Source organism: Cyprinus carpio, chromosome A24 (genome assembly GCF_018340385.1).
Source record: "Cyprinus carpio isolate SPL01 chromosome A24, ASM1834038v1, whole genome shotgun sequence".
Classification (NCBI taxonomy): domain Eukaryota; kingdom Metazoa; phylum Chordata; class Actinopteri; order Cypriniformes; family Cyprinidae; genus Cyprinus; species Cyprinus carpio.
This window is the reverse complement of record NC_056595.1, coordinates 5,989,046-6,129,667: the sequence shown is the minus strand read 5'-3', so window position 1 is coordinate 6,129,667 and position 140,622 is coordinate 5,989,046. Positions and strand designations below refer to the sequence as shown.

The 140,622-nt window shown below is 36.3% G+C and overlaps 3 protein-coding genes, 1 long non-coding RNA gene and 1 pseudogene across 17 annotated transcripts; 3 read left to right on the top strand and 2 right to left on the bottom strand.

The window, feature by feature from the left end:
- The first annotated feature begins 31,187 nt into the window (after window positions 1-31,187).
- On the top strand, window positions 31,188-56,243 carry LOC109084243 (amyloid beta A4 precursor protein-binding family B member 1-interacting protein). The gene is made up of 14 exons (XM_042714103.1): window positions 31,188-31,437; window positions 35,483-35,542; window positions 36,054-36,153; window positions 41,980-42,230; window positions 43,105-43,182; window positions 44,789-44,948; window positions 49,491-49,612; window positions 50,217-50,291; window positions 50,544-50,687; window positions 50,877-50,987; window positions 53,342-53,440; window positions 53,923-54,046; window positions 54,158-54,204; window positions 55,435-56,243. Exons 2-14 carry the CDS (start codon window positions 35,483-35,485, stop codon window positions 55,981-55,983), a joined length of 1,920 nt encoding a protein of 639 aa, XP_042570037.1. The 5' UTR covers window positions 31,188-31,437; the 3' UTR covers window positions 55,984-56,243.
- Window positions 56,244-56,341: 98 nt separating this feature from the next.
- LOC122135321 lies at window positions 56,342-60,407 on the bottom strand. Its single transcript, XR_006153437.1, has 3 exons — window positions 60,001-60,407; window positions 58,518-58,586; window positions 56,342-56,477 (listed from the first exon to the last, which is right to left on the bottom strand). It is a non-coding gene; the product is annotated as an uncharacterized LOC122135321 (long non-coding RNA).
- A 971-nt stretch (window positions 60,408-61,378) lies between these two features.
- On the top strand, window positions 61,379-68,516 carry LOC109084223 (annotated as a pseudogene).
- Window positions 68,517-69,090: 574 nt separating this feature from the next.
- On the bottom strand, window positions 69,091-129,183 carry abi1a (abl-interactor 1a). 10 transcript variants are annotated; one of them, XM_042714087.1, is made up of 12 exons: window positions 128,913-129,183; window positions 112,871-113,038; window positions 92,985-93,161; window positions 89,257-89,271; window positions 87,999-88,102; window positions 87,676-87,816; window positions 80,917-81,017; window positions 78,302-78,403; window positions 75,520-75,714; window positions 73,789-73,875; window positions 71,503-71,688; window positions 69,091-70,580 (listed from the first exon to the last, which is right to left on the bottom strand). In XM_042714087.1, exons 1-12 carry the CDS (start codon window positions 129,027-129,029, stop codon window positions 70,405-70,407), a joined length of 1,569 nt encoding a protein of 522 aa, XP_042570021.1. In that variant the 5' UTR covers window positions 129,030-129,183; the 3' UTR covers window positions 69,091-70,404. The 10 variants fall into 10 exon arrangements, with proteins under 10 accessions (XP_042570021.1, XP_042570023.1, XP_042570024.1 ...); XM_042714089.1 differs by lacking the exon at window positions 73,789-73,875; XM_042714090.1 differs by lacking the exon at window positions 78,302-78,403.
- Window positions 129,184-129,591: 408 nt separating this feature from the next.
- On the top strand, window positions 129,592-139,059 carry LOC109087964 (acyl-CoA-binding domain-containing protein 5A-like). 5 transcript variants are annotated; one of them, XM_042714098.1, is made up of 13 exons: window positions 129,592-130,159; window positions 130,456-130,573; window positions 131,351-131,471; window positions 132,755-132,827; window positions 132,918-133,035; window positions 134,306-134,503; window positions 134,915-135,109; window positions 135,189-135,274; window positions 135,708-135,924; window positions 136,551-136,750; window positions 136,843-136,902; window positions 137,122-137,231; window positions 138,185-139,059. In XM_042714098.1, the coding sequence occupies exons 2-13, from the start codon at window positions 130,492-130,494 to the stop codon at window positions 138,240-138,242; spliced, it is 1,518 nt and encodes a 505-aa protein (XP_042570032.1). In that variant the 5' UTR covers window positions 129,592-130,159; window positions 130,456-130,491; the 3' UTR covers window positions 138,243-139,059. The 5 variants fall into 5 exon arrangements, with proteins under 5 accessions (XP_042570032.1, XP_042570033.1, XP_042570034.1 ...); XM_042714099.1 differs by having other exon boundaries at window positions 129,592-130,174; window positions 135,192-135,274; XM_042714100.1 differs by having other exon boundaries at window positions 129,592-130,174; window positions 138,216-139,059.
- The last annotated feature ends 1,563 nt before the right edge of the window (window positions 139,060-140,622 follow it).

The following is a 140,622-nucleotide window of genomic DNA, read 5'->3' as shown; positions in this document are numbered from 1 at the left end:
GACTTTTATTGATTTAACAAGCTACAGGGCCATAGGAAGAGTTTTTTAAATAGTTTTGACCAACTGTATTGAGTATGGACATGAAGTTTGTAGCTGGAACTAATTAACATCTGTGCAAAAACAAGCAAAAATATAACGGTGTGATCTAAAATGACATTAACAGGAGGCTGCCAGCATTTATAGTGAATGGTAAAGTTATATAAACATGTCTATACAGTGGCATACAATATGCTTCTGTAGCTCTAAAATTTGACAAAATGTAAATAATAATAATAAAAACAAAATTAAAAAATATCTTGGTATAAAATCTAAATATTCTTGACTAATCCTGTTTGCAGGATAAAATGCTCTGTAAAATGGATATTTTCCTTCCCCTTAATAACGTGCAATATTCTTTATTTCTTTACTGGAAAATTCTGAATTTCCAACTTAATACTTGGAAAAGTGCAATCGAGCAGCATTTGAATGGCAGTTGATTTTGGAAACTGTTTAAGTAGATGTTCACATTTAAGCAAGAAAAAAATAAAATAAATAAAATATTCCTTCTTTCAACAATGTCCCCTGCAAAGAAACAATAGCACTTACATATTACATACTGTATTTAACATGGGTTTAAATGACAAATATATAGGCTATGTATTAAAACGCTAAAGTTTCCTACGAAATAGCAATATCTTTCTTAATTTACTGACCCATTCGTGTACTTATTTAGCTTTCTTATACAAAATTATAAATATTTCAGGGTATAAACAGAGCTAAATTTAATGTTATATATAAATTCCAAAAAGAAGAAAACGCATAAGCATAATTAGGGTTCTGTCCTATGATAGTATGTAAATAGACTTTTTAGATGTTCTTGAACAAGTACATATCTATGTGAATACATCACTGTATTGTAAATAAGGCAGAGTCTATTTGTGTGGTAAATAATATTATTTTCTCTATTCAACAAATATTTCATCTTAAATGGTAGATACATTTTGCTTGTGTGTGCGTGTGTGTGTCAGATGTGTTGAATATGATGATTTATGTAACTGCAAAGATGAAGGACTAGGCTTTAAATCCACTTGAAGCCACTGCATTTTAACATATTAACTCCAAATGATTATTATAGCACATTTGGGTGGTTGTAAGAGCCATTTCTGAACCAATGCTGGTCTAATTCCTTATCAATAAATAAAATTAACATCCAGTTCCCATAAAAAACGCCCCTGGTCAAGACCAGCTAATTAACCATGGTTTTATTATAGTGAAAGTGTAGTGACCATGTTTTTTGGCAGATTGATAATCAATTGTATAACCACAGTTTTACAGCAAATACCATGGTTGGTGTAGCAAAACCATGGTTAATTTGCGGCTACCATGATTTAACTATATTAACCATTGTTTTTTGGTTTTATCTGTAGGTAAAACCATGGTTAATTTTCATAATGGTAAAGCTGTTTTTTCAGCATGTAACGAATGCTAAGTTTGTCATTTTCGCAATATGAGTGTCCTTTCTGTCCCTTTTCAGAATCAACAAGCTGTGTCACATAGTTGCTGTATTTTAAGCTCTTGTAATCATGACAAACACATCAACATCCTCACCATTGGAGTCTTGGAATGCCCACTGTGCCGTCTTTCCCTGGTGCTGCTACAAACCTGCTCTCTTTGCACGTGCATGAACGCCTTGCCTTCCTAGTTTGTGAAATACAATCCCAGATATCCACATATATATATATATGTGTGTGTGTGTGTGTGTGTGTTTAGTGCAACCTGGTGATAGTTTTAGTGGCAATATGGATAGCTTAGCTTCAAATATATACTACACTGTCGCTAGTTTGCTCACTCTGTGTTAGCATTATCTGACGTATTTATCTGCTAAGCAAGCATGTTCAGTGTGGCTAGAAGTTGTATGCTTTCGCAACCGTATCTCTATCTTTCTCTCTGACTTTCGCTTTGGTTGTTTTCCGCAGGTTTAATATTAGTGTGTAATTCCTTGGCATGCCTCTATATAAGCATATTCAAAGTCTTTGTCTCTCTATCGCATTCTCTTCTTCCTGTGTCTCTCTTTCTCTTGCTTTGCCCTGTAGCAGCTCTCAGACCTTTAAGAACAGTGTTTTCCCTGCTGTTTCACGGCTACCCATCATGTCCATCAGTTTGTCGTATGAGGAACTTGTGTTGTCATTAACATGACCGAACAGGGTAACACCATGTGAATGAGTGAATTCATTATTTTTTAATTTTTTTTTTCCCACCCAACATTGCTTGAAAGTAAAGTGACTGTCTGTGGAACTGATGTTCAGATGAGTTACAAACAGCTAGTGTGTTGAAATGATATAAAGAGAGGCAGATAACACACTCTTGAAATGTGTTTTACTTTCATGGGAAACACCAATAAATGTTACTGCCAAACAATTCTCTCTGGATTTTTAATAAAACATCATTTGAAAGACAATGGACTAAGCATCCTCCCAGAATGGCATAGAAATTATGCCCTTATTTGTTTTCTCTTATTTTAAAGAGTACTTATAATAATACAATAAATTATTTATATTTAATATTTTATCATTTATAATGATACAAATTAAAAGATTATACTATACTTAAGAGGGAATTTTCAGATACTTAATTGCATATTATCGTTTAGATTTTAAAACTTTTATTTATACTTTAGAGCCCTTTTTTGACCTTCCTATAAAAAAAATGAGTGTATTCTTTTATGCAATTTCATAATTAATTCTATTGTCTTTGAAATATTGTAATGGTTATAATGTACTGCTGAATGTACTGACAAGCATTTATGGTAAACTTAAATAAACTTTAATGTCATTTCTATTGAAATTTATATGCTGTGTATTTAAATGCATCTGTAATTATACATTTGTAATCAAGATGCACATTAAAACTTCAAATGTGACCCCTGCTGGCAAAATGAGTTAGAATGTGCATGGGCTCATTTTGAGCTACAGGCAAAAAAAGAGAAAAATGCCCTCATCCCGTGATCCCAATCCCAAATTTTAGATTTTTAATTACCTTTATCTGTATGTTTTCTAAAAGGAGTACTTTTCTCCGCTCCTTCTTTCATCTGAAGCACGCACATAAAGGCGTTTCTGACTGTGCGATCCCGATAAATATACACAAAATTACAGCATTTAAGTATTCATGCAAAAATAATCTATGTCTTAAGTAAACGTATAGGGAACTGTTGGGAAAAAACATCTGATGTGTAACATTATTTTAGATTTTTGCATTACAGAGGGTCTTAGGCCACCGCATTAATGTTAATCTAACAATAAAATAATCACTTGCTGCTCTTGACTGAACTGCTTTTGTAGTTTTAATAATCAGTTTATTTTTAATGAACACACTAAAGGGATTTTTATATTTGATTATTTGGTTTTTCTTAAATGCTTTTTGTTTAGTTTTTAAATGAAAAAACTCAAAAGATTTCTCAAAATTGACTTTGCTGACTCTATCGACTTCAAACAGGTGTAGCTAAGTCATTTTTTTCTTTTTTGTCAAATAACACACTACATTTAAAATTATAATAAATGATAAGTATTCTGCATGTACTTAAGTATGTTAGTCAGCACATCAAAATAAGTGTTCTTCTTTCAAGCACGACAAAAGATTATTAAGACAATGATTTGAGATATATTTTAAAACTTTTAATTACCAAATGCACTTTTGTATATATATAAATATATATCCAGTGTCCAGTATCCAGTGGGGCTGTGGCAAAATGTGTAGGAATCAGAGAGATCTGAAAATCCACCAGTCAAGGTTGAAATGTAAGGAGCAACAGATAGTACCACAATGCACAGATCTTCAATCTGGTGAGACTGAGGAGGAGCAGGGTGAGGAAGCACCCCACAGTACCCAGAGCCTCAGCGTGGTGCATGCTGTGCAGCCAAAACATAGCATCACAGACTGTGCAGATCAGATGCCCTAGAGCCAGTCAAACAACAGACTGGGAAAGATTTGTTGAGGACATATGCATGGCATTGGAAGCAATAGCGAAATGTGATGTGGAGAGGAGATTGCAGACAATGACAACATTGGTCATGACAGTTGCAGCTGAGAGATTTGTCACAGAGGAAAAAAGACAAAGCAGCCATATTTTAGGAGTAATAGAGCCAACGAAATCAATAACATCCTTAAGAGGCCCTCAAGAGGCAATATAATTTGGCAAGTGAGGAGGGAAGGGCACCACTGGAAGAATAATGAGTGATGCTGAGGAAAAGGCTCATAACCTTGAGAAAAGCAGAGCAACATCGTATACGTAGGAGTGAAAGAGCACTGAGGAGAGCAGCATTTATCAGCAATCCCTTCCCGTTCACAAAACAGCTGCTGGGCCAGAAGAAAAGTGGAGTCCTGATATGTACAAAGGACCGGATAGATCAACATCTCCATAGCACCTTCAGTGACCCAGACAGAGGAGTTGAACTGGGAGAGTGTGACATCCTCATTACCCCTCAAGAACCAACAGAGGCCTCTGACTTGTGAGAGCCACTCTTCAAAGAGGTTCAACAAGTTGTTAAGAAAGATCCACACCCCATTTGCATACCTCCATTGCTTGGGCACTTCACCTCTTCTCCAGATAACCTTGAGGATTTTCCACAGCCTTCCACAGCTCAGCACCTGGTCCAAGTGGTACCACCTATAACATCTATAAACGGTGCCCTCGTCTTCTCAGAAGGCTGTGGAAAATCCTCAAAGTTATCTGGAGGAAAGGTGAAGTGCCCAAGCAATATGCAAATGGTGTGTATATTCCAAAAAGAAGAAAACTCAGTAGACATCAACCAGTTTAGGATAATATCCTTGCTAAATGTTGAAGGCAAAATCTTTTTCAGCGTGGTGGCAAAGCACTTAACCAAGTACTTCTTGAGGAATAAGTACATCGATACCTCTGTCCAAAAGGGAGGTATCCCAAAGGTGCCAGGCTGCTTGGAACATACAGGAGTCATCACGCAGATGCTAAGGGAGGCCAGAGAAACCAGTGGTAACTTAGCGGTGCTGTGGTTAGATTCGGTAAATCCCTATGGCTCAGTTCCCCATAAAGTTGTTGAGAGTGCCCTGCAGAGGCACCATGTTCCTGTAGGCATCACAATTCTCATTATGGACTATTACAACAAGTTCCATCTGAGAGTTTCAACAGGGCCAGTTACATCAGACTGGTGCAGGTTGGAGGTTGGTATTATCACAGGCTGCACTATTTCAGTCACCTTGTTTAGCCTGGCAATGAACATGTTAGTTAAATCTGCAGAGCCAGAGTGCCGAGGTCCAAAATCTCGATCTGGAATCCGCCAACCACCCATACAAGTTTTATGGATGACTTGACTATTACAACAGAGTCAGTGCCAGGTGGATACTGAAGGGGCTGGAGCGGCTGATGGGGTGGGCTAGGATCTGTAGTGCTAAAGAAGGGGAGAGTCAACTCTAACAGAGAACCCTGTTAAAAGTCTCGGGAAAACTGTCAATGCAACACTCAATGACAAAGCTGAAATAAGATACACCTGGGAGGAGGGTGAGCAATGGATGCAGGAAGTTGACAGGAGTGGCCTTCCAGGGCGGTTTAAGGCTTGGGTCTATCAGCACAGCATATTACCAAGAATCCTCTAGCCACTGCTGATATACGAGTTCCCAATTTCAAACATTATTAAACTGGAGAGGGTAGTCAGCCGGTTATCGGGAAGATGGCTTGGGTTACCTAGAAATATCAGTAGTATTGCACTGTATGGGATATTCTGGAAACTGAGACTCCACTTGAAATCTATTGAGGAGGAGTTCAAAGTAATGCAAGTGAGAGAAGTGTTGCAGTACCTTGAATCCTCAGACCCAAGAGTTATCGGAGCAAGAGTGGAAGTAAAAACAGGAAGGAAGTGGAGAGCAGAAGTAGCAGCAGAAGGAGCTGAGGCGCGGTTGCGACACAAAGTGCTGGTGGGAGCAGTTGCTAAAGGAAAATCTGGCCTTGGAAGCCTTGAAGTGCCACTTTTCGATAAAGTACAAGGATGGGAGAGAAGACAGCTTATTCAAGATGAAATCAGGGCAGTTGTGGAGGAGGAGAGAATGAGTAGAGCAGTAGCAATGAGACAGCATTGTGCCTGGACACGATGGGAGCAGGTGATGGAGCGAAAGATTACATGGAATGATCTCTGGAGAATGGATTCACAGAGTATCAAATTTCTTATCAAGACAGTCTATGACGTCCTTCCAAGTCCATCTAATTTGCATCACTGGGGCCTAGAGGAACAACCGGTCTGCCCTCTTTGTGAGAGAACTGGCACACTTGAACATATCCTAAGTTGCTGTAATAGAGCTCTTGCTGACAGTCGCTATCGGTGGCGGCACGATCAGGTCCTCAGGACGATAGCAGAATCCATCAGCACCAACTAGAGAACATCAAAAGGCAACTGGGCTACTCTTAACTACACAGGACTGGAGGATGGAAGTAGACCTAGGAAAGCAGCTGAGGTTTCCTCCTCACATCACAGAGACTAATTTGCCGTCTGACAATGTTCTATGGTCAGACTCAATAAATAACGTTCTGATGCTTGAGCTCACCGTATCATGGGAAGAGCGGATTGAGGAGGCCTTTGAGCGGAAAAGAGAAAAGTATGAGAAACTGAGGAGCAACTGCCAAAGAAAAGGTTGGAAAGCCAAGTGTTGGCCTGTGGAGGTTGGGTGTCAGGGCTTTGCAGGCCAGTCGCTGTACAGGCCATACACAGCACTCAGAATATCAGGAGAGAGGCGAAGGAAAGCGATTTACACCATGTTAGACGCAGCTGAAAAAGTATGTAGGTGGATTAGGCTAAAGAGGGCAGATCAGTGGGTTGCTGCTAGGGCACAGGCCGGGGTCTGATCAACCCTGGTCCAGTCGCTTGGGTGAGGGTGTATGATATTCGAAAACCCGAAACACCCTGTGATCCCAGGTAATATCACTGATGATGTCCCCCAGCATAGCATCATAAATATGCTGTCAAATGTGAACAAACTAAAAAAAAAAAGTTACATACAGCCATACAAAGCCATACAACTTGAACCTGAAATGGCATGTGAAGAGGGTCTTCAGTAAATATTCCAGAGCACAGGGAGAATCTGGTGTTTTACAAGTGTACAGTCAGGCCTCTCATGACCATAAAGCACTCACACAGTGCCTGAATCTCTACCACATTACAAAACAGCACAGTACTTGACCTTCAGTACTGTCAGTATTAACAGCACTTCATAAATGCCTCCACGGAAACACTTTTGTGCCATTGAGGGGGGTCTATTCAGTGTTTTTACTGCCCAATGTGCTGTCATTTTCATAGTCTATTCTTATCAACTTCTGAATCAAATAGTAGCAATAAACCAATACAAACTTCATCTATCTATCTATCTATCTATCTATCTATCTATCTATCTATCTATCTATCTATCTATCTATCTAATAACAGATGCATCTCAAAACAACTCAAATATCTAAACATCCAAAAAGTGACTTCAATTAACTATCCAAATATACCGCAAATAACTGAAAAGACTTAATAATCATCAATAACAGCTACAATTAATAAACCCAACAAATCCCGCTTCTCATTTATGCGTGCCTTCTGTAGGCCTATTCGTTTATCGATGTAAATGTATAAATGATGGAAGACTAAATAAAAAGTAAGTAAACAGTCACCAACAGATTTCACCGCTTTATGTAACGTCAAAATCAAACTTGAGATGGCTTGAAAACATGATATGTGAGGCTTTTCAGTGAGCTATGGAGACTACATCTCCGTGTCTGTGACCATCATATAACACCTGCCGATGATGATCTGAAAATAAGTTGACTATCGAAAAGAACAGCTGACCATATATAATACATAACATATATAATAAAATATAGATGGAATCTGAAATTTATTCCTGTCGGCTAGTTATTATTTGGGAAATAATGTAAAAAATGAATAGAACACACAAGCCTACATTGTTTATATATATATATATATATATATATATATATATATATATATATATATATATATATATATATATATATATACAATATATATATAATTGTATTGGTTTTTAGATTTTTAGTGATGTATCTGTCAATCGGCTGTAGTCTACATAATTCTGTTGTGACTAATAGAGACTGAGATTATTAATAAACTAAAAAGTGAAAACGAGATTGCAGTGACTATTTGAGTCATTGGGGATGTAATTTCACATTTCATCAGGGTGTGTAAGATGTGTTGTGATGTAGTATGGCTCCCAGAGGATGTGACAGGAATATTGAATTGCTTTGCGTGTTGAATCAGTGACTGCTATCAGCCTACAGGGGGCACTGTGGCCTTACTAGTGCCACTCTGAAGTTTGCACACAAGCTCAGTACAAAATACTCTTTATATTTTATTTGTTATTTTTTTGTACTGGAAATAAACATATTTTGAGTGTTTTTGTTGACATCCAAAACTCATATCCCAGCAGAGTAAATCCTTCCAGATGGCATGTCACACCAGAGTCCAAAAACAAAGCTCCCTCAATATCAAGATTGTTTTTCATGATGTTGCTATTATGACATATATTCAATTAAAATATGGGCAAATAAATATGTAAATATTCATGTGCCTGTATATAAATCAAAGAATAAATTTACCTTTCAGATGAATCTCTTTTACTCTGATTCTGCTTTGTCTCTCAGTTATTCAGTTATTCAACTGAATTGTCAAAATATAATTTTAAATAGAATATTTGAATAATTTTGTATTTTATATCAATGAAACGTTAAAAATATAAAAATATTAATAAGAATGTTATCAAAAGTCATTTATACAATCTGTAAAAGAGGGGCTTCTTGCCCCAGTAGTGCTGCTTTGAATAATTTTAAATTTAGCAAATATTTATTTCCCTTAATAACACATTGACTCATGCATTACCATCCTGCACATGCTAAATTTATACTGTATTTAAATATTTTACAATTTTAAAGAAATTCACATTGGTCTTAAGGGAGGGTGTCTTATCCCATCTCACCCTACAATGTAAACATGTTGTGAATGATGAAAAGCACTTGTGTCATTTACAGATAGCCTTGTAAGTACCAAACCCACCATGTGAGACACTCATGACACCACAAAGAGCTGTGCAGCACCAAACTCCGCTTTACTGATGTTTGGTGGCTAATGGGTCTAAGCTAATGAAAAAGGAAAATATTTCAGTCTATTTTCTTTCTCTCTACATACATGAAGTAAATTTTCCCAGCTGCCCTTTGTTCTTTTTTTATTATTGTGCCAAATTGTTCTTGACAGTCAGTCACAATGTTTACATCAACTGCACTCAGTTTTCCTCTTTGCTTTTCCCAATTTTTTACTCGCTTTCTTTTGTTGCTGCTTGCAAAGGCAAATTTCCTCCCTATAGTCATGCGCTCTGTCTCAGCTATACATAGAAAACCATTAGTTCCGCTGTTATCTATTTAGCCCTGTATCTTATCACAGCACTGCAGATGAAATGCATCAGCTATATTTGTGATGTGATCAAATTATCACTCAGAGCTTTCTGCTGAAGTGTTTCCTCTCACATTTACTTACTTTGTAAGTCTTAATTTAAATCCAAAATGCTTTAAATCTAGATTATTTTCTGTTTATAATGGCCTATGGTGTATGTAGAATGTTTAAAGGCATGTCCAATGTTTTGAAAGTTTGTACGGTATATTTCAAATTAGTTTCAATTTCATTTCAATATTGTTTAACCCTTCAAACCTTGATGTACACGGATCAGTCACAACATTAAAACTAGTGACAGGTAGAGCGAATAACACTGATTATATCATTACGGTGGCAACTGTGAAGGGGTTGGGTGCATTAGGCAGGAAGTGAACAGTCAGTTTTCTTGAACAGTTCTTGAATCTCAGGTGTCAGAAGCAGGAAAAATGGGTAAGCAAAATGATGTGAGGGATCTTTGACAAGGGCCAAATAGTGATGGCTACTAGACTTTTGTCAGAGCATCTCCAAAATGTCTAGTCTTGTGGGGTGTTGCCACATACAATGGTTAGTGCTAGGGCTGTGCAATTAATCTCATGCGATTGTCATGCGCATTTCGTCAGTAAAGCCAGTCCTGTGATAAGTAGTAAATCTCCATCACCTGCTTTCAGATGGAGCGGCATTCACCACACAGAGCCGTAGTTCACTGACAATTAGGCAATATCGTGTTCATAATCACAGATGAATTGCATTCGATTTCGAACCTGATATCGCCTAGCTTGTCAGTGAACTACAGCTCTGTGTATTAAATGCCACTCCATCTGAAAGCAGGTGATGGTGATTTACTACTACTTGGGACCGGCTTTAGGATGTACTGGACTAACAAATCCAATCCATGGAGGCCCCACCTTTCAGCTTACAGGACTTAAAGGGATAGTTCACCCAAAATGAAAATATATACAGGTGTATATGACTTTCTTCTTTCAGACGAATACAATCTGAGTTTCAATCTGAATCTCATAGGGAACTGATACTGAAGAACAGGTGAATGCAATCACCATATGAGATGAGCAATAAGCATCTCCATGGAAACGCCAACACGAACACACAGGAAAGAGTGAACAAGACAAAATGGTAAAACTTTAGGGACCAGTTCTCACTATTAACTTTATAAACCGTAATCTGTAGCTTCTGTTAACTGTTGTAGGCATGTTCACTAGAGAGTGGCGTTCCAGTGTGGAGTACTTTTTATGATGGATGGACGCACTTTTTTTTTGTTTCAAAATCTCGACCACCATTCACTGTCATTATAAAGCTTGGAAGAGCAAGGACATTATATAAGAGCAAGTGCCAATACAATACTACAGGACACATTCTGAGTTGTAAAAGTACACCTCAGATGCTTTTTCCTGTCATTGTATTTTTGCATGTATTGCTGTTGGGCAGTCTATGGGGCAGTTAATCTAAACCAGATGTGTGGTGCAGGATTTTCACAGGACATGATTGAGCCCCACAGCCCACTGCACGGCAGCAGTATATCTGATGTGGCATCACTCCTGAACTTCCTCTGAGATCCAGAAACTCCAGCCATGTGTTCAAGAGGTCAGATTTCAGAGGATACATGGAAAGCAATAAGATCTTGGGTTCAGAAATGTCAAAAAGGCTTTCTTGAAAGTATGTTCTAGCATGAAAAACAATTTAAATTAACTGACTGGTTTAACCCCTGGTTATCATCATTCTAAACCTGCTTTTAACAATAGGTAGATGAATGTTTCACTCTTAGAACCCCATGTAAATGTAAATTATGAACAGTGTGAAAATTGAAACAAGGTAACCCAGGATTCTGTTTTATAATAGATTTGTGGTGTTCTATTATATTTGCATATTAAATGCAGTGTTTGCTAAGCAGTAAGAAATAAATACTATTTATGACTTTGAAAAATTATTTATGTACCAAACTACAATTCAAAGTTTTGGTGTAAGTAAGATTTTATTTACTGTTCTACTATTTAAACTTTTTGATGTTGGCTTGACAAAGCCAGTCTACTATTTAAGCTTCAGACCTTCAGACTGTACTGACTCAGTATGCTATATCTTTTCTAACTGTTCAGAGGAACGATTTTTGTTAAACAGACGATAAAAACTAGGAAAAGTCCAAAGACTTTCATCTAGGAGGTCAAAACTTTTGTACAATAACATATACAAAGTTTTTAAGCTGTCTATCATGCATTAGCAAGGTTTAACAACTATCCTAGGTCAGCATGTTAAAGCATGCTAACAAAATGTTAAATTATACTTAAATATTCTTGCAATGTGTTAAATCATGCTAAAACATGCTAGCAATGTACTAAACCATGCTAGCAACATGCTAAACCTGCAAAAAGAAATGTTTCTTGACCAGCAAATCAGCATATTAGAATGATTTCTGAAGGACACTGAAGAGTGGATTAATGGCTGCTGAATATTCAGCTTTGCCATTACTGGAATAAATTACATTTTAATATTTATTAAAATAGAAAACATATATTTTAATGTTTCACAGTATTGCTGCTTGACTGCTGTATTTCAAATAATGCAGCCTTGGTGAGCATAAGAATTTTTAACAAATTTAACTAACTGTCCCCGAACCTATGTATTTTCTACAGGCTACAAACTTATAATGGCGTGAGCAATGCTGACACCGTAGTGCAAAGTATACTCAAAGTAGCCAGCTTGTGACTGTATATTGAAGGTAATTTGTTTACAGCTGTTTACAGTTAATCTCTCAGTGGCTGCTGCAGAAGGCAATTAACCTCAGCACTCACAGAGGAATGGGTTTGATCTCAGCTCTTTAAAACTACTCCAAGTACACCTGTCAGATCCTGATGGGCCTGTTGTTCCAGGTCAAGAGCATTGTTTCTGGCATGTTTTGGAGCAATGCTAACACATTCCTGTACTTTCACTTGATTTTGTTATTTTATATTCTTGGCTCCTTCTCAGTTTTAACTAAAAACAAATCAGTCAATGTCCTCCGGTTTCTGTGACTAGAATAGCTTTGTAATCCAAACTTGATTTTACATTTTCTGAAGAGAATGTGAGTTGATATGTAGTTGTTAAAGGGGTCATATGATGTTGCTAAAAACAACATTATTTAGTGTATTTGGTGTAAGGAAATGTGTTATGCAGTTTAAGGTTCAAAAAACACATTATATTCCAAATACTGTACATCATTGGTATTCCTCTATGCCCCGCCTTTCTGAAACAAGTATTTTTTTTACAAAGCTCATCTTTTCATCGGTCTGAAAAGCGAGGTGTGGTCTGATTGGCCAGCTATCTGGTGCATTGTGATTGGCCGATTGCCTCAAGCGTGTGACGGAAATGTGACATGTTCTACTTGGTGAAATCACGGTCACCCTGTAAAGTTGCAAAGACTAGTGGTGACCGTGATTTCACCAAGTACAACATGTTCCTGGATCAACATCCTTGTTGATCCTGGAACAACATTTCAATTAACCAATCAGAATTGAGAGATAACTTTTCAGGAAATATATTTTAGGCTTAAGATCAGGGTTAGGTGCTTCTATACCCTTGTTAATCAGCTATCATTTCACACTGATTTTAGGAATAAATTATGGGTAAGGTTAGGGTTAGGGGTAGGGTTTGGTTTTAGGTTTAGTCTATATTTTTGGACAGTAATATTGATCCAGGAACATGTATTACTTGGCAAAATCACACCTCTCTTTATCCATTTAATAATTTGCCAGGTGAAAATCTGATCATTTAGGTGGGTGCAGTGGGTGGTTGCCAGGTCATTACTATGTGGTTGGTAAGATGTTCTGAGTGTTTCTAGTGCATTGTTGTGTGGTTGCTAGGGTTTTTCTACACTCAGAACATCTTTGCAACAGCAGTAATTCCATGACAAACAAACACATAGTAATGCACTGACAACCACCCACAGCACCTTAGCAGCTACATTGTTAAAAAAATAAAAATAAAAACACTACTTAACATCACCTTAGCAGCTACTTTTTAACCATAAGAACACCCTAGCAACCGCACAGCAAACACTAAAAACACTCAGAACATCTTACCAAACACAGAGTAATGCATAATGCCCTGGCAACCACTGTAGTGACACATTTCTAAATCATCAGATTTTCACCTGACAGATCATAAAATGGGTAAATCCATATTTACACGGTAAAAGCCTAGAGAGTTTTGTTGGAATCATTAACCTTGAGTATGAGCAATAGTAATAGTGATGCTTATCTTAAAAATGTGCTAAGAAATATGGAGTCAGTAGGAATCACAATATGTTCATCCTTATGAGTTCATTGGAAAATATTGCTGAGTGGGAGGAATGTCTTTGTGGTTGGTGAGACTGAAAAAGCTTTCTTGAGATACAAAATGTGAATTTCTCTGTTTGTGTGTGGTGACCTGCTGGCCTTCATTAACATGCCTCACTAAACAGCCTAATGAGCAAAAAGAGATAGAGGAGAGGAGGGAGATGATGGAATTGGCGATAAAAGAGACTGGAATAATTGCATCTTTCAGTTTAAAACATTGTTTTTGTTTTTTGTCCCAAAATGAAATACATGTGAATCAAAAATTGCCATGCTGTCAAACTAATTTGTTTTTATAATTCACTGTGTGCAAAAAAAAAATTGTCAAAAATATTATGCTTTCTTTTTTTTCTTTTTTTCCTTACTATGCAAAATATAACGTTTATTTTAAACAGACATTCATCCAGATATATGAGTTACTCTCTATCTACAGAATTTGTATGCTTTCAATCTTTTTGTCAAAATCAAACAAAAATGCAACTTACAATGAGAGTCTATAGACTTCTGACCAGAATGGAAACTTTCTTTAATCATTGTCAGTCACAGAGTAGTTTTATGAGAGCATACAAGCAGTTGAGTTTATGTTTAGGCTTTTGCTGCAGTTGTAATTCATTATCATTAAACATTTTAATTTTTGTAAATGGTTTGTTCACAGATTTAACTGAAGATTAAACTTGTTTTGCTTTATGTCAACTGAGCAAAGATGCTTGGAGAGGATAACACAGTATAAACACAACACATATCAAAATAATTATGTTGTCAAGAGAGATATTTAACCCTTAAAACAGAAAACCTGATCTTTATTTTCTGTTTTGAAAGTCCTTTGTATTAGTATATTAGTAAAGTTGATATCTGTCTCTCTTCCTAACCATAGTGTTTTATATGGATATCTTCTGTATGCAGCAACATCTCATTTGATCTACACCAGAAACAACATTCCAGCATGCCACACACCTGCTTTCCATTCCCGCTGCAGACAAATACATTCTGTTGTTTCTCACAATCAGTTTTTTTGCTAGTTTTAGCACTGTTAGTAATGTTTCAGCAAATATTCAATTGTTTTTACTACCAAGTTCCTGAAAAATGTTTCCAAGAAAAAGTATTGCAAATACATCTCAGACACTATTAGCTCTGATGAACATGATTCTTTATCACACTTTAGTAGTTCAGTATAAAGAGGTCCTTTACTGCAGTACTGCCATCTGACGTTTCATCAAACTGCTGCCCTTTTGAGGCAGATGCTTTGCCCAGTGGAAGGATGTCTGGTACCCATCTGGGATCAGCTATGGGTGGACACCTGGATCCTGAATGTATGGGTTAGCAAAAGTGTATGCTAAGTACATTTTATTTGCAATTACGATACAACCAGTGTCCTCAAACAAATCCAATAACAACCACATGTAACATACTAAATTTTAAAAATCAACCAAGGTGACATTATCAAGCAATATTTTATGTAAAAATTAGGTGAAAATAACCGATTCTCTTCTAAACAACTATAGAACATGGTAAAAATATACTGTAAGAACAGTACAGTCCATTTGGACTTTCAAGTAGATTGTATTTCATAGATCCACCAAAAAGCTTTAATAAAATATTAAGAAGCATATTATTTTTTCAGGCAAAATAGATATGACTTTAATTTTGTTTAATAAAAGTTTACACTACATTCTTTCTAGAGTTAATGAATACCAGTTGTTGCTTCAAAATGCGCAGGTTTAAGGCAGATATGACATTAATGTTGCCAAGTGGTTGCACTTTGTAATCTGTATTTTGAGCATACAGAAGCAATTAAACATGGTATGCAAAGACAGCACATGGCAACAGTATTCAGAGTAATAGAAGACATATGCCACTTACTGTATACTGTAACTTAGCATGAATGGACAAATTTTGTGTGTGTATGTGTTACAATAACAGGACATTATGGTCAGCAGTATTCATTCATAGTACTAAATATAAATATTCAAGAGCTGAAAGATGCATAATGGTTTCATTATTTTGTTATTTGATTCCTATAAAAACATTTTTAAACAAAAATACAAGCCAATAATGTGCATATCTTTCATGTAGATCAAGCTATATTATTTGAATCCCAGTTGTTTAAAAAAGGCAAACACAAAATTGTGCACTGTACAACATACTGCACTTTAGTATTGACAAAGTGCAGCAAAATCATCACATCAGCTCACAAATGCAGATTCTTAGTCTTTAGCAAACACACTTTCTAACAAACACACAAAAATACTATTTGTGGACATTAAAGGGGTCATATGATGCTTTTTTAAAGATCATTATTTTGTGTATTTGATGTAACAGAATATGTTGACATGCTTTAATGTTCAAAAAACACATTATTTTTCAAATACTGTACATTATTGTAGGTCCTCTATGCCCCACCTCTCTCAAAAGCGTTGTTTTCTACAAAGTCCCTCCTTCTGACAAGCGCAGTCTGCTCTGATTGGCCAACTGACCCAGTGCATTGTGATTGGCCGAATACAGCAAGCACTCGTTGGAAATGTAACGCCCCTTTCCATAATCGCAGACTTCATCTTTCAAAATAAATGTAAAGACAGTTAATAATGTTCTTAGTTTTACCATCAATTCAAGCCGAAAGGGGAACAGAGTCACATGACAGACACAGTTATGATGCTTGTATGTGTTTGCAGTACACAAGCCACGGACGGTTAAAACAGCTGACTCCACTGTGTGACCCTGTATCTCTCTCACACACACACACACACACACACGACGCGGAAAACTCCGCATTTGAACAGTCAATAGCAAATACTTTTATAACAAAACATGCTTACAGTAGCTGATTCAGAAGCACCAGATTGTCTAGCAAAGTCAGAATTACTTCCTCTCCTAGGTTCACGAAACAGTCATTCACGGTGCGATGCTGTTCTGTTTTAAGTAATCTTAAAGATTCCTAAATGCATCTACTTTTGGAAGACCAAATAAAGAGCTTTTGCTTTCGTCTAGATACACACAGCACCTCCCTGACATGCCTGCTTCAACACTAACTGCGGTTACTGAAATCACACCTTTTTTCTTTGTGTAAACATTTGGGTGGCATTTCCACATAGTGATGTAGATATGAGGGGGCGTGTTTGAATGAGCCGTGTTTAGGGGGGCATGGCAGAGTCTTAACTTTGATAAAGAATATCTCTTTGGATTTGAGACTTTAGTCTTTGCAACTTTATAGATCTTCTTCATGCACCAAGAGATTGTAACACTCCAAAGAGAAAGAAAAAATTTAAATTGCATCATAGGACCCCTTTAACATTGATTCCAAATCAAATAGATATGAAAAGCATTAACTCCCTTGGGAAAAACTGGTCACTGTTCAACCAGCTAAAGCACTTAAAAAGTACATTTTAAAGGTTATATTAGTTCATTGTTCCAGCCAAGAAAAAAAAAATCATATTTTTGTTTCTGTAACTGAATTGTTACAGCATAATACATCCCCCCATGCTCCTCACATAATCCCAATAAACATAGAATCTTAATATCAGAGGAGTATCAATAGCACCTGTGTATTTCAGCTATTAAAAATTAACCATTTTTTAAAGGTCCATCCGTATAAAGTTTTCTTTGTCTTATGAAAGCACCAGTTTTTTCCAAAAAAAAAATTCAGTTAATTATAACACCTTAAGGCCTTTCCACACTGAGCGAAAAGGCGAAACGAATATTGGACACAATGACGTGCTGGAATAAAAAAATTAATTTCTATGGATGCTTCCACATAGACAGCAAAAACAAGGGCTGCACATTTTTTTTTACCAGTCCGACAAATCTTTTCAGTTTCGCAAAGCAAAAACAAGGGCCATCCAATAAGATTTGAGCTAGGATCACGTGACCGGTGCAGCTGCTGTTGCACAAAAAGGCGAGAGTGGTGGCACTGTTTTGAAAACCAGTGTAAACAAACACAAAAGAAGAGTATACCGGATAAGTGAAGAGAGTGGGTGCGAATTCTTTTTATCCTTGGTATTTGAGAACAGATTTATTCTCACATGTTCTTTGGAGAATAACATTTCTATTAACTGTCCACAGAATTATGTGATCTGTAGAGCACCGTCCATTTTCTTCCACGTAAATAGACATATGATTATCATGATATATTTTCTGTATGTGTTTTGTATGCAGCTCATGGTATTTTTATAGCAATAAAGGATGTTTATGACAAATATTAGTAGTATAGCATTATTAAACATACAAAGAGTGCATGTGTCTGTTTACTAATCAAAATCAACTATAGATCACAATCTATAGTTGTTATTACAAGCACTCGATGATGGTTTAAAGTGGGTAAGCAAATACATTAATAATTACATACATTTTCAAGTGTAGCTTGATGCTAATTGTACTTCTAATTATATTTTAGGATGTAGCCTTTTATAGATAGTTTGGTTCTGGTGTAGAAGCTTGTTTATTTTAATTTAATGCTGCATATTGAGCAGCGGATGATGTTAAATCCATTCACGGGATACATATCTGAGGAAAAATGCATTGTTGGTCGGCGCCACCTAGCGTGCAGGCGTGAATTAACAGAAAGCGAACAATCGTTTTGCTTTCGGTGTGAAAGCACCATTCATCTGCGATTTGCCTCACTTTTTCGCATCGCACATCATGTGGAAAGGCCTTTAGATCTAAGATTGCATACTTGGGATCATGACGCCAACCAAAGAATGGAGATGCTGGTGCCTCCCTCATGGTTGATCTGGTTGATCCGGCCACGAACGCAGTCCAGAGAAACATAAATGGCAGTACCATTCTGCACTTCGAAAGAAGTTCTCAACCCCACACTGGCCCACTCACTACCTTCAGGCATATGCCCACCCACCTGCTGGGCCAAGGATGTGGCCTGACCTCCATTTGTACCTTGCTGGTAAAGGGTCAGCTTCACCACACTGCAGAAGTGGATCAGTTTTAGTTTGAGGGCCACACTGATCGTTCCGGGCTCAGAAAACACAAAGTTTCTCTGACCATGCGGCTCACCTGACCCAGCTAGTCGCATTTGGCCTGTATTCGGGCTCATCTGCCTAAAGAGCAGAGGTTTATTTCTTACTGCCCCAGAGGGTAGACCTGTTCTTAAGACAGTGGCTGTGAACATGGAGGAGACAGCAGTAGGGATCCAGATCAAGCTGAGCATACTAATTCCAGAACTATCACAAAAGTAGCGGACATTGGACTGAGAAGGGGCGATAATTTCAAAATAGAGCCAATCTTTGCTGTCTACCCTTGTGGCCCCAGAAAGGGTGATGGAGGTGTCTTTGTAGTTAACGCCAGACTTAAAGGAGCGTAGCACCTCCTGGTTAGTGCCATTTTTGTTAATGTAAGCAATCAGCGAGAAACCTTCTCGAACGCAAGAATGGCCCATTGAATAGATGGCCTGTTGGAGTAAAAACTTCACCACACCGGTCTCCATGAAACGCACCCCACGGCTGTCATGGGTCAGGGCCACTATGTAGGGATCAGAGACAGTGGCTATACAGAAGGTGGGGCGATAGTTACTCTGGTAGTGGGCTACTGTGGACATCTGAGCAGTCATGGCCACAGCGCCGGTGTCATGGGATAGCCAGAGCAAGCTAAATGAAGCTCCTCTTAGCTCATAGGCTTGAATATCTTTACTCTGATTGCAGTATTGGTTGGGACTCTTCAGCATGAGTGTCAGAGTATGATTGGGTTCCACCTCAACTGCTGTACTTACAGTCACACCCTGGAAGAACTTCCTTTCAGGTTGCTCAATTCGAACCCCACTGAGGTCTCTACCCTCCTCTTCACTGCCGTTTATCTGTATCCCAACTTGGAGAAAATTCCTGCAGCTATGCTTTAGTGCAAAGTTGTAGTCTATCCAGACCAGTCCATGTTTTTGGAGGTTGAGGTTATCATCATGGTTGTTAAGAATGTTGTTTTCTTCTTTGCCTCGAATATTGAGCTGTAGCCCTGGATAGATGGAAGTATTCTTTGATTTTGTAGGCGGTATGGCAACTGAAGCAGTCCAAGACTGCGAGAGCATATTCTCAATCACACTTCCACATTCATCACTGGTGAAAGTACAAGGAATGCCAACAGGCTCTCCATCACAGTCTAAGCAAGCCTGGCACTCCTGAATTTCCTGATTGTAGAAGTACTCATGACCACACAGCCCTGTGGACATCTCCCTCTCAGAGACACCAAGACAATGAAACCCTCCTGAAGAACAAAACAAAAAGAAGCTTGGTGAATCCGAAGAGACCATTTAAAGGCAGACACTGTGTGACATTAAGTTTTCTTTTTGCTTACCTGGGGTATTAAGACATTTTACTTGCTCTCCACACAGGCTTGGTAATTCTAGGCATTCATCCCTGTCCTGTTGATAGATTTCATGTTACTCTTAAGACATGTAACTTGGTCTGCTCTTCATTGAAATCTTATGTATTACATGCATAATGCAATTACTGCCACACTGTCACCTGGCACATCCTATTAGCATTGGGGGAGCATTGCGACACCAGGAAGAATCCAGGGGGACACACAGTGCACCTTTCACACTGTGGTGGATCCTTCTGGAAGTCACAGTATTCTTCGGGCCCACAAGCAATTTTACAGCCCAACAATGGGTGACCTGCATTTCCAACTACATTCACCACTTTGGCATTCACATCAATCTTATGCACAGCATAGGACTTTTGCAGGTGGCTATGTGCTTTGTTCTGAAGGCCAGCCAGGTGTCCTTCAAAATAGCTTTGCAGTTCTCCCTGCAAGCCTTGGAATGAGAATTGCTTGACAGTCTCAGAAAGAAGACCATACTGAGCCTTCACAACATCCATCTGCTCGTACATGCGGCGTTGTTTGTCAAGTATCTCACGCTGCTGGGAGAGGAGGGCCCCCTGCTGTTCCACCAGTCTCTGCTGCAGATCATGAATCACTACTTGCTGAGCTCCCAAAGCCTCTACCAGCTTCTCTTGTCTCTTTGTCAGCTGTAGATGTAGGATAAGTGCATCCTCGGCAGGGACCTCATTCTCTCCTAGTAAAAGAAGGAAAGAATAACTAAGTGGATATCATCAGTGGCGGGTAACACAGTTACTCCCACTAGCCACTTTGGTGGGTTGAATTTTATATACAGTACAGCTCGACATTAATGCTTGTCTGGGACAAATGGATTTTTTGATTTTGAAGTGGATTTTTTTGAAGAGAACTTTACTTGCCCGACCGGACAACAAATTTGATTAAAATATTTTGTGTAAATGGCTATAAATAGATAATGTTCTGACAGTAACAAGAAATCAAAACAAATTAATACAAATTCAGTAGAGCAATAGTTCTGGCAGGCCATGTTAGTTTTAGTACAATATTGCCACTGTTGACTGTTTTTGCCAATTCCAAATAATTTCATACAAAGATCACATCAGAACAGTCACTCATCTGCTGTGTTTCCTTCCTGAATGATTTGGCATTTTTGAATTAATCAATTGAGTCAATGATTCACTTGTCCTTTCATAAAGCACTTGCATAAGATTGCAATAATAGTTATAGTTACTAGGGCCAGCTGTCAAATTCCACTATTCATTGATGTATGCAAATTCCACTATTTACGTGAAAATTGATTAAAGTATAAGTTTAATAAGTTTTATGGAGCCTTATAGTTTGTACTGTATACACTCCCCAGCCTGTGGCATGCATCTCATATTTTTCAAAGAATATAGAGAGAATTCCTCTGTGATGTCTGTAAATTTACTAAAATTTCTCACACAAGCAAAAACAGGTCTGCAACCTTTTTCATTAAAGAGATTTCCTCTAGGCAGTTCGGATTAGACTACCAAACACCAGTACCAGTTGTCTGCAGGGGCTTTGTAAAAGAGTGATATAAATGAAATTAAAATAAATCAAATCACTTATAAATGTATAATTATATTTAATGAAAAATCATTTTATTAAAATATAATATGTCAAATTAAAATAATCAGGTGACTTCAAAGGTTGGAAGGACCTGATTTATACCATGAAATTACCATAGTACATGACCAAAAACCTAATACCATGGTAACTTTTTGATAGTGGAAAAGGTAAAATAAAAAATAAAAAAAATACATAAATAAATAAATGTTCAATATACTTCAAATAATACCATGGTATTTGTAAATAAGTAAGATATATTACACATTCCAAAGTACTGTAGACAATATCATGATATTACCTTGGTAATACCATGTACTTTTTGTGCAGTGGAATGAGTAACACAATTATTTTGTGCTATATGTCATTTTTAATAAACTATATTAACACAATAGCCTACTCTGTTTACTTAAGTGTTACAGCAGTTTTGAAACAAAATACTTTATTTCAAGTGCAGAATAGCTGGAACCATAATTCACCTGGTTTGATGTCACAAATAAGTTGAACTCCCAGAGGAGGCTCACTCTCTAATGCGGGATATCCAGTGTCCGGAAATTCCCCCAGAAACTGAGCGGCTCTGTCTGCCACATGGATGGGGGGCGGTTGACTGGTCCTGAGCACACACCCATCTCCAGCACAGGGTCTCGTTTGAGGCTTCGGACGAATCCTTACAGGCAGACAGCACTCAATTCCTTTACATTCTCTGGTGTCGTTCATAACATGGTCTGGTCTTTGAGGATTAATGCAGTCTGCGCACACAGGACCAAAAACAGCGACGCGCGTCTGGATGTTTTCCCTTGCGTGATGTTCTGATGGAAAGCTGGAGGGGGCATGATGGTGATTTATTGATCTGCTCTGTGTTGTCGGACTGTGTTGTCGCGGTGGTCTGGCCGATCCCCCCCCGGACAGTGAGATCCAGAGCAGGGTCTGGCGTCCCCAGAGTCCCCCGAGCGCGCAGAGCGGAAAGTGCATAACACATAAATCAGCAACAAAAGCGTCTTTTTGGATGATGACATTGTTTGATCATTTATCCACCTAAATAAAGAATATAACAAATGTGACTCATGCAGAAAGACGCATTTAAAACAGTCGATTGACATTATACACTAAATAAAAAAACAAAAACAAAAAAAAATAAAAATAAAAAAAAAAAAAAAAAAAAAAAAAATAATAAATCCATTATCATTTAGTCCAGCCTGATCCAGAACATAAAGATTTGTTTTGATTTTGTTCTTGTGTGTTTAAATCCGCAGATAAACTCTTTAAACAGTAAGATGCTTTTACCTGCAGCTGTCTTCTGTTGGAATGTCAGTGAAAATATAAACAGCAGGAGGTGAGCATCTCTACTCCACTGGATTGTGTGTGTGAGCCACTCTAAACACTTCTGAAGGAGAATGTAATGGGCTGCGTCTCAAAAATTGGTGAGCTCCCTATCGAGGCGCCATTTTTAGGCATCAAATGTACATGCAGCATTTCTAGGAATAATAATTTTGAGTAGCATTTTCAGCATAATTGGTGTATAAGCTGCATTTCTGCCCATGTCAGGCAGATGAAAAACCATCTAAATCCATGCACACATATATAATTTTTCAGCATCATATGCACAATAACATATTTTGGGGGCAATGGAAGCAGCAATGTTGGGCATCATAGGCCCATGTTGCATTTTTGGACGCATTTAGGAATAATATAACACCCCAAAATGCTGTTAAGGTAAGGAGCTCAGTTTAGTTTTGAGACACGGTCCATGGTGTTCTCTTGTCCTGCACACACATATGGTGCCCAACATCAATGCATGTGTGATTATGTTGCTCTGTGTGCTAATTACACCCAAAATTGCTGCATGCATGATGCCCAAAAATCCCGCATACACCTACAATGCCTACAAGTTCCTAAAATGCCCAATAAACACCAATTAATGTCTCAAAACTGCATCTGCATATCATGGCCAACTATGCAGTCTATTTAGTCAGCTCGCTAAGTTTCAAGACACAGACCTTATGTGACATTCCAAAGACTTCATTAGCATCAGGTTTCCCCAGCCTGAGTTTAACCCCTCATTTTCCTCGTCTTTCATTTGTTTTTCAATCTTTGATGTTTATTTTCCCTTTTTCTTTTTGCGTGCTATGTTTGACAATGTTCGAATTGACACTTTCAAAACCAAAAGTCTGGTTTACACATAACAATCTCTCACTGAAAAGGGTGGTTCAGCCAAAAAAAAAAAAATGATGGTATTGTATTATTATTATTTTTTTTTTCTCTGCCAGGCTCTTCCTATTTTAACCTTACTATATCTTCCAATATAGCAATTTGGCCACAGACAGGAATTCATTGGATGCTGTTAAAGTTTTAATTACAGGTGTCTTCTTTGGAAATGGAAAGTTGTGTTAAGACCAGTGTCACCTTTGTTTGTGGTCATTGTCTTTTTTATTATTATTATTATTATTATTATTATTATTATTATTTTTTTTATTTTTTTTTTTAAGACCGAGACGCCTTTGGTTGTTTAAAAAGATGTTGTCTATCATTCAGAATCTGTCATGCAGAAGAAAAAGTCCTAAAGGGTCAAAGTTTATTTGCTGGAGTTCAACTGTCTATATAGATACACATCTGGAGAGGAGAGACGGGAATCCAGAGCTCTTGCTGACTAATAATAAAAGAGCTTATAACATTCATGGCTTTAGTGTCTTCTATGGGGTGTTGGTTAATCAAAATAAATATTTAAAAGGCAAAATGAGATTGCTGAGTTATTGTTGACTATAAAGTTATATATCCATCTTCCAATTTAGATAATCAGCAAATAAGACTAATAAATGTAAATCAAACTCTGTCATTATTTACTCACCCTCAATAGTTCCAAACCTGTAGTAGTTTCTTTTTTTACACTAATCATAAAATAAGATATTTTGAAGAATGTAGGTAACCAATCAATTGATGGTGCCCATTGACTACCATAATAAAAAAAAAATAATAATAATAATAATAATAATAATAATAATAATAATAATAATAATAATACTATGGAGGTCGGGTTGCTTCTAGCAACCGTTTGATTATCCACATTTTTCAAAATACCTTATTTTTTGTTGAACAAAATAAATAATATAAACCTGAAAGAAATGCACTAATTTAAGGATGATGTTTAGCCATACCCTTCACTATACATAACTGTTTGGATATTCTTAACAATTCTACCACTATTCCTTGGATGATTTTATCTCAGCTGATTTCAACAGGGGGTGCTATTGCTTGGACATATGCACACAAGAATCAGGATATAAAAACGTAAAGTTTGAGTTGCTAAGACATTTTAATTAGGTTACAATGATGGTTTAAGCTGTGAAATCTGTATTTTCCATTATAATGGCTTTAATGAAGGCCCTGAGTGTTTGATAGTACAGACCCGTGTTAAACCAGAATAATGAGTCAACTGTGGTTTAATGGTTTTTAAAGACCATATCCGCTCTTTCCCCACCATATGGGCCTTTGGAGTCACTTGACACCTAGTGTTCTTTCTTTGAAAAGTGCTTAAGTATGTCTGTTCATTGTCAGATCAGGCCATGATTCATGAGCTAAGCTGCCATTTTATGCCAAATGTGTTCACCTCTCCAGCTGTTTTATAGTCTGCTTTCATTCTCTGCATAAAATTTGTCAGTTAAGGAATTAAAAAAAATAAATAAATAAATAAATTGCTAGTTTACTCCCAGGCCCACCAAGTTGTAGATGAGTTTGTTTCTTCATCGGAACAGATTTGGAGAAATGCAGCATTACAAACGAAGCCAGTCCATGTCCATCAATTAACATCTTGTGAAGTGAAAGCTGAGTCTTCTGAATAAATAAATCCATCAAGGTGTTTTATCTTTAAATAGAAAGCAATATGAAAAATTATTTTAGATGAACATATGTGCTTTTATTTTTGGAGTCAATCACATAATCAGTAAGAACACAATGATATTAAACAGTATGTGTGTGTGTGTATATATATATATACACACATATACAGGCCACTTTATTAGGTACACCTTGCTTGTACCCCCCCTTTTGCCTTCAGAACTGCCTTAATTCTTCGTGGCATAGATTCAACAAGGTGTTGGAAACATTCCTCAGAGATTTTGGTCCATATTGATGTGATAGCATCACGCAGTTGCTGAAGATTTGTCGGCTGCACATCCATGATGTGAATCTCCCGTTCCACCACATCCCAAAGCTGCTCTACTGGATTGAGATCTGGTGACTGTGGAGGCTTCTGAGTAAAATGAACTCATTGTCATGTTCAAGAAACCAGTCTGAGATGATTTGAGCTTTGTGCATTATCCTGCTGGAAGTAGCCATCAGAAAATGGGTACACTTAAGTTATAAAGGGATGGACATGGTCAGAAACAATACTCAGGCTGTGGCGTTTAAACACTCAATTGGTACTAAGGGACCCAAAGTGTGCCAAGAAAATATCCCCCACACCATTACATTCATAAACGAATTTAAGTTTATATTGCCTTCCCAACTCATCATAACAACACGGACCTGAGAGTGTTTACACAGCCACATGGATGTAACCATGCTGGTTTCATCTGGCCCCCCAACTGAGCCTGGTTTCACCCAAGGTTTTCTCCATTTCAGTCACTGATGGAGTTTTGGTTCCTTGCTACTGTCGCCATTGGCTTGCTTAGTTGTGGACGACTGACTGATTGCACAGACACTGTTGGAAGAGAGCTGAACTGAATCAAAGAACTGACTTTAGCTCTGTCTGAAAATGTAAAGCTGCTTTGACACAATCAGTATTTTAGAAAGTGCTACATTCTATGGGATTATTATCCTGCCATGATTCAAAACTGAAAATAAAGTTCTGAAAGGTTGAAACTAAGTGTTCGAAAGCTCAAAATCTTACAAAAAAAAAGTTTGCAAGATCGAAAAATAAGATTTGCAAGCTTGCAAAATGTAAAAAAATAAAAATATCTCTGCAAACATTATGTTGTTTTTGAGATTTCCTTCTTCAGGACTGCAACATTTTTTTTAATGATGTTGCGCAAAGAATTTTTCAGATTTTCAAATTTGTCAGTGTTCTCCCACTGTATTAGTTTGTTTTCCAGGTTTGAAACCTTGTAAATGGTGATCTGAAAACTGGAGTGCGAATGTGTGAATAAAAAGTTTTGAAACTCTGAAAACAGAGTTTTGCAGGCTTGCAAAGTGGTAAAAAAAAAAAAAAAATCTCTGCAAACATAATTTTGTTTTAGAGTTTTCCTTCTTCAGAAGTGCAACACTCTTTTTTACGGTGTTGTGCAATCATTTTTTCAGAGTTTCGAATTTGTCACTGTTCTCCCAGTGTATAGTAGTTTGTTTTCCAGATTTGAAACCTTGTAAATAGTGATCTGAAAACTGGTGTGCGAATAGGTGAAAAAAAGTTTTGAAACTCTGAAAACTGAGGTTAGAAAGGGCGAAACTTATTACATTACATTACATTTGCACTCCTATTGCAGACTATTTTTTCAGAGCCGAGTTTACAACACCGACTTTGCGGAGATACGCCCAAACAGTTGCGAGTTTGCGACTCACGTGATTTGTGGCAGCGTTGTCACGCAGCTCCGCTCTGAAACTCTGAAACTCAGACTGAGCGAAAATGAAGCTTCGCAAACTCGCAACTTAAAAAAAAAGCCTGGAGGGAGGGCCTTCTGCTCTTGGCCAATGATTTGCTGTCTGCTGACGTACAGTCCAATCACAAGTCGTATTTACTGGAAAGGTGGGATTGACCGACTGGTCCGCCAATGACGAAAGCGCACAGGATACGCAAACAGAGGATGCACGGATTTCTGCCCACAAGGCGGTCCCGTCTAGAGCTGCAAGAAGAACCGCGTCCATGGCTGGATAGCGTCCGGTCCAGTCCAAAAATAAGGCTACCGACTTGTCGCGGGAATTCACTATACAATTGCCAGTAGCCGCTGAGTTTACCACTGATAGGCCTGCGGTGCATCAATATACACACTCACCTCACCTCAGCAGCGAACGACTCATCTTTCTGTTTGACCCATGGCCTGGAGATGTACAGTGTTGCAAAACTTAGCACCTTTGCAGACCCCTTTAGCAAGTTTTTTTCTTCTTCAAAAAAGCACCTAGCGATAAAATCTTTAGGGTTTGCCCAAACCTTAGGCCTATTTAGTTTCTGAGACTTGCCGTTATTGCTGCGCGAGGTCTTTGCTTTCTCTCTCTGTGCGTCTGCTGTGTTCAGACGCACAGAGACGCATATGATGTTGCTTCTCTAATTTTACATGCAAGGCTAGTCGAAATCACAGCACAGTTGTTGTTTTTTCTACTGTATGTGTATTTGATTTCATCAGACGACAGCTCGATTATTAGGATTTTTGTGCAGATTAATGTTTTGGAAGGGAGAGCTGGTCACTATTTCATATTCATTGTCTGACAACAGAAACAGTAAAATATATAAATGAAAACAGTTTTTTTTTTTTTTTTTAATTTAGCTGCATCCAAATACAGTATGTGGGCAGAGAGAGGCAAAAAATGTAATAATAAATAATAAATGTGCATTTTCAGAAGAAGTGAGCTGAAAGTGAGTCTCCGGCTGCGGAAAAAGTGAGTCGTTTCGCTGCGTGAGGTGAGTGTGTATATTGATGCACCGCCGGCCTATCAGTGGTAAACTCAGTGGCTACTGGCAATTGTATAGTGAATTCCCGCGCGACAAGTCGGTAGCCTTATTTTTGGACCGGACCGGACGCTATCCAGCCATGGACGCGGTTCTTCTTGCAGCTCTAGACGGGACCGCCTTGTGGCCAGAGATCCGTGCATCCTCTGTTTGCGTATCCTGTGCGCTTTCGTCACTGGCGGAGCAGTCGGTCAATCCCACCTTTCCAGTAAATACGACTTGTGATTGGACTGTACGTCAGCAGACAACAAAGCATTGGCCAAGAGCAGAAGGCCCTCCCTCCAGGCTTTTTTTAAGTTGCGAGTTTGCGAAGCTTCATTTTCGCTCAGTCTGAGTTTCAGAGTTTCAGAGCGGAGCTGCGTGACAACGCTGCCACAAATCACGTGAGTCGCAAGCTCGCAACTGTGTGGGCGTATCTCCGCAAAGTCGGTGTTGTAAAACTCGGCTCTGAAAAAATAGTCTGCAATAGGAGTGCAAATGTAATGTAATGTAATAAGTTTCGCCCTTTCGAACCTCAGTTTTCAGAGTTTCAAAACTTTTTTTCAACTATTCGCACACCAGTTTTCAGATCACTATTTACAAGGTTTCAAATCTGGAAAACAAACTATACACTGGGAGAACAGTGACAAATTCGAAACTCTGAAAAAAATGATTGCACAACACCGTAAAAAAAGAGTGTTGCACTTCTGAAGAAGGAAAACTCACAAACAAAATTATGTTTGCAGAGATTTTTTACCATTTTTTACCACTTTGCAAGCCTGCAAAACTCTGTTTTCAGAGTTTCAAAACTTTTTTTCACACATTCGCACTCCAGTTTTCAGATCACCATTTACAAGGTTTCAAACCTGGAAAACAAAACTAATACAGTGGGAGAAAACTGACAAATTTGAAAATCTGAAAAATTCTTTGCGCAACATCGTAAAAAAAAAATTGCAGTCCTGAAGAAGGAAATCTCAAAAACAACGTAATGTTTGCAGATATATTTTTATTTTTTTACATTTTGCAAGCTTGCAAATCTTATTTTTCGATCTTGCAAAACTTTTTTTTGTAAGATTTTGAGCTTTCGAACACTTAGTTTCAACCTTTCAGAACTTTATTTTCAGTTCGGTTAATAAAAAAAACAAAGTAAAACTATTTTCCTGTTTGAAAATGTAAAGCTGCTTTGACACAATCAGTATTTTAGAAAGTGCTATATAAATAACGGTTAATAAAAAAACCTTGGTAAATCCTTGTCTAGGCATGATTAAGTTAGACAGTCTCTATTCTATGAGTTTAGCCTGAAAAAGTAAAGAATTTTGGAACAGTTATGTTGTTGCCTCTACAAACCCCATGAAGTCAAAATGAGAGTTTTGTAAGTTTTATTCCCATTCTTTTCAGTTTTGATGCCATCAACAGTATACACCCTTTAAAAAAAAAAAAAAAAAAAAAATTCTTTATTGGCATTGATAGCAGCATGAAGAACATTTCACATCTATGGAAATCTGCAAATCTAAAGAAAATCAAAAGGCAAAATTGTCATCAGTAGCACAAGAAAAATAATATAAATAAAACCGCTTTAAAGTCGCTTTCAGACCAAGCAGCTTTCACAAATCTGACTAACTTGAACATGAGCAAAATCTATGGAGAGCCTTTTAGCCCTCAAATAAAATTCCTGATTGTGGATGGTGTGGATTTCTGCTGAAATGACTGGATTTGTATGACTGGATAAATCTTAATTAACACAGAAATATTTATTTTGTACCATTCATCTTGGAATTATTCTGACACTTACTGTACTTTAGCAGCATGGTTGCAGCACCACACCACATTAAGTAAATAACACGGCTCCAGTCCATCAATTACATCTTGTGAAGTGTGTGAAAGTTGTGTGTTTGTAAGAAGCAAATCCATCAAGATGTTTAACATCAAACTGTTGTTTTTGACTAAAATACAAGTCTGTTATTCATAACATTGCTCTCTCCAGTGAAAGTTGTCTCATCTTAATCAGGAGAACACTATTCACAGACAAGTGAAAACAGCCCAAAACAGTTCTGGACAAATGTGTCAAATATGGATTTTGGTGTGAGGGGACAACAAGGTCATGGATGTCATGTCAAACGAAAAAAGAAAAACAAGGAGAAGGGGCACCACTTACTTTTTGTATTGGTCCAGTACCCTGTCCCGGTTTGCTACTGTGCAGGAACATGGAGCAAGGAACGAGGAGACCAGGAGTACTAAACCAAGGAATTTCTTCATATCACCAGAATCACACATAGCACAAGGAGTTGACAAACAATACAAGACACTGGACTAAACACAGGAAACACTATTTATACATTGAACAGGATAACAGAAAGACAAGACACACCGGGAATCAATGGAAATTACACAGGGAACGCCTGGGATAAAATCAACATAATCAGCACAGGAACAGGAAACTAACCAAATATGGGCATAGGAAACACATGAGGAGCAAAACACACACAAAACACAGAACCGAGTCTGACAAACAAGGGATTTAAAGTTAAAACACCATAATGAAGGATTTGCTCGATTCAAACAGATTTCCAAGTCGCACCCATTCACTGCAAGTCAAGTTATGCTAAATTTCTCCAAACCTATTCTGATAAAGAAACAAACTCCTAAGTACATTTTCAGCAACATTTAATTTTGGATGAACTGTTTCTATAACATTAATACTTTGTATAGTTCATTAAGGCATGCAATTGGCTTCACAACAAAAATGCACTAGCATTTCATTTTGTATTGAAGCACGTGTCATTGCTGACAAAAAGCAGACATGCAAAACAATTAATCATTAACAGAGAGAAATGCTTATCAATCATTGACCAATATGGAATCTAAAGAGAAATAATAAACTAGCTCTGTTTGGCTTGTTTCATACATAATCTCAGCTGCGCACTTGTGTGCAACTGCTTTTCAGCATCAGATGGAATGCAGAAGCAGGTTTAGACCTGAACTTCCGTGTCAGGCAGGAAGTAAGTGAAGTGAAGTGCCAGTGACTAACATACAAAAGCGCTACAGCTCAGCACCCTGCTGCATGTGGGTTGGGTGGTGTCCACCGTTAAACAGGAAAGAGAGGCATTTTACAGAAAACTTATTTATGACCTCTTCACCTAGTCATTAAAGCTGCCAGAAAAACAAGGTAAGTGATGGTTTTCCTCAGACAAATACTTTTTCCAGTACTAGGTTCAGTGTGTTCTCTATTTTGTTCAAATACTTGTTACAGCTGACAATAATCAAGTAACAAGATGATTTTGTAGTGTTTCTGGTGCCTAAGACTTAAATAAATGTAATTTCAAAGGAGTTAAAAGGCTAGACCAGGATGTTGTATCTATACCTGTATGTTGTACTGAGGATGTGAGTCAGTATATTTGATTATTGTTTAGGGTCCAGACATAAAGATGACATGGGCAGATTTGCTTTTGACCAATGTTGTTTAAACTAGGCAGAAGGCACTGTGGAAAATATCTCAAACTACTGACTCTTCTCTTCTCACTGGATTAATTGTCAATTAAATCATTATATCATAACATTGTTTCACACAGCAAACAGAACAAATAACACCACACCCATATCAGTGTGATATTTGCTAAAACACAGTGTCTAATAGTTTTGGACTATCCACTGAAGTAATCAGAAATACATCTACAAAAATTAATCCAGAAAAAATATTCCACATGCATAAGTTTTAGCCTCAAAGAATACTCTTTTTTTTTGTCTCAGGCTGAACTTATGGTTTAGTGTTTTAAGCATAACAGCGAAAGTATACAAGCACTGTGACAGGAATCACAGAACGGCACACACGCTGAACTAAAACAGTCTCCTGTTTGTTTCTTCATCAAACACACTGTTTTTCTGTCAGGTTACCCCAAAATCAACAGTCTATCTGGGTCTGTAATTACTGTTTTCCTCCGACTGAAGTAACTACTAAGGAATGATAGCATCTCATCTCATGTTATTTTAAAAAGCATTACTGCAGCAACATTATAGCTACTAGGCTACTCAGAGAACTGTGAGAAGGAGCTAAGTTATTATTATTTTTTTTTTACATTAACATTTAACTCTGTGGTAAATGCTAACAAGACTGCAGCCTCAAAAATGACATTTAAAGGTCAACATATTAGGTAAAACGTTTAATAGGAAACCCATTTGACTATTACAGAGTTTTTCCTCAATAAACTGTTAATTTGCTGATTATCAATAGTTAGGTAGTTGTTAAGTATAGGTATAGGGTATGATTATGGGATCTAAAATATGGTCATGCAGAATAAGGCATTACTATGTGCTTTAAATAGTAAATATGCTATAATATACATGCTAATAAGCAACTACTTAGTAGTGGGAATTGGTCCTTAAAATAGTGTTACCAAATATTTAGTCTGTTTGTTTAGGAATCAACTCTTATTGATAGTGTTTGATAAGGCAAGCATCACTAGTACTATTGCATTTAAGGTGATATTTGAACTCCAAAGTCAATTTAGGCATATACTGTAACTAATTTTGTACTTTTCATTCTATACAGATTATGAATTATGACATAGATTGAGCAGATGGTCGAAGAGAGATGTGCTTTGCTATATGCTATATATGTAATATATAAGAGTGTACTTCTTTTTCACAAGGGACACACAGTAAGCTAGTAGGAGTTGTACTTGGGCCAACTATCAGTTAATGAAATGAAATATATCCATCAACACAATTCAGGACTTTGTTACAGTTATCCTGCAAGGTGCAGTAAGACCGGTTTGACTGCAGTATAATTAAATAATGTCCTTGATATTTAATTATATAAAATATAAAACAAATGGAAACACTGAGCTTTCCAGACTTCAAATCCTGCACAGATGCCCTTGCTATGGAATATTATAGTTCCCATAACACTTAACAAAACAAAATCTTTTTTTTTTTCTTGAAGCAGAAAATATACCTTGAAATCGACAGCTAGCACTTCTGACCTTATCACCTCGAACATATCCCCAAACATTTACTCTGACGCAAGGTTTCAACATGACTAATGCTAAGCAATTGCATGTTTTCAGTTTTTGCTGTATTGGTATATCAAATCGTCGATGTAGCATAAATCTAAGACATTTGCTTATATTTTAATGTTTATATATACTGATAATATATTGATGCATATACTTGTCAGTTGTTTGGAAAAAGACAGTGCGTTGTGATAGCTGCATAGAGATAATGAGTGTCATCTGTTTCCTGTTGGAAACTTTGATGCTTTCAACATCTTGTGAGGGGAAATCGCTGTAACCACTTCCCCATGTGTAGCAGCACAGAAACAGCTCTCTTACTGCTTGCACGGCAGTGCTTCATTATACAAGAGCATTGTTTTACTCGCAGGTGCTGGTGGTTCAGACTCTGCCAGTTGAGTCTGACATAAAATAGGCTGAACATGTTTTTGTTGGAGTTTTGCTCATATTGTAATGAAGAATCGCCGGTGTTGTATTGTTGTGTTCAAGTAAAATAAAAAATAAAAGTACAAATGTAATTTTTAACATAATCATTTATTTATAATTATTATTTATTTATTTTAAAAGATTCAATAAAAGAAAAAACTATTGTAGTTCTGATCCTCCCAATATTGCTTTAATCCCTCCCTCAGTGTAAGTCTATGGATTTGCCTGTTTTATCATCCACCAGGAGAAAAACTTTGAAAAGTATGCTTCTTCTCAATAAGCTACATGATTTAAAGGATTCATTTATCTCTATGGCACAAACCATGCGATACAAACCAGACGTCGATGTTTAAAAAGTGATAATGTGCATAAATTCAAAACGGTTGCACAAACAAATTGCTGAATGTGGGAGAAAAAGGAGGAAGTAGGCCACAGTTGGGTATTTTGGTCCAAGATTCACAGACATTGTTTGTCTTTTTCTAGTTGAAATGCAGGCAGCTATAATAATAATCAGAAGTGTAGACCGTTAACAGATCTTAAACTGGCTTATATATTTTAACTGCGAGAAAAGGAAAGTTTAATCTAGAACATGAACTGATTTATAAATTTACAAAAGAACGAGACAAACAACATTAATTTGCATGCAATTCATATTTTCTGTAATATTGTACACTCAGGTAGTACTGAGCATTCATGGACAAGATTCTGCATGTCTTGGCAAAGAATGAGTTATGCAAGCCACATTTTTATCTCTAGCTTCTGTATGGATATTGTGCAAAGTTTAGCTTTGGGTTAGTTTTTTTTTTTACTTGTGCAGAGGTACTCTGCTCTATATAAATAACAAACCCAAACACACATTGCTGTAATCAAAAAAGCACAGAATTTACAGCAGAATTCGAATTTGTCTTATATTTGAAGTTAGCATAATTGATTCTGTTGTTTTCTTGTTTAAGATTCAGTCTAAGATCTTTTGATTTAGTGATGGAATGAGCCTTCCTTTCTCCTGACAAAATGTAAGACTTTTGGGCATAAAATCACTGGTGAATGGATAAGTAACTGGTCTAATGATGTTCATCTGAGAATGCTGACTCACAGCTGTATGTAGAATCAAACATAGTTAGGATGTTTGCATGCATGAGTATTCATGTTATCACGTTTCATAAACACTATGAGCTCATAAGACACATTGGTTTAACACAACGAGGAGAAAGTATGTTGCCATGGGCGATGATGAAAACCTCCAGTTTAGTAGCTATATAAAAAAAACATTTGGTTGCTATTTATTATTTTATTAAGGTGACGTTGTTATAGTTTAATCATATGAACTTGTACTAAGTAAGTAACTATATGTACTTAATATAGGGTTATAGTTAGGGATAGGGTTTGATTTAGGGTTACTTGTAATTATGCATAATTTACCGGTATAACTAAAGTAAGTACATGTAATATGTAACTACATCACCTAAAGTCTTAGCAAATATTTGACTTATCAATTTACCAAACAGAATCCATTATTCCAGAAAGTATTGCATATGGACATAATAATAAATAATAAATGAAATAACACTGAAAATATGTTTGCATTTACATTTAATGATCAGAATACATTTGTTAAAACTAGGCCTGTGTTCACACCTGAAGTTCTGTGTTCTGTTCTCTCTTTGTGTTTTCCGTGCTGCGCTTACATTATTTACAGTCTTAAGCAGAGTTTTTCATAATCCTATTGCATGACTTGTTCTAAAGATGTAAATTCTCATCTTCCAACTATTCCTGTTGCAGATGGATGACATTGATGCCATGTTCAGCGACATGCTGCAGGAGATGGATCTCCTAACGCAGGTATGTTTCCTATGGATGTGTCTCATATCTTCAAGAGGGAAAACCTGTCTCATCTGTGCAATGTATACCTTTATGTGCTTTTATGTATATATATATATATATATATATATATATATTATATATATATATATGTATATATATATATATAGATATATATATATATATATATATATATATATATATATATATATATATATATATATATATATATATATATATTGTATATATATATATATATATGTATATATATATATATATAATATGTATATATATATATATATAGATATATATATATATATATGAAAATAGCTTCATAAATAGTTATATTTAAAAAAAAAAAAGTTCCACAAAATATGGAACAAAAGCAGGAAGCACATATATTAAGATTAATATATTTCACATATGCATGTTAATAAGAGGATAGTTCCTTTGCTGTTTGTTCTGTAGTTAAAACAAAATAGCTTCCATATTTGTCTTTTACATGACTTGTTCCTCATTTGTCATTTTACAGAGTTTGGGAGAAGAAGCAGAGTCTGCACCTTTGCCTAAACCTCCCACCATTCCTGGCCCTCAGGAAATGAATTTTTCCGTTGGTTTTACAGATTTCAATGGTAAACAAAATATTTTATCATATTTTTTTTTTTTACTACATTATTTCAACTAAAAGGTTCGATTCATCAAGTGTTGCTTTTTGAAGGAAATTAGAGATGAATTAACTATAAAATTGCTATAAATTATGTCTGAGGGCCCAAAGCCCAAAGATGCACAGTTGTTTGAAGTGAAGAATGTTTCTCTACAATATGTCTGCAACCAAAGCCTGGATAGCTTACATATTGTCCTCGTTCAGCTCTGAAGTTGTACTCTGATAAGCTAAAAAACTATATCTATCTATCTATCTATCTGTCTATCTATCTATCTATCTGTAGCCCCTTTTACACTGCGATTCCGGCAAATACACGGATAATGTGTCCCGGCATTTGTACCCGGGTCACTAGATTTTGCACTTTCACACTGCCAGTGATTACCCGGAATATGTGTGTGCGTTCACACACAACCCGTAAAGGTCCCGTAAAGACACGTGACATCAGGGTGTGACGTGTAATGTACGAGTCGAAAATGCTAGGCACGTTAACTTTCACTGAAGCTGGTGAACGATCTCAGCTTCAGCGCGGAAAGTGAGGAACTAACTGATCTCTGCTTAGTTACAGTTTGCACATATTTGTTTAATCGCGAACGTTGATCTGCCTTCAAAATACGCTGAAAGAGTCGCGCGATAACGCGCGTCATCACTACAACACGGCATTAGATCTGGCTTTTGTTCACACAGCGCTCGTTCCGGGACTGAACCCGGCAATGTTACTAGGTTCCCCGACCCGGGTTCAATCCCGGAATCAATCCCGGGACGTGTTTGCTTTCACACAGAAGTCGACCCGGCAATGTTCCGGCAATTTGCCGGGTCCGACGTGCAGTGTGAAAGGGGCTTATCTATCTATCTATCTATCTATCTATCTATCTATCTATCTATCTATCTGTGACTGTGTGTGTGTGTGGATGGAATCACACTGAAGGCAGGTGGATGGTTACTCAAATCTTGCTTTACTGTGCCTGGGACAAACAACCAAAAGCTGGTTAGTGTAGGCTACATCAACGCATCAACGTTGCTCAGAAAATCAGCAGCGAGAGATGTGAGGCTCTGCTGGTAATACATTTTTACAAAGTGATCGTGAACATATAGTGGAATAAAATTCAAAATAAAACATGCATTAAAGAAAAAATATAAATCATTGTCTCTATTCTCATTTCTCATCACTTCACATAAATACAGAGAAACTATAACCTTAAGTAACCATCATTTTGCATATTTTTGTATAAATGAAATACAGAAAAAGAAGAACTCAGGCATAAAATGGCGCAGTTACTCAGTTCAGCACGTGCGAGCATATAGCACGTGTTAATGCTAACACTCAATTCGGCTAATATATTTTTACACAGAACATGACAAATGTGAATATAAAACATACCTGGGACAAACAACCAAAAGCTGGTTAGTGTAGGCTACATCAACGCATCAACGTTGCTCAGAAATCTTAAATGAAATCAACAGAGATTCGGAGTTCACAAGCAGGTTAACACATACACACACTCATCACATTTAATCATTGCAAATAACACATTTGACTCGACTGACAGAACCAGGAACTGACAGGCAAATGAAGAAAACTTGTGTGTAGTATTAAAGTGATAAAGTGATATAAAGTGATAAAGTGCTGTCACACAGTTAATTGAGGACTTTTTGAGGCTTTTTTGAAATCTGAACCGCTGCAATTCCTACCAGAAACAACATAATAAAAACACAGCAATACATACCTATATCACTCAGTGGACATTTCTCTTTGAAACTGCGGCGAAACGTGCAGTAAGGTACGTAAAAATGGTGTTGCACAAAAAGTGCACAGAGGTACGTATTTTTATGAGACCAGGTTGAGAATTCAGCACAACACCAGTGAGAATATGGTAGTCTCGTGAGAACCAACGTTTGTTTACAGGAGCAAAGTTTCCATACTTTAGCAAACGAAAACCAGTCTCCTCTTGGCTTACATGAAAATCCTTCAACATTTTTCATTACAAATCTTTGTTTTTTACTTCTAATTCATGACCAGATTTGTTTTGCGCTTTCTGCTGCACTTCCATATTCATCACTTCTCACCAGACCTTAAGCTACATCCAACGTCATCCGCCGGATTGAACTAGAGATTACGGTTTATGAAGTTTACGTTGCAGTCAAACAACTTGTTACACAACATTTCATCACATAAATAATTAAGGTGATAAAAGATATTGATTTAAAGGGTCATATGATGCTTTTTTAAAGATCATTATTTTGTGTGTTTGATGTAACAGAATATGTTGACATGCTTTAATGTTCAAAAAAACATTATTTTTCAAATACTGTACATTATTGTAGGTCTTCTATGCCCCGCCTCTCTCAAATGCGTCGTTTTCTACAAAGTCCCTCCCTCTGACAAGAGCAGTCTGCTCTGATTGGCCAACTGACCCAGTGCATTGTGATTGGCCGAATACAGCAAGCACTCGTTGGAAATGTAACGCCCCTTTCCATAATCGCGGACTTCATCTTTCAAAATAAATGTAAAGACAGTTAATGATGTCCTTAGCTTTACCATCAGTTCAAGCCTGAAAGGGGAACAGAGTCACGGGACAGACACAGTGATGAAGCTTGTATGTATTTGCAGTACACAAGCCACGGACGGTTAAGACAGCTGACTCCCCTGTGATGTGACTCTGTCTCTCTCTCTCACTCTCTCACTCTCTCTCACACACACACACACGACGCATAGATACTATTGGCAAAACTCTGTATTTGAACATTCAATAGCAAATACTTAAACTAATAACAAAACATGCTTACAGAAGCTGATTCAGAAGCACCAGATTGTCGTAGCGAAGTCAGAATTACTTCCTCTCCTAGGTTCACGAAACGGTCATCCATAAAATGCGTTGCTGTTCTGTTGTAAGTAATCTTAAAGATTCCTAAATGCATCAACTTTCGGAAGGCCAAATACAGTGCTTTTGCTTTCGTCTAGATACACACAGCATCTCCCTGACATGGCTGCATCAACACTAACTGTGGTTACTGAAACCACGCCTTCTTTCTTTGAGTAAACATTTGGCATTATGCAAATTTTCCACATAGTGACATAGATATGTGGGGGCGTGTTTGAATGAGCCGTTTTAGGGGGGCGTGGCAGAGTCTTAACTTTGATAAAGAATATCTCTTTGGATTTGAGACTTTAGTCTTTGCAACTTTACAGATCTTCTTCATGCACCAAGAGCTTGTAACACTCCAAAGAGACAGAAAAATTTTAAATTGCATCATATGACCCCTTTAAGACAAAAATGTTTTAAAACCTTACCAGTTTGTTAGTTATCTTATAGTCGCAAAATGGCAGCAGCTGTGTTTGTATGAAATGATAGAGTGAGTCCGCTATACCAGCATGACATAATTGAATAATTGTACACATATTGAATTGAGTTTTAATATTTTATTGGCTAACCAAATGTAAAGCTTCCAAAAAGAAAAACTGTTCCTAGCAAGTGAATAGTGCTGACTTCAGTTTCCCGGATGAGCCTGTGTTATCAGCTTTTACCAGTTGTTATCAGAATGTCGCGGCTGACGAATCAGAATCAAGTATTCCACAGAGCTGTGTAATAAATGTTTTTATCTATTTAACAACGTTACCTACAATAGTGAAAGACAACTTCCCTCATTGATCAAATCTTCCCTCATGTTTTCTTGCGTGGCTGGATGTTGGACTCATGAAAAATAATCACGTTGTTAACATTTACCAAAACTGATTTGCTGAAGTCAAAACACGAACGGTGAAGGGAATTGCCATTATCGCAGTAGCGACCAGCTGTCAGAGGATTCACAAGTCAAACCCTTGTCCAAAAAGAATGATTAATTCTCAGTTTAGAGTTTGTCATTTGTATGGTCTAGGTTAGCCACCTTGCCAACAATCACCATCACCACACATTTTTAAAATCCCCATCCAAACACTTTTCCAAAAAGCCCATTCCCCATCCCCATAATGCATTCTCTATTATACAGAATGCATTAACGCTTTGTACAGTACATACACATTTTTAAATGATACTATAAAAAAACAATAGGCCTATTTGGTTTTCATGCAAATAGTTTCTGAAGATTTTTTCATAAATTGTTTTTTAAACTTTTCAAAAATTTCTTGAATAAAAGATATACAGTGTGACCATACTAAACATCACTGTATGTGTGTGTGTGACAAGGCCAATGCATTAAAACCGTTCAGTTTAATCACCGTTCTATATTAATGTGCTGCTTTAATTGCGTGCACACACACACTACTGGCACACAGATCTTAGATTGCGCTGTGCAAAAAGTAACATTCAGAAGCTCATAAACTTGTTGTAAGTGCTGCCACGCGACTTTTAGTAATCGATACTGAATCGCTACATTATATTTCTCAGCAAGGAGGGGGTAAAATCACTGTTTTTGAAGTAACTAAACTCAGCTTCATTGTTTGTAGAGAGATACAATTTACACACCCCTCTCTCTCTCTCAAAATCAAGTGGCCATATTTGAGAAGAAAATAAAATAAAGTAGTTTGCATCACTGGATATAGCTGTCGGTCATCTAACATTTCTATCGTAAACGTATCAATAAAAGTTGACTAATATTAAGTGATTTGCAGCTTTATCTTACCTCGCACTCTTTAACGTTAAACTGACGCTTTGCGTTCTGCTTCTGTGAACCGTAAACCCAACCTGCTTTGATTTGATTGGCCATCTCAGTCATTTTGACATTGAGGAGCGCTGTTAGACCGCTGCTTTGATCTGAAGTGGCTAGTATGTGCAGCTGTCGTGCGCATGTGTAGACTAGTACAATTTAATTCTCACACTTTTATAGTATTTATAGCTCCTAACAGGCTGTGTGACTATGATAAGTTATTACCTCAAAATGTATGTCAGTATGCAGTTTTCCCTATTGTTCGCCGGCCAGCGATTATCCCTCTGCGTGCCACTGTTGGCACGATTGCCGTAGGTTGCCGACCCCTGGTCTAGGTGGTCATACGCCATATGCCTTTAATATGGGAAATCTCCGTATTAGCCTATACAGAACGGTTGGCAACCCTAGACATATGGGCTGAGAACATCTCATCTGACCGGAGCTCACTGTTGTTCTAATGAAGCTCTTTGTCACCTGTAGCACCTGGCGCTGAGGAGAAGTTGTGGTGTGCGTCTGAAAAGTCTCCCATTTGATGTGGTCATAAAGACGTTCTGCGTCTAAATAAACGCAATTCTTGTCAAGAAAAAAATAGACAGAAGCAGCAGCTGTGTGTAGGCTGGCCAACTGCGTTCATTGTGTTAAATATTTTTAACGTGTTAAACTGTAAAAATTAATTGTATGGTTTAATCCACTAATTTTGACAGCACTGTTATTTTATTTATTTATATGCATACATTTCAGTGAAGACATCTGACTTATCAACTTGTTGCAATGCTGTTGAAATAATGCTGTGCTTTAGGGTTAGCTACAATAAATAACTGTTTGCTCCTAGGATTGGAGGTATGTTCGTAAATTTGTATCTCATTTGTACATTTTCGTACGATTTACTTATGCCCCAACGGTGGGGTTGGGGTGGACCTTCATGTTTATTATTATAATTTTTTTTATTATTATATTTTTTTTTATAAATCTTATGTTTATATCATATTTTACAATTCATATGATAAAGCACACTTAGGTCTTGTCATGAGATCAGGTTGTGATATTTTGTCCCCCCCCCCCCCCCCCCCCCCCCCCCCCGAGAATGTTGTCAACAATGTGACTTTCTTTTTTTTTCTCTCTCTCCACATTGTGACCCTGTGTTCCTCTAAAGCATCCCTACATGATCTGGAAGACAATGACTTGGATGCCTTGATGGCTGACCTGGTGGCAGATATCAGTGCCACTGAGGAAAAGTTTGCCACAGAAAAAGATACATTGAAGGGGTCAGCTCCAGTTGCCCCAATACCCTCACAGCCTCCGAGTAATTTAAGCTTCCCAGGATCGTCTAGCACCTTAAGACAAGCAACTTCCTCCAACTCCATTGCAGCCACACCTCCACCACCCACCTCCAAACCCTCAAAAGTAAGTAGCATTCTGAATGGTCTGCACACCCACAGGCCTCGTGTGGTTAACACATCCTTAGTTGAGGGTTACAGGGTTTATTTTAACACAACCTGGCCAAAACAACAGATGTGAGTGGATATATATTGGAATTTAAGTGCAGCCAACACTGTAAAACTGCAATATGAACCTAATGAATGTCTAGAGTATCCATTTCTACTCAGCATGTAAAAAGCCTAACCATAAAATGTAATTATCCTCATGATTGCAATGTTAGCTCAGCCTGATATTCATTGAGGGTTCTTTTTGTTGTTGTTGTTGTATTTTTATTTCTAGCCCAGTGCTTGGCGGAATGTACAACAGGAGATATCCAGATGGTTTTATAATGTAGATCAGCTCTGTTTCAAAACCTTAAGTGAGGTGCCAACCTAGCAAGCACTTTAAATAATTACATAGGTAGCCTACTTCAGATGAGAAGGCTGTTCAACAAGTTGGGCAGCATAACTGACCCTTCCTGGCGATGTTGTGGGATAGGCTATTGTACACATGTGAAAACATTTGTATATATTTAATGCTAATCACATTACTAGCTTAGAATCCTGCTAACGTTAAGTCTACTTTGTACATTGTGCAGAGCTGCTGTTGGAGCGTTCAAAATGAGCCCATATGAGGTTTTATTTCAGTTAAGACTCTCTGAGACTGCAAAACTAGACAACACAACTCTTGTCATTTTTAGACTCTGTGGAGAGTCAAAATAAAACCTTGCATTTCCCATATGTAGAGCCCTTTAATGTCACATTGACCCCATGAAACCACGATTAAGTTCAGATCACTCCAAAAATCACTGATATATATTGTTATGTCTGTTAGGTAATGATCATTTTGTTTCCCTCAGGAAGAACTAGAGGAACAGATCAAAGCAGATAAAATCAAGCTTGCTTTGGAGAAGCTAAAGGAGGCCAAAGTGAAAAAGGTGAGAGATACAGTTGTTTTAATAATTTTCCCATCTTAAATACACTTGAATGATTTTATTATTCATTGCAGTCAGCCACTGCTCATGATGATTCAAGCTGGCTTTGATTATTCCAAAACAGCTAAAGACTAAGTTTCTAAATCAATTTATCAAGAATGTGAGTCATTTAACTGCAAAAATATAGGTCTTTTTCATGGCATCATTCAATGTTGTGGGGTAGAAATTGTATATGCATTTTTCAAAGTCTCCCTTTCAGACACAAAATTTATGGGAAGAGAATATTTAAACAAAACATGCAACATTTCTGCATAAAATTTTCATTAGTCAATTTACTGGCATTTGTACCATTATTTAATGCCCTTTAAGCATGTCTTGTAATGCTCCTGCATCTGTGTTCTTTAATTTGTGCATTGCTGTTAGATCAACCACAGAACTTTCTACTCCCATCAGCGTTCATGAGATGCATTTTCACACTAATTTGCCCTGTTTAGTAACTCTGGCTCTTGAAGTGAGATCAGCTACTTCTTAGATGTTTCTCCAGAGATCCATCTTCTTGACTTGGACTCAACTCTCTTCAGTTCTCGGTTAACTTGGTTTCAACTCTTCTCAGGTCTCTGTATTTACTCAAACTGAGAGACCATTTTGAAAGCTCAGGAAACCTTTGCAGGTGTTTTGAGTTGATTAGCTGATTGGCATGTCACCATATCCTAATTTGTTGAGATGAATTGGTGGGTTTTTGTTAAATGTGAGCCAAAATCATCACAATTAAAAGAACCAAAGACTTAAACTACTTCAGTCTGTGTGCATTGAATTTATTTAATACATGAGTTTCACAATTTGAGTTGAATTACTGAAATAAATGAACTTTTCCATGACATTGTAATTTATTGAGATGCACCTGTATTTAATTAGTCTGGTTATAGGTTACATGACCCACACTTAATGTCTCAACTGAGTGATCTAAAGTAGGCTACTCAAAGTGGTTCACCGAGAACAGAAGTTGCAACAATAACTGAACAATGTGGTCTGTACAAACCATGACTCCAATCAAAATGAGACGGTTGTGAATGCTCTAAGCTACACTTTTAGCATGGCTGTTGATATGTCCCTGTTCAGTTCACATGCCTTTGCAGAGCCAGTAGTTCCCTTAAATTTATTGTCATTTATCCTTCCCATCTGTTTCACTTAAAATGTATCCTTCTATAAGACATTTATATCTATGTCTTCCAAACATCTGTGCATAGACCTGGTTGAAAAGACCAGCATGCCTTTTCACCAGCATGTGCTTATGCTGGTGTACCCATCAGGCTCCTTAAACTATTTAGATTTCAACTATAGTTTTGTTTAGCCAGAAGTTCCATTTGGTCCACTTTGCAGAATATTCTGGCCAAGAACCACTCCCTTAAACGGGATGAAACCATCTGACCAACATATAAAGCATCAGATCAGTTTTTGTTTTACAGTCTTTTTGGGCATGCAAAGATTTTGTCGCACAGATGTCAATAAACTATGCCATAATTCCATGAAAAGCAGATGCCAATCACTACAAACTAACAAACATGCGTTAATTGAGGTTAACCTTGTTATTTATGGTTTGTTGTGATAGCTGGTTGTAAAAGTGGAGATTATGGATGGCAGCTCAAAGACTCTGATGGTGGATGAGAGACAAACAGTCAGAGATGTGATAGACAACCTGTTTGAGAAGACCCACTGTGACTGCAATGTGGATTGGTCTGTGTGCGAGACCAACCCTGACTTACAGACTGGTGAGTATCATCCATGTACACACATACACACCATTCAGTTGTCATCAGCTATATAAGGCTGGATTTTGCAAAGATGATGAAGTGTGTTTTTACTGGTGCGCTGACAGCCAGGCTCCAGTGAGCTCACAGAACAGAACTGACATACAGTACAATACCACTATAAACATTCACTCTCATACAGCAAACGACAGGTGGGTTTAATGTACTGCCCTAGACACCATCACTCATCCTCCTTATCATGAGGAAATACAGACCTTGTGATTGAAATCCCCAATTTCTCTTTCTCTGTCTGCTGTGAGGCTTCATCTAGAGCCATTACCGGATGTTTGCTTTCTGACTGCCAAATTTTAGATGAATAGTCTGGATGTATTTTGTCATTCCATTTGTTCTCATCCTTAGAGAAAAAGAAGTGCACATAATTGTATAGAATGTACACTAAACCTAAAAGTATATTTAAAAACAAAAACGGAGAAGAAGTGTATTATTAATTAAATAAAAATGCCACTTAAGTGCTCCTAGTGCAGTTTTCACAAGATTAAAGAACACATGGAACACATGGAATGGTGGAAACCAACTATTATAGTTTAACAGTTGGCACTTGACCACTTTGTTGTCAAAAGTATCTGTCTCTCATGCCGCCTTTTACTGGCATCTCTCACTGAAAATGAGCTGTAAATGCAATGTAGGCAAAAGTACACAAGGTACAGGAACTCACCAGGGTTAGAAACAGAGTCAAAGTTTAACTGTTAAAGATCTTTGTTACACCCAGGTTAATTTTAGAGAAGCGTCATCCTCGCCTGATGAGTGCTGAGTGACTTATTATCATGAGGGAAAAGGTCTGATGAAGGGACATCTAAACAGCTCTGAAACATAGGCACAGTATATTTACATACTCTATTTTTGTTTCTTGCTGTCCACATATACAGCTCATCTCTCCCGTCTATTAGTGTGCTCTCATCACACACAGTAAATCACACATATGCTCAGGGAAAATACCTTCCCTTTATTGCCTGTGAAGCAGACTCACACCATCAGTTTAATTCTAGTAACCACACCAAACATCAGACCACCCAGAAGATCTCTTCATTCCAGTTTTTAATCAGTATATGTGGTCTTTAACTAAGAATCTGAGAGGTTGCAAACAGCATAGTACATGTCTGGGTTGGCACTGATGCAATGGGAGGTGCATACAGTAAAAATCTGGCATTTGGTTAATGAGTTTAATATGTTTTGCTGCTTATTGATAGTAAGTAAGGTAGTTGTTTGTAGTAGTTATGTTTAGGTTTTGAGTAGGGTTAAGGGATCTAGAATAAGGAATTAATATGCGCTTTATAAGTACTAATAAACAGCCAATATGTTGCTAAAATGCATGCTAATAAGCAGCTAGTTAATGTTCCCTAATCTAAAGTGTTATTTCTCAAGTTATTTTGGTTAAGTTATTTAAATATATAAAAATTGTGTTAATACTTGCAGGAGATCTTTCAGCTTCAATCCAAAAAACAAGCTAAAGTCATGTTAACAGTTGAAAAACATCATCTTTTGATGCTAACAGTGGTACTGATACTTTCTGCTCCACTCTTTTATCTTGTTTAGACACTGTTTGCCCCTTGTCTTCCAGGCCAGCCCGTACCACCCCTTCTGCCCCTTGGTTATCTGATGTTCTACGCGAACATCATTCTAAGCTTAGAGCTGCTAAAAGGGTGTGGCGCAAATCCAAAAATACTACTGACCTTAATGTGTATCAGTCACTCCTCTCTTCCTTCTCTGCTAATGTCTCCACTGCTAAAAGGACATACAACCATAACAAAATTAACAATTCGTCTAACTCTCGCATGCTTTTTAAAACATTTTCTTGCTCCTTTGTCCTCCTCCTCCCCCTCCTGCATCAACTCTAATAGCTGACAACTTTGCCACATTTTTCATTAATAAAATTACAAACATCAGTGCACAATTTTTCACACCACAATCCGTCAAGCACATATTACCAGCAAACATACACTCATTCACATCCTTCTCTTCACTCTCTGAGGCAGAAGTCTCCATACTCATCCTTTTTAATCATCCTACTACTTGTCCGCTTGATCCTATTCCATCTCATCTCCTTCAAGCCACTTCTCCTGCAGTTGTACCTGCACTCACTCACATCATTAACATAACCCTCTACACTTATGTTTTTTCCCTCAACATTTAGACAGGCTCGTATAACTCCACTACTTAAGAAACCCACCCTTAACCCATCTCTTTTAGAGAACTACAGACCAGTTTCCCTTCTTCCTTTCATTGCAAAAACACTTGAACAAGCTGTGTTCAACCAAGTCTCTGCCTTTCTCACACAGAACAACCTCCTTGACAGCAACCAATCTGGCTTCAAATGTGGACATTCAACTGAGACTGCCTTGCTCTCAGAGATTTTGAAGCCCTAAGACTGGCAAGAGCGGAATCCAAATCTTCAATACTTATCTTGCTTGATCTATCCGCTGCTTTTGACATGGTTAACCACCAGATCCTTCTGTCAACCCTACTGGCAAAGGGCATCTCAGGAACCGCACTCCAGTGGTTTGAGTCTTACCTATCAGATACCGTCCTTCAAAGTATCTTGGAGAGGTGAGGTGTCCAAGTCGCAACATCTAACTACTGGGGTGCCTCGGGGCTCAGTTCTTGAACCACTTCTCTTCTCTGTCTACACAACATCATTAGGTTCTGTCATTCAGAAACATGGCTTTTCATACCATTGTTATGCTGATGACACTCAACTCTACCTCTCATTCCATCCTGATGATCCATCGGTAGCTGCTCGCATCTCAGCTTGTCTAACAGACATTTCTTGCTGGGTGAAGGACCATCACCTTCAACTCAACCTTGTCAAGACAGAACTGCTTGTGGTTCAAGCAAACCCATCGTTTCATCACAATTTCACCATCAAGTTAGGCACATCAACCATAACTCCTTCAAAAACAGCCATAAACCTTGGAGTTATGATTGATGATCAGCTAACTTTCTCAGACCACATTGCTAAAACTGTCCGCTCCTGCAGATTTGCTTTATTCAACATTAAGAAGATCAGGCCCTTTCTTTCAGAACATGCTGCACAACTCCTTGTTCAAGCTCTTGTTCTGTCCAGGCTAGACTATTGCAATGCTCTCTTGGCAGGTCTTCCAGCCAGTTCTATCAAACCTTTACAATTAATCCAGAACGCGGCAGCACGATTAATTTTTAATGAGCCAGAAAAGAACACACGTCACACATCTGTTTATCAATTTGCATTGGCTACCAATAGCTGCTCGCATAAAATTCAAGGCATTAATATTTGCTTACAAAACCACCACTGGCTTTGCACCCCCTTTACCTAAATTCATTACTTCAGACTTATGTGCCCTCTAGAAGCTTGTGTTCTGCAAGTGAACATCGCTTGATTGTTGAAACAAAGAATGTGTAGTCTCATTAAGTACACTTACAGTAAGTGACCTCTTATTTCATTAATATTTTATCTGCAAGCACATATTTAATATAGCACAAAGTCACTTTTACGGACTTTTAAATTAAATGTTCCCATCTTCAAAAATCGGCTAAAAACACATCTCTTCCATCTTTATTTGACCCTCTAACTTTAGCACTCACTATTCTAACTCTATTCTTAATATATATATATATATATATATATATATATATATATATATATATATATATATATATATATATATATATATAAACTAGCTTCCAAATATTTTTGTATTCTATCTGTTTTCTTTTAATTTATTATATAATTAACAAAAGCAAAAAAAGACCTCTAACACTAGCTTGCTCTATTCTTTTTCTATTCTATCTGTTTTCTTTTTATTTATTATATTTTTTAAAAGCCCTTGCTACATCTACTGGGTTAAGCTAACTGAGACTTGTTATAGCACTTGTATATCAGTGCTCTTTTGTTGATTTTGATTACTTCCATTGTCCTCATTTGTACTGTAAGTCGCTTTGGATAAAAACGTCTGCTAAATGACTAAATGTAAATGTAATGTTAAAAGAAAACAGCTTACATCAGTTACTTTCAGAGGAAGTTCTGCCCTATATTTGAGTTTGCTGTTTACTTTCAAGCTTATTAGTCTGTTCATTTTATAGTGCATCCGGGCAGATATTACAGGCAGCCAAGACCAAGTCCTGTCTATTTGAATGTGAAAATTCAGCAAATCAGCAACAAAATGTGTGTGTGTGTGTGTGTGTGTGTGTGTGTGTGTGTGTGTGTGTGTGTGTGTGTGTGTGTGTATTAATTAATGTATTAATGTGCAGGCAATTAAAGTTAACATTCTTTTCCATCCATGCTTGTAGCTGATAAAGCTGCAAGGTAAACCCAAGATCATGGTTTATGTATTTATTTATAGTAATATTTTAAGTTGCTGTGAATAAGAGTGTCTGTTAAACGAATCTTTACACCACCTGTGCATAAGTTTAAGAGGGCAATATCGACTATCAATATTTAGTTATAAAAAGGAGAATTTGGTACGGACAAAAATGATGACATTTGAATTGATTTTGAACTTTCCACAGAACGAGGGTTTGAGGACCATGAGAACCTAGTGGAGCCTCTTTCTACATGGACAAGGGACACTGAAAACAAAGTCATTATAAAAAAGAAAAAAGACAAGTATGAAGTGTTCAGGAACCCTCAGGCAAGTGTTTGAACAGCTATTTGTGCTTCTTGATGATACAAATTAAATTACTGATAAATAGCTTGCACCAGTTCTCACTATTAACTAGTTGCTTATTACTAGCATATTGGCTGTTCATTGGCACATATTAATGCCTTATCTTGCAGGATTCTACATCCTTTACTCTTACCCCATACCTAAACTTAACTACTACTTTACTAACTATTAATAAACAGCAAATTAGGAGTTTACTGAGGGAAAAGCTGTAGTTAATAGTGAGAATTGATCCCGAAACTAAAGTGTGACCAATAAAAAAACCTAATAGAAAAGCTCTAAAAATAATAGATAGTTTTCCCTTAAAGTATTTCCTTTGCTTATAAGAACTGTGACAGTTCTAACACTAAAACGATTCACTAACTTCTCTATTTCACGTGTCCTGTAAGTTCGGTGAAAATGGAACAGAAATTGGAAAAACAGTTAATCTCAGCACATTGACAGTTTTCTCTAATGGTAGAAGAAGTGTCCATTTGTGTAAAAGGAACTGTATTTAAAGTAGCCTCATGACAAACAAGAATACTTGACAATTAATTCCTGAAATTTTGCTGAATTTGAATTTCTTTTACAGAATTTTTACATGTGGAAAAAGGATAAGAAATCTCTAAAGGACATGAAAGAAAAAGACAAAGAACAACTTCTGGAGGTGAGTCTGGCTTTAACTTTGATATAATTTAGACACTTCATCTAAAGATAAAGATCAAGACATTCATCAAAAGAAACGTAATGGTGTCATATTTAACATCATAATGGAACCCTCTTGATCAAGTAATGGAGGTCTAAACAAGTCTGACCCAACTCATGTCATTACAATGTGTGTTCTGCAGAATTTTATATGGAATGACATGAGTGTAAGCGAATGAAGAAAAACTCCATGTCTGGTTCTGTATGTCTGTAGGAGAACTTCTGTGGAGCCTCCGTCATTGTGCCTGACCTGGAGGGCATTCTGTATCTGAAGGAGGATGGTAAAAAATCCTGGAAACAGCGCTACTTCCTGCTGCGGGCCTCCGGATTGTATTACTCACCCAAAGGCAAGACAAAGGTCAGCTCAAGCAATCCAGACAGTAAAACATACAGTGTATTTTGACCAGACACGAAGTTCAGACAAATCCTCACTCATTAAACTCAATGTACATCGGGTTGCTATACAGACCAAATAACAACTGGCTTGGTGAAAATGACAAGCAACTAGATTTTTGGTGAGTAATGGGTTTCACTTTGTCATTATCAGGCTTCACGGGATCTTGTGTGCTTGGTGCAGTTTGACAATGTGAACGTCTACTACTGCAAAGAATACAGAATCAAATACAAAGCACCAACAGACCACTGCTTCATCCTTAAGGTACGATTTCACCCCACCCTTGTGAAAAAGAAGCACACTTCATTGAATTGAATGTGCATTTGTAATGTATGTGGAATCTTAAACTTACACACGGAGACACACACACACACACACACACACACACACACACACACACACACACACATATATATATATATATATATATAAATAATATAATAAATATATAATATATTATCCAATATAATAATAATAATATATTAAATCTGTGCTTGCAGATAATATGTTAATGAAATAAGAGGACACTTACTGTAAGTGTACTTAATGAGTACACATTCTGTTTCAACAATCTTTTGTTGTGCTTTAAAGTACACTTATTTTCATGTGTTGACTAATATACTAAAGCACATGTAAAGTACTTGACAATAAATCTAAATCTATATAGATCTAGATCTATAGATCTAACTGCAGTGTTATTTGATATTACATTTAATGTTAATGTTAAATGAACTAAAATGCAACATTATCATTGATGTAAATACAAATAAATTTAAATACATAATACAAATACAAATATATTTAAATGTGATACAACATAAAAGTTTGAATAGAAATGAGATTAAAGTGTATTTTAGTTTAAGTTAGCACATTCAGCATTAAACTTCCAGATTATAAGACAACGGAACTATGCAGGTCCATATAAGGATATACTTGCGTCCTACTTAAGTGGGTAAAAGGACTGGTGCAATGTGGTGCAATGGTGTGACCAGGTCACAGGCTTGAAGATAACCTTACTGCAACCCTTCAAAATGCTCCACTGCTCCAAAATAACATCCCCAAATTAAATTCCTATTTAATTACTATTGTAGTAAAAATGCCAGACCTCGTCCCTGGCCATGTGTTAAGGAGCAACCTAAGCTTTTAAAGTAATGTGCCATAATAACAGAGTCCTTAGGTACTAACGGCAGTAGGGCATTAATCTGCTATTTACGCACCATAAATCTGCTTGGGTCTCTTTTATATGTATCCAATAAAAGACCACTACTCAAACTGGTAGGTGTAACTCCCAAATCCTTGGCTGCTAAACACAAACTGTACAATAATTATTTCAAGGTGTGTGGCTCCTCTGTCTGTTGATTTAATGTATAATAATTAGCCAAATGAGTACCCCCAAAGATAAAAGCCAATGTGTCGTATTTGAACTCCTAGAATGCAGGAAGTGGTTGGGGAAGCATCTTTTCTTGTTTAGAGCAGACATTAGCTGTAGCAACACAAAACATAAAGGGATGGGGGTTTGAAGTTTCATGGAAGATGAATATTCTTTAGGTAGCAAGACAAGTAGCTAAATTTAAGAGATAGTATAGTATTTTGTATTTTTTTCAGTCTACACTGCTACATTTTCTGCAGTTCTCCTAAGAAAATGTATAAGTGGTGAAAGTGTAAATATTGGGTTATTGTTCTACTAATTTAAAACGAGGCATGGAGAGACTATCAGTGGCTAAAGATTCTTGATGTACAAAGTAACAATAACTTCTCTATTGAATAAAAAATCCATTTTTACCAACATCAATCCACAGGAGACAAAAGACCTTATATGATTAAACCAGGTCCACTGACATGCTAAACTGTTGCTAAGAAAGCAACACAAATCATCAAACTGATTTGTAATACTTTCCGAGGGCGTTCCAGGCTTTGTCTAATTTAGGATCATCTGTGTTTTATGTTAGTCAAGCAACTGAGAAATAAAATGCAATACATGAACTAAATTTAAAGATAAACCTAGCAACTCAGACTATACTCCAATAGAAAAAGGATGTGCATTCTTGCACAATTTATAAAATAATTCCACATAATGAAGCAAATTGTTTCTGTCCCTTTCAGCAATACTTAGGACTAATGTTAAAGTTTTGCGTTAGAGTGGAGCGGGCAATGAAAATTGTGATTTTAGTCTGCCATCTGCTGTATTTGCTTTGAAACTGCAGCTCAATAACATCAGTAAGCAACCCCTAATGTTTATATTGCCAACTATCTATTTGGGAGAAAGACTAATATGAGCAAAACTTAAAAAAATTGTTGTTACCCAGCCTAAGAAAAAAACAACAAAGCATTTTTAGGAAAATTTACAATGAGACCAGAGTTTCTTTCCAACCTGTATCAGCAAACCTGGCCTGTGACTTTTCAAGTGATTCTGAAAACCTTGATTAGTTGGTTCAGGTGTGTTTGATTAGGTTTGGAGCTGAACTCTGCGGGAAAGTTGGTCCCCAGGAGCAGGGTTGAAGACCTATGTAAAAGGGAATATAACCAGATGAAGTGTTAATAGGTATCTTGGACTTCTCAGATGTTTATATCAATGCACATAGTTGTTGATATTTTTTTCCCTGTGATCTGTTTTTCAGCATTCTCAGATTCAAAAAGAATCACAATACATCAGGTATCTGTGCTGTGATGATGAGTGGACCATGACTCTGTGGGTGACTGGGATACGTATTGCAAAGGTGAGCAGAAAAACCAAAACACAGAGCAAACTTTTTTTTTTTTCCAAATATTTATAAAGTTGATACTAATAAATGCAAAGAAGACATGAAGCATTAGCATTAGAAACTGTAGTTTACAATGAAAATACATTGTACATTGTAAACTATAGCTGTGTTGTGTTCGGTTCTATTGTAAGCTGTCTAATTTGCCTTAGGTATTAAAGGTATAGTTCAACCAAAAACTCAAATTTTGTCATCATTTACTCAACCTCAAAGAGTTCCAAAACTGTATGAGTTTCTAGTTCACCAACAATCATCATATTATATTATTTTGTGGTCAACACAAGAAAGAAACTCATACAGGTTTAGAACATCTTGAAGGTGAGTAAAAATGAGATTTTTTTTTTTTTTTTTTTTTTTTTTTTTTTTGATGAACCCCCCTAAGACCTTTAAATTCTTTTACCTTAATTAATGGTCATGTTTTGTCATGATTTCCTTCATAGTATGGTAAGCAGTTATATGACAACTACAAGGCTGCTGTGAGAAAGGCTGCAGGCTCTGCAACTTGGGCTAGCCGCAGTATCCAGGCCTCCTCCAGCGCATCGACACCCTCCCCTACACCTAAAGGTAGAGACTCAATAGATCAATAGATCATCATAAAAGGCATTATGGATCTTGCTATATCAACATATTAAATGATTTTGGGGACATTTTGTAAAGTTTGTATTTATCTTTCAGTCAGAGCTGCAAATGGACATGCTCCTCAGCCTGCAGTGGAGACCAAGGTACTTCTCAATCAATCAGCTTTTTTTGCAAATTACGTGGCCTGTTGAGGACAGATTTGCTATTTTCTGAACAATCAAATACATTTTTTCATCTGCCAAAAAAAAAAAAAAAAATGAGATAAAAACCCATAACACTGTAGCAACCTCATAGCAATGGCCTGGCATCCATATACTGTAGCAACACATTAAAACAAACAAGATCACTGTTGCAGCCACCAAGTCCTAGAAATGGTCTGCAACACCCTTGCAACGATCCAGTACACAATAAACTGCATAGAAACCACCAGGAACACCCTTGCTACCACAAAAAAATATGCAAATAGCCACAGCTGCCACTTAGAAGTGTCCTAGCATACATCCAGAACAATGTAGAAATCGCCACCCAGAACACCCCACAAAACATCTTAAATCATCCTAGCAGCCACCTATAACATCATTTCAACCACATATTGTAACATTGCACCCGCAACCACTTACAAGACCCTACAGTAGCAACAACTTTTGCAACTTAAGGCACTCTGTGCACTCTTCTTCAGAAAATCTAATATAGCCTGGTGAAAAAGAATTACAATTTAGCATACTTTTAAAAGGAGTCCTTATTACAAATATATACAATTGTATTATAGTTTAGATTTATATTAAATGCAATTAGCTGAACTTTAGTGCTTTTTTGATGCACTTAAGTGGGACTTGAGTTTAGTGTCTTTTTATTTCTATTGTCTTAAACAAAAATTCATACTGAAACGTGTATGTCACATATTTAAATATATCTGTAATTACACATTTGTAATGAAGTTGCAATATATTACATTCAAAATATATTAACACTACAGTTCAAATTTAAACAAGTGCTTTAGTATGTTAGTCAACAAAACAAAATAAGTATACTTCTTTTAAGCTCTTCAATGGATTAAAATATGATTAAAATGATTAATTTGACATTTTCACAAAGTGCACTTTTTAAGTGTACTTAAGTGTTTTAAGATACAGTCATGAAAGTACTTTTAGTCTTAAGTGACCTTTTATTTCATTAATATTATATTTTCTGCACGTACAGATAAAACATACTTTTAAGATTTGAAGAACACTGCAAGTGCACATTCAATACAACTAAGCACACTGCTTTTTCAAGAGGCTATATATACTTCCTTGAGAGCTGTTTTAATCTTCTCGTAATGTCACAATGTTTTTGGAGTTCATCTGAATGTTATTTTTGGTTTGTTTTTGAAGGGTTCTAGCAACCAAACATCTTTTCCACCACCTCCGGCTTCAATGGAAACCCTGCCTCCTCCACCACCTGACCCCATGTTGCCTCCTCCTCCCCCTGCTCCTCCCAGCACAAACAAAGTCAACCAGTTTCCTCCACCTCCTCAGTTCCCACAATCCTCCTTCCCACCTCCACCCATGGATGACCTGCCTCCTCCTCCACCACCTCCTCCAGAAGACTCAGAGCTGCCCCCTGACTTCCTGCCTCCACCACCACCTATTTTTTCATCTTGCGGGGGAGAAGCACTCCCTCCACCACCTCCAGACCCCATTGCCTCTCTTCCACCTCCGCCTGCTCTCCAAAACTTTGCATCTGCAGGTGGAGCACCGCCGCCACCCCCACCCCCACCTCCCCCACCAGCTCCTGCACCGGCTGCCAGCAAACCTGCCGGCTCCGTCAGAAAAGTGGCTCCACCTCCCCCAAAGAGGACTACACCTCAACTAGCGGCGCCATCAGGTGGCGACTTAATGTCAGAACTGATGACAGCAATGCAGAAAAAGCGTACTCAATAACTTGAAGACAGATAGAGCTAATTGACATGTTTTTATAGTTGGACTGAGGAACTGACCGCCAAAACAGTTTTTGGTGTGACATTAGGACACACATGATTCTTTTATTCTTTTGTTGTTTAAAATGTTTTGTATTACACCACGAAACAAAAAAAGATTTGTAAATATGTTCTTTTGCAATCAATTAGATACTGTATTTACAATACATATGCCATATCATCATTGCTAATGAAATGTCAATAAATAAGGATTTGCAAAGTTAATTGTTAAACATTCTGGCATGCCTTATTGTTGTGTTTTTACAGTGGGATGAACAGGAGATGCATTATGCAGTTATTATTATTAAAAATGCTTTTGTGGCACTGCAGCGAAAACAGATTATGAAGAACAGCTGAGCTTCAGCAGCTGAGCCCAGGATGGATGGAGGTTTACTGGAGTATCTGGCTCTCCTCCTGCTCCACATTTGGCTCTGTTAGAGTCTTCTGCAACAGCGCCACCTAGATACATACATCATAAGAAATTCTGTGACATAGGACAAGTAATAGTGTGTCTGAAGAGATGTTACATTTTATGTATAATCGTCAAGTCTACATTTCAAAGTATTATATTAAAGCAAATACAGAACTCTAAGATGCATGATAAGCATGATCATGACAGCATGTATATCAGAGTTCATCACATGTAGTCATAATTCTGAAAAGTCATTTTTCTCTGCTTTTCTGATAGCAGATTCTGCCATCCAGTTCCTCAAAACATACCGTAAAACAATGCAGTCAACAAACATAACATATATATAAAATAACAGTTCTTTTAAATTTCAAAATCACTAAAACACACACATCCTGTATAGTTTCAAAACCACAAAGTAATGGCCAAAATAAGAGATCAATCAAAACATAACATCTATATCCAAATTTGAACGGTAGTGTACTTTGTAAATAACAATATATAAAAACATAACACTATTGCATCACATATGTTGTACCTTGCATTCTGTGCTGATGTGCTGCATCTGAGTCATTTTCATCCTTTAAGAGACGATTAAAACATTGTTATGTTCCTTTCAGTGCTCTCAAGTGTGTATGAATGTAGACTACAGCAACGTTACCTTGTCTCTGAAATACTCATGTGATGAGAGGTCTGGGAAGAGCCCACATTGACTGTTAGAGAGATACATTCACAGTTAATGGACAGAAATCATGATTATGGATATTTTTGCTGCTGCCATGTGGGTGTGAATCTACAGTATAGGTATCTATATAGATTTCTTATAATCTGTATAGAAGAAAGCATGCTGTAGCAATGATGTTTTTTTTTTTCTCTCAATAAAATACATCAATTAATGCAGTAATAAAACAGTTTTTTTCTACCACTGACAAAACAAACAAATCCTTCATTTCAGATCCAAAACATTCCTCAACACATCCTGACATACACAAAAGAGAATAAAATATGTGGAAACAACATTCACAAAGAAGTACTGTGGTGAATAAAATAAATTTAACTATCAAATTAATTAACTCAATTATGATAAATTAAAGATAGTTAAATATAGTTTGTGACAAACATATATAAATGATATGGGATAATTTGTAAACTACATAGTAGTGCAATTAGTAGCAATTGATTTGAGGAGTGGTGGTTTGGTGTGTCCTCATTTTGTTTTGTTAGATGCCACTCCTTTGTGAAAAAGTTTTAGTATAATACTTTTAGTATAATAACTTGTAATGTACCCAAATTTGATTAAACTTCAATGCAAAACTTTTAGTAAACTGTACATACATATAATATTCATTAAATAAAAGGCCACTGAAATGTACTTAAAGAGTAAATCTTTACAAATGTCTAATTGCACAAATATGATAAGTAATGATACAAATATACAAGTTAACAGAACACAGTAACATAAAAATTTTTGTTAAACACCTACATGTGGCAGTATATTTAGTAACAAAATTTAAGACAATAGGGAATTATGAGTGAACATTAACATGTGTTTCATCTTTTAAAAAATCACTCTAAAGTTCAGCTATTGCATGACATGTAAATTTAAAATATACTAAGACATTTTAATTAATTATTGCATGCATTAACATAAATGAATTAAGTGTCCGAAATCAAAATTTAATAACCAATAAAGTACTTAGGGATTAGTCCCTCTATAAGTTCAACAGGCTTTTTTTTAAAATATCATATTTTAAAGCGGGATTAATCGGTTTGTGTTAAAAATATGCATATTGTTTGTTGCTTTTGTTTTTGTTTTACATGATGTCCGATGATGATAATTGATGATGATTTTATTTGCATTTTAAACCAGGATTCATCGTGTGTTAAAAACATAAGAATTGGTTTTTATGGTTTTTTTTTGTGTTGACATGTGATTGCTGTTTTTTTGTTGCTGGTACATTGGAGAACAATCACGTAAGCACGTTTTCACCAGTGACACATCAACCAGTGACACAGCATCCATCATAAGGGTTACTACAACAATATCCCCAGGTTTCACGTAAGCACGTTTTCTCTAGGGGTGTATTTACCTGTGACACAGCAGCCAGTGTCAGGGGCTCTTTCAGAGGGGTGGGCTGACACTCCAAAAACACACATCCCTTCACACCCAGATCACGAAGGAGAGCATGAAAAACACACAGAAAGTGACGTGACATACAGCCAAGTATGGTGACCCATACTCAGAATTCATGCTCTGCATTTAACCCATCCAAAGTGCACACACACACCGTTAACACACACAGGGGTGTATTCCAAAAGCAGGGTTAACTTACCGTGAACTGGAACCCTGAACTAACTCGGTCGGTGATTAACCCCCCACCTTGCTTACTCGAGGTATGTGGTTTTGCAAAAATGCGTCCGGGAGTAAGTTCATTCAACTCAGAGTATGTTCCTGATTAAGACTCATTAGTTGTTTACATGCTTAGTGCATATCGCCACCTAATTGATGACCGTGATTTTTTTCCATGTAATCTTTAATCCTTGAGAATGTGAATTATATTTTTTGTTTTATGCTAATTATATATTAAGTCATATCAGATATGTATTTTGATTTAGAATTTAGACATTATAAAAAATCCATGTGTGAGATAATATAACATGTAATAAAAAAATAAATAAATATTTATAAGTTAACACATTACCTTGTCATAGTGTTTATAATTTATACAGATACTCTTATAATGGCAATAAAGAAATAATCATATTAGAATAATGTTACCATTATTTATTACTTATATTAGTGCTTCCTCATTAACATATTATATATATATATATATATATATATATATATATATATATCTATATATATATATATATATATATATATATATATAAGCTATATTACATATTGTAATAATATATAATGCTGTGCGCTATCTGTCACGCCCACTGAAGGCTCGCTGAAGTGAACTAACCCTGGAACATAACTGCTCCGGAGCAGGTTAAGTTCAGAGAGAGTGAGTTGCTATGACTACTTACATACCCCTGAAAGTTACCTCCATTTTTGGAACCGAAAGTTGAGGTTATCCACTTACTTACTCTTAAAACATACCCGGGTATGTCACATAACCTGCTTTCTGGAATACACCCCCGGAGCATTGGGCAGCCATTTATGCTGCGGCGCCCGGGGAGCAGTTGGGGGTTCAGTGCCTTGCTCAAGGGCACCAGTCGTGGTATTGCCGGCCCGAGACTCAAACCCACAACCTTAGGGTTAGGAGTCAAACTCTCTAACCACAAGGCCACAACTTTCCTCACGACTTCCCCATGATTGAAAGCGATTCAATCCCAGTCAACGTGAAAAACTGCATATTGACACTCATAGTGTATATCTTACCTAAACGTTTACATGATAATGTCAGTGGTATTTCTCTGTATTTATTTACATAATTTGTATAAAAATAAAAATAATGCGAATCCACGTTCCGTCATTACATCAGCAGACATTACGTTTTTTGCACCCGTGAGTACCACATCACGTAACTAAAGAACTTCAAGAACTTCAAACCTACTTACTTCATTTGTTACACAAACAAATCTTCCATGTTCCACCAGGGGGCGCTCGGCTCGGGGGCTCGAAAACCAACTCCACATTTAAATCTCAGGACGTTTTTGCCCTTCGTCTTACTGGAAATGTATGCACGCAACGAAATATAACCGATTACATCTATTAATCATATGGATTCAGAACCTGAAACTCCCAGAACTTCCAGAAGAAATCAAATAATGATCACAAACGAATGTGATTGGTTCATTTCTAAATGCGCTGAGAAAAATAGCAGGTGACACGTGACCAAGCAGTCTAGTAAAAATTCTAAGAAAAGTGAGGATTATTTATTTATTTAAATTATGTTTTATTTAAAACAACAACAACTACAAAAAATAACAAACAGTTTTAAGCCCCCACCCCTTTACTCTGTTGGCTATTAATAAATCTCATCTGGACACTTTTATCTTCAGCAACCCCAAATTACAAAAAATACTACTACAACAACAAAAAATAATATATAACTACTGGTACTACTACTACTACAAATTAATATATTTATACTACTGGTACTACAACTACATATTATTATATTTATACTACTGGTACTACAACTACTACTACTAATTATTATATTTATACTACTGGTACTATAAATATTTATTATTGCTATATTTTTGTATGTATGTATGTATGCATATGTATGTATTTATTTCTCTTATACAAATATTTTATTTTATGTATTATCAGAGAAAAGCTTTGATTATAACGAGAGACACAACACACCCCTTGAATCATGATTTTGAATTATTATCATGTCGTCGTTATAGAACACCAAAAGCAATGAAAGCAATATATAAAAAACCTTCGTACCAAATGCAATAAGTCTTTTGAATAAGAGGTAGGATTGTATATTTTAATTTTGTTATTGTGGATGTTGTGTATGGTTAGATGTATTCATTGGATGTTGTGTATTGTTAATTGTTTTGTGATTGTATGGCGAGACCAAAGATCAATTTTCAGCTTAGGCTGAACAATAAAGTACTACTAACTAACTAACTAACTAACTAACTAACTAACTAACTAACTAACTAACTAATTATCTATTCATATTTATCGACTATAATAATAATAATAACATATGTATCTATTTATAATTGATTTATTATTGCTATATTTTTGTATGTATGTATGTATGCATATGTATGTATTTATTTCTCTTATTAACATTTTTATTTTATTTTATAATATTGTTTACTAACATATGTATCTATTTATAATTGAAATTACATAATAATAATAATAATAATAATAATAATAATAATAATAATAACATAAACAATAACATAAAATAAATAATTAGAATGACCGAACCAGAACAAATAGAGACAACTTATACCCCACACATCACGTGGGAGGATCTTCCGGTTCCGTATCGTGTCGTCACCGGGCATGTGCCGCTCTTGGTTGAGGAGTTATGGCGGTGCCGTGGAGCCGATGCTGGAGGAGCGGCGCTGGAGCGGCTGTGCTGCTGGACTGGTGTTGCGGGTTCAGCAGAAGAGCTTTCACTCACGCGGCTTCAGCAGGAAGAAGAACAGACAGTTCCGCCAATGCGACGCAGGTACGACCACACTGATGAAGGTCACTGCTGTGAGCCAATCAATGACTGCCTTCTAGTCTTACATTAACTTTAAGAGGAGTGTTATTTTTATTTATTTATTTATTTATTTTTGCGTAGTAACAGTGTTAAAACTCTTCTATCATTTAATGTATAAGAGTCGTGTTTGTAAGGAAAGACAGGAGTCTTGACTGAACTCTGTTAAAGGTCAAGAACTCGTGTAAGGTTAGTAGATAGGAGAGACACTCCCACTGCTCGCTGCTGCAGTGAATGTCAGTGGAGCAGAAGACTGAAGTCTTGTGTTGTGCAATGCATGTCTTAAACTGTTAAGACACGCTCTGTTCGGAGAACAGTTTGAACCAGGAGTCACCAAACTCGATCCTGGAGGGCGGGTTTAGCTCCAGCCCTGATCAGACACACCTGAAGCAGCTAATCAAGCTCTTGCTCGGTGTACTTGACACTTTCAGGCAGGTGCGTTGAGGGCTAAACTCTGCAGGACCCCGGCCGTCCAGGACCGAGTTTGGTGACCCATTGTTTTGATGGGTATGGCACTACTTTTAGCTTTGTGATCTGGTATTTATGTTTTTCAGGTTTTATTCCGGCAGGGCCCTGTATATAATTTTAACAGACCAACGACTATCACAAGGTATGTCACTGTCACGTGTACTAATTAATACAGTGCTATTACTAAACTAGTTCATTCATATTTATATGCATAAGGACACCGGGGCAAGTTGTCACGAGAGAAAGGTGTCGCAAGGACTGTATCAAAAGTTCAGTTATGTCTACAGTTTATTGCTTACAGTTTATATTAGCCAAATTAACTCTTTGATGTTTTTACTTGAAAATGCATTACAAAACATTTGAGTTTTGTACACTACTGTTTAAAAGTCTGAGGTTAGTGATTTTATTTTATTTTTTTAAGAAATTAATACTTTTATTCAGAATGCATGGAATAGATCAAAGGTGACAGAGACTTTTAAAATGTTACAACCGATTGTTACAAAATATATGAAATGTTACAAAAGATTTTTCTATTGTAACTTTTTTTTTTTTCCAAAGAAATATTAAGCAGCACAACTGTTTTCTGAACCGCAAATCAGCATCAGAATGATTTCTGAAGGGTTATGTGACACTGAAGACTGGTGTAATGGCATTTATAGTTATAAATTGTTATAATATTCCACAGTATTATGTGAATATTATATAACTATTTTTGTATATTCTAGATGACAGATACAAAGATTCAAGTATTTATTAAATAAAAGATACAGATACAAAGATACAAGTGTCTGATTTCTCTTTTGTATACATTTATACTTTTTGAAGTATCTTTTTTTTGTTATTAATAAGCCTTTTTTAAAAACAGATTTTTCATGTATTTATTAAATTGCATTTACACGTTTGTGTTTCAGGCGCAGGAATAGATGTCTGTACACAACACCACCAGTCTGTTGCAGTATATGCAGTGATGCAAAGCTAAAAGATCCTTTCTCACTAGCACAAAAGGACTTGCAAAATTTATATGAAGAAATAAAAAAGGTACGTGGAGAACACTTTCCTAATGAGATGTTTTATACCATTTTATGCCTTTTGAAAAGCAAAGTACTGAAACGGACCCTTTGAACTTTGTGTTTCAGCAGCTGCTCGTCTCTAAAGCGGAGCTGAAAGTGCTGTGTGATTATTACTTTGATGGGAAGGGAAAAGCCTTTCGACCCATGATCGTAATCCTGATGGCTCGAGCTTGTAACGTCCACAGCAATAAAGAAGGGTGAGAAAACACTTCAGCGCTGTGTGTGTGTGTGTGTGTAATGTGATGCATTAGTCAGTGTTTATAAAGCACATCTGATGTCCTCAGCGTCCTGCTGCCGGCGCAGCGCTCTATTGCTATGATCTCTGAGATGATCCACACCGCCAGCCTGGTGCATGATGATGTTATTGATGATTCGGACACAAGACGTGAAAAAAACACCAATAAAAAATTCTGAGAAAAAAAAAAAATAAACAAAACATCTGTATTAAAAAAAAAAAAAAAAAATTAAATAAAAAAAATTCATGCATGCATTGCAAAAACAAGATGATTTTCTTCTGCATTTTTGTTTTGTTTTTCGATGCATATTTCTAAACATCCTTAATTCAAGATACATTGCACAATGTAATCAGCAAACGTTACGTGCAAATTGAACAGCATTAAACCAATTTCTCATAAAACAAGAATTCTTAATAAAACATTACTCCTCACAATTACATTTTGCTACTAAACTAAATAACTCTAAAAAAAAACAAAAATAGTTATAAAGACATCATTCTTCTCAAGTAAATATCACAAGGCACAGTAAAAGTTATTTTCATAAAAATAAACAATAATCAAAAAAAACCAATAATAAATATATATTTTTTATTTGGAACTGTTAGGCTATCCTGGCTGGAGACAACAATAAGCAATAATATATATTTTTTATTTGGAACTGTTAGGCGATCCTGGCTGGAGACTTCATTCTGTCGGCGGCATCCATGGCATTAGCTCGTATCGGGAACAATACAGTAGTGTCTGTGCTGTCACAAGTCATAGAAGACCTTGTGCGAGGTAAGTCAGTCTGGATTTGATTTATGATACATGTTTTATGAAGTGGAACTGTTAGTTATATATATTGTGTTGTTGAATTCCAGGTGAATTCATGCAGCTGGGTTCTAAAGAGAATGAAAACGAGAGATTTAAGCACTACCTTGAGAAAACCTTCAAGAAGACTGCAAGTCTCATTGCAAACAGTTGTAAAGCAGTATGTACGTTCTGTCTTAAGAATAAGATGAAGTTCAGAGCTGAAAAAGAAGTTAAAAATCAGTGTTATTTCAATCGTAGGTGTCAATTTTGGTTAATTCTGATCCTGAGGTGCATGAGATCGCCTATCAGTATGGACGAAATGTCGGCATTGCATTCCAGGTAATTTTTTTATATATGTGTGAATATCTCTTGGATATATTATGGGCCTATGATTTATTTATGTGTGTATATTAAAAATATTTTTTTTTCAATTGTTTTACTAATTACTTGATTTTTGTAATTCGCACATATGAACGATGCATATTTACTTTGTCAGTTTATTTATTAGCTTGCTTTACCGAACAATACACAGAAACAGCATAATAACCTGACTTGGAGTTACTCTACCCCAAAATGAACATTTTGTCGTTAATCACTTACCTCCATGCCATTCCAAACTCGTAAAAGCTTTGTTCATCTTCAGAACACAATTTAAGATATTTTGGATGAAAACCGGGAGGCTTTTGACTGTTCCATTCACTGCAAAGTAAATTATACTGTCAATGTCCAAAAAAGTATGAAAAACATCGTCAGAATAGTCCATCTGCCATCAGTGGTTCAACCGTAACGTTATGAGAATAATAGTTAAGAATAGTTAAGCGATGAGAATACTTTTTGTACGCGAAGAAAACAAAAATTATGATTTTATTCAACAATTCCTCTCCTCTGTCTCTCCACATCACCGTAGCGCCATTTTGAAGAATATCTGCTGAATGCAAGCAGCATACGCTCTTCTGTGTCAGCCGCGACACAAGGATACGTTTTCTATGTGTATCAAAACTTCGATACGAACAAAAATAGAGAAACAGAGAAGAATGGCTGACACAGAAGAGCGTACGCTGCTTGCGTTCAGCTCATATTCTCTAAAATGGCGCTATGGTGATGCCAAGAGACAGAGGAGACAAATTGTTGAATAAAGTCGTTATTTTTTTTTTTTTTTTTTTTTTTGCATACAAAAAGTATTGTCATTGCTTCATAATCTTACGGTTGAACCACTGATGGCAGATGGACTATTCTGACGATGTCTTTCAAACTTTTCTGGATCTTGACAGTGTAATTTACTTGGCAGTCTATGGGACAGTCACAAGCCTCCCGGTTTTCATCCAAAATATCCTAAATTGTGTTCTGAAGACGAACAAAGCTTTTACGAGTTTGGAACGACATGGGGGTATGTGATTAATGACAAAAATTTCATTTTGGTGGAGTATCCCTTTAAAACAGCTGGTGTAGCAACCTCTATGTCTGTGTATAAAAAATGTAAAGTGGGGGATGGGGTTTTTAGACATATTTTTAAAAATTAGTCAACTAAATGTTTCCTCACTCAACATATTTGTTTTTATAAAAAAAAAAATTTTTTACTAAAGGCAAGTAAAAAGTCAGTAATTAACAAATAAACAAATTACAAGCAGTAGCATATATAATAGAATAAAGATACAAATTAAATAAACAGTGCTTTAAGTTTTTCAGGTAGGTTTAACGTAGTATTCATACAGAAACTGAGTAAAGTAATCAAAATGTAAAATGACACTGCATAGTTTTTGCTGTATAAATAAGTAATAAATGTGTACACTTTAATGTGTGCATTTAAAATTTAAAATACAGACAAAATCTTACAATTGAAGTTACAAAAATTATTCGGTGAATAGCAGCAAGTGATTTTATTCTCTTTTGTTTTCTGATTAAGATTCAGTACAGACACAAGCTTTCGACTGCGGTCACTTTAAGACAGAATGCACAGATCCAATAAACTGATACATGAGTTTTTTTTTCTCAACTGTTTGCTTTCATTTAAGTCATAACTGTTTGCTAAGACTGTGTTTGTGAATATTCGCCAATACAGATATTTTGACATTATTTAATGTCTATTTGACTGTTTACATGCAGTAAGCTACGAAAAAAGAGCTCAGTCCTGTACTTGTGATTTATGAAATGCAGCTTCAGTTTGCCATTACTATCAAAACATATTTGATCATAAATTGTGGCTGTTGCAGTGGTCTCTTATCACAAAGCTGTTTTGTTGGTAGTTACAAATGTAGGAAATGATTATAGTTCATTATTAATGAACCATAACACAGTTTTCAGCCGTGGAGATTTCTTCAGGTACTTTTAGGTAAAGAGCCGTGTGTTGTTTCTTCACTAGCAACACTAAATAAGTTTCAAACACTTCACCTTGGAGTTGCTCAAACAAACAGTTAGCTTGCAGTTCAGTTTGGAACCGTAACTGTTCAGTAATTTTACATTGCAACTTTAAGCATTAAAAATATAGACCGACTTCTAGGTTGTTTTTACAAAAATCTGTGCCATTTATAGCTGAATAAGTTCATTATATTAGTTCATTAAAGTTCAGTGTTTTGTTTTAAATGATTCTGTCGTAAGATCTGTGTCATGTGAAAGTTTGCTTGTGTTTTTCAGCTTGTGGATGACATTCTGGACTTCACTTCCTGTGCAAACCTCCTGGGGAAGCCGTCAGCTGCCGATCTCAAACTGGGTCTGGCCACCGGTCCCGTTCTGTTCGCTTGTCAACAGGTACGACAGCTGAACACATCTGTTCTCTCACAATATGAAGGCTCTTCTCTGAAGTACAGAATCAGATCTGATGGTGGACTTGGTTTATGACAGCCATAAACTTAACCGTAACAGTCAGTCCTCCCAACCGTATTCACACTGCTCTCACTCTGTAGTTTCCTGAGCTGCATGCAATGATTATGAGACAATAAATACATTATCTAGAACCTTTATACAGTGTGTGTCATCTCTCACAGCCTCGTCATCCACGTTCATTTCAATGTGGTGTCTAATCTAATGTCAAATTCTAGGTCTATTGTGTTCTCCCCAAAAGTGCTAACAGATGTTTTACCTAAGAGATTCTCACAAAAGTGCTATATATATACCTATAGATTTTATACCATTTATATATTTAAGTCATATAAAAGCAGTTGAATAAAAGCAGTTGAAGCATAACCTTATTTTTTATTATTTATTTATTTTATTTTTGTGTTACACATACTACATATACTTGCATAACCTTATTTTTTATTATTTATTTATTTTATTTTTGTGTTATGTTAATGAGAATGAGAGGCCAAAAGCAAAATAAATACCATTTCTCAGTATTTTTGATTTGCGGTGAAATATGTAAAGCATTTGACGATTAAAAAAAAAAATGACAAATGGGCAGAAAAGTAGGTGGTTTTTCAAAATTCCATTTAAAATGTGTGTTTAATTTAATTTGTTTTAACTTCATTCTAAAACACAAATAAATCTTAAACTTCATGAATTGTAAAGATTTATTGATTAACTAAATTTTAAAATATAAATAGTTTTAATTTGTCACTGATTTAATTGGATTGCGATTTAAATTGTCATTTAAAGTAATAGATTCATAACACATTCCTTCATTTTATATGCAAGTGTCAATCCTAGTTCTCCTCAGGAGTATGACCTTGAGATGTTTTTGATAATTTTCTTGTGATATCTTTCTATTAGAATTAAGTAGCATTACAGTCGTTTCTATAGCTAGCTGTGAACTCGTCTTATTTTCTGTGTTCACACACTCAGAGTGACGGTGTGGAACAGACTAACTACCTCGCCCAGCACTACTGCCAAGAGGCCATCCGGCAGATCAGCCGGCTGCGGCCGTCAACAGAGCGAGACGCGCTCATCCAGCTGACCGAGCTGGTGCTGCGCAGGGACAAGTGAGCCAGGACGCAGAGCTCCACACTCAGGCAGCTACACCTCTGCAGGGCCCTGCTGTGAGACAGACGCCAGGGCTTCAGAGATCAGAGAATCACATTTACATTGTTGTCACTGTATGCTTTACCGTACTGTAATCTCCGTTGACCTCTGCGTGAGGTGTTTTACTGATACAGAAGGAACAACTCCGTGAAATCATTGTAATTCCAGGTGTAGCACAGATGGAGGTGCTACTGTCACGTGTGGATCCCTTACAGATGCTCACTGAAACATCCGTCCACACTATGAAAGGCCAAACGTCTTTGATGTCGAAGATGCTCTTGTTAATGTACTTTTCTATCAAGTGCTTAATAACAACCAAGGCCTTAAACCTCACTATTTACTCAAATTAAATAAGGTATTTTTTAAGTAAACCTCCTGTTTGACTCTTATTTTCCCATCTCAAAATGCAAAAACATAATGGCTCATAATATTTAGTCTGCCCTTAGTTTTATACATAGTAATAGTAGACACAGAAGAGCGTACACAGTTTGAGTTCAGCGGATGTTCTCCAAAATGGCGCTATGGTGATGTGGAGAGACACAGAGCAGACGAATAAAGTCGTTATTTTTGTTTTCTTCACGTACAAAAAGTATTCTCGTCGCTTCATAACGTTACGGTTGAACCACTGATGGCAGATGGAGTATTCTGATGATGTCGTTCATACTTTCCTGGACCTTGACAGTGTAATTTACTTGGCAGTCTATGAGACAGTCACAATTATAGCTTTCATATAAGTTTCATGATCCTGTTTTTTAATTAGGATGTTTGTTGTACAATTTAAGATATTTTAGACTTTTCAACTACCTTCAATTTAATAAAACTGGAGAATTAATCTATTTTTGGTCGCTATTATTATGACTTAATTACATTTGGTTCATGTATGGTAGATGTAAATTTGAGTCTGGCTCTACATTCATTTAAAAAAAAGGTAAATTAACAGACACATTTTACATAGAATGATTTATTATAAAAGGCTGTACAATTAAATTTCAATTAACATATTATAAATACAAATTCTGAGCTAAGACGATCTTCAGCACAGATGAAATTCAGTTGGAAAACTTCAAATGTTTCATTATGACCAAAAAAAAAAAAAACAGGTATCAAGGCATTAGCTTTAAACACCTGAAATGACTGACCGTGGTCAGACGTAGTTTAATGAAAGCTCTGTAATCAGTTCTTAGACTCCATGAACCCTTAAACAGCTCAAAGAATGGAAATAGACAAAAAAAAATTAAAAAGGAGGAATTAATGCCAGACCTGAGTCTAGTAACCAGACCAGTTCAGATTTCAAGACTGTGACTGATACTTCTCAGTTCACTGTTCAATGCACCGACCACAGTATTGGTACTGAAAAATCATGCGCCAATTACTTCTTACAGGACCATGGCACCAAAAAAAGTCTAGTCCAGCATTGCAAGATTTGTGATGTGTACTGATTAGAGACCTTTAGATACTTTACAGACTAAATATTAAAGCTATCTACACAGAATTTATGTTTGTTCATTGTCGCAAATACTTTAGTCATTGTGGCATTAACTAAAAACTATTAAAATGGAGGGAGAGACTCGAGTTACTGAAAAAAAAGTTATGTGCTTTGCATTCATTACAAAAAAAAAAAAAAATGAATTTTATATCAATATTAAACAAAAAATTAGAGCATAAAAATAAGTAGTCTACAAATGCCTATATATAAAAAAAGTGTGTACTGTAAATAATACAAAGATGAAAGCAGACCGGAATTTAACGTTTAGGTTATAATACATATTAAAATTTTGTATGCATGCTTTACGTTAAGATTTTGATACATCTGGGGCAATGACGTGGTGCTTTAAGATAAAACACTAAAATGAATTCGTTTAAACGATGAGGGATTTAGTTTTTTTTTTTTTTTTTTTCATCCAAAAATGTCCAAACAAATGTGAATGGAGAGAAGTAGTAAAGGAAATCAAATAAATGTTTGACTTTAGTTGGAAATGTCATCAAAGTGGAGACGATCATCTACTTTACGTGTTGACGTTGTATTGGCTGTTGAAGATACTGTGATTGACATTCACTACAGACACCCACAGGCTAACTTTCTTATGTACACTGACTTCCTCTGAACAGATGGTCGTCACGTTTGCCCACATCCACCCATCACCATAAAGTAAAGTTCATCAATTTTCATGAGTCACCATTTGTCAAGAACAAACATTGAGTGCTTGTACACGGTTTCTACTGTGGTCAAGATCTGAATGATTTTTAGGTCTGCTCTCTTCAGTCGGCGTAGTGCATGATGGACTCCACGTAGTTTCCAGGAAACAGACCAGTGACGCCGCTGCAGACGCCCTCGAACCAGCCGTCGTCATTCTTCTTGACGATGTAGATAATGGCTCCTTCCATGAAGCTCAGTTCATCGTCCTTATCCTTGGTGTAGTCATAGATGGCAACCACTGCAGAGATGAAAGTCACGGGAAATAGCAGTTATTAAAACGATTCCAAATTCAAAAATAAACCACTTCAGACTGTGTGCTACATTAATTGTGTTCTTAGGCATCAACAATATGATGAAAGACACTAATGTTCAATAAAACTCTATTATTATTATAACTATTATATTTTTATAAATCTATTATTATATTAATATATGTACTAATAATAATTTCATTAAATATAAGATGTTTAAATGTTAATAATTATAAAATAAAATAAAAATGATGCTAATACATAAAATAATAATGGTTGATAATAATAATAATAAAAAATATAGTTTATAACAAAAATTACATTGTAATTATTTCAATAAATTTAAATAGATGGTAATAAATAAAATAAATGTTGATAAAAAATTCCATCAATATAATAATAATTATACATTTAAATAATTATGGTAATAAATAATAATAATAATATATTTAATATAAAGTTCCATGTTAATAAAAATGTTAATACATAAAAATTTAACAACAACATCAATAAAACTATAATATAAATAGTTATGCTATATGCTAATATAAAATGGTATGTATACACGTGTAAATGGTAATAATAATAATGTAAAAAAAAAAATAATAAAAGCAAAGTTACATGTTAATATAAATACATTTTTATAAATGTGTATACAAAAATGTGTTTGTGTATATAAATGTAATTTAAGAATTTATAAATAAAATAAATATATAAACAATGTTAAATATAGCAACAACACCAAATAAAAATAAAACAATAAATATTAAAATAAATCATGTTAATGAATATTAATTTAATAATGACAGACTAATATCAATAAAAATATGATATAAATTACTTGTCAAATAAAATCTAATTTTGGTAGAGAAATAAAAGTTAGTATTCAGTATTTAAAAAGAGCCTCACCTTTCTCAATGTAGGACTTGGGGGCCCACTGAGGGTCTCCATCTGCATAGGGGTCACTGTACTGCACTACAGCTGCCTCTTCATCTTCATAGTCGACTGGAGGAGGCGGCGGTGGAGGCGGAGCCTCGTCAAACATGGGTATGTCATCAGGGGGCGGGGGAGGGGGAGGAGTCGGGGTATCTGCAACTGGACATCCAGCAAACAACAGAGTCAGCTTCAGACACGCACAATAAAACCACGGGCTCCATGCTGGCCAGTTGTGCTGGGCATGCGATCCAGCTGCTCATCATGCACACATGCTCATGCAGACTAGTTAGTACACATGCATGCACAGTGAGTTTGCTGAAACACTCATGTCTGCTGGAGATACTAGTGCCACTGCCGACATACATCACACACGTCTGTGGATGTAGGGAGAGTACTGTATATGTATGAAACTATCACAGATATGAAAACTTACCGGATTTAAATGGAACAGAGTTGACAACAATACAATGAAAACATTCCTCTGTATACTACATAATACACAGTACACATGAGAAAAAGGTGCTTGCGCGTCTGTGGAAAATTTGTATGAAGAAAAAAAACATAGAATAGCTAAACGTAAAAATGTTAACAAGTTTAACTAAACCTTTTTTGACAATATAAAAAAATTAATAAATTCATATTTCCCTTTTATACTGCTTTATAAAGGCTGGTGGGAAACCACGAGATTATTTTGTTCTACTGACAGAAGAGTTATTATTAATTAAAACTAAAACCTTTAAAAATCGTTTTTGTTAACTAAAATGCTGAAATAAAATAGAACTATTAGATGAAAAAAAAAAAAACTTTAACTAGTGGAAAAGGAAATATTTCTATTTCAAGTAGTTAAACTAGTGCGCTATAAATGCATAAATAAACAAATTAAAAAAAATCTTAAAAGGAAACTAAAAAAAAAATGACAAAAGCACACAACTTAAAAAAAAAAAGAACTAAAAAAAAAACCCAATTATTAAAATTAATTTGAGATGAAAACTGCACATATAACAATAAAAGCTAATTCTAAAGATAAAATATTATAATAGTATATTAACGATACTAAACCAACACTGATTGACATTTTTTATTATCAGTATTTTGTTTTAAAGGTATACAATGTTAACAGTACGTTAAAAAAAATATTTTCCAGATATAATTTCTTTCCAGATAATATTTATTTAATTTGCTTTGGCCTGAGTACAGTGACATGATAAAAAAACAATAATGAATATAATAAAATAATAATCATGTATAATTATTAAATTATTAAACCAATTGTTCATATGTAATTCTTTTCGAACAATAATAATAATGTTATTATAACAGTATTATTATTACATCTAACCTTTTCTCACAAAATATCAATGGATATTTATATTTTAAAATATATAGCAGACTTGATATTTGGGGGCACATAAAACCAATATAAACTGTAACTGATTTAAAAAACCTCAACTCAATATGGGTGGTTCTTGGTCAGAATAAGTTGATCAGACTTTGTTTTCAGTCAAAGGTCTGGCTTTGTGATATGATCTCAATGAAAACGCATCACAATACCAGAATGCATCACGAGAGGGCAGCAAAAGCCATTGAGTGCTTCTATGACAAAACCTGCAATGACTTCTTCTTAAACTGATCCAGCTTTCTGAGACTTAAAGTGCATGTTTCCCTGCAACTCCACACACACTGTTCATGAGACCTTGTGTCAGCAGAATCAGTAGCTCTGACGACTGGCAAAACGCTGGGTCAGTTAAAAGCCTTCAATTCTTCCCATGATGCATCAGTGTGGTTTAGCCCTACATGAAGCTTGCTGGGTATAAATCAAACACAAAGCTGTACACAAATGTAGCCCAATGAATGAATGAAAGGGTATCAAATATCACATGCAGGGGAAGTCTATAAATGAGACACGCTTTATCGCCACTGAATACGCCTTGAGATCAAATCTCAATGTAATCCAGAACACAGAACACGTGCAAATTAGAAAAAAACCTTTCAAGAAATCTTTCTCCAAACAGTCTATTAAGCCTCTTTTAGGTTACATAAAGCAATACACACTTATGTAAATGTGTGACACTGTTTTGCAGCCGTTAGGTGTTAGTAAAGGCTTTATTGTAGTGTGTGTTTGTATCGTACGGAATGAACAATGGCAATACGCGTGCAGAATGAACGATGTCTAGTACAGCACACACAGACGGATGGAACTGGAGATGAAGGGAGCATGCAGCTTCTACATGCTGGGATGACAAACGCTCTCAGACTTACTGTTTTCCTGTACTCTGGCCACAAAGCCTGTGAGAGGGATCTGTGGGGTGAGCTGAGGCATGGGTGGAGGAGGGGGGGCCATAGACACTGAACACCACCCATCACAAACACAAGCACACAGCACAGACCAGGAGGAAGGAGGGAAAGCAGGAAGAGAGAGAGAGAAAACCATCAGTCCCACATGAGAACGGTGGGGGAATCTAGTCTTATAGAAAGACACTCTCTGGTGATTCCATCTCAAATAACAGCAGCGTTCCCAAAACTTCTGACCAGTTCATTTCTAGTTCTTCATAATGGACTGGAGAAAGATTTGAAATTATTTTATAGAGATAATTATTATATCACAACGAGTAAGTGTTTTAGTATCACTGAGACACTATTATAGTTTTTTAGTATTTTTAATTAATTATATTTTTATATTTTCTTCTTTTATGTTGATTTTAGGTCAAGTTTTTTGTGTTTTTGTCATTTTTATTAGTTTTAAACATGTCTATAGAGTTTTTACTAAGTTTTTTATATTTGATTTAACTATAATAACCTTGTCAGGAGCTCATTGAAAGATCAGAATATTCCAGGAATAAGGAGCTCAAGTTTTACATAACTATAATAACCTTGGCTAGTGAATTATATTTGTTAACCATAATATTTTAAATTTAGCATAACTTGGCATTTCTTATAGAAATTCCCATTAAATATTGGATAAATTTTCACATTTATTTCAGGCTCCCATTTAAAACATTTCAACTGAAACTTAAAACAACTAAAATGTCCAGATGGTTTCCAGAAAAAAAACAAACAAAACAAACAAACAAACAACAACAACAACAACAAAAAAAACATCTAACTGTAACTGAAATAAATGTGAAAAGCCTTTATGTATTACAAATAATAATAATAATAATATTGTATTACAAATAATAATAATAATAATAATAATAATAAATTAGTTTATGAATTTTGTATTGTGATATATTTTAAAATATAATTTATTTCTGTGACGGCAAAGATGAATTTTCAGCTTCATTTTAATATGCTCATTTTGCTGCTTAAGAAACATTTCTTAATATTTTGGTCATATATATATTTATATATATAGATATCATATATATATATATACACATTTTTTTCCCCAAGATACTTTGATGAATTGAAAGTAAAAAAAAAATATGTATATTAAACTGAAATCGAATGATTATGTAGCATTAGGAATATGACATTATAAATATCCACTGTCACTAATGATTTCTTTTGATCCTTGCTGAATTGAAGTATCAATTTCTTTAAGAAAGAGAACCGTACTGACCTCAAACTTTTAAACGTCATCAGTAATGTTTTATTAATACTCTTTCATTCATGTCTGATGCTGATATGACGCTCATTCTAATGCTTCTGGACATCTGAAAGTGAGATTTAGAATCTCAGCAGATGACAGTAAATCTTTATTCATAAGCGGGTGGCCACTACTCATAAATCTGAGGCTTTTGCGGTCTTAATGCCATTAGTGCGTACGGCCGCACACCTGTGGTAAAGACAGGCTGTTCCCTTCATCACAAACAAGATCTGCCTAAAAATACCCGCCCGGGTATTATGAGGCTGAGATATAGCTTTCACCTAGCTAGGGCTGAAATTAAAGGAATGGAACTGTGAGGAAGGAACTCCAGATATGATTAAACTGGCTGTGAGTTGTACAGTACGTGTCTGTATATTTGTGCGTCGTTCTCCGTCTCTTACTTGCGTTTGTGCCCCCGTTAATGTGCGGCTGCTGCAGGGAGAACTGGGAAGAGACGGACGGCGCTCGGCGGTATGTGCCCGTGGCAGAAACCATGGAGACGGAGGAGGTGGTGGAGCTGTGTCGGGAGATCTGTCGAGATATCGTGCCGAACTGCGACATGGGGATGGGCCCGAGACCTGGCCCTGCAGCCACAGCTGTTCGTACCCAGAGAAGAGAGCAGTGAATGACATACACACAGCAGGCCAGGAAAGCTTCCCAAGATTTAACAGTTGAACTAATAGGTAGAAGAGTGACAAACATATCAGGCACATTTCCAGGTCATATTTCATACATTTTTGGCAAAAAAGAAAAAAAAGAAAAAAAGAGTGAAGCGTATTTCTCAAGCCACAGATCCCGCTCACAGACTTTGTCCCATCAACAAAACATTCTTGACATTCTTTTCATGAAAATTAAGCAAATGTTTTCCTTCTGAACACTTACTGTAAGGCACTAAATGAACACACAATTATAAGTAATTATATTAGTTTTTATTACAATATAATTTGATATAATAAAAATTGTTACTGTAGTGAGACTGGGGAAAAAAAAAGTGTTTTCACTTTAAAAAAAAAAAAATTATAGTTGCCCTAAGTACATAATGCTAAATTAAATGTATAAGTTATTTCCCCTTTTGATTTTGAGCTTAAAATAATATAATATAATATAATATAATATAATATAATATAATATAATATAATATAATATAATATAATATAATATATTTTTTATATAATTCCGAGAAAAAAAAAAAAGAATGAATAAATATATTGCAAGATATAAAACTCAACATTTTGACTTTTTTTTTTACATCTCACAATTCCGCCTTTTTCCTCAAAATTCTGAGTTTACATGCTACTGTTTTTTTCCCAGCCACAGAAAATAAATAAATAAATAAATAAATAAATAAATAAATAAATAAATAATAAAATAAAATCCTGGTAATAAATCTTTTTAATCACACAATTCAGATTTATTTCTCACAATTGTAGGAATATATGTCACAATTCTGACTTTTAGTTTATGTATTGCAATTCTGAATTGTAAGAAAAAAGTCAGAATTGTGAGAAAAAAAAAGTGTGTACTGTGAGATAAGTTGAATTACCCTTTATATTTATTTATTAATTTAATTTATTATTATAATTTTTTTAATCCAATGATGTAAACAAGCTTCAATATAAATATGACCTAGACACGCTTCACCAGATTCACAAAGAAAATCTGGGTGTGAGAAACCCAACCTCAGACGGAAACAACATAACCTGCAATAAAATGCACAAAGTTAGTAAAGGCCCTGAGAAATAGTACCATGTTTTTGAGTTTTGTAATATAGTCCTGTGTGTTTACACTGCCAGGGCAGATGGGATTTCCTCTATAGGAACATTTCCTGTTGACAGTGGCAGATAAGAGGGAAGCCCTAGAGAGACATGATAGTGATGGCCGGAACCAAGCGAAAAACAAACATCACTGTGGCACCAAAAGCCTTCACCAGTGACATATGATATAAACACAGTACACACATCCCATTCCAGCTGTGTCCTGATGCAGCCAGTGAAACCTCCTGCTCTAATCAACAGACTTATGGAATAAGATGCTGATTAATACCGTTTATATCATCACATCAATGCACTGGATAACAAAACATTAGTAAAAAGCAAAGCAGAAGGAAATCAGTGGATCTTTCACAAGAACCTGTGACGAGGAAGTCTCTGACTCACCAAAACAAAGCTAGATTTCTGAAGGTGGTTGCTAAGGTGCTGCTATGAAGATATTATGGGTGGTTGCTAGGTGGCTGCATTATTCAAAAGAGCACACCCTAAAGTTTCTATATTTTGGGTTCTAGATGCAGAGTTTCTCCATGTCAAGGAATGGTCACATTAGTGAACCTGTGGTTCATTGTCTGCTGTCAACAGTGTAGCGATGCATGAAGCACCACTTACTCAGAAGTCACTTCCAAAACAAGAAGCTTTACATATAGCAGCTTGTTTCCGCCATTGAATAAAAATAAAAAAAGTTCATTGCAACTTTTTATCTCACAATTCAGTTTTTTTTTCTCAGTATTGCGTGACAAACTCTCAATTCTGACTTTTTTTTTCTCAGAATTGCAAGATATAAACTCGTAATAATTAATAAATAAAGAAATAATTGATATAAATAAACAATCAATTGTTATAAATAAAGAAAAAACAAACAATCAATACTTAATTAAACAAACAATCAAAACAAAAAAAAAAATACCTTCAATACAATACTTGACAACACAATTGGAATTTCACAATCAAAAATACAAACGTAAATGTGACCGCAAGCTATAGGCCCGTTCACATCAAGAAAAATAACTATAAAGATAACTGTAACTATATTATCATCCAAATCAACTCACGATAACATTTTGTTTCCTGCAGTTTTGGCGTCTACTGCTTTAAATGCTCAAGCTCTTTAAAGTCAGTTGGATTCTCATTAGCTTTTATATCAGCTGAAAAAAAAAACAAACAGTTAAAGTGATTCCAGTGACATTTCCCATACTCTCTTTATGAGTTATGAGAAAAACTTCCAGTAATGTCAGAGACTTCTCCACAGTGCACTGATTTACACTGAAGCAACACAAACCCACCACCACCACCTTAACAATTCTGTGACCCATGCTGAAGCCCCACGGACAGACAGGTGGACGACAGGACGGGAACGCTGGTGTTGGACGCTGGATTTTGCGCAGGTGCCGACGGGATTGGGGGAGGGGCTCACCTATAGCAGCGGCTGGCATTGGCGGGCCCTGGCCAGGGAGGGGGGGTGGAGGAGGGGGGGCTGGGGGTGGAGCTCCGGGGGGAGCTGCCCATGAGGGTGTGACTGCGGGTCAGAATCGGCATATAAGAGAAAACACATCTTGAGGATGATTCATTCATTAATATTGCACAGAAATTTAAGCTCAGTTCCAAAACCCAGTGAGTTTCCTTGCTGTCTACATTGGCTGCTACCTTCTAAGGCTGCATCCTAACCATTCTGTAACCTGTGTAGAAGACTGATTGGAAACTTTCTACATGGGACGCAATAAGTGAAGTACAAGGGGGACTCGACGGACAATTGACTAAAATAAGTTGTGTCCCAAATAACACACTATACACATATTCTATGCACTATGCACTCCACAATCTAGCATGTGAATTATATAAGTATATTTTGTCATCCATCAGAGTATGATAGACACAAGATCATGTTGTTAGCTTAGCAACATGCTAACATCAAACTCTACAGGTGTGTCTCAATTTGTGTACTTATGCACTATTCTATGCCGTCTTTTTGTATATAATCTAGCATAATAATCTGAGTGTGTATATTGTTTAATAGTGTGTGAACACACTATTTTCAAGGTAAATAAAAGCTTTAAAAAACAAGTGGAGGATTACTGATGGATTTTATTGTTGTTGAGTAAAAAGAGAAAAAAATCCAGAGCTTGTGCTGTTAACCAAAGACCTTATTTCAGGCAATAAACCAAAAAACCCATTCTTGACTTTGGAATGGAAAGGGCAAAATGCTAACTTGTTTTCAGTACTAATTCTAATAGCTTGGCTTCATCCTGTTGCTAAGCTAACAACACTATTGCTGCGACCCTGTTTCCATACTATTCATCCTAAATAGTATTCATAATTAGAATTAGTGTATCCCAAATCAATGGCTAATACTGCCCACAACCCACTGCACTTTGGATGAGGATCTGGTTCAGAACTACAAACAAACAAACAATACTCAAAACTACAAACAGATGCAGATGCACAGCCTTGACATTTTTGTGCACAACCACTGAACCACTGATGTTACATGGACTATTTTAATGATGTCCTTACTACATTTCTGGGCCTTGAATGTGTCAGTTGTGTTGCTGTACATGCAGGGACATAAAGCTCTCGGATTTCATCAAAAATATCTTATATTCTTGTGTTCCGAAGATGAACCAAGGTATTATGGGTTTGGAATAACATGAGGGTGAGTAATTAATGAGAGGATTTTTTTTTTTTGGAGTGAACTCTCCCATTAAGTAGACAAATTTAGATAAAGGGGTTCACAAGGTTAATAATCAATATCTAACCTTACAAAAAAATATTTCATCTGCAACAACACTTTTATAAAGATATGCTTATCCATTAACTTATCCATTAAATGGATTATTCTTCAAAAACATGAGGCGAGTTCTCTGAATCACATACAGTAAGTGCATTTACTGTATAATCAACATTTCCCTCAACTCTGTCTACCATCTTGGATAAATTGTTGAGCTTGCAATCCAATTATCTTCACCACAAAATGTATAACTGATGCTGCCTAAAGCAAACAGACAAAAAATTAGCAAAGAACTTCAATTTTTGCATTTCAGATGGCCGTGTTTTAATGAAAATATTTGCATATTGGAATCCTCAGATGAGATGATGTAAAATCAGAAGAGCATTCTCTGTATGCACTCTTGACTTTGTGATTTGCTTGCTTTCACCATTTTTGTTTATCTACTTGTGCACTATTTCACTAAGATGAATAGCCAATCAAAATGATCTCTCTCATCGACTGCCCAATGTCAATTCAACATGCTCAATTGGCCAAAAATCCATCAACGGGGTGCAACAAACTGCAAAAACTGAGCTGGCTTGCTGACTGCCTTAATGAGAGCTAAAATGAGATATCTCAGCATGAGCTTTTGGAATAGTCTTTGAAGTGGAAGTGTGTTGAAGATGCCTTAAAATGCTGCCTAGGTAGGTATCTCACTATGTTTTGGATGCCAAAACAGTCCTTCATTAAAGCCTGGAAAAAATAAATAAAATCTAGAAACAATTGTTTCATTTTAATATATGACCACACAAACAGAAATAAAAGGGATACAAGAACAGAGATGCTGTGTTTAAAGGTCCTGTCAACATTAAATGACATTAATCCAGGAAAAGGAAATCAGTGGTGCTGATGCAGTGTTGCTATGGCGACTGTAAGGATTCAGGAGGGATGGGAGGTGGGGGGTTCTGTTCCTCTTGGCTCCAGCAGGTATCTCAGAGAAGAACAGGATAGTGACCTCTTTTCTTACTAAACTTCATTCTATTTTTCCTGCTCTCTGGAGGCAGACCACCCTTTAGAGTTTCCCACTTCCTCTGTATTTCTACCTGTCCTTGTGAAGTGTAGTGGCCTACTTTAACAAACCTTTAGCTGGAAAAATCAGGCCATGAAAGCTGTAGGCATACAGTGAACAGCTAATCCTGCTCCATTTCTCACTCAGGAGAACAGGGTATACTGCATATGTGGAGAGTAGGTCTAATTCTCAAGTTAGCCCTAACCTGTAGGATACTGTGCTTTTGCAGCAGCTGTATATGTGGGCTGCAGCTCACCTGGGACTGAGTTGGGAATGGAGGGAGTCGGCACGGCGATGGGAATGCCAATGCTGCTGCCGCCACTGTTCTCTCGACTGCCGCTTCCCCCGCTGCTGCCACTACAGAGAAAGAGAGGAAGTTCTTAGCATACTACCATATCATACTATTTCTGAAGTATACAGTATGTATACTGTGTGCAGGCTGAACCAAAACAGAGAATACTGTATCCCTCAATTAAATTTGACTTCCAAAGTGATCGCAGTATTAACAGTGATCTTTTTCTCAGCTCATTTGATGGGACTGCCAGAATATACCACATTAACACACAAAATAAAAATGCAAAATATTCAACTCAGAGCAGGTGCAGTTCATGCAAAGCAGCATTCACGGTGAACCAAGCTGCTATGAGTCACTGAAAACACTGGATCCTAAGCTGTCAGCGTGTAAACGAAAACAGTGCTGTGCTTCAATCTGAAACATGCTAAATATATTTATTTTATTAAATTGCAGCCTTTGTGTTTTAACTGCACTAAGCCATATTGAGATGTTGGTTTTATTTTGATTAACTCTGCAGTGCTACATATGTCCAATATTGTTTGATGCCACAGTGAGATGATGATAAAACATACTACTGTTTGGAACATTTATCATTACATTATACATACTGTTAAACACAATATTTAAGAAAACAGCAAGCAGTACATAGTATTAAGTGAAGTAGACAGTAAGTAGAAAGCTATTATTCCGTTCTGAATATCTTAGGCTTATATGGTAAAGTGACCTAGATATTCACTTCTATTTGAGACACATGGTACTACTATATCCATATGTGGTTATGCATACGTTCATTACCGATCAATTCATGGATTATTCAACACTGTGGCGCTATGAGTATCATTGCATCAGTGTTACACCCCCACACAGGCACAGCTTTAGAAATCAGCCCTGATCATCTGTGTCTGCTATGTGTCCAAGCAGCTCCACAGTTCCACAGAAACCAGAGCAGCAGGGAGTCCCACGCTGCACTGCAACAGATCACATTTTTGTACCACTGAGCCTTTTTCACTTCATTGTCTGAACTGAATCTGTGTCTGAATCGAGTGAATGATCTGATTTTAATTAGAGTTGTGCAAAACTACATGTACTACTTTACAAAACTAACTGGTCTGTGGTTTGTCTGAAAAACTGATAAATCTTTTTTTTTTTTTTTTGGAAAACCATACATGTAAATAGCAGACCTCATGAGACTATGGGCTAGCTAGAGCAAACCATCAGGATTTACTAACGACGCAATCTCATGTGGTCAGATGAGATGATGTCAGGCCATATATCAGCCTTTATCCTGTGCTCATATCACATGCTCTTGTATTGCATGCACAAATGCAGTGGTGCACGCTGTATTATATTAAAACATTGTATCATATTAAAACACAAATAAAACTATGAGCAATAACTAAGTCATGAAGTTACCAAAAATACAATTAACGCTGCCTTAAAACTGTGTGTGCATGCTGCAAATATTTGATATGAGTCAAACTTAAAAACATGTCTCTGAAATGCAGTGGTTTTCAAAACTGTCCTGGATGTCTCCCTCATGTAACACCTGATTCAACTTGTCAGCTCATTAGAAGACACTTTAAGACCTGGAGTGGGTCAGAATAGGTAAAGAGTTGTGAGAAAATATGATGTGTGTCAGATCTGCATCATGCTCAGCAGCGATGCTCTTAAAGCAGCCAAAATAACCTAATAACCAGCTGCTGTGATGTCTGTTAAGTCAAGGAACAAAAGAAAAAAAAGAGGAAGTCAATAACTTTTGCAGCTTTAAGAATAATTGTTTTAAGTTAACATAAATTAGAAGTTATTTTTTAAAGTCTAATAAATTATACTGTAATGTTGAATGGCAATAGTCAATGGTTAAATATTAAGATAAGATCACTAGGTTCCTTTGTTAATATAAACTTTAAGCTTAGAGACTCAAAACTGATTAACTGACACTGTCATAACCCATAATGCATTGGGCACCCAAAGAGCTCAAGTCATTTCAGACGAAGGCATCATAAAAAGAGCTGAATAAGCAGAAGTGACACTTTTGGAGAGCAGCTAATGGCTCAGGTGGAGAAATCAAATCATCAATCAAATTAATCTTAATTACACATAAGAAGCACATATACAAATTGCTGACGCTGCTAGAACTGATGTGGCTGATACAGACTGTTAGCTACATGACAGTACTCAAGAACAGCTTTTATAAAATGCATTAAAGATGAACCAACAAAACTATATATTAGAAGCTGAAACAATTAATCTCTGTACTTGTCACAGGATTGTCACAAAAATATATAGCGTGCACGATGAAAGAGTAGGATGGAGAATTCCTTTTAATAAATCCACAGGGAAAAGGAACAACAATAATCCAACAACAAATAATCCACAAAACAAAATACCAGACAAAGGAACAGATGAGAACACAGGGCTTAAATACTAGGTAGAACGCAATCAGGGAGAAACAGAACAGGAGTGGAGCCAATTATCAACCAAGGAAATTAACTAGTGGAGGGAAAACTAGAACAAAATAAACAGAACTAAATACACACGTGACATTACTCCCCCCCTCCCGGAACGCACATCCTCGCGCCGTGGAACAGTCCTACTGAGGAGGGAGAGTGGGGGTCCAGGAAGAGAACGAGGGGCAGGCAAAAGGGAGAATACAGAGCCCATAGGGCCAGGGTGGAGTAGATGGTGGGAGGAGCCAGGAGCAGGAGGAGCCAGGTGGAGATCCAGAGGCCAGCCAGGACGGCGGCCCACGGTGGAGTCGCCGGAGGGAGGAGCCATGAACAAGTTAGGGCTGGCAACGCCAGAGGGCTGACTGACGGAGACGGAGCTGGTGGAAGAGGAGCCCAGGATGGAGGTGGAGAGCCCAAGAGTCAGGGTGATGCCAAGGATCCGGATGGCCAAGGCATAGCTGATGGCTCAGACAACCAAGGTGGAGATGGGGATCCGGATGACTGCGGTAGCTGGTCTGGAAGACCCTGAGGTAACTGGCAACTGGATATCCCGAAGCTCATCCGACTCATCAGATATGGCATGCTGAGGGTGAGCTGAGGTATCTTCAGGGGCCAGCGGAGAAAAGGCTGATGGACTGGCTGGCAGAGACAGAGGAGGAGGGAATGGATTCAGGAGACAAAGGAGAGCTGGTCAGGACCAGTGGAGATTCAGGAGCAGCAGAGATTCAGGAGACGATGGAGAGCTGTGGGTAGGACCAGCAGGGATGGGAGAATCCTCCTCATTTAAACCGAAAAAATATTTCAGCTCACCCTCAGCTTTTTGGAAGCGCTCTGGGGCGATGTTCAGCTCTGTCGCATCTATTAGTGCAGGCTCGTTGATCGTGGCGGGTGCAGGCTCTCTGTCTGCGGTGGGCTTTGGCATACTACCCATGTAGCGGAGTGAAGGCTGGTTGGGCTCTGGGTTAGGAGTGGGGCTGGTGAAGTCCTCCTCGGCTGGGCAGACAGTGAATGGTGATATGCAATTCACCAGAACCCACTCCGCAAATGCGGTAAAATCCTTCTTGGGACCATTCGCTGGCAGGCGTGCCTACACTGCTCGCTAAGGCTGGCATAGTAAAAGATGCAAAGTGAGCAGTCAGGGAAGTGAGTAAGGCACGCCAGATCTAAAAAGACCCTGGTGTAGTCCTCCAGCGAATGGTCCTGCTGCTCCAGGCAAAGGAGCTGGACATCTGGCAGATCCATCCGGGAGGGAGATGAACGAAACAAAAAAGAAAAATGCTGCAATAAACTACTCGTCTAGAGGGTCTCGTATTCTGTCACGGGATTGTCACAACAATATATAATGTGCACGACGAAAGAATAGGATGGAGAATTCCTTTTAATAAATCCATAGGGAAAGGGAACAACAATAATCCTGCAGCAAATAATCCACAAAACACAATACCAGACAAAGGAACAGAGGAGAACAAAGGGCTTAAATACTAGGTAGAATGCTATCAGGGAGATTTTTAGCAGACATTACTCCAGTCTTCAGTGTCACATGATCATTCAGAAATCATTGTAATATGCTGATTTGGTGCTCAAGAAACATTTCCTATTATTATCAATGTTGAATGCATTGACACAAATTTATATTTTATATTTTTATGAAATTTTTAATATATATATAAAAAAAATATCTGGATTCTTTGATGGTTAGAATGTTCAATGTCACGTTCTTCCATTCAACGGTGCTACTTTTACATTGCTTTTCTTCATAAACACATGCTTAAGTTCAACTTAAATAAATAAATAAATAAATAAATAAATAAATAAATATATACCAATCTTGAGACCTTGCATTTTTCCTCCTCATTCCACAGCCCAAAAAAGCCTCCATTCATTCTAAATGTACGGGAAAGTGAGACCAGTACAATTCTACCAAATTTCTACTTTGTGTTTCATGTAGGATGGTTTAGAATGACATTCTCTTTTTCCCTTTAAAGGCACAATTTGTAAGATTTTTATAATAAAATATCCAATAACCACTTGCACATTGTTAAAACTCCCCGGGCGCATCAGCATAAATGGCTGCCCACTGCTCCGGGACTCTCCTTCATAGTGTCATCAAGCGTCACCTTTGTTATTGTTTTGAAAATGCGACCTCTAGTGGCGTAAACGTACATATTATGCCTTATAAGGGCACCTAATATGCAAAATCCACATGTGTTATCAGTGTGTGAACACAACCACCCTACTACTGGATAAAAATCCACCCACTCCTTAATTTTTAATCCTCATTAAACTAAATCAGTCTCATTAGGCATGCTGTTTTGATTCTCTTAGCATTGTGACATCACAATGTTTAGGCCCCGCCCACGGCTGCTGACTGACAGTCCTGCATTACAATAGTTTCCACCCTCAGCAAGTTGTGTTTGGTTGTACACTGTCCTCTATTTTCTCCATGCTCGAGTGGCTTTATTGGCAACAATGTCTCCTAAACATGATGTGTTTGGATGTAAGACTGAGCATAAAAGTCTTCATGTGCTCTCAACATCTGAGCCACTGAGGAAGTTAATGCACCTCAAAATGTTCCAAAATGCATTTGTCTTCGCAAATCATTTTACCACAGACTGCTTTGTGAACAAGGGGCAATACATTTGCCACACGAGCACCTGTACGAGAAGTAATATTTGAACATGCCGCAACAGTATCCCTCCCATAAATGTCATTTCATTATAGTGCTTAGCTAATGTTTTAACTGTATTTGTGTGCATGTGTTGTTTCGTTGAAGCGCATAGCGAACCTTATCAAAATATTTGTGTGTATTTGTGTCACTCATCCATCTTTGCAAATGGGCTGTGAAAACTCTACAAATACATAAATGTATCAAATAACCATTCAGAGACGTCCTGGTTCATTCTCATAGGTGTTTCTTCTGCCGGTGTCTCTCCTTCTTCTGTGTCTGACTCCGGTTCAAACATGTACGGCTGAACACCGGTTCTCTTGCTCTCATTCAACGTTGCTTCCAGCTGTTTATTGGTGTAGCTGTGCAAAGCAGAGATGTATATGCCACGCCCTCTTCTGAAGACTTTGCAATTTGCATTTAAAGTGATACACACCAAAACAGCTCTTTTTTTAGACACGCCCCAAAAATGTCTATTTTTCAACATGTTATAATAAATGATCTGTTGGGTATTTTGAGCTGAAATTTCACAGACACATTCTGGGGACACCCAAGACCAATATTACATCTTGTAAAAAGGGGCATTATAGGAGCCCTTTAAGACTAGCAATCTGATGGATTCAGCAGGCCACTCTAACAAGAGCTGACGTGTTGTGCCAGTATTTTAACAAATGAAAAGTTGTGTATTATTTATGGCATCACAGTCAGCATTAACTATTGAGGCCAATTCATTCAGTCATTCTGTGCATGCACTGCTGCAGTCCTGATTGTGTTTAATAAACACTGCGAGGGCTGAATGAGGGGTTATTCCCTCTGGTCTGGAGCGCGGTTGAGGTGTGGGCTGGTGTGATGACATTATTTACAGATGTTACATGTGTGGGTGGGTAGAGTACAGTCTGCACACTTGGAACATTAAGAAAGCCATATATCAGGTCTCTCATTTAGATGTTAACAAAATGAAGTACATGAGTGAAATTTTCAATCTCCCAGAGGAAGTCAAATATGCTGTGACATTCTGAAACTAAACGAAACTGTGGAGGCTGATGGAAAAGTGTGGGAGAGAAGAAGTGGGAAAAGACCAAATTAAGAGAGAAAATTAGAAATCGGATTGATTAGTAAAGCCCTTACACATATAGTATATCATACACAATGTTTTATCTATGTGGACACAATGGCAATAAATGCATACAAAATTACTCAAATTAAACTTATTTTATAACTATTATTTACTAATTAAATAATAATAATAACTACATCATATGAATAAAATGTACTACAGCATTAAATAAATAAATAAATAAATAAACGTCTTATAATAATAGTAATAATAATAATAATAATAATAATCATACACAGTATTAACGAAAATGTACTTAACTATTTGAAATAAATAAACAAAAAAACTAATTTTAATAATAATAATAATAATAATAAACAATATTAATTAGAATTTTACTAAAGCATACAAACAAACAAATAAATAAATTATTAAACTCTAATTTATCTTATTATCTTTATTATCTTATTATTATTGATAATACTAATAAAATATAAAAAAATAAAGCGAGAGAGACAGACAGACAGATACAGTAGATGGATAGATGTTACCTGTGGGTTCTCGGTCGCTGGTTGAGAGACGCGGTGCGTCCTGGACTGTGTTGGCTGCCCAAGCGAGCTGGACTCGTCATGTAATCGCTGGGCACTGTTGGAGGTTTCACCGGCTCAAGTGTTTTATAAGGATTGTTACGCCTGTATATCCATTTAAAACAAACAGGCAAAACAGATATATAAACAATACTTTAAATAATAAATGATTTGTGGCTTTGCTACTGAAACTGCTCTCTATGTCATACTATTGTCTGATTTAGCATACTGGTCAGAAATGTTTCTATTCTTTTCACACTGAAGTAAATGATGAAATCACGTCTTACCCAAGAGTGCCTCGTCCGGTCAAGGGTGGGCTGGGAGGTTTCTGTGTTGGGGGATTGGTCCTGGAGAGAGTTCCTCCTCTGACTGACTGATTGTTGCCGTGTTGCTGATCAGACAAGCAAAACATCCGTTTAAGCATTTGAACAGGGTCTCACCATCAGATTACATAAATAAGACTAAAGAAATGGAGATGAGAAGAGGGCTTTACCAGACAAAACAATACATTTTAACTAAAGGTTCAGTTTGCTACTGCAATGAATGGGCCTTATTCATGAAACTTTTGTAGATGAATGAATAATTTGCATGTAAAACAAACTGTTTCAAACATTCATGAATAGGATGCACGTCAAGTTTATTATTATTTAACTGAAACTTAAAAAAAAAAAAAAAAAAAAAAAAAAAAATTTACACAAAAATGGTGTATTAAATTTTGCGCCCCAAATTTTTTTTGACAATACAAATACTTTCATGAAAATGAAAATTTACACAAGAATGGGTTTACGAATGATTTACACAATAATATTAATAATAATTATGTTAATGTTTCATGAATAAGGACCATTGAATTCAAAATGACAAACACAACTAGAGGTTGATCTGTAGTGAGTTTTTCATTGGTCAATGCCAATATTTTGAATATCTAGTAGCCAAAAAATTAAAATAATTAAATATTGTAATGATAGCAAAAATGAGTATTTATTTCCATTTTAAATTCACTGCAATTAATTAATTTTACACACTATTTGCTCAATAAAAAAGTAAAATATATAATAAATAAAAAAGGCGAAAAAAAAAATCATCAAATAACACTTATTAAAACTATTGAAATAAACACAATGGGACACTAACAGTCATTGACAATCTCATAACACTCAGATTAACCTTGAAAATATCAGTCTTTCACTTCATCATACATACAAAAACCAGACATTAAGCCTAAAAATAAAGTGCAATCAAAACAGAACTGATGTCTATGTAAGAAAAGCTAAATTTGTCTGGCAAGCCAAAATTCAATTACATAGTCAACTGCATGTTTGAGTTGCCTATGTACTTGATTTAGTGTTAAAACGTGTAATAATCGTTCAATAATACAGCTATTAGAGATCACTTTGAAATGGGATTTATCTACATCTACTGATAATGATGAGGTTATCAGGGAGGGATGAATGCAGGAATATGAATATGTATCAGGATCACAAGGGAAGACAGTCGATCAGTAATAGACTAAAGCAGGAGGGGTCATGGGACAAGTACACTTACCTTGGCTTTAAGCCACTAGAGTGGGCAGAGGAAAAAAGAGAAAGTGATTTATAGAACAAGAGAGAAAGACAAAAAGAGGGAGAGAAAGAGAGAGAGGCATGTCTCAGTTCAGAGCTCTTGAAGCAGGACAAAAGCACTTCAAATCTCTAAATCTACTTTTCACTTTACTAGAGCAGAGGGTGCTAACATTAAAATGCTTTTCCTGACAATATGGCTGTTTTCACACTTGCTTTGACTGAGTGTTGACCTGCAGTTTGTTTGCGTAATTAATGTGATTATTAGAAAACTAAAATTGACAAAATTAAGTTTTGAAATATTTGTCCCATTGGATTTAATACAGAAACTTTTAGTGCACACTAAAGCACTTGCTTTTGTCTGCTGCATAAAGGATACATGGCAAGAAGACTACAATCTACTCTATGAAGACAACTTAGTCCCCAAAGTGCAGAGACAAAGTTCTCATATCATAACAGTGGCTGTGTGTGCAGTGACTGTTCTGCACCACATGCAAAGTGTGGTATTATTAATGCACTGCCCTGTATGAGTAATGAGGGCAAAAGTAACCGGGACAATGCTCATAACTTAAGTAGACAGAATATAGAAACTATATAGTGTAAACCAGAGAGTTAACAATAGAGTATTTCAGCTATAAACAGGCTATATTGTTTCTATAAAAGCTGATGTTGGGCATGTGACAGCATGCCTACCACAAACATATATAAATAAACCAAATTATAATTGAGAAACCAAATAAAGACATCAAACAATAAACAAATACAGAAACCCAGTAATAAACAAACACAAACAAACAAACTTAAAGACAGACTGATCAATTGATAGATAGAATATTAGTTAATAATATAACCACAACTAAATTTAGTTAGCATTCGTGTAGCAACTAGCATATTCTTTTCTAGCAGAATGCCAAGCTAGTGGGTTAATCGATTAGCTTGCAGGGTAACTGAAAATATAAATGATGAACATTTAATTTGACCATTTGGATATTGGATATATCTCATGACTTAACATGCCAATTGTGACTATATTCACAATATAACAGGACCTGAAGTGCATTATTGCTTTAATGAAAAATGTATCAATCAATAAATTAAAATAACATTGAATAAATAACCAAAAAAGGAAAAATAAATAAATAAAAGAATACAAAATCAATCAATCAATTAATAAGAAAAAACAAATAAATAACCAAATAAAGAAATCAAATAATAAACCAAAGAAATTATAAACAAATAAACAACCTAAAGAAATATAGATGTATCAATAGATAGAATTTAAGTAATAATAACATGCACAAATAAATTCAGTTAGCATTAGTGTAGCAACTTGCTTATTCTATTCTAAAAAAAAAAAAATCCTAAGACAGTAAGTTAACCGGTATCAACTGAAAATATTATAAACGTTCAATTTGACCATTTCTAGCTTTGGTTATATATCACAACATCTAAAACAATTAACTTTTTTTTTTTTTTTTTTTTTAAATAATCACATTATGTAACACAACACATATCTGCATCATGACTTATATCCTGACAAACTTTAAAAAAAAAAAATTAATTCATATTTACATATCACATAACATACAGAATATCTTAAAAAGACACATTTCTAATCAGGCATTGAACCAAATAACCATTAATAAGTTCTTTCAGCCAATAGAATGGTTTTGGGGTTCTAGGGTGAACTGAATCTTGCATAACATCAGTTCCAGGAGCAGATACACAAACTTACATGTGGTTTTCATTTAGATCTCAGAGGAACCAGTAGAGAGCAAAATCCTCCCTCAGTCAGACAGAAATACGGCTTCATGTACAGCGCCAAAATCCTCTGCACTTACGACTGCGAAAACGCGTAATGTTCACTTAAACAGATACACGAGCAGGCAAAGAAAAGGATCCTAATATTCTTTTCTGAACAGGGAAAGGATGTAAAACAAACTAGTTAAAGAACCTTTTGAAAAAAGCATCTGGGAACTCCTCTGCATTCCTGCGGCAGCTGAATAGATTAAGTGCAACTGACATTGCAAATAAATCTCATCCTTTGCAAACAGTAAATTTGGCTGAAGATGCTGCAGTCCCCTGTCAGGTGACTCAAGGTTATGGCTTCTCTTACTAAACGACAGCAACAGCGAAAAGGTGCAATAAAACACTGCCAGGACATTCCATGAAAACAGTACACACTGTACACTTTCAGGAAAAAAATCTGTCTCTGGTACTATGTAGCATTGGTAATATGTACGTTTAACATATTAATATGTAGCTTCAAGGTACTAATATGCCCCCTTTAGGGGGTAAATAAAGTACAAAAGTGTACCTTCTGAAAACATACCACCTCTGTGACAACCCAGTGTTGGGTTGGTATAATACCAAAATTTTGGCACCTTGGTACAGATGACAAATGTAACACTTTTTAGAGGTACTGTAGTTTACCTAAATGTTCAAATACATGCAGGTTTGGTGAGCATAAGAGGCAGTAATGTTAGCTGTAACCCCATTAATGTAAACAACATGCACATTAATATTGATTATGCGTGAGGCTCATCTTATAAATGCACGTAATCGATTGGCAGTTGGGTCACAAGTGTAATTTCAGCCGTAATCCCTCGTGAACGCCCATGACACTCACAATCCTGCCAGATTAACCACAGAGGGAGGGCGATGCTGTCACTAGGTCAAGTGTTTTCACATTTCAGCACATTCGATGCATGCTGTCAACACACTGTAAGTGCTGGAATGTGAACTGCATTACTGGAAGTTTTTTTTTTTTTTTTTTTGAAAAGGAGGTTGTTTATAACTCCAGCCTTATTTCACTGCCTCCCTCTATAAACTAGAGCACAGAGAGGTGTAATCTTGTGCCATTCGACTAGTTTTGCTATTAACCTTCATACTCTATTTTGAAGACTTAATGAATCCCCAACACAGTCTCTGTTGGACTGAGACCCAAAAATGAGTTACTGGGGAAAAATTGACAAATTCATATGTTATTTGGTAAAAGCTTTGCAAATTAGGCTGATCATTAGCCCTCATCCTTGAAAGTCATTACATAAAATTACACGAGGTGAAAAAAAATAAAAATAAATCTTCACTTGCAACCAGGAAAAATATGGCTAAATTAACATTATTTTTTACATAATATTCAGATGTTTAAGTCCTGACACAAAACTAGCCCTAGTGCACTGCCTTCAAATCTTTTCTTCCATTTTGTGACAAACATCTGACCGAAACTATTGATAATGAAAAATGTAGAGCAGATACTTAATTCTGAAATCGGTTGCTGATTGGATGGAGACGGATCTAAACGTGAGTCTGCAGTCAATTATAATAAAGGGGCGGGGTTTAAGCGGCTTATGATTAGAGAAGTTGGACATATGTCCGCAGTAAGATCAACAAAATGCAATTAGAAAAACGCTACAGTAATTTTTCCATTTCATGCAGTCCCTGTTCACTTTTGCTGTATAGAAAAGAAGAACTCACCCAACAGAAATAGGTAATATAGTGATAAACAATAAACACTCAACACAGTCTGACATATTGAATGGACTGTACACTCACAGGCTTGTTCACATTAGAATCAAACTAAATATGGCACATACTCTGACTCAGATATATGGTCACACTTGAAAATACAGAGAAACAAGCAATCCTTTCCTGGGTTCTGTTTGAAGGGTCAGAAGCAGTGAATATAGTTTTAAAAGATGGCCACTTATTTACCTTCACTCCATGCCCCACATCATCCAGTACTGTGAAGTCGATGGGCTTCCTGATGTACCTCACCGGCCGCTCAATGTTGCCCGGAGCGATGATCTTATGAGTCCTTGATGTGTTCTTATTCGTTGTCAGGATGCCAATCTCTCGTCGGGCGACCTTCTCCTTATGGATGTCTACCGTCTAATTTAGATACAAGAAAAGACAAAAACAAGAATGAAAGGTTGGGCTAAGTAAGATTTGTTTTTAAAGAAATTAACACTTTTATTTAAAAAGAACACACTAAATTTATTAGTGACATTAAAGACAGTCACATTTAATATTCCACAAAAGATATCTACTTCCTAAAAGAATGCTGAAAAAAAAAAATCACTGTTTCCGCCAAAAAAAATTAAATTAAATTTAAGCGACACAACTGTTTTTAACAAGGCCATAAACATTCTGTTACTGTGAAATTAGTGTGGTGATGTTGAGAGCGGCGTGCAGTTTTAATGCCGGACATTGAAGGGTTTTCTCTGCGGTGTGATTTACTGCAGTGTCAATACCCTGCTGGGAAAGACAACTCTGTGTGAAGAAGTGAAACACTTTTGACCCTTAGAGACAGCATTAAAAGAGAAAAATATCCCTAATGGTGAATAAAACAGCAGGAAGCCATTATTTCTCAGACAAATAGGGAACAAAAATCATATGCTGAATCTCAATTTGCCTTCTTTTACTACACATTAAAGGTACACCACTGTAACAGGAAGTACTACAGCGTGATAAAATCATTTAGGCTCAATACAAACTGCTGTGAAAGTTTCAGCCTCTGCAACCATTTCTTGCTACATTTCTACTGAAAAACATTACCCCAAAAAAGAATACATAAAAATCTGCCAGAAATATGTATAATCCAGGTTTTCTATTCCCAGTGTACATAATCTATTTATTTATTTAAATCAAGGACCTCTTTCATAACCCCAAAACCAACAAATAACAAGAACGTTTCTGATGGATCACTAAAAGTCTGAACAGAATTTGTAGCTTTCATTAATATATGTATATTTGTTGTCAATAGTTTTTTCATAGTTGCTGATTTGGTTTCAATTACTTGCTGTGGTTTTCAGTATTTTTAGGGCCTTATGTAATATGTTTAAATCAGGGATGTTCACTTTAACCGGTTAACCGTTAAACGGCTGTAAGAATGTGACCGATTAATACAATCAGTTAAACAGTCATTTATTTATTTATTTATTTATTTTTGTAGTAATTTACCAAAATATACTAAAAGGTTTGCTGCATGGTTAAAATATACTACGCATAATAAAAAAAATAAAAAAATAAAAAGATTTTTAGAGAGCAAAAAAGTTGCGTAGGCTATAAGTCACATTTTATTATTTCATTCAGAAATAGGCCTAATGCCAAGCGAAATGTTTACAAACATTATAACAAACACTGTAAACATAGCTAGGCTATTTTAGTTCTCCTCACTCCACAACAAATCATTTCAATTTAACAGTAGCCCATTTATAAAAGAACAATAATTTAAAGTATAAGAAGCTATAAACGATAAGCCAAAACGAATGAATTTAGGCTAAAACAAAACTGAAACCAATGTTAGGTCTCTCATTAGACAAAATCAAATGTTCCCGTATTCGCGATGTATTTGAATGCAAAAATATTACACATTCCAATATCCACGTAAAAACAGTTTTTTTTTTTTTTTTTTTTTTTTTTAACATAGCATCACGGCGATACAGTGATAACGCTTAACGGCACAGATTTTACTACATATTTAAACTGAGTAGTGTGTTTTTTTCCATATGTTTGACTGACTGTATTTTATTATGATAATGAACAGGCAAAGCTTAACTGTGCGCGCATGCGGCACCAGCACAATCACTTACATTTTTCCTTCTAACAGTGGAAGCAAGTACTCCTTTTAGTCATAAAGATAATCAAACTTGTAAAAGGTTTGCTTTTATTTGTGTACATTCACAATAAAAACAAATATTTGTGCTTTTGTAAAATAGGCCTAAAGAAAAATAAAGGGTGTGCATTCAAAAATAAACAAAGACCATGTAGCAGCTTGATGATGCTGTGACTGAGTATGGAATCATGGGAGCTGTGGTCTTCATCCCCACAGCCAATGCAATCCGACGGGACTCGGACAGAAACCATATTCATGGATGAGCTAATTATTTATTAACGTAGTAGAATGAAGCAGGGTGAAGCTGAAAGCCGAAAGCCGATGAAGCGAAACGAGGCCACTGAACGAGCGCGACACACAGTTCGAAAGCAGCGGAGCTTTTATTATGCCACAGTCGACCACTTCCGCTCCTTCTGCTCGTGCGCATGTGGAAAAAAAAAAGCAGCGCTGCTTTATAATACGTTAGATATGTTAGAGAGTTCTGTTATAATGCTACTCTGTGCGGTCATCACCGGTCTATTAAAACGCATAACATATTAAAGCGTCTTTGGTGTTTCCATATGTTTTCTAAAAAAATAAATAAAAATAAAACGGAAATCTAGGGGTTATGACGTCATTGGCAGGAAACATTTGGGATAATATAAGTGCACACGTCAGCAAAATATATAACACTGTTCTAGTGGTTTCTATCTTATATGTTGTGCCTTTAAGTAAAAATATATTTCTCGAATAGGCCTATTTATTCGTGTGTATATTTGTGTGTTATATGCATATATATATATGTGTGTGTGTGTGTGTGTATAATGTTTTTCTCCGCTTGCAGAAGCGCTGCAGGTGCAGTGATGTGATATGATGACCATGTGAATCCTCATGTTCTGCTACTTTTTGCGCATGTAAAAGGAATCCCCACAAAACACATTAGTATTTTTAATAGGTCACAGACACTTATCCTTTCTAATTTAATTCAATTCTAATTTAAAATAATCTTGTCGGTTAACAGTTAATAATCAGTTAATAATTAATTACTCATGGTCGGTTGTCAGTTAGGAAAAATAACCAAAATGAACATCCCTAGTTTGATTCTGTCTCTTCAATTTTATTTTTTCTGGATTCAGATTTAATTATTTAAAAATTATGGTAATCAAAAAAATTAATAAAACAATAATTAAAAAATAAATAAATAAATTCTTAAAATATAACCAAATAAAGAAAATAATGCGTTTAAATTAATTTAAATAAATAAATTATTAGTACTAGCACTTTAAGAAGTACATACTATATATATATATATATATATATATATATATATAGTAGCACTTATATAGATATATATATATATATATATATATATATACATATATATATATACAGTACAGACCAAAATTTTTGAAACATTACTATTTTTAATGTTTTTGAAAGAAGTTTCTTCTGCTCATCAAGCCTTCATTTATTTGATCAAAAATACAGAAAAAACAGTTATATTGTGAAATAGTATTACAACTTAAAATAATAGTTTTCTATTTGAATATACTTTAAAAAAATAATTTATTCCTGTGATGCAAAGCTGAACTTTCAGCATCATTACTCCAGCCTTCAGTGTCACATGTAACATCCAGTCTATCACATGATCATTTAGAAATCATTCTAATATTCTGATTTATTATGAGTGTTGGAAACAGTTCTGCTGTCTAATATATTTGATGAATAAAAGGTTAAAAAGAACTGCATTTATTAAAAAAAAAAAAAAAAAACTAATAATATATATTCTAATAACATATTTTCTTTACTATCACTTTTTATCAATTTAACACATCCTTGCTGAATAAAAGTATTGATTTTATTAAAAAAAAAGAAAGAAAAAAAAAATTACTGACACCAAAATTACTGACCAGTAGTGTATATTGTTATTACAAAATATTTATATTTTAAAAACATAGCTTCTTTATTTTTTCTTTTTTTGTTTTACTTTTTATTCATCAAAATATCCTAAAAAAGTATCACATGTTCTGAAAAAATATTAAGCAGCAGAACTGTTTCCAGCTTTGATAATGAATCATCATATTAGAATGATTTCTAAAGGATCATATGATAATGATCCTAAAAATTCAGCTTTGCATCACAGAAATAAATTATAATTTAAAGTATAATTAATTTAAAAACAATTATTTTAAATTGTAATAATATATCACAATATTACATTTTTTTTTTCTGTATTTTTGATCAAATAAATGCAGGCTTGATGAGCAGAAGAAAACTTCTTTCAAAAACATTAAAAAATAGTAATGTTTCCAAACTTTTGGTCTGTACTGTATATATATATATATATATATATATATATATATATATATATATATACACTAGTCCATACAGTTTTTTGTCAATATCTTTGGTTTGTAGCGAAGAACTTTGAGTTTCTATGTGTACTTGACAATCACAGACACTAGTCCATATAGCATGACTGAGTGAATTTGACCTTACTTTCTTTTTTTTTTCTTTTTTATTCCAAATTTCACAACATTCCGTTTTACACGTTAAATTACATTCTTCTGACTATAGATTTTGGGATTATGTATGTGTTTTCCACACTGTGGATGTCACAGGTCTCTATACTGTTGTTCACAATTCAGGAATTTTCCATGGACCCTCTGACAAACCTCAGTCTGAGAAATTCTGTCCTAAATAATCTACTCTACAAAACACATTTGTCATCTTTATCATAAAACACACAGGAAAATGATCATGCATAGCTCTCAGAGGAATAAGAGAAAATTAACTCATAATGTAATTATGCTAATACATTTTGAGGTTGATGAATGGCTAAAAAATATGCAGATCAGGTTTTCAATTCATTCTATCTACAGTCTATCCAAAGGCCAACATCACTGGCACAAAAGCTGACATAGTGAACTCTGGGTATATCTGAACAGCTCTGCATAACTTGCACTCAGTAGTACTGAGGTTTCAGCTTCCCATAAAGGCAGAGTTTTACTGATTCCTCAATTAGGCTTCATACCAGTAACATAGCATATAGCACCAATTAAAATGTTTACTGCTGTGAGCCTGATCTGAAGTCTCTCTTTCCGTGTAGTGCTGTCAGAGGGAACAGTACTCTCTCTGGCACATGAGAGACTGAGAGCAGATGCAGCAGGCCTCCTGTTGGAGATGAAAGGAAAGCAGTGTCTGCAGCGCAGACACACAGAGGATCCCATTCATTTCTTAAAGACGTGGAGTCAGAGCAGCTCCAGCTCCTATTCAACATCAAGAAGAAGGAGGCTTGTGCACTGCGCTTATACTGAAAATCTTTGATATAAAATGTAAAATACAATATACAAAAGTGTCCTGTTCAATTTATGAATTTACTGTAAACAAATGTTGTGACAATGTGTCAACTTATAACCATCAAATAAAGGGATAGTTCAACCAAAAATGAAAATTCTGTCATTAATTACTCAACCTCATGTCGTTCCAAACCAGTGAGACCTTCCTTCATTTTTGGAACACAAATTAAGAAATTTTGGATGAAATCCGTGAGCTTTTTGACCCTTTATAGAAATGTTATGAAGCTACAAGAATACTTTTTGTTGGTCTTTTTGTTTCCTTTGGGCACAAAATATAATATTATATATGTGTGTGTGTGTGTGTGTGTGTGTGTGTGTGTGTGTGTGTGTGTGTGTGTGTGTGTGTGTGTGTGTGTGTGTGCCTGTGACCCTGGACCACAAAACCAGTCTTAAGTCGCTGGGGTATATTTGTAGCAATAGCCCAAAATTCATTGTATAGGTCAAAATTATAGATTTTTATATTAGGCCAAAAATCATTAGGACATTAAGTAAAGATCATGTTCCATGAAGATATTTTGTAAATTTCCTACTGTAAATATATCAAAACTTAATTTTTGATTAGAAATATACATTGCTAAGAACTTCATTTGGACAACTTTAAAGACGATTTTCTCAATATTTTGATTTTTTTTGCACCCTCAGATTCCAGATTTTCAAATAGTTGTATCTCAGCCAAATATTGTCCTATGCTAACAAACCATATGTCAATGGGAAGCTTATTTATTTAGCTTGTATAAATCTCAATTTCTTGTTTTGTGGTCCAGGGTCACACACACACACACACACACACACACACACACACATATATATGTGTGTGTGTGTGAACTTGAATGATTAAAGATTTTTACCTTAAAAATTAACTGATAACTACAATAATAATAATAATGATAATAATAATAATCAAAAAAAAATAAATAAACAAAAATAATAATAAAAATAATAATAAAAAATAATAATAATAATAATAATGAAAAACACCCCAATGTACATTACGGATAAAAAAAAGAAAAAAAGAAAAAGGAACACTATTTAAATAAAATATAATAATCTGGAAATGCTGGGAATGTCCTTTTACTGTTTTTCACCACAAATTACACAGTACTTGCATCCAACAATACTTGCATCCAAAACAATGGCGCACGTCAATATTTTTTATTTTTTTTTTTCAGTCATAAATGTTGATGGACTAAATACTGATGCAGACTTTAGAGAAGTGCCGATAGTTGGCCCAAAAAAACCCCGCCAACAAACCAACCCCGAACCGCCAGCTCAACTCAAAGCCCAAAAAAACCCCGCCAGCTCTTTTTGTAGTGAGCTGTGCAGCTGGTGTTGGGGAAGTGGGAGGGCAACGCAAACTGACTTCATCTCCTTCCTGTAAGCTGAAAAATAGATGTGCTGAAATGAGCTGCTACATATTGCACAATGTGTGGTGGTCCAGCTTTATCAAATCCCCTCCAAAAAAAAAAAAAAAAAAAAATATTGACGTGCGCCATTGTTTTGGATGCAAGTATTGAGAGCTTTCTCCTGATTGATGAGGGTTGGGGTTGAGCGAAATGCCTCTTCTGGTTTCAAACTGGGAGTATTTCGACATCATATGTTGAAGGCCAACCCTGCTGCCAAAACAGATCATATGTAGACTCCATCTCATTCACAGTCATCCCTTGAGCCCTGAATGGCTTTCACACATTGCTAATCAGCATGTGGATCTAACTAATTACAAATCCCAGTAGGTCATCTGAGTTTGGCAAGACTGTATCAGTTCTATAGACTTTGGAAGCCAGACTTTTAAGAGCTGGCATGAAGTCTGGTCCACACTGCAGCATATTCAAGCCAATAACCACTGACACTGATTAATATGCGAAACGACCAACCAAAGTTCTCTTTTTTGTACTTGAAGATTAGAGTGGGTAAATCTGGCATCAAATATAACTGTGAGAGGAAAATATGTGCACGATTACATCTAGTTTACTCAGTCCTCAAAACTCTTAAAAATCTTTCAAAGATTAATTTCCACAAACCACGCGCACACACACGTGATGTGAAAGGGCCTTCACTGTATCTTAAGAAACTCAATGTACAATTTCTACAGGGACAGTACTAGAACAATGCCTTGCTCAAGGGTCTTTCACCACCCACAGAGGAAGACAAGACGATGCTTCTACTTTGATCACATTCTGAAACTGCTTAACAGTAAAAGAATTAAACACCACTGTATACGTGGGAAATGGTTTTTACTTCTCTCTGTATGCCTTAGGTTCAAAAGGGTGTGATTTGTGTGACATAAACAATCTCCAGTAAGGCTGGCCCTATAACATTGTTTTTAACAGTCAAAACTAATATCCAGTGTATTTACATGATTTCTGATATATTGTATTGAAAACCACAGGAAAACCTGTTATTAAAAATGCTACAGAACATTTTTGCCCCCAAAAAGGTTAATACTGATATAAATAAACACATTAAACAATGAAAGATAGCCCAAGTACAGGTGCATCTCAATAAATTGGAATGTTGTGGAAAAGTTAATTTCAGTAATTTAACTCAAATTGTGAAACTCGTGTATTAAATAAATTCAATGCACACAGACTGAAGTAGTTTAAGTCTTTGGTTCTCAACAAATTAGAATATGGTGACATGCCAATCAGCTAATAGACTCAAAACGCCTGCAAAGGTTTCCTGAGCCTTCAAAATGGTCTCTCAGTTTGGTTCACTAGTCTGCACAATCATGGATAAGACTGCTGATCTGACAGTTGTCCAGAAGACAATCATTGACACCCTTCACAAGGAGGGTAAGCCACAAACATTCATTGCCAAAGAAGCTGGCTGTTCACAGAGTGCTGTATCCAAGCATGTTAACAGAAAGTTGAGTGGAAGGAAAAAGTGTGGAAGAAAAAGATGCACAACCGGTTTAACATTCGGGTCTGTTTAACATTGTGTGTAATACCCGTGCGATCGGAGTCATCGGACTTGGAGAACACCCGGCCATGATCAGACACTGCTTGTGTTTTTTGTAACTTGCAACTTGTAAAATTAGGAAAAGAAAAGTGTGAGAAAAAAAAGCGATCTCTCTCTCTCTCTGCCGTTAGAAACAGAGCGTGCAGACTCAGAGTTAATGCAAGTGCATGCATGATAATAATGCTTGCAGACTTGAAACACTCATATTTAATATATTTCAAATCAGAAACAAAATCTGAGGTGAACTGTCAGATGAATGTTTTCTATGACGCTCAAATTGTGTTAAAAAGCATATTTTAGGTTGATCCAGCTAGCACGCATGTGCAGTCTCAAGCGTGTGTCATGTTTCTATGGCAACCAGTGAGGGACACAATGACTTCGACCGCCAAAGCGCGCTTTACATTTTCTCCCATTATTTTAATAATGTAAATGAACTGTTTAATCTTAAAGTTTTAGTGGTCAGATTCAGACTCGACGCAGAGCAGAGAGCACAGAGATGATAGCAAATAAATAACGTCAGCGGCCATGGCACTGAACGAGCAATCGTTATTATAGTTCAAAAGGGCAAACAGTCAAAGTTATTATGCGAGTTAACTCGAGTCAGAATGTACATGTGCACATTTGCATTTGTCATCCGTCACCGTGACATCAAGTGGACTTTTGAAGCTGAAATAATGAGTGGATTAAGCTTGGACTTGGAATAACGAGAGGAATAACTTGGATAACTTTCTTGTCGGAGGATTGTAATGCATCACAGGCAGTCAGGTACAAGGAGAGACTACGGCTCCTTAAATTACTTAATACAAACAGAAGTATCTTTCCCAACATGTTTATTGACTTGTAATAGCAATTTAAGGTGGAATATGTGACAATCGGGTCCATTTGGGTCTGTGTCTTCCCGGAAGGTTCGGGTCCAGCTTTCAAATAGTAGACGGGTCCGGGTCGGGTCCGCGTAGGCATTTCTCGGATCTACACGGGTCCGGGTCCAGCTTTGGAATAATAGACGGGTCCGGGTCGGTTCGGTGTAGTACATTACAGGTCTCTTTCAGGTTCGGGCACGAATTTTTGGACCCCTGAAGACCTCTACACCACACACAGATGTGTCAAGGAATTTGGCTACAGTTGTTGTATTCCTCTTGTTAAGCTACTCCTGAACCACAGACAATGTCAGAGGCGTCTTACCTGGGCTAAGGAGAAGAAGAACTGGACTGTTGCCTAGTGGTCCAAAGCAGTGTTAATTTCGTTAACGAAGACGACGATGAAAAATATTCGTTAACGAACATTTTTTCTGTGACTAAGACGAGACGTTGACAAGCTAAAAATAATATCTGATGGCGAAATTATGACGAAATTGATGCAGCGTTTTCGTTAACTAGACGAGACTGGACTATAATGTTATTTGACTACCGGACATTCAAAATGCATCCTATAGGCTATTGTCCCTGTCATTGGATTGTGATCGGATAAGGTGCGTTTGCATATCTAGTCAGTATAGCAGCCGCAGTGGATGGATAGGCTAATAAAACGTGAACTAGCGATCTGAAACAATGGCCGCAGCACCCAAAGGGGTAGGGATAAGGTAACCAGATGTCCTGTTTTTCCCTTGAGTCACAATTCGTTGTCGATTAACTTAAAGTTGGTGAAGGCGGGAGAGGTGGAATCGTGCTGATAGAGGTGTTCTCTCGCTCGCTCGCTCCACTTCCTCAGTTCTCATATAGCCTACAGCGCGCGATCAGTTCTCAGCGCTCAAATACACACACAGCAGTCCAAATGTTTATCGTGTAGAGTATCTCACATAAATACAGTAAGTTATGGATTAAATGAACGTGAACAGGTGGGTGAAAACTGAACGCGTGTCAGTATTTCATGCATGCCTTCCGTCTTAAAAGGACAGCATTCCAAATTAAATACCTATCTGTCATTAATGTTAACCAACACAAGATGTTAAATAAATGTATACATGTTAAGTAAAACCTACTGTATCTGAAAAATGAGTTTTATTTGTATCTCTATTGTATTTGTCTTATTGTGCTTCTTTAAATATTTTTATAAGTTGCTCCTTTTTCACTTAAAGGGAAAGTTCACCCAAAAATGAAAATTGTCATAATTTATTCAAGATTTTCCAAATTCAGTCCTTGATTCAAATTTCTCATAAGCTTAATTGATTTGGTCTAAAGAGAGAAGAATTGATGATTTTTTTTTATTTAAAAACTACATATAAAATAGCTACCAATATAAATTTTGGTAACTACAGTTTGGCTAAAACTATTGACTAAAAGTAATGACTAAAAGTTGACTAAAATGCAATGACTTTTCGTTGACTAAAACCAGACTAAAACTATGAAATACTCAAATGACTAAAATGTGACTAAGACTATTAAGCATTTTCGTCTCAAGACTAAGACTAAGACTAAATCAAAAATGCCTGCCAAAATTAACACTGGTCCAAAGTCCTCTTTTCAGATGAGAGCAAGTTCTGTATTTTATTTGGAAACCAAGGTCCTAGAGTCTGGAGGAAGGGTGGAGAAGCTCATAGCCCAAGTTGCTTGAAGTCCAGTGGTAAGTTTCCACAGTCTGTGATGATTTGGGGGTGCAATGTCATCTGCTGGTGTTGGTCCATTGTGTTTTTTTTTGAAAACCAAAGTCACTGCACCCGTTTACCAAGAAAATTTTAGAGCACTTCATGCTTCCTTCTGCTGACCAGCTTTTTGAAGATGCTGATTTCATTTTCCAGCAGGATTTGGCACCTGCCCACACTACCAAAAGCATCAAAAGTTGGTTAAATGAGCATGGTGTTGGTGTGCTTGACGGGCCAGCAAACTCACCAGACCTGAACCCCAGTGAGAATCTATGGGGTATTGTCAAGAGGAAAATGAGAAACAAGAGACCAAAAAATGAAGATGAGCTGAAGGCCACTGTCAAAGAAACCTGGGCTTCCACGCCACCTCAGCAGTGCCACAAAATGATCACCTCCATGCCACGCCAAATTGAGGCAGTAATTAAAGCAAAAGGAGCCCCTACCAAGTATTGAGTACATGTACAGTAAATGAACATTCTTTCCAGAAGGTCAACAATTCACTATATATATATATATATTTTTTTTTTATTGGTCTTATGAAGTATTCTAATTTGTTGAGAATTGGTGGGTTTTTGTTAAATGTGAGGCAAAATGATCACAATTAAAATAATCAAAGACTTAAACTACTTCAGTCTGTGTGCATTGAATTTATTTAATACATGAGTTTCACAATTTGAGTTGAATTACTGAAATAAATGAACTTTTCAAGAACATTCTAATTTATTGAGATGCACCTGTATTTGTCAAATAAATAGTAAATAAATCAACAGGACAAAGATAATGTAAATCAAATAAAAGACAAAATAATTTTGCAATTTTGCATGTAACTGCAAACTTTTTAGATTTAGGTATTTTAGGTTTAGTTATTGTAAATTTAGCATCTAAAGAAATAATCACTTAACAACGATAATTACTTTCATTTGTTTATTTGTATGGAAAGTAGTGTTAGTTACTTTGCATAAAAATGTTTTTTTTTTATCATTTGAGTGAGAGTGCTGTCTCTCTCAGACACAAGCATGCTCAGAGAGAAAAAAGATCAAAGCCGTATCCATGTAAAGATAGTTGAAATAGAAACTGTTGCGGTAGGTTTACATTTTTTTTCAGTAAATGACAGAATATATTTAAAGCACCTCTGAATAAGAGTGTGTTGACAATAATAACTGAGCATTCAGATGAAGAAGAACATTTGACCTGACACACATACACACAGCCATGCTATTACTGCATGTACTATTCACAGAACACACAAGCATATTTGCATTTGAACACTTTAAGCAGACACTGTCAAACAGACAGCACTTGTGTACCGTTTGAAGGAAACAAAGAAAAATCCAGAAAAAATAGACACTAATTTCTAAGAAATGTACAAAACTTTTATACTATTTTTAAGACATATACAAAAATATATACATTAAAAAAGTCATGTGGTGTAAAAAACAAAAGTAATAACATTTGTATTAAACATCTTAATCATTAATCATTTGTAAAATCAAACTATTGGAAATATATTTAAGTAGTTATGTTTGTTACTAAATAAACCTCACATACACGAAGAACAGGACTGTAAAATGCTATCTGTTCAATATTTTTCAATGTGAAGTGTAAGTGAAAGTGAATTTTATATAAATTATAAAAGTGAATTTTCCAGTTGCATTGTGGAGAGTACACAGAAAAAAATGAGAGATGCATTGATAGAGGTCAGACACAGTTTCGCTTCAGCATTTGACAGGAAAAAATAAAGGCGTTTCAGCAGTTTAACGAAGCGACCCCAGGGGTGGCATGGCTTCCGGAAAAGCCAGCTATGCACAAACAGACAGATGCGTTGCGCATATCTTTAGGCGAGGGCTGAGTAACAGTGGCCTGTAGCACACACCCTAAGCAACACACACATATACACAAACACAACCGCTTTGTGTGGTTATGTCAGTAAGACTTCCATGCCAGTATTTAATAATAGCGCAAAACCACACGATTATTTCTGAAATGAGAAACGGACCACACCCTGATGTTTGGGTTGCTTGCCAAGTGTTTTTTTTTTTTCTTCTTTACTGTAACAATTCGAGACCCACAGCACGCTAAATAATTTGTAACCATCATTTGTGGCACTTAACCAATACAACACTGGAGAACACAAACCATGCATGCAACAGAACATGTGGCATGGCTCTGTCGCTGAACAGAAACACTTGGTGATTAAAAGCAAGGACGCAGTTCAGTTAGTTTGGATTGCAACTCACTAACAGCACTCACAGCTGAAGGGAGAGGACAGGCGCTCCTTTACAGATTTACGGCTGTTATGTTCCATCCAGCTTTGGCTTCTCTCAGACAGGGTGACCGCGAGCATCTGAGGGCTGCTATCTATGCAGCAAGCCAGATGAATGCTTGCTGTAAGTTATATGAATAAGAAGCCAGCCTTTTCAAAAATGAGCATTTACTTTGCAGAAAATTATTGAAAAAGTCTAAAAGTAAATGGTTGCGTATTACAAAAGTAAAATGTTCAAATCAACCTCATGCGACAAAGTTAAAGAGACATCTACATGCTATATGTACAGGTAAAGCCTTTAGCCATACAACATAAATGCAGAATACACTACAACTCAGTGGAAAACCAAACAGATCAGGTCTACTGAAAATGGACTTCATGTGGACTATCTGAATCTAAAGGAATTGAGCTTTCCAAAATTGAACAGCTAAGATGCTAGTGTAATAGCAGACAGAAAGAAATAGCTACATACCAAAAGTCTTAGCGGAACCATAGATTGTCAAATCCCTCACAACAGTACTATGTGTTAATTATCTAATTAGCGGCCACCAATCAATGCCCTTTAACATATCTAGTGGGTCTGTTAGGGGGATTTCAGTTTTGGCAGTGAAATTTGTGGTAGCTCTTGTTGCTTTGTAATAAATAAGTGATTCTTCATGCAACATAAGACAAGGAACATGCGTTAAGAAAGTCATTTTTGGGGTCATTTTAAACAGAGTCTTGAACTAAGAACTAAAAACAAACTATGCCCAATACCCTCAATACCTCTGGAAACTTCTGTGTAAATTGCATGGTTTGCATTCCAGAATCAAGTCACTGTAGTCAACATCAGTTTATGGGGACGTTCTGAACAGCACCCCAATGCAATCCAGTGAACAAAAATCACACGATTGATGGAACCACTGGCCACTACATAACCTCTCATTCCAAAACGACACATTTTGGCCATACTTGATCGTCAAGAAACACAGGGGACAATCTCATATCTAGAGCTCCATTTCCTGTTTCTATGAAAGAGACAGACAGAAATCTTTTTTACAATTTTTAAACGTTAAAAAATAAATACGACCTAACGTTATAGAGTCAATCTTGCTAACTCAATGTGCGACAGAAATCTTTTTTACAATTTTTAAACGTTAAAAAATAAATACGACCTAACGTTATATCAATCACATTCACACATGGCCTCCGAAATATTTGTCCATCATAAAAAAAATTCAGATCAGGTCAGTTTTTGCATCCGTAGCAAGCATTTTGAGAGGTGTTTTGACAGTTCTGAGCCACCGTACAAGCAAACGGCAAAATCCAGAATGACGATTGTCATTCAAGTTCATCCACTTCGTCTCGCAGCACAAAGCACTGTATATAGATCCTTGCACACTGAGTTCACAGAAATTGGTGGTCTTGTTTTTAATATGTGGCTCTAATATCACTAGCAAAAGCATCAAACTGAGCCACTGACATCCTGAAGTAAACTTTGAATCGCCCGGGATAATCCCGCTGCTCCTGAGGCGGAACTCTCGGTCCACTCTATATCTCAGGATCGGATGGACCCAATATTTCCTTTCTTTTTATTTTTTTAAGAAGTGAAAGTCCACAAAATCATTCTCACTGCTTGAAGACTCCATTTAGTGCTGTTTTGCAATGGATTCATTAATACGCATCGGACTCAGTGAGCAATGTTTCTGTGCGTGACAAATTTTTTTAGGATTTCAAATACGGAAAAAAAAACAAAAAATGCATACAAAAATTTGACTCAGTGTGCAGAGCCATTTTCACATGCAACAACCAAGTGTCCAGAACTTCCCTGGATAACATGAATTTTGCCCTCCCATAATCTACAAACCTGCACTTTGGTGAAAATGAACAGAGATGCAGCAAAAAACATTAGAGGATATTCCACAACATAATATGGAATAAACAAGTATTGCTACATTCTAGACAATTCAGAACTTGGAATTATTCTACTAACCTCCTATTTGAAAATACTCAAAGATAAATATGCAAATTGCATTGTTGGAATAGATCAATCAAGCCCATTTTTTTTTGTGGAAAGAGGGAGATGGTAGAAGTTTTGTAGTCCTCGATATTGGACTCGGGTCTTGAGTGCTAGACCATATTTTCACTGTCTTGGTGTCATCATGAACTTTTAGACTGAGTACTACAATGCTGCAGATACGTTTTGTGGTCTGCACTGACTCATGTGGAGGTTTTCATGACACTGATGCAAAACCAGGCTTCATTCACCCCAAATGAAAACACTGTCTGAATCATTCAGACCCTCTTCAGGTCTCTGTCTTGACTTGGACTCATCCTATTCTTGGAGGTTGGACTTGGACACAAATGAGCAGGTCTGGATCACAGCATGACAGAAACTCTTTGAGGTTTAAAATGGTTAAGCAGAAGATGAGCATGTTACTTCATTTCTGTTGAAAAATTACGAAGACATAACTTTTGCCTTTGGAAAAATGTCACTGATGAATCATGCAAACAGGGAACGCGCATTAAGGTCAATTTGGATGTCATTTCGATTTCAAGTGCCCTGAAAGGAACTTATCATTCAGAGTTAATGGGAGACCACAGATGCTGATGGGATATGCTTGGAACCATTTCCAAGCATGCTGCTTCAGAAATCCATTTAGAGTTGCCTTTAATTAGTTACCTCTGTAGTCCCTCTGAGATGCAACAGACATGGATTTACTCAGCAAAACGAGACTCCTTGTATTCTGCCAAGTCTTCAGCTGGCCAGACAAAGCGCTGACTGTTCACAGTCTCTTAGCAGCTACTTCATGTGCTGTTCTAGGTAGCAACACTTCAGCCTCCCACGCTCAGGGTCAGGGCCGGTTCCAACGTGACATATAACACAACACCAAACATTCAGTGTGGAGCTGTGATAAAAACAGTGAACCCCAGGGAAGGCTTGCTGGCCCATTAGTTTGCTGCACTGATGTTCTAATCTAATTTGGCCACATGCTGGCAGTGCGGTCTGTCTAATAGGCAGCCAGAGGAAGAGGAAACAGTGAGAAATGCTGTAAAGACAGGAACATCCTCTGTCAGCAAAGCTCTGGGTGTGCCTCTGCCGAGAGATTAGAGCCACTTTATAGCCATTAGTCACCTTGCAGTGGAATAGGGCAGTCATAACTGATCTGCAGCAATAAACACTGAGGCTACAGGATCATGGTTTGTTTTTGGAACTACTACTATTTGTAGATTTGACTAAATGTTTCTTACAGGGAGAGAATTTTTAATTTTTGAGAATAATTTTTGAGAATAGTTCTAACTGAAATCTGGTCTCTTAAACTATGACAGGGTGTCCAATCCTGCTCCAGAAGGGCAACAGTCCTGCAGAGTTTAACTCTGACACACCTACCTGGACGTTTCTAGTGATCTTGAGGACCTTTATTAGCTGGTTCAGGTGTGTTTAGATACTTGATTGATGTTTGTGTGTGTGTGCGTTTCTGTGTGTAACTGGCAGCAAGCAAGGCATGACACTCCACCACTGTTCTCTGTGGAGTGATTCAGAATACTGATGCATCGCTGAATAACTTTTCCCCCACCTTTAGTACAACATGCTACGAACAGAAAGCTAGCTCACTGACAGCACACTGTTTTTTAACATAACTGTCCTATTATCCTCATCTTCATCTTTGTAGAGAATCATGATTGACACTGTAAGTGGAGGCTGTGTGAAGAGAGAACAGGCCTCTGTTGACCATCTTAATGAGCCTGTCTTAGAGCCATTCATAAAGCCTACTGTCATTCTCAGATACACATATGAATGGAGACGAGGCCTGAAAATACGCTCCACTGTACGCCGATAAATCCCATCAACATCTGCCGATTAAAACTCTAATGTGATTGGCAGATTATATCAGTCTAGTAATTCTGGTTTTAGTGCTTCAGTGAGGGCAGTGTTTGTGCTATGAGGGTTAGAAAGACAGAAATTTGTGATCGTCAAATAAGAGCTCTAATTCTGAGACTCTTCAAATGGTTGAAGGTCTCTGACACTTGTTGACACTGTCATAAGTAGTTGAACCACCCACAATTCTGGAACAAGAGTTAGGAACAAGAATTGAACCCACAAAAATGCCAACAATTTGTGTGTTCTTTTCTTTTAGTTCTTTTCAAAAGCCTAGTGAGCTGTCTACCTACTGCCACTGCTGCAAACATTCGGCATATACAGTATATTATGCTACTTAAAAAAAAAACAAAAAAACACTTATTTTGGAAAATAATACCTGCATGTGTCTTTGCGGACAATTCAATACCAGAATGCATTGTAATGATCTCAGTGAAAAGGCTAAACAAATAGTCTGCATTTAGTCATTCAGCAAAAAAAAAAAAAATCCAAACATTGACCATTTTATCTGATTGAAAATTTCATGTACTTTAAATTTACTAGGGCAACACATCTTTAGCTTAGCAACATGCTAACAAACTCTACTGAAATTAATTATAAGTCAAGTTGCTACCTATGAAGAGCTTTCTAAACAAACCCCAAGGTTAGGGCTGGACAATATATCGAATGATATGATCATGCGCATCTCGTCAGTAAAGCCGGTTCCATGATTAGCGGTAAATCCCCATCACCTGCTTTCAAATGGAGCTGCAGTTAATACACAGAGCCGTAGTTTACTGACAAGCTCGCGCTATATCGAGTTCATTATCAAAGGCGATTCATCTTCAATAATGAACTCGATAAAGCGTAGCTTCTCAGTGAACTACGGCTCTATGTATTAACTGCAGCTCCATTTGAAAGCAGGTGATGGGGATTTACCACTAATCATGGAACCGGCTTTACTGACGAGATGCGCATGATCATATCGTTCAATATATTGTCCAGCCCTACCCAAGGTATACTTCGGCTGTCCGCGTTCCACGACGGTCCACGCACCACCCTCGTGCGCAAGACGGAACGAAACGTGTAAAAAAAAAAAAAGTTTAAAAGTGCAAGTTATTGAAAATGATACCGTTATGCATGTATACTGCAAAAATGTGACCGGTGACATCATACGCTTGTGTATTATGTGTTCAGTCTAGAACAGTGGTTCTCAATTCTAGTCCTCGTGTACCATCGCTCTGCATATTTTGCATGTCTCTCTTTTTTAACACACCTGAGTTAACCAGCTCATAATAAGAGAGCTCCATGAATTAACTCTGTTCCGAAAGACATGGTCTCTACAGAGCTAATCCCTCACCACACCAAAACCACATAAAATAACTTCACTAGTCAACTGAAACTTTCCCCTCAACTATCCGCGCTACGCTACAGCCTGCAGTGTCTTCACACACAGATGAAATTTACTAGAGAAGTGTGACATAATATACCTCTGTAAATAAAAACAATTTTAAACATAGCTGCAAGCAGCAATTAAGGGACCAAGTACAACACAGGGAAAATGAGCAGCTAAGCATGACATGGAGCATTAGACCAACTGCAACAATGAGTAATTAAAGCCATTTTAGAATGATTTTAGTCAGAATGAATGAAAAATCCTAAATATAATCAGTAGTAATATGATATACTAGTTTATAATTTTTGACCAACAGGTGACAGCATTATTAAATTGTTATGGTGTGGTCAGTGTGAGGTGTCAGTGACAAATAAAAAGTACAATTTCAATATAACAAACATCTACAGAATAACAAGCCATGGATGTTCTCGGTATGATCCAGGGAATCTATCAAGACACGACAATAGACAAAAATCATCAAAATTTTTAAATTTTGGGGGATGTTTCTCGTTATGATCCGACGGGAATCTATTTTTCCCCAAAAAAAAAAACGACAATAGACAAAAATCATCAAAAGCTTTTAGCATTTTTTTTACATTTCAATATAACATTTAAAAAAAACAAAAAAAAAAAAAACAGGTGTGGGTCGCTATCTTCAAAACATTCTGCGACAATTCAGGCTCATTATAATGTTACAACAGCAATACCAAAACATCCTGTGACGGCTACACTGGCGATCGCAGGAAAATGCACTTAACGTGCGCGATTTGAGGTGGGCACGGACCATCAAAGAGCTCGACACAACGTTTCTGAATCTTTAGTGCTAAGAGATGCATACAAATTGTGCATTAGTGTTTCTTTACAAAGGTGACATCTCCAACTACTGGCCTGGCATGCATAATACCACTTCAATAGATAACACATGTACAATATATCTCATAAAAAATAGACATCCCCAACAAATGTCACATCTCATCAACAACACACCTATCATAAATAATATTCGCAGATCCATGTGAATGGAAATCAATTCAATAACAATGTATCCTGAGTCACCCAAAGGAATTTTTTTTTTTTTTCAATTATTACCACATTGTTGCCATTTCAATGTAACCATAACCACATTGTTGGAAATTTTTTTGAAGAGCAGCTGCCTTACGGCCATGTTACCACATTGTTGCCATTTCAATGTATCCTGAGTCACCTAGTGTTGTTCAAAATATCAGCGCAGCTGCCTTACGGCCATGGGTTGCAGACCTTTTTTAATGGCACCAGCAACTAATGGGGTTGACTGAAGCCTGTAGCAACTAACAGCACCATATGGAAGTGGAATAATGTTTGCACAAGAACTCCATGGGAGAGTTTTAGGTCTCCATGATGACCAAATTAACTACAGAGACGCATCTGCGAAGAAGAAAGAGGAAGGGGGGACAAAAGAGGCGACCCGAAAACAAGACCGATATTAACTAGTCAGTCACTACGAGAGACAGACATTCATTCACATGGAGACAGTCCACAAAGAAAAGAACCAACTAATGAAATCTCTAGACAGGCAAGGACAAAGCAAGGGAAATGAGACTGAGAGAGAGATATATTAAAAACAAATGTATCTGACCTGAGATATGTGGTTAATGGAGGACTCCATCCTGCGCAGCTGCGAGGCCTGGATATCCAACAACTGCAGGACATTGTTGGCTAAGGCATTGATCTGATAGGCCACACTTGCCAGGGACTGGGTGGTGTAGGCTTTGGTCTCCTCCAAGGCTTTCCTCTTATCCTGTGCCTGCAGGTCAAGGTCAGAAAAACACCTTAATTCGCATTTTCACAATAACAGCATTTGCAATTATGCAAGTTTTAATTCAGACAGGATGAAAGCAAAGTCATGTTTACAGGGAGCCAAGTTGCTACAGTAAGCAGAGCAATGGTCAAGTCACAGGATTTGACACAATTTGCAACTTAGGTAGGTAGTGAGCAAACAAAATATTCAATCAAAACTGCAAACTATGCATTATTTTAAGGGCTATGTTGGTACATATTTGAATTAGTTTCACACATTTGGAATCATCGGAAGTGTAAACATTTCCTTTCTCACATGCTACAGCATTGTTTGATAAACTGCTTTGCTGTAAAGAAGTCTGCTGCTGTGGTATCATCAATTTCCTGAAAAGGTATGTGGAATGTTTACAGATATATTTACAACCAGGGGGTCGGGGGCCACCAGGGGCCTCAGCAAATGTCCAAGGGGGCCTCAAGATAACTTAAATGATTTTTAAAAAAGAAAAAAACAATTTAATACATTTTATATTGTCATTTTTTTTTAATATATTTTATTGGGTAGAAATGGATTAAATAGTCTTATTTATTTATTTATTTAAATCCTTAAAATTTGTCCAGTAAATAAACAACTGAAAAAATCATGGACATTTGAATGTTGTTGTTGACAGTGAGACAGTGTTGTTGACAGTGACAGTGAGCCTTGGAGTCAAACAGGTTGAGAAACATTGACTTAATCTTAAAAACAAACAGCATAATATCACACGTAGGGATATGCCGGTATAAATTTTTCATGTTGCGATTAATTGCTTATATTTTTATCACAGTATACGGTATAATCACAATACTGAAATTTAGTTGCAAAAAAGTGTTGTCATAATACAGTATAACAGGTTAAATAACTTTTTTCTCATAATAAAAATAAATGAACTTCTAAATACAATAAAGCAATACACAAAAAATGTATTAAATTTTACACAGATTAAAGTGCAAAGGAATTATAAAGACCAATAGGTATCACTTTACAATAAAACCTCATTAGTTAACCTTAGTTTATGCATTAACTAACATTAACAATGAGCAATAGCTACATTTGTTTTATTTTTTCCCAAATTCCGTTTTTTTTTTTTTCCGTTTTTTTTTTTTTTTGGAATCCGAAAATTTAAATCATGTCTAATTAATTAAATTTTTTTTCCATTTAAATTTTTCTTGACTCCCTTTTAATGGTTAAATTAAGTTTTATTAATCAAAAATCATGTCTAATTAATTAAAATCATGAAACTTATACATTTTCATATCATTTTATTAAAAGTTGAACAAAAATTACATGTTTAGGACCCTATGAAATGTTTTATTTTTTCTTCACCATATGTTGTATTGTTACCCAATTCTGTGGTTTAGCATGTCTAATTATTTATAGGCATTAAAACAACTTAATTTATTCAATTCTTTCTTAAAATAGCCTTATTAATTTTTTTTTCCCCTCAGAAATTCTGTTGTGTATTAACATTTTTCTGGTTATCAAATGAAGCCATAAAACATTAATTTAATTTATCTATTAATTACTGAAAATTAAGCAAACTTTATTTTTTAAATTTTATTTTCTATTAAAATTAAAACAAGAAATGTTGTGTGAGTATTCCATAAAAAATAATGTTTGTTTCTTTTTAGTAGTAGTAGTAGTAGGCTATGTACATTCTGCTGAACAATAGTAATACATTTCTGGCAAATACTTGTCTTTAAATTAAACTGGACTTTTATTTTGACGGGTTGCCGTGAATACTTTTACAGTTCTGTGTATGTGATATGAGACTAGTTTTACTCAAATCAAACGGTCAAATGCTCATGAAGTGACTCTCAGAGCAGTTCTGGAGATGTTGTTCATGTGTTTACTTCATTTAAAGAGACGGCAGACGCTGAAATCACCGCAAGCGTCACGCACGCTTCCATATGTGTGTAATAAACTCAACCGCGCTTCTGCGCCATTCATTAACAGAGACACGCAGAACATGCAGGATTCATATTTAAATCGACTTTTCCAGCTTAATATTTACAGACACTAGTCCATATCGCAATTTGATTTAAGTGTAATGACCTACTTTTGATTAATTCATTCAAAATTTGACAAATTCCGTGACATTCCATTTTAAACTGTAAATTCCGTTTTAATGACTGGATTCCGCGATTCCGTCCGTGTTTTCTGCATCGCGGAAATCATAGGGCTCTAGATGAACACCACAGCGAATACACAAATCTGAATAGCTTTTTAAAAATAATTTAAATGCGTTTCAGAAACAGAAAGTAGCGTAGCTGCTTTGTTTACAGGGTTTCTGGGGTAATGGCCGCATTTGTGTTGTTCAGCGCCATCTGCAGTCAGAGAGTGAAAGTGCACTTTCATCCAGCATGTCTTTCACGCATTCCGCCATGCGCTTCTCATGCTTGTTAACATCAGAGTGCACACGCGTCTTTGACGCAGCTTACAGCGTGTTCCAGCTTACAAACATGTCAAAACAAAGTAAATAAATGAAATATAACAATAAAAACTATTTGTTCTAATAATAATAATTGGTAAAAATAAAAAGAATTTGTAATAATAATAATAATAATAATAATAATACTATCATTAAACATTAGTTTCTTGAAAAAAATAATAGGTATTTTTTGTTTTTACATAGTATAATTATACGCATTTAGTATTGCATCTGTCAAAAAAAAAAAAAAACCTTATTTAAGTTGATAATTGGGAAGTCGTGGCCTAGTGGTTAGAGTGTTTGACTTCTAACCCTAAGGTTGTGGGTTCGAGTCTCAGGCCGGCAATACCATGACTGAGGTGCCCTTGAGCAAGGCCCCGAACCCCCAACTGCTCCCCGGGCGCCGCAGCATAAATGGCTGCCCACTGCTCTGGGTGTATGTGTGCTCACTGCTGTGTGTGTGCACTTTGGATGGGTTAAATGCAGAGCCCGAATTCTGAGTATGAGTCACCATACTTGGCTGTATTTCATGTCACTTTCACTTTCAACAAAAAATAGACTACATGAAAAAAATGGTCTTAGTTTTCACTTACACTTTGGACACTAGCTTAAAAGAATTATAAATGGCAAAACCGTTCTGAAACAAACAGAATGAAAAAAAAAAAAATTGTTTTGTTTTTGTTTAATTGTGGTATGTTCTCAGTTCTCCATTTGGCCTACCTCTGTGGTTGACCAAGATATCACTGAGGTAAACTATCCAAAGAAGGTCTTGCACGACAGAAAGACATCAAAACCTGAAGCACCTGCAGTGAGGAGGAAGCCATGGTCTGCATTTTGAGAATGAAACTCTTAATCAATTATTAAATGAATCACATATTTAATAAAATATCTGATTGACAGAGAAAAGATTTAGTTTTATAACATAAAATATAAAATCGTCTGGACTTGGATGGAAAATATGGGCCGGATGTGTTTTAGAGTTCCTGCCTGAAAGAATGAAGAAGTGCTTCCTCCAGAGAGTGATAAAACAGCAGCAATAGTTTGTCTATTAAATACCGTCTGTATTAAATACATGAACATGCATGCACAAGAAGACATTTGCAGATTTTGCACATGGGGACCACAGCTCTACAGCTCTCATTCCCCATTGCAAATTATGTGGTAAAGGTATGCAATAATATTGTTTTACAGATGTTCCACTGAAACATGGAGCAGAGCTGTTCTTCGGTCAAAAGCCATGCTATTTTTAGCAAGTGTCTGGCAAGAAAAATGGACATTGTTACACTAGAGATACACATCCCAGAGTTTGCTTTAAACAGAGTGGAATTCACACATAAGGGTTGAAAATAACTGCGAGTCCATTGTGCCTGTTCAGTAGTTCAGGGTGCTCAGCTGAAACCCAATGAAAAGCAGAACATTTTAAGTCCTGCCCAAATGTCAGAAGATACAGACTTCATTTCAATGGTGCTGAACAAGATGTGCAAACAGGATCCAACATTCTCCAAAGACAACTTAAAAAGGACTGAAAGTGCCATGAAAGCAGGTTGAAATTTTAAACAAAACATTTGCTCCATTTCCAGTCTGGATGAACAGTACTAGAATCTGTTGTACTTCTGCTTTATGGCTGTTCTGATGATTGAATTTTCCCTATGAGGCATCTGTTAATCTCATAGTCTACATCCGGCTAACAGAAATGTGCATGTGTAAGGAGGATAAAAGGATTTTTTATTTTTATGTTTACAAGAAAATTGTCAGTGGTGCTTGCCCATGCAAAAGTCAGCACCATGCAGTAACTGTGACTGTGCAATTTTGATGTATTCAAAAATACATTAAACATGCAATTCAGACATACAAACTTTATTATTTTTGGAAGCCTGGAGTCAAGATAAAGAAACCGAGAGACCCCTGCAGAACCTCATGACTGTGAGTCAAGGTCAACAAGTCTCTAAGAAAATCAGATCATTTAACCTTCTTATGGCAAGATTGTGACAAAAAAAAAGAAAAAAAAAATAATTGAAAAAAAAATAAATAAATTATATATATATATATATATAAACTTTTTATTAACTTTTTATTTTATATATCTATATATATATATATATATATATATTATATATATATATATATATATATATATATATATATATATTATATATATATAAAATATATATATATATATATATATATATATATATATATATATATATATATATATATATATATATATATATATATATATATAATATAAAATAGTTGTTGTTTTTTTTAAATGATTTTTTAAGATTTAATGTTTTTGAAAGAAGTCTCCTATGCTGCATTTACCTGATTAAAAATTGTAAAACAGTTATATTGTAAAATATAAGATATATTTCAGTATTAATTCTTCAAAATAAAATAAAATAAAATAAAACAGAATATCTTACTAACCCCAAACTTTAGAGCGGTAATGTACTGTCTGTGATGGTTACATAACACCATTTTAGAGATATTTAATAAAATAATATCTTCAAAAAAATATAACAACAATTCAAAAAAAAACAAAAAATAATCTTTTGAAACCAACATAACATATGTTTTTGAGAACTTTAAACTAGATTTTTAAAAGAATTGATCTTTTCTTTATCGTGAACAAATTTATTTGTCATTAACCTGTGGACTCGATTCTTCAAGAAACCAGACTGTGAGAGCTGACAAGGCAAATGTGTTTTGGCATAACAGAAATAGCCTTGTCAGTAACAGGAGTCCTTAGTTCTGGTCCAACTGTTAAATTTCTTTCCATATTTGCTCTTACAAAAACTTAAATAACCTTCAGCCCTTTTTTCGTTGGACCCATAAAGCACCATTCTCACACTGCTATCCAGGCAGGTCTTAAGAAAAACTGCTTTTTCTGAAGGACATTTCACACAAAAAACATGTTTGATTGGTTTCTTCAGAAAGTTCCCAGAAGACAAGAGTATCAGTCACTTTTTATCTCTTTTAAGGTCATAGACACAAACACCCAGATATAAGAAAAGGTGAAAGGTGGAGGGGAGAAACACCACACTCCCTTGTTGAACAATAGATTACCACCTTTAAAATGACCTTTTAAAAAATATTTTGAATCGCATTAAAATGGCAACTTCCTACCAACAAATTGCTGAAATTCCAAGCCAACATCCTGTTAAGTCAGTGTGATGTCTATTGACACAATAAGAGCAAAGATAAGGGATTGATTTGACCAATCACAAGGCTAGACTAACATCACCACTATAAGTGATAACGGCAGTTCATCTTAAAAGGATAGTTCACTCAAAAATGGAAACTGTGTCATCTGCCGGGTTTCCACCGAAATTACCTGGAACCATTGTACAAGAAACTTTTTCCCCAGGAACTATTTTCCCTCCAGACCTGTTGCTTTCTGCGTTTCCACCGTGGTCTAAAGTACCGTGAAGATTAGGCAAATAGTCTGGTGATGTAGGTCTGCGTGTGTTTCTCAATACAAAGTACGCAAATTTCGGTAATTCTGCAAACAGCAGCATAAGTTACTTGATAACGTCAGTCAGCTCGCCTTGGCTACTGCAATTTTCCTCACTGTATATTTACAATAAGACGAAATAGGATATCAAATACCACTGCCTCCTTTCGTTTTCATTTAAACATGATAATAGCCGCAGAAATGTACTTAGTTCAGGGAAATGTGTATATATGCAGCCTATATTACAATGAAACAAAATATTATATCAATTTCCTCTTTTTTATTTTCATTTTAACATATAGATAAATTGAATAAAGACCAAAGATTAACTGTTAGATTTACCCAAAACAAATTATATTTTATGTTTAACCACTAAAGAGACATCAGAGTCAGCGGCAAATGTCAGAAGGACTAGCCGAGGTGAGGCTGCTCTAGGTGGATACATGAGCACTGAGCTCCTGCTGATCACGTGGAGCTGATCGTCTCCGAAATCGGCGAAACACATTTTTAAATAGGCGCTGTCTTTATAAATAAACCGCAGCTTTGAGTTTTAAACAACTACATTCTCGCCTGAAATACTTTTAAGACAACATTTCATGACACAATAACAGTTATATTTTGAAAATTATCAAAATAAATGGTGGTTGAAATCACAATGCTGCGTGAACTCAACCAATCAGCATGTTTAGCGCCCAAGTCCCGCCCCAAAAGTTCCGGACCTTTGAAAAAGTACTACCTCGCCAGCAGGGACTTTCTGAGGGGCATTTTTTTTACCTGGAACTTTATTTAGATCCTGGTTCCTTCGGTGGAATCACACCGAGTACCAGCCCAAAGTCCCTAGTTCCTGGGTAAAGTTCCAGCGGTGGAAATGCGGCTATCATTTACTTAACCTTAAATTGTTCTAAATTTGTATTTTGATCTTCTGTGGAACATAAAAGAGATATTTTAAGAAGATATTTTGAAGAATGTTGGTGGACTCCAACTGACTTCAATAATGTGGGGAAAATGAGGACTAGAAACTGTTTGGTTACCCACATTTTTCTAAATGATGACAGAATTTAAATTTTTGGGTGAACTATCCCTTTAAGCTTAACCCAAAACATTTTTTTAACATTCATCTCCACAATTTCTATGAAATGAGGCATAGAGTATGTAGGTTGTTCCTGGTTCTAAGTGCACAGGAAGGAAAAGCCCATGTTTCCTTCCTAGAGAAGAGTTAGAGTATCAGGAGGGACGCTCCACCCTGCAGACATGGAAGGATGAAGGAGACCCCAGGAAGGAACAGTAGCTCTCTTTATGACACTTTTGTTGGACATAATCAGGTCTTAGGCAGTGCTTTCTTGGACGGTAGCCTCTGAGTGTTTTGGGTGTACAATTAGTTGAATATTCGATCTGTAATTATTATTTGAAAAATAAAAACGCTATTAAAAATTTACTATGTGTTGCTATGCAGGGAATCCATGATAACTCCTAAGCACGCAAACTAAACTAGTCAGTTAACTAGTGCACTGGATGGCCCTGTGGGTTGTATTTGATTACAGAATGTCGTCATCTGACTTGCAAAGTTTGGAATTACTTTGTTCAAAATGATCTTACAAAACAATTACTTCAAATTTTATTTTTTTTTATGAGCCCAAATATTTGAATACAGTATTTTTGAAAAATGCCCATTCCTGTAGTGCTGACAGCCAAGCTCACTCCCCTCTAATAAATATCCTGAGGGAAATGTACTCTGAATATCAGGTGAAAAAATGCTAGGAATGTCCCTTTATAACACTGCCACCCCATCTGCTTTGCTCGTCTGACAGGAAGAGGTAAAGGGATATGACACATGCAGGAGTTTGTGTTTGCTGGTTTAGTGGCATTCTAGCATCACCAATATACTAAACTAATCAAATAGTAATTTTACAGTTGTTCAACAACTTCTATTTCAAGCTGTATAAATGAACATTAGTTCACGTATTGTGAAAAAACATGACTTAATCAACAATAGCATATTTGCATTTGCTGATGTAGTGATAGGGTCTTGTTGTGTTAGCACATGTTAGCTTTAGCCTGTTAAGTAAGTAGTTGTAATCATTACCATTGAATTTCAGTAACAAAATGAGTGGAGGTTAAAGGGATACTCCACCCCAAAATGAAAATTTGGTCATTAATCACTTACCACCATGTCGTTTCAAACCCGTAAAAGCTTTGTTCATCTTCGGAACACAATTTAAGATATTTTGGATGAAAACCAGCAGGCCTGTGACTGTCCCATAGACTGCCAAGTAAATAACAGTGTCAAGGTCCATAAAAGGTATAAAAGTCATCATCAGAATACTCCATCTGCCGTCAGACGTGCAGGGTTATATGAAGCGACGGGAACATTTTTGTAAGCGATGAAAACAAAAATAATAACTTTATTCAACAATTCCTTTGTCAACGGTCTCCTCTGTGTCTCTCCATATGACTGTATGCTGTGTATGCTCTTCTGTATCATCCGCGCCACAAGGATGTGCTGTTTCTACGTGTATATAGCTTTGATTTGAAAGAAAACAGCCTTTTATGGCCCTTGACATGGTTATTTACTTGGCAGTCTATGGGACAGTCACAGGCATCCCGGTTTTCATCCAAAATATCTTAAATTGTGTTCCGAAGTTTTTACGGGTTTGGAATGACATAGGGGTAAGTGAATAATAATAAAAACATTTTCATTTTGCGGTGGATTATCCCTTTAACAGTAATCTAAAATATTGCTCACTGTAGTTTAAGATACCTTGTCATGAAATTCTTGTCTTAAACTTTTATGAACATATTTCGACAATCCATAATGTCTGTCTATTTTTGAATGAATAGCATGCCTTACATAACCACCCCTAATAAACACTGAAACCAGTCTAATTACTCAGGTTTTCCTTAAAGGAATAGTGCACCCAAAAGAGAAAATTCTTTTTTTTTTTTTGTTTCAGAGTGTCTATTAATAACACATACAACCGTCATTATCAGGTTTTAGTAGTATTTATATTGTATAATAGTATTTATTAATATTTAGAATTTTAGTTTAATTTAATGATGTTTTGCCATTTTTATTAGTTTTATTTTTATGTTTCTATTTAGATTTAATTTATTTTTATTCCAGTTTAAGTTTTAGTCATTTTAGTACCTTAAACAAGATTTCAGTTAGCTGCCAAAGCAATATTTCAAATTTTTTTGTTTTGTACAGTTAAGTTTTTCATCTCGTATTTATATTTTAGCATAATTTCAGTTAACGAAAACAACTTTTAATAGTCTTAATTTTAGCTAACATTGACAACACTAGTAATCAGCAATCCATAAAGTTCCAGTGCATGAACTGGTGGTTTAGAATTAAAAATATTAGTATTTTTGTTTCTTACTCACACCTGTCAGGAGTTCAGCCTTATTATACAAAATGTTATTTTAAAGTGCCTGTCTCAAGATGGAGCCATCTGTTGCATTCATCTGCACTCCATCCTTTTTTGCACTCTCTCTAGAGCGAAAGAAAGTCATACACATTTGGGATGAAATGTCGATGAGTAGACATAATTTCCCTTTTTGGGTGACTAGCCCTTTAAAGAGTTCAAAGTGTGTCCTTTGTGTCAATTCTCTCATGCAAGAGAACAGATGGAAGTCAAGGCCAAAGAAGCAGGATTGTAATGACAGGCCACTGATGGCTCTTTAATCTGTTAGAGCCACTGGGTAGTAATCACTTGTCTGATCACAGGAAGGGGCATTGAAGAGCACTTCCCACCCAAGTACATACTGCTTCGCAACAGTGCCTGGGTGAAGGGCCAGCTGAGGATCTCCACCAGGAAAAATGATGAGTATTTGTAGGATTTACTGATGTGGCTTTGCTAGAGGATGCCAGCGAGAGAAGGATTATGGTCTTGTGGCGTAATCTAGGTACTGGCATGAGCAATGCTAACGCCACTTTCCAGGACTTATGTTAGCTGGAGCTGAGCTAGCGGTGGTAAAGTCTTGTCTCTTCCAGGATAACTGCCCTAGCATCTGACCTCGATTCCGTAAACAGAGACATCTGTGGGGTTATTGTGTCCATTTCCATGGCAATGCTCAATGACATCCATGCACAATTCAAGCATACAGTGGCTATAAAAAGTAGCTGAACGCTAAAGCCACATTGAAATGCTTAAATATCATTGCATTAGACCAGAGTAGGGCTGGGCGATATATCTAACGATATGATCATGCGCATCTAGTCAATAAATCTGGTTCTGTGATTACCGCTAAATCGCCATCACCTGCTTTTAAACGGAGCGGCATTTAATATACAGAGCCGTAGATCACTGCCAAGCTACGCAATATCGCGTTCATCTGTCTATTAAATGCCGCTCCATTTGAAAGCAGGTGATGGAGATTTAGCGGTAATCACAGAACCAGATTTACTGACTAGATGCGCATGATCATATCGTTAGATATATCGCCCAGCCCTAGACCAGAGTTGACAAAAGACAAAAAAAAAAAATTGCTATTGATTAATAAAGACTTATATTCACAGATTTCCTTGTTATGACCTTAAAATGCTTTTACCATAGTGTATGATTTGTAAACTAACTCGTTTTAATGTTTGCATCATTCAATCAGCTCCATCTGGCTTTTCTGACAAAGTAAACTTGCTCGGTAGCTCACCTGGTACAGCACTGGACTAGTAATGCGCAGCACTCGAGTACGAGTCCTGTGAAACACGAGTCACAATAAAAGAGCTCAAAGACTTGTAAAAGTAAGCTACATGGCATGGTTGTTTCAGCAAATGCGTTTTATCTCACTTTTTTCATCAATACTGGTTAGGTTTAGGGTGTACGCCGATTCACAAGCAAATGACTGTTAACTTACAAGTTTATTCTTTTAATGAATCACTCAATAAAACTCACAAACTCAGGTGTCACCAGTACGAATCCTTCACTGAATGAATCCATAAGAGCGGTTACTAACTCAGCACACTCAATGAAGTGTAAGTCATTCTTTTATTGATCATGTTTCTCAAAACAAGTTTAGTGAAAGTGAAAGTGACGTGACATACAGCCAAGTATGGTGACCCATACTTGGAATTCATGCTCTGCATTTAACCCATCCAAAGTGCACACACACAGCAGTGAACACACACACACCGTGAACACACACCCGGAGCAGTGGGCAGCCATTTATGCTGCGGCACCCAGGGAGCAGTTGGGGATTCAGTGCCTTGCTCAAGGACACCTCAGTCTTGGTATTGCCGGCCCGAGACTCGAACCCACAACCTAAGGGTTAGGAGTCAAACTCTCTAACCATTAGGCCACGACTTCCCTGTTAGCTTAGTGTAGTTGATGTTTGTGCAACATAAATCAGTCAAAAACAGTCAAAGTTTGTGTGGTCTGGCTTGATAATCAAGTACCAAATGAGAAAGGTATTATAAATAGGCATCTAAGCTCTGCAAAAGTAAAGCGCAGGCTGAGAAGGACAGTGCCCATGATATGGCATGAATCTATCCTAGATGGAACCACCCTTTTTCAGACTCACTGACTCATTCAAAGAGAAACAGGCCACACCTATGAAGGCCACAGGACAAACAGCTAGATTAGAAAAGCTTAGATACACATGACCTCAGTCTGATTGTAAAAAGTGTTTTACAACTCTTATCAGTGAGAACTCTGAATATTCTCATAGCACTGTTTTGCAAGCCGACTGGTTGTGCTTCAGTGGTTGACCAGTGGTTGATACAACATATTTCCAAAATATCAATACACTGTATATTATATACACTATCTAATGCTAAATTTTCAGTGTCTCTTAATTATAACCGTCTTTTCTGAAATTCTGGTGTAGGCCTTTCATATCACAATAAAATCAGACTTATTGTTCTGAACACAATACCAACATCCTCCACAGAGAAGCCACGCTGAAACGGTGGGAAGCAATCTTCACACTTCTCCTATTATATGGAAACTCCTAGTCTGCAGTTCACTTGGTTTGCTGAAGTCAGTGCTTGAGTCATGCAGTGCCATTGAGAAGGCCACGCTAAATAAGCAGGGCACCTAAACTCAACAGAAAACCAGCGAAGAATGACTGCTGGAAACATCAATACGTTTAGTATCAGAGCACTTTCCTCACTAAACATTTGTATCCATTACACATCTGTGCACATAGCAATGGTGCTGCTAAGCCAGGTGGCTTCTGTTCATTAATGCATCCTTGTCAGAACCCAACCTGTCCACAGAGATTTCAGTAGCATGCTGTCTTGCATTCCAAAAGAGGAACAGCTGCTGGACAAACATGCAAATTGGGCTCTGGTGTATTTTAAACAGAAACATTAAAAGATTTAACTTTAAGGCTTGGATAAAGCGATGCAACTTGCATTTCCATAAACCTTAAATGTAAACGTCTCAAAGGAAAAGTTCCATAAGTTAAATAAATTAAAGTGTTGTCATCATTTGCTCACTCTCATGCCATTTCAAATGTAAACACTGATGTCTTTGTTTCTTCCATGGGACACAAAATGAGAAGTTTAGAAGATAGTCCAAGCTGCTCATTTCCATACAACAACTCTGGGACAGCCGCACAATTCCATGTATAAATCTTTCAATCAATTTTTGTCCGTTCCTCACAAAGCTATCGTACGATTCATTAAATCTGGAATATTGCTTATGAATCATATGGAGCACTTTCAGTGTTGGACAGCAAAAAGTATCTCTATTTCGCATAATTTTTTATGTATATTTTTAGATTTTGACATACTTCCATACATACATACTTGACAACACATACTTCCTTGTTATTTTGAGCTGAAGAAATTGACACTCGCTGAAGAGTGGATTATTTTCAGTGAATCTGTCTGCAAACTGCAGTGAACGATTCATTCACAAATTGAACTGATCTGATTGCAGCTGTACTGAGTCGACAACTCACTGATTCAAAGATAACGTCTGACTCTGAATGAACAGAAAAGGGGGAGATTCTCGGACCATGAATGTCCGCACATCTGATGGTGCAAAAGTTGCCTACATTACAATATATCAGTCTATAGTAGAGCATTGATTAGGGCTGGGCGATATATCGCATGTGATTGTCACGCGCATTTCGTCAGTAAAGCCGGTTCCCTGATTTCCGCTAAATCGCCATCACCTGCTTTCAGATGGAGCGGCATTTAATATACAGAGCAGTAGATCACTGACAAGCTGCACAATATCGCATTCATTATCGCAGATGAATCGCCTTTGATAATGAACGCGATATTGCGTAACTTGTCCGGCTTTACTGACAAAATGCGCGTGACAATCACATGCGATATATCGCCCAGCCCTAGTATTGATTATTGTAAATAAAAATTTCAGACATGACTGTCAGTTAGTTGTCAACAAAATCTGCTGTAAAAGGGAGAACTGTGTATGTCCATTTTATGTTGTTTGTATGTCACAAAGTGCACGGTGCAAGATATAAATAATGCAAATTAATATCCATGCATTATCCCAGCCACATAACATTTTGTTATTCACTAGCTTGAGTTATCGGTAACAAATATTTTAGTATACTGATGTTTAATGTTTTAACGGTGTATGAATAAATGATAAACTTGGTACATCAACCTGTACTTTTAATACATAAGTAGAAAAAAAATCAAGTACTTAAAAAAAAAAATGTAAAAGAAGAAAATCTAGTACTTTCAAATTCAAGTACTCAAGTGAAATTTAAAAGAAAATTGTAGTTTTACTGGAGTGATATTAGGGTATCTGAACTTGTACTCAATCGCTTGATTTGATTTGAGCACTGTCCCCACCGCTGAATACTTTTATGCTACGTTTTTGTCTTTTTGACATACAAATTGTGCTTTTTACAGTTTGACTGCCATTAGCCATGGTCTACTTTTATTGTATAAAATCAGAAAATACCATTCTGCCAAACTTCTCCTTTCCATGTTCCACTGTAAAAGGAAAGTTATATGGGTTTGGAACAGCATGACAGTGAGTAAATCAACTATTCCTTTGACACATTCTTTAAATTCTGGGTAAAACAAAGTCTCTGGATGTCATCTGTAATTAAATCCAGAACGAGAAAGATCAACATTTCCACAAGCAGGCTAGAAACAGCAGTCCTGGCCCTGGAGGAGACGATCGACTTCACGGCACTCCTTCCGTGCTTCACATGCCCCTCCCTCTCTCTCTCTCTCGAACACACACACGGAGAACATGAGAAAGTGGGGCAGTGGCTGTCCTGGTTACACAGACCCACTCCCACCATCTGCTGCTGCATCATCACAGCGACACAGTCATTCACAGGAAGTGCCTTCATCCTGCGCTCAGGCATGATGTAGAGAGAGAATAGACAAGGTGGAAAAAAAGCCTGCAGGCCGTACTGTCAAGCCGGGACTTGAACACAAGACGCAGTGATATCCCACCCAACTCACCCACCTGTGCTTTCACACACATCAGTAGTATCGGTGCGGCTCAATGCGTGCTCGGTCATGCGGAGGAAAGAGTTGCCATTTTACATCAAACCTGACGGACCCGCTTTTCGAACAAATGTTGCGCTACCTGTCAAGCAACTTTTTCTTAAGGAATTAGAACGTAATCAAACATTTTTAATGGCTGTTTTAGTGCAGCAGATCTCATCCGTGGCTCAGTCTAAGGCACTTCTAACAGGTGTTTTGTGTCTTGAGAGAACTATAGGTTAGAGAGACAGGGGTTAAGTGTTCGCGTCAGATGTTTGCACACAGAGTATTTCACTTTCTCTTAAAATGTTCCTATAGGCTGCACTCTCTAGACAGAGGAGGATCATTTCTAGTAGTTAGCTTTGTCATTGCAAATCTGTGCATAGCAAAATTCCAGATATATATTTCATACTGATAAATAGTCTATACAAACAAATAATAAGATAATAAAATAAACAAGATCATAAACACATATAATACATGTTTTTTTTTTTTTGTACATATTTATTTTTACTTACATTTTTTATGAAGGCATGTTCTTTCAAATGAAAAATAGATATTATTTTAGTTTTAAAAAATAATTAATTATTACAAAATAATTATTACAAACAAAATAAAATGGAATTAAATAAATTAATAAAAATAAATACATATTTAAAAGCAATTACTTGCAAACCTTTTTATTATATGAATGAAAATGAAATAAAACAAACTTAAATAATAAAGCCTAAATATTAAAAACATATACATATATATACACATATATATATACATATATATACATACATACATACATATATACATACATACATATATATATATACATACATACATACATACATACATATACATATATATATATATATATATATATATTAGTATAAAAGTGTATTTTTTTATATTTATATATCAAATTACTGACTAGTAGTACAAAAGGCTTGAAATATTAACAGTTTGATATACTTTGATATTTTTAACAGCCTGCAAAAGACTGTAACAATCTGTTTCATATGTGAAAAAAAAAAAATCGAAAAGATATATTTTAAAAGTTTTTTCTCTCTTTCTGGTGAAAAAAAAAAATCCCTTCAGTTCACAAACAGCACTTTGAGGAAGCAGATCCAATAAACAGTGAGTGATCTACTAAAACATGATTTTAACTCAATTATATTATCGGTCATGTTCCCATGACAAAATTCATTTCTCTCTTCAAGCTTAAGATAAAATGTATCGTCAAGAAGACACAGATAGAAAAGTATCGTTCTGAAGACCAAACAACGCTCACGTCCTCCTTTCTGAAGTTTGAGACAATTCTGGTAGATATCAACAAAACTTCATATGTGTAAGTTAAACAGTACCCAGACACACCCTCAAATCCCCAAACGATCACACATCTTATCAACAAACCAATTAACGAAGATCAAGCTTTCTAAAAGATCGCTCAGAATGTTCTCCCACAAGCGGCTCATCCCTGCTTTTCCATTTTACAACCACATTTCCTGTCCGATCCCCGTAGCAGTGCTGGAGACACGCGCGTGCTTACCTGAACATAATTATTCTCGCAGTAGTCCGCGACCCTCGTAAGGTTCTGATAACTCTCCACGAGAGCTCGTTTACCGGCTGGAATCTCTTCCTCTAGTAACATCTGCAGCTCTGCCATCTTACATGTCTCCACAGAGCTTCCTTACTCCTCGTCTCTGGGATTTGATTGAGAGCTCAAGCTCAGCCCTAGACCAGTGATGTCGGAATCGTTCCTTTGAGTCGAATCTTTGTAATGAATCAATCAGTTCACAAAACTGGTCTGAACGATTCGTATATCAGACTGAATCGGAGGAGCTTTTCTCGAGTTAACGACTCACTGAATCATTGAACCGAAACATGTGCGACTCGCATTGAGCCGGATTATGAACGGATAACCGTAGTACGAGTTTTGGAGTGAACTGAGTAGCAGGAATATACGACATACTGGAAATGTATTGGCGACTTGATTATATGAGAGTTTTATCAACATGCATGCGAAAAATAGTTGTTTATAATAATAATAATAACAATAACAACAAAATAATATTAAAATCTTCAAAACCTTGAGATGTAAATTAAAATTAGTAGTTTAATTAATTCTGTTTTACCTATACATAATCGAGAAAATATCTGTAAACAAATATATTAGGCTTCACTTGCCAGGATGCCAGGGACGCGCGGTGACGTAATTGCGTAAGGACGCAAAAGAAACAGAGAATCGTTTCCTTTAAACGGTTCGTTGGAATGAACTGATCGAACGAACCGATTCTAGGAAATGGGCCAGACTTCCCATCGCCTCGCTTTCACCACAGGCGTCACCTATCAGCTGATACATTTGTTGCAGAACGAATGGAACGTTGGGAGTTGTAGTGTTACACTACATCCAGGAACGAGGGACGCAACGCTTTGATGTGTTCCATTAAGTGTTACAGAGTTGCCTCTTCGTCTATTGCGCAGGAAAGGATTAAGCGCGCGTTTCGTTAGAAATATGCGTCAAAATATTGCTGGCCGTTTTCAAAGTTCGAAGTCAGAGAAGGTTTTTATGCCATAAACTCCCTTGGGTAAGCTTACCTCGGTGAACTACATTACCCAGGATGTTACGCGTGTAGATAAAGAATTATAGTATTTGTAGGATTTAAATGTCGTTGTTGCAAGACTTAACGGCAGCGTCGTTCTCTAAAGGAACTACAATTCCCTGTTAACACCTGAGGAAGGCTTTCGTATGTTGGCTGTCAGGTATTCATGAGGTCGTAGTCTCCAGTAAAGCAGGTAGAGCAGCAAATGGTAAAGTATCAAATGCTCGTGCTTGTTTTAACATCGTTTCGATCATTTCTAATGCAATTTGATCTAGGAATATTACATTGAATTCTCTTCACTGCACTGCACTCATGTCTTGTTTGTCCTTCAGGATTTGTCGATTGTTTTTTACTTTGTTTACTTCTTTTGGAATCATAAACAGTCTCGTTAACTTGTAACGTGCGGCTTAGGTTTACTGTAACTGAAAAATTGCTAGGAACATGCATATTACATCAACCGATTATTATTTTGTATAACTTTGCTGGCAGGTTTGATCCCGATCTCGCTGTAGCGGTTAGATTGTCATGATGGAGGGTGACATCAAACTAGTCTACGAGCAGAGGTTCAATGCTGCTGTCAAAGTGATCCAGAATTTACCTTCAAACGGTGAGTAAATGTCACAGTCATTTAGACAATGTATTGTGTGTTATATTACATTTACATTTAGTCTTTTAGCAGACGTTTTTATGATGATGTTATATTGCAGCAGTGCACACGACCCCTCACCTACTTTCATTTGATCGCTACAGTTTCATAATAATAATAAAAAAATAACAAATTATCACCGGTTTTTCACGGTCAACGCGATTCGCCTACATTATATTGAGCCGGGTTTATGTGCTGAACTAACTCGTGTGCCACTAGCCTTGATCAATTACATATGACAACATGCAAGAGATAATAAAGATATGTTAATGGAATTTCTGGAATAGTTCACCCAAAAAGGAAAATTTGTATTTGTTTACTCCCAAACAAATATGTTATTTATTGTTTGTGAAACACTTAAGAATATTTTAAATAATTATTTTCATGACTTTATAGTGCATTATGACCTAAGATTATTTGAAACAACATAAGAGATGCTTAAAAATGTATATTTTCGAGTGTGTGTGTGTATATGAATCCTTATAAATTCAGGCATTAATCAAACAAAATCTTACTGGTTTAAATGAAATCTTAAATAAATTAGGCTAAACCTATTAAGCTGGATCTTCTTAGGATTTCTACCAAAATATTAAATTTGAGAAATCAACAAATCTATTGAAGATAGATAGATAGATAGATAGATAGATAGATAGATAGATATTTAAAATCTCAAATATGAAACATTTCTTGATGTATACAATTCTATAATATAAAAATATTGAATTTTTCCCCCTCCAGGTTCATTTCGGCCTTCCAATGACATGATGCTGAAATTTTATAGCTACTACAAGCAAGCAACACAGGGCCCCTGTAACATTCCCCGTCCAGGATTCTGGGACCCCGTTGGAAAGGCCAAATGGTATTGAACCTGCTAAATGTCCAGATTTGTGAATTCATGAAGAAAGGTTTATTTATGAGTGTTGTTAGTTCTTTAAAAGTGGTGTATTTTTTCACTTTTAGAACTGTCTCTCATATCCCAGTTTAATAAAAGTAGTTGACGTTCTAAAGAGTGCAAACAATGTAAGCATTTCCAAATCATTTGTCACGTTAGATTATGGCTCAACCAATGGACCTTTTTCACATTTCCTGGTTTCTCAGCAGCAGAAGTCGTCATAGTTGGGTAAACTTCTATAGCAGTGAATGTGAAACTACCACAAATATATATTTTTTTTGCATTACAATTTGACTCAATGATAGTGTTTTCATGACTTTCAAAAAAAGGAAAAAAAAAATAAATAAATTGGAGAAAGACTGATAACGGCAGAGAGAACAATGTCAAATTTATCGTCACTCCCATAGAGACTGTATTAGAAACACCCTGGCAGCATTTTATTTATTTTTTTTTTTGTAATTTGACGCAAAGGTAATAAAATAAACAAAGTATAGTGTTATAAATGGTCATGCATATTAAAAAAAAGGATTAACGATGCTGATGACCGTTGAAACACATCATCACAGTCTTGTGAAAAGGGTCCAACTACTTGTTAAACCAATGGCAAACAAGGGTAGTGTTTGAAAATAGTAAATATTTTTGCAGTTCCATTTGTTGCCACTAGTAATGCAAAAATGACACACTTCCCCTTTAAATGAGTTTACACCCTTTAGACCGGTCTGCATAACTGATTGAAAGTGAACCGTTGAAAGTTCATTGAGATAACAGATCAGTATCAGTAACACGTCAGATTTGTATTATTAGTAAATACGGCAACTGAAAGTTCTGCATTTGTACTTATATATATTATATATATACATATATATATATATATATATATATATATATATATTTATATATAAATAACATGTGTGTCATATATTATATATACATATATATATATATATATTTATATATAATTTTTGATAATATAAATTTTTATTTATTTATTTATATCGTTGTTTTTCCACACAGACCATTTTACTATGTAACCCTAGAGTCAGATGGTTCAAAAAATCAGTTTTCCACACAGACCATTTTACTATGCTTCATACTATTTTTGTTCTTCTATCTTTTATACATGTATCTGAGAGTTGTTTTGAAATGTGCAAACCGCTGCTAGAGTTTCAGTTGACTGTGAGATGACAACATCAGTGTTGACAAGCTTATCAGAACAGAGTTCTTGTTGAACTTTCCTGCTTGCATTTTAGGGATGCGTGGAATTCTCTTGGGGAAATGCCAAAGGAGGAGGCGATGGCGGCCTATGTGGAAGATTTGAAACTGGTATAATGTTCCAGATTTTTTTTGCAGTGTTTGAAAATGTTGTATTTAATTTAATGGTTTGTTAAACTTAGTTTTAAATTTGCTGAATAGATCCTGGAAAGTATGCCTGTAACAAATGAGGTGGAGGAGCTTCTGCGGGTCATTGGTCCGTTCTATGAGCTCGTTGATGAAAAGAAAAAGATAACGCAAGTGTCCGAGTTGAGCACAGGTAATCTGAACAACAGTGCCCTCTCAGTGAATCTCACAGAAGTTGCAATTTGCCCAAAAATCTAAATATTTTTTTAAAGATAATATTTTATATTTAAATTGCTAAGTTTAATAATAATATATTTTAAACTTATGCTGTATATATTTTTTTTTTATTTTTTTTTTATTTTTTTTTTTGAATTACACATTTTTAGCATTCAGTTATGATGCATTAATAGTATTGAGAATGTTTAAGGGAAAATTTGGTTAATTGTAATGAAAAAAAAAATATATGTGTATATATATACACACACACACACACATACAGGTGCATCTCAATAAATTAGAATAAATAAACTAATAAATAAACTAACAAACTTAAAAACCTAAATTAATAATATAATCTTTAATGAAGAAAAAAAACCTTTTTATGCTCTTGAATTTGGATTTAAATATGACTTTCTTTGTAAGAAATATCCTTAAAATGTTAAGCTTTTAATAAATCTAAAGTAATGAAGTCGTAGTTATAGCATCAGCTCGAATTAAACAGAAATCAAGTCGTAAAAAGTGAAATTAAATGTCACATTAAACAAACAATTTGTCTAAAAAGATGAAAAGTCTAGTCTTTAATAATTACATTGACGTAAGGACAAAAATGTAGTTAGGAAGTAATTCATATACTTACATCACATTTCCTTATGTTTTTTCTTTTATTTTATTTTTTTATTCAGCAAGAATGCTTCAAGTCAGCATATTACAATGATTTCTGATGCTGAAAATCCAGCTAAATTACATTTTGACATATATTGCAACAGTTATTTGAAATTGTAATTGTATTTCACAATATTAAAGTTTAGATTTTTATTGATAAAATAAATGTAGCCTTGCTGAGCATAACACTCTTACTGAGCCACTACCTTAACTGTAGTGTGTGCATGTGCTGTAAATAACTATAAAATCTTGTTAACCTTAATTAACTAATTACCCCTTTGTTTCGCGTTCAGCCCGCTTGGAAAGATTTGCTAGGCAACTTGAAGGCAAGTGAATAGCAGTGTGTTCTCCCAGTGCTCTGCGCCCTTAGTCCAGGTGTTTCCCTTGCTGCCTTAGTTGTTCACTCACTGCTGTTACTAGCATAGATTTCCGGGTTCTCTATAGGGTTGTAGTGTTACCGGTACAGCTTAAGTTTTTGTGAAATAATCCTGAAAGAACAGACCTTTTAGAAAGTGTGCATATTAAGTTTCAGAACGTATCCTCAGTGCATCATCTTACATGCGTATTGTCATTGTCTCCAGGCTTTGGGAGCATGCTAACGTCACCACCCAAAAGTGTGACAAAAAGCATCATCAGGACAATGGAGATGAATGGAAGCCTGGACAGTTACCCCGTCAAAACAGTAGAAACTCCAAAGACTAAATCAACAGACATGGAAGACGGAGAAGATGATAATGAGGAGGAAGATGAAGAAGAGGAGGTTAAAGAGGTGAAAAAAGGTAAATGTCATTATTGCTGTAGAGTCTTTCCTCACGCAGACTTTGCAACAGGTTTAAGTTGATTATGCAAATTCACCAAACTGATCAACAGAAAGCTGCCCGGTTTTAAAGTGACTTCTGTGTAAATTGCAACTGACAATACGCAATGGACCATTTCCACCCAAAAACTTTTGAGTTGAATAGTCTTGAATAGTCATGCACTGAAGGAGGGACATAAAACATATCTAGAAACTAATTCTAGATTCTATTTTGGCTTTGCACAGTACACCTACAAACCACCCAGAACACCCTAGCAACTACCTAGCCATGCCTTAGCAACCATACAGTATCATGAGCAGTTTTGCATTGGTAAGCACCACTAAAATGTCCTTTATAACACGTGTATTAATAATACATGCTTGGTGTTTTTAGCCTCACAACCGAAGAAAAGGGCTTCTGCGGGGAGACCTAAAGAACCAGTATCTAATGGCAGTATCGGCCAACATAAACTCCTTACCAATGGAACGCACGAGTCTAAGTCTGATCTGAACAGGCAGGAGTCAGAAGAAGACTCTGAAAGCATTAACCACAACAGAGACATCAGTGAGCTCAATGGACACATCAGAGGTGAGGACAAGGACATTGGGGGTAATAATTCACCAACTAAATCTGAATCACTCTCTTTATATATATATATATGAAACAGAAGACATGTCCAGTTCTCAGCATGTGGCCAGTGATTCAGACAGCGAGGTGTACTGTGACTCCGTCGACCAGTTTTGTGGTGAAGAAGTAAGTAGATTTCAGTTTATGCTTACATGATATCTGATCCAAAAATGACTTGATGCTGGGAAGGTAAGATACTATAAAATACCATGGAAGTCAATGGGGACCACAAACTGTTTGGTTACAAACATCATCTTTTGTGTTCAGCAGAAGAAAGAAATTCATACAGGTTTAGAAAAACTTGAGCATGAGAAAATAATAAAATAATAAAAATTTTGGGAGAACTATCCCTTTAAGGTGCAGTCACATGAGTGAAATTACAGGCAAAATGTTGTTGCCTAAAAAGGACTGTTGTCAGTAGTGTATTGATGTATGAAGCACAGCTCATACAGAAGTCACTTTCAAACCAAGCAGCTTTCTGTTGGTCAGATTCGCATGACCACATCATTACTCTGCAATGGTTTCCCAAAGAGCATGTGCTTTTGTTCCTGGTCTCCAGGGATCTGAGCTACACGTCAGCCGCTCACTGGACGTGGCAGAGGAGAGCCACAGCACACTATCCTCGACAGGAGAGATCAGACCACAAGAGGAACTGCTGGGACGGGAGGAAGGAGTACAGCACGGCGGAGAAGACGGGTGGAGCAGCAGAGGAGGTTCTCAGAGACATGGACTTCCTGTGAATAGAAGTAACAGTTCTGTGGTCAGGAGGGAAAGAGGTACAAACCACAGCAATCATATACGAGCTCTGTTTCAAAACCTTGCTAGCTTGCTTCTATTGGCTACTATTGCTTCTGTTCTGCCCAAATCATATTTCGGTTTTTATGCATACATGCGCGTACTGATGTTAAAGGTGCAGTGTGTAATTTTTAGCGCCATCTAGCGGTTAGGTTGCGAATTGCTCAGTTCCATGTAAGGGGGACCCGCGGTGTATGTAAATGGAAACTGCTCAGTCTAAGGTAATAAAAACATAACGGTTCATTAAGAAAGGTCTTTATACACCTCTGAAAACATAGTTATGTATATTATATTGCATTTCTGTAAATAGATCGTTGTAAATATTACACTTTGCAACTTTAACAACTACAGGGTGCACATACAAATATTGGGTAAAATAGTCAGTTTTGGATGAAATATATTTACACTAAATATTTACACTTTCTTGACAAAATATGACCTATGCATTGTGAGTGCACATACAGTATGTTAACTTGAAATGCTCTAGGTTTTGAAAGGCAGCTGGAATACTCAAGTAAATTATTTTTCTGGAATCTTTGTTTCATTAATCTGTTAATGAATCTTTGAGCTGTTTGCACATATTGCAGCTGCTTTTCCTGTGTGTCAGGGTCCAAGTCACCTGGCTTTGGCTCCAGGTCAGCGGGGCCGCAGCAGGGCAGCGGGGGAGATGGGGAGCGCTGGGGGGCAGATGGATCTGTAACGGATAATCTAAACGAACAGATCATCTGTGCTCTGGCCAGACTGCAGGACGACATGCAGAGTGTCCTAGAGAGGCTACACACGCTGGAAGCTCTCACAGCCTCACAGGTTACAAACCGTCACTTTTCACACAGCACGACATATAACACTGTTTAAATATGAAATATTACATTTTTGCTTGGTCATGTGCAACTTCTCAGGCCCGATCCTTAGCGCTGCCGTCAGACTACTTATCACCACCTGCAAATAAAACAAAGAAGGTAAAGTCATTTTAATAAACTGATTGATGGGATGTTTTAAAGAGTTTCAGGAATTAAAAGGAGAGCATACCTGTAGCTCAAACAGGGTTGGATTCCCAGTGAATGCATGAGCTGATAAAATATATACCCTGAAAGCAGTGTAAGTCTCTTTGGATGTGTCAAATGCCATTGCCATACACTGAGTGCTGACTTATTATTTTCATTATTTACACTTTCCAGAAGCCATTCTGGTGGCCTTTTGATGTGTCTCCAGGAACTGTGGCCTTTGCGGTCATCTGGCCGTTTGTGGTGCAGTGGCTCATCCGTCTGTATGTGCAGCGCAGGAGAAGGTAAGCACTGTGTGCTGCTAAGATACTATTCTTTTTATTTTAGAAGTATATACACTACTGCTTAAGACGTTTGGGGTTAGTGTTTTTTTTTTAAGAAATAAATACTTTTATACAGCAAGGATGCTATTCTATTCAACAAAGAATCCTAAAAATATATATCACAGTTTCCACAAAAATATTATATACACACACACACACATATTTTGGCACATAAATTAAAGGAATAGTTCACCCAAAAATAAAAATCGCTCTCTGGTCATCCATGATGTAGATGAGTTTGTTCCTTCAAATTTGCTCACCAATCTTCTGCAGTGAATGGGTGCCGTCAGAGTGAGAGTCCAAACAGCTGATAAAAACATTACAATAATCCAGAAGTAATCCAGTCCATCATTTAATGTATTATGAAGTGAAAAGCTGTGTGTTTGTACAAAACAAAAAACAAATCCATCAAGGCATTTTAACTCTGATTTGTCATTTCTCTAGTCCATAATCCATATTCGAAGAAGTCCATCCCCTGTTGTCCTCTCACATCAAAATCCACAGATTAGGTTTTTTTTAAGAACTGTTTTGGACTTTTTTCCAATAGTAAATGGTTTTTGATCTGCATATTTCTCCTCTGATTCAGACGAGACTTTTTCACTTGAGAAAGCAATATTATGGATAATTCACTCATATTTTAGCCAGAAGCAACAATCTGAAGTTAAAACATCTTAATTATGGATTCATTTATTGCAAATATACATCTTTAACTTCACAAGACATGAATTGATGGACTGGGATTGTGTGAACTACTCCTTTAATACTGTTTGAAACAACTGTTATACACTGCTTACTGTTTTGCATACTGCTATGTAGTTTGAATATAGGTTTATAAGTATTGATCACACATTACAAAATATATGATCATATTGGGAGCTAAAAAAAATTTATTGTAAATTTGTATGTGATGACAGGAATGTTAAAGATTGGATCATCTTGTTGCAGAAGAATCAACTGAAAGGAATCGACTGATGGTTCGACATCTCTGGAGACCCAGAGGAGAGCCGTGTTACACATTTAGGAGGAGGAGGGTGTTTCCCAGCCTGTCCCGTGATCCCTAACTCCTGCTTTTGCACTATGATGACAACTCTAAGAATTAGCGAATTGAAAGACAGAGTCAATGTACGGCGATGCAGCTTATCACAAGCTTTTTGGTACTTATTGTTTTTTTTAAGGTAACAGTTTGCTAGAAATACCCGATTTCGATGATTAAAAGTCAAATTTTCATAGTAGTTATGAAAATCCTGTTATTAGAAATCCATTATTAAGGGCATTACAATAACTTGTAATTACAATAACTTAATCATGTTGAGTATATACAGTATCATTCATGTTTTGCGCACATAGCTGCTGACTGTCATTACTACTGTAGCAGTGTGTAGGATGTACTGATGAGTACAGCACAGGAGATTTCTGCTTGAATCTGATTTATGGCATGTTTAGCAGAAAAGAGCCCATATTTGGGGTTTGAACCTTAATGGGAATAAATCAGGAACTCCCCAATTTTTGGAGGTCGTATGAATAACATTTTTTAATATACGTTAATATCTTAGCGTTCGCTTAAGTGATCTGTGGTGCTCTTTTAAAGCCATAATATGCTTGAAATGCTTATGTAGCTGACCCTTGTTTGGCAAATCTGACGAAAGGGTCAGAAGGCAATAGAGAAAACTTCTGTATGTTCTGAAGAACTGAGCTATCCGGCTCCCGCTAATGTGTGTAGACATGTCTGAACGTCACTGGCTTAAAGGAATAGTTCACCTAAAAATGTAAATTTGCTTAAACTTTATTAATTCTCTTAAACTCAATCCATCCTAAATCCATACAAGATTTATATAAGTTTTTCTTAATCAGAATCGATTTGGAGAAATTCACTCACTCACCAATGGATCCTCTGCAGTGAATGGGTGCCGTCAGAATGAGTCCAAACAGCTGATAAAAACATCCCAATAATCCACACACAGCTTTACATTTCACAAGATGTTAATTGATGGACTGGAGTCTGGAGTGTGGATTATTGTGCTGTTTTCATCAGCTGTTTGGACTCTCATTCTGACGGCACCCTGCAGTGAATGGGTTCACTGCAAACAGGATCCATAATGATGAGCAAGTGTAAATTGATGCTACCTGTGGATTTTTTTTCCAAATCTATGACGGCTGATGAAGAAAGCAAGTGTAAACTCATCTACATCTTGGATGGCCTGAGGGTGAGTTTCTGATAATAAATCAGTGGTTAATTTATTTTTGGGTGAACTATTCCTTGGAAAACCGAATATCGAAAGAAAGACAACCAGCACAACAAAAAAATAAAAATCACAAAAAGAAGTGTAGGTTTCAGATAATAAATCAGTGGTTAAATAAGTGAAGTTTAAGAGAAAATAATGATTTTATTTAAGAATGTTTTTTTTACACAGTGTGCAAATATTTTTGGGTCCACTATATATTGTTCAGAGCATTTCTCAACATGGTCACATCATTACTAATTCTAATTCATGGCTGTGATGGATATTTTGAATATTACTACAAAGACTGTATGCATGAGAAATGTAAAACCTTTGTCAATGTTTGCAAGGTATAACTGAGATCGAAAAGTACCCGGGTTGATTTGCAAAGCACTTTGGATGAATGTGAAGATTGAGAGCTGAAATAAAAAATATATATATTTGTAATGTTTAGAGCCCTAAGACTAAATCTAAGACTCACCCTAAGGCTGAAATCTAATGAATAATTTAAATAGGCTGTTTTTTAATGTTGTTTCTTTGTAGTTTGTGTAAATTAGTCAATAATGTTAATAATTCCTTTAATAATTGTACAGTATATTAGAAAAGTGCTAAATATTTACATGTAAAAAATTACATTATAATTGTACTATAACGTAATGTAGCATTTGCATATATGTCTGTACTATAATACTTTGAATCATCTGTAGAGCAGGAGGTTCTTGATTTAATGTTTTTGTTTGGACTAAACAATGTTCCTATTAATCATTGCAGATTTTGCATAAATTTGCCTTCTGGACAGATGATCAACGCATGTTTCACCGCTGTCACAATACATGTCATTCAATATGTTAGACTAAAGCACTATTAAAAGCTTTTGAAAATTGGAGTTGAGTATATTCCAATATTGCACTATATTTAATGCTACAATTCACACTTGGATCAAATCATCATCAGATTTTTTGTATCTGATAGATTACCTACACATTGTAGTCCATTACTGATTACAAATAACATGACAAAACTACTGTAATGTACTGGATTGCACATTTAACCCTTTTAGATTACTATTGACCTAACATGTAAGAAAATATTAAATTCTTTGTCATCGACTTTATGAAGTAAATTAAACATTA

What these genes read in the sequence shown, in the direction of transcription:
- LOC109087964 (XM_042714098.1), top strand. Translation starts at nt 130,492, where the DNA reads ATGATGGAGGGTGACATCAAACTAGTCTACGAGCAGAGGTTCAATGCT. An exon ending in CCAGAATTTACCTTCAAACG is followed by an intron (nt 130,574 to 131,350) that starts GTGAGTAAATGT and finishes TTCCCCCTCCAG; the next exon opens with GTTCATTTCGGCCTTCCAAT. An exon ending in GGTTAAAGAGGTGAAAAAAG is followed by an intron (nt 134,504 to 134,914) that starts GTAAATGTCATT and finishes TGGTGTTTTTAG; the next exon opens with CCTCACAACCGAAGAAAAGG.
- LOC109084243 (XM_042714103.1), top strand. Translation starts at nt 35,483, where the DNA reads ATGGATGACATTGATGCCATGTTCAGCGACATGCTGCAGGAGATGGAT. An exon ending in ACCACTGCTTCATCCTTAAG is followed by an intron (nt 50,988 to 53,341) that starts GTACGATTTCAC and finishes TCTGTTTTTCAG; the next exon opens with CATTCTCAGATTCAAAAAGA. An exon ending in AGCCTGCAGTGGAGACCAAG is followed by an intron (nt 54,205 to 55,434) that starts GTACTTCTCAAT and finishes TTGTTTTTGAAG; the next exon opens with GGTTCTAGCAACCAAACATC.
- abi1a (XM_042714087.1), bottom strand. Translation starts at nt 129,029, where the DNA reads ATGGCAGAGCTGCAGATGTTACTAGAGGAAGAGATTCCAGCCGGTAAA. An exon ending in TAACGGGGGCACAAACGCAA is followed by an intron (nt 73,876 to 75,519) that starts GTAAGAGACGGA and finishes GGTGGTGTTCAG; the next exon opens with TGTCTATGGCCCCCCCTCCT. An exon ending in CAAGTCCTACATTGAGAAAG is followed by an intron (nt 70,581 to 71,502) that starts GTGAGGCTCTTT and finishes TCATCTCTGCAG; the next exon opens with TGGTTGCCATCTATGACTAC.